The 144179-nt window shown below is 39.6% G+C and overlaps 1 protein-coding gene across 2 annotated transcripts; it reads right to left on the bottom strand.

The window, feature by feature from the left end:
• Positions 1 to 69390: 69390 nt before the first annotated feature.
• Positions 69391 to 123297, bottom strand: LOC148010606 (sm-like protein LSM1B). 2 transcript variants are annotated; one of them, XM_087671181.1, is made up of 5 exons: positions 122674 to 123292; positions 84450 to 84518; positions 84171 to 84286; positions 83827 to 83889; positions 69391 to 69995 (listed from the first exon to the last, which is right to left on the bottom strand). In XM_087671181.1, exons 1-5 carry the CDS (start codon positions 122729 to 122731, stop codon positions 69918 to 69920), a joined length of 384 nt encoding a protein of 127 aa, XP_087527307.1. In that variant the 5' UTR covers positions 122732 to 123292; the 3' UTR covers positions 69391 to 69917. The 2 variants fall into 2 exon arrangements, with proteins under 2 accessions (XP_087527307.1, XP_087527308.1); XM_087671182.1 differs by lacking the exon at positions 84450 to 84518 and having other exon boundaries at positions 122674 to 123297.
• Between the last annotated feature and the right edge of the window lie 20882 nt (positions 123298 to 144179).

Raw genomic sequence — 144179 nt, 5'->3', positions numbered from 1 at the left:
AACCGATTTGGGGAGATTAGGCCAAGAACAAGGTCAAATCACACAGCCTAACTTGGGCGTGTTGTAGGGTTGCCAAGGAAGGCTTGCAAGAGGTCCAATGTAGCTAGAAGTAGCCTATGAGACATGGAGTATCAAAAGCATGCCTTTGAATGATAAGCCATGGCTACCAATGAAGAAATCTGTAAATGCAAGCTCAAGCAGTGCCAGGTTGGTTTCAAGCTCTCGTGGAAGATGGCTATGATATTAGTTGAAGGGAATGAGCCTTGAAGTGGAAGCACGTAGCGGAAACAAGAGTTGGTGGAAGGAGCAAGAGCAAGAGAGAGAGACACACAAGATGTGGGAGCTCCAATAGTCAGAATGTGTGAGCATCCTTCCCTTTATTCAAATATCACTAAAAGAATAAAGAATGAAGTTACAAAGATGGGTGCTCGCCACCTTAGTGTACATATGTGTGGGTAATGTCAGTGTAACTAATACATGGGTGTGCCTAGGCATAGGTGCCTTTACCCTAACACTTGTTTGAATCAACTAATACTCAATCACTCAACATTGAGTACATTTTTAGTAGAATGCCTAAAATTGGTCTTATATGCCATTCTTTTATGTGTGATAGCTCTAGGTTGAAGAATAGATTCATGTACATGTTGGATGTTCATAGCACTTTTACCTAGATTTGAAGGTAATGTAAAAGTAAGTTGAGGTTTTGAAGCTATGAATGAATTTTAAAAAAAAGTACATCCTAAAAAGTATTATTAAACAATGGTTTAATTCCACCTTATCGTAGGCACATGCAAGTGTGATGAGTGGAAGGGTTTAAATCATCTCATCTTTAGTTAGCCATAAGTACATTTTCACAATCAACATGGATTGAGATGTACTATCACAAATATGAGCTAATAGCTAGCATCACTGCTTGGTATATTTGGGCTAGCACCATAGATTCAATGTAAATATTCATTCTAGAGAGACTCTTTAGGATTTGGGCAAAGATTCCCCACTCTCCTCAGGAGGTGGGAGAGGCTACAATGTGACTTGAAGACTATGCAGAGAAGGAACAATGCATTTCTTAATATTTGAACAAGGAGCTTCAACTATAATAACCATATGCATATACATATCATGAGGAGCTTATAGACATTATGATCCAAAGTAGCAAAATGAACATGATCATAAATACTTCTATAGTTTTAAAGGTACATTGTGTCCATGTTTTGGTGTCCACATCTTTTAAAAAGGAAGGAAATAAATAGATAATCCAAAAATGATAAAAACCAACAATTTCTAAGTTGAAGACTAGCCCAAAATATAACATAAAGTCCAAAAGAAGATCTCCAATGGTTGAGAAGGTTCAATAATCAAGCAAATTTATATTTGTAGAAAGTAAATTAAAAGGTTGGTAAACTCAATTTATAGCATGCACGCGCACGCACGCACGCACACACACACACACACACACACACACACACACACACACACACACACACACACACACACACACACACACACACACACACACACACACACACACACACACACACACACACACACACACACACACACACACACACACACACACACACACACACACACACACACACACACACACACACATATGCATGCATGCACACATGCACACACATGCAGAGAGAGAGAGAGAGAGAGAGAGAGAGAGAGAGAGAGAGAGAGAGAGAGAGAGAGAGAGAGAGAGAGAGAGAGAGAGAGAGAGAGAGAGAGAGAGAGCGTGTGCATGCACACACATTCATGGTTGACTTACCTTGTACTTGCAAATTGCCAAAAGGATTGCATTCAAGAAGCTACATAATAAAGTATGCCTCAAGGTTTGACGTTTGGGAGATTGTTAGCATATTTGGCTACTTTAATGCTTGCCATCTTGGGATGCACATGGAAGGAATTCAATTAGCTCTTGCAATTGCCCATCGCTTTTTGGGTTGTAGCATATTTTTTGGAATGCAACCTATTGATACTCTTATTCTCAAACAAATATCACTTAAATGAGTTGCATTTTTTGCACTATATATTAATTTGCATTTCACAAGTGTATTTTTTGTAAGATTTGTTAAAAGGTGCATTATTGACACTCTTATTTTCAAATTAATATTCTTTAAATAAGCTACATTTTTGGAGTATATATTACTTTGTTACTGTAGAAGGTACATTTTTGTAATTTTTTTTGAGAGGGTGTCATGTAGGCTTGGCCGCAATTTGGTAGTTCGGCGTGGTATATTTAGTGCAATCCTTCTAAATGATATAAAATCACTATCCACCAAGATGAATACATACTTCCCATTAATTTTCCCTTGAATGTGCCGTGTGTTGGGGCTCCTAGAGCCTATCTATGCATCCATCAAGATGGAGAAAATGTAAGTGATAGCATGAGAGGGTGTAGCTTGGGTCAAAGGGATGTTGAAATATTAGAGTGGAAGCATGAGAGTGTGCACAAGAGGGAGAGAGAGAGCTCATGTACAAGAAGAAGATCTTGCTTAGTGAATTTTTTAGAAGTACAAGTACACTCTCCTCAACTGCGAGAGTGACCTTTAGGTAGTTTATATAGCCCGAGAGAAGTTAGGGTTAGGGTGAGCTAAGAGATCCACCCTTAGTTGGTTAGTACTCTGTACATAGGTAAAAGCTGTGTTCTGTCGTTGATTCAGGACCACAGAATCAATCATGGAATGCCAGGAATTATCAAGGCAAGTAGCCACTTTTGAGGAGTAACTCTGGAATATGTCATCTATTCGCAACTCCAAATAGTTGACATACAAAATAGCTTGTAAAACCACGTCTCCCACATACCAAGCCATATCCACTTCATCTTAAATCAACAAGTCTCCCCGTAGATACATATATGACATCAACATAGTATCTGTCGTGACAGAATCTTCAAACACCATACGGACCACTTCTGTCAGCAACTCAGGAGACCAAGCCCCACTCCAACCATCCTCTAGAAGAGGAAGATCCATCATTGAAAGCTTCATGTAGAAGGCCAACTTCTGTAATTGATAGTGGACAAAGAAAGAATGGTCCGGAGGAACATATTCTTGGAATTGCTCAAATATAGACCATAGCAGATCCATCCTGGACTGCAATCTTTCCACTTTATCTTGGAAGAGAGGACACAAGGTAGCATGTCTCTGAAGAACTGCCAAGTCCTGCTGTGAGAGAGAAGGGATCAAGGGAAATTAGGGCTTGGAGGAACAGACCGTGACTTTGCCAATTGGTCTTGCAACTGTTTGATTTGGGAAGCTTATGATTCCACTGTGTCAGTAGCAATCTGTAGGGCTGAAAGTTTGACATCTAAGAGAGTTTGAAACTCTTGCATTTCTTTGGACATCCTCTCCTTATCCTCTGAGATTCGAGTGACCTCTAATTGAGCCTCTGTTAATTGAATCTTCAAAGAAGATATCTCATCTCTGTGGGTTTCAATCAGTTGGGTTTGTTGCTCCATCTACTTAAACAGATCTGCCAGGGTATCCTTAGCAGAGGCTAACTCGGATGTTGCCTTATGCAACTGGTCCTTAGACTGCATCAATTCCTCATAAAAGGAAGCATACAGCTGTTGAACACAGGTTGTCACTGATAGTTCAATGGAACTTTGAATGTCTTTACATAGGAAAGGAATGGCATCTCCCGACACTAGACTGTTCAGTGATGGGACTGATATGTCCAACAAACCTTCTCTATGTACTCTGAATAGGTTGTTACAGGTGAGATAAGCAGGGAGATCATTGCCAGAGGTAGCAGGAATGGGCACTGATGGAAGAACTGAAGGAGCTTTATCTGCTACCCGCTTCAAGCGTTTGCGCTGTATGACCAGGGGAGGCGGAGAATCCAGATCCTCTATATCAATTGGTTCTGACTCATCTGAAGGTGGAGGAGGAGGTACTGGATCAAATGGAGGAGGTGGAGGCACACTCTTCTGTAAATCTGAGTAGGTCAAGAAGGCAGACAAGTAGGATCCGGAATTGGTAACATTGCCCCTGGTGACTTTAACGAAATGTTGATCCATCTTAGTGAATAGGTAAGTGCTCCAATCAATAGCTACTCCTTTTAACACCATCCTTGAAGCTGTAAAGAGCTCTTTCGACAAGTAATGGGATGGCGTTTTTGCAGGCATAATCTGTCTTGGAGAAACTGACAAACCAACTTCCACACAGGATCAGTGATCATGGAAAAGGAAACTCCTGAAGTGTTGATCACCTTCTTGATATCCAAGATTTCCTTGGTCTGTTTTTGTAACAGCTTCAAAATCTCATCGTTAGAGAATAGCTGGCGAGCTGTAACAAAGGGTTCACCTTTGTAGGAAAGAGACAGAGCCTTCCCTAATCCTCGAGGTGTCAAAGTCATGGAAGTACCCTGGACCAGTCCCGACTTCTTGCTGTAGAAGGCCAGGAATTCATCACACATGGATGGATCCTCTGGAAGCAATGGAAAGGAGGCACCCACAAAAGTCGCGAGTCCCGCCTTCATGAGAGGCTCAAAAGTGAGTAGGGAAGAGTAATCCCTACTAACTAGTGGGACATACTGGATAGGGGGAGGAGGGTGAGGTGCCATTTAGATGGTAAACACACACACCACAACACATACAGTCACAAAGAATACCTGCAAAACAACCAAAGGGCTATCAAAAAGGAATCAATCCAAAAAAAAGGACACTCATACAAACATAGACGGAACTAACCCAAGTACTACCCCAGACAATACACAGCCTAGAAAAATTTCGACATGACCTCTACACATATGCGACCGAAAGCTTCATGCAATGCAACATGCAAGCACCCAAATCCATGTATCAGGCAATAAAGAAAGAACTACACACCGTACCCATAATCGTAACACATGTACAAATCAAACTACCATAAAAATGGACATGAAGACTGGACCATAACCTTGACCATCAGTGTCAACTAATAGACTTGTACCCGCCCATCCCACGAAGCGAGTTTATTAAAAAAAAGGAAAAAAGTGCAGTGAGGGGGAAATATGTTAATGAAAGGTTCATTTTAATAAATTATTAACAATGGGTGACATTTTATTAGGTGATAAACCTTAATAAAAAAACGGCGGTTCCTTCTTAAAATTTTAATTACAAATTATTAAGTTGAAACGGTGCTTTAACGCAACCCAGACTACGATGCCCAAACTAGGTCTCTAAATGCAAATTCCTTAATTAAAAATTAAGAGTGATGTGGAGCGCTTTTTTGCCAGCGCGTGCTTTTGTGACGGCTGGTTCATTTTTATTACAAATTAAAGTGCCTCTGAGGCGCACGTAGCGTGTGTAAAGTGAACGGCTGGTTGATTTTTATTATTATAAAATTGTGTGTTTAGTGCGAATGCACGTGGAAAATGTGGGTGAATAAATAATTCATTTTAGCAATTAATTTGTGATTAAGGGGGAAATGAAAATAAATAAAGCACATAAAATAAATACCTGGAAGGGGTGTGTATGCAATGGCCTGAAGGCGTATGGAAGAGTCCCTCAAAAGCAATGAATCCAGTAAAAGAAAAGGAAAGACCACTGTGTGACTGAACAACAAAGACAAAACCTTAGTGGGTTTGTTGATTGTTATTATTATTGTTTTTTTTTAATTGTATTATGAGTTATTATTATGTTTTTTTTGTTAAATTTTATATATATTTTTGTTTGATATTTTAGGGGTATTATGTGTGGTTATTGGAGTTAGGTTTTGGTTTTTGTTTAATAAATTGTATGTGGTTGTTTTTTTGTATTTTTTTTAAATAAATGAATAATAAGGAAAGATGGATATGGGATGAAGAAAAAATAAAATGGCAACCAGTTAGGAAATAGCCACAATTTAGAGTATGAAAATAAGATGGGGATTTTTATGGTTAAGTTTTGTTTGTTTGTTTTTTTAATAGGGGTGCCTTGTATGAAAATATTTTAAAGTGAAAAAGGAATGGAAAAAGGTCAGGGGGTGGGTGGAATTTTTTGGAACTTTTCAGTTTTTTTTTGTATTTTTTGAATATTAGATTGTTTTGGACAAGTTTTTAGCCAAATTTTGATATTCTAGATATTATCTCTTGTAAAAATCCATAAAAGTATACATAACTTCTATATTAGGATGCCATGTAAAAGAAAGCATGTAGCTTTCAGCCAAATTGAGAGGATTTTATGTAAAAAGAGAGATTGGCGAAATCATGTGACGTGCGATCGTTGTTTTCAGGCAATGAAAAGCATTCCGAAGGGGGAGATAAAGAAGGAGTGATTTGGCAGAATTCTGGCCAGGTGTGCTAGTATTTTACCCCCCTTTCGGAGCCAATGGAAGCATTAGATTGGCGATCTGAGTAGCATATAGGAAGGTATTAATTTATACATGTTTTTGTCTATTAGAGTTATATCTTCTCATAATGCTAAAAGAAACTAACAGGTTTCATCTCTGTTAGTATTCTTCTACATTTTCTATTTACTTTTTTGAGTATTCTTCTACGTCTTCTATTTACTTTTTTGAGTATTCTTCTACGTCTTCAATTTCTTCGAACCCCTTCTCTTCCGTATACTCCTCTCCCTAAATCTACCTTCACCCTGCTGTCTCTTATCTTCAAGAACTTGGCTTGAAACCTTCAACCTTCTCTTATCTCTACCATCTTCGGAGTCTAAGCTCTTGAACCCCCATACATTCTTTTCTTGCCAAACCCTTATGGTGACCTTCAACCCTACGCGCTGCGACAACGTGCAATGCTGAATACAAGTTTTGGGAGGTGTTGCTAATGATCACCATGGTTGCCAAGAGTGATAGGATCCTTTTAGAGGCTGGAGGAGTAGTTGAACCGATTTGGGGAGATTAGGCCAAGAACAAGGTCAAATCACACAGCCTATCTTGGGCGTGTTGTAGGGTGTGCTGAGGAAAATGGGGGGTAAGGCAAGATCCAAGGGTTGCCAAGGAAGGCTTGGAAGAGGTCCAATGTAGCTAGAAGTAGCCTATGAGACATGGAGTATCAAAAGCATGCCTTTGAATAATAAGCCATGGCTACCAATGAAGAAATCTGTAAATGCAAGCTCAAGCAGTGCTTGCCAGGTTGGTTTGGAGCTCTCGTGGAAGATGGCTATGATATTAGTTGAAGGGAATGAGCCTTGAAGTGGAAGCACGTAGTGGAAACAAGAGTTGGTGGAAGGAGCAAGAGCAAGAGAGAGAGACACACAAGATGTGAAAGCTCCAATAGTCACAATGTGTGAGCATCCTTCCCTTTATTCAAATGTCACTAAAAGAATAAAGAATGAAGTTACAAAGATGGGTGCTCGCCACCGTAGTGTACATATGTGTGGGTAATGTCAGTGTAACTAATACACGGGTGTGCCTAGGCATAGGTGCCTTTACCCTAACACTTGTTTGAATCAACTAATACTCAATCACTCAACATTGAGTACATTTTTAGTAGAATGCCTAAAATTGGTCTTATATGCCATTCTTTTATGTGTGATAGCTCTAGGTTGAAGAATAGATTCATGTACATGTTGAATGTTCATAGCACTTTTACCTAGATTTGAAGGTAATGTAAAACTAAGTTGAGCTTTTGAAGCTATGAATGAATTTTTAAAAAATGTACATCCTAAAAAGTATTATTAAACAATGGTTTAATTCCACCTTATCGTAGGCACATGCAAGTGTGATGAGTATATGCTCTAGAGTGGTTAGCCTCTACCCATCAATTATCCTTCATAGAGAGGATTTACTTTAAGACAACTTTAACAACCTTTCAAACGTATAATAAGTTACTAAGATGGCCTGATTCAAATTTATCTAGAATATTACATGGATGTTTCATTAAGAAAACTTTTTCATGTTGTATGCAAAATATTCTAGGGCTTTGAGTCTTCTCACATAGTTAAAATCACATATTTATGTATGCATACCATATAATAGGGCTTCTACATATTTAAATGGCATCTCACCCCTGCTACACAATATAGTTCATGGGCTTGTAACTCATTGTCATCTCAATACTAAACTTTAAACTTGATTTATCTAGGTTATGCAACTCTTGGATGATCGATCATCATGATCGCTCACAATAAATGCATCATGGATCAACCTACCTCTACCAACCATATTTCTATTTTGCAGAATATATACTTTGATCATGTTTGAAGTGGATAATTTCTTTATGCTTTATAGTTTGAGTCTATTATGAAAGTTGGTAGATGTTCAAATTTCTTCTAAAAGAAATCAAGATGTGCATGACAATCAAGTCCATTGGTAAAAATTTATTTGCCATTATCTTTGTCATACCCTCCCTATCCACATCATTATGTTTTTGGAATACAAGGATTCTATGTGACATCCTTTTCAAAATGAGGTGAACTGTGTTGGACCTCTGGCTCCTCCCTACCTTGTGGTTTAGTGGATGAATATTTGGTTGTGCAAGGTCGATCAAGTATTTCAACACTTGGTGAAGAGTACGAGGAGATTTCAATTACATCCATGTTCTTGTTTCATCATAAGGTAGCAACAACTAATGTCACTAAATGCCTTTCAGTGTTAAGAAGCACTCATCTCAGGTTAAGACCACTTGAGATGTTTAGGTATTTACCTTGTCAAGCTGATCGGTGTTGAGATTTGGCTTCTCGGTGAGCTCATGATATCCCCCAAGCATTGGAGCTACTCACAGATTAGGAACACACTTTAGAGCATATGCTTCGGTGATTAGAATCACTATTAATGATTACCAGATTGAAAAAAGTGAAAATAGGAGAGCTTGAAGCTTCCTGGCTATGGCTACCAAGAAACCCATAGCTAGGGTTTTGATCATAGTAGCAAACAGTAGGAGAGGAATTAGGTCAAACCCTCTTAGGTGAAGGTGGCCCACTAGGGGAGCTACCAAAGCCCGATGGTTTCCAGAATGATTGCGCCCATGCCAAGGAGCTGAATTGGTGTCAGCAAAATCTGCGCTAGATTTACGAAATCTAGCAATGGCATCTTCCTAGCTGCCTAATCTTTGCATTTAAAGTAGTGCCGTGAGCTAGGGAGCAACTCCCCACAAGGAAACAGAGCAAGATATGGTCTCTTTTGTCCACCCTAGGTCTTCCATTGACTGGTGGTCAAGGCTGGCTATGGTGGAAAGGAGGTGAATGAGAAAGAAGGATATCTTCTTGTGCACTTAGGTTAGGATATAGCTGAAGGAAGCTTGTTGGATTAGAGATAGCTTTGATATCATGTTGAAATATCAGAGTAGAAGCTTGAGAGTGTACACAAGAGGGAGAGAGAGAGCTCAAGTACAAGAAGAAGATCTTGCTTATTAGTGAGTTGTTTAGAAGTACAACTAGTACACTCTCCTCAACTTTGAGAGTGACCTTTAGGCAATTTATATAGCCTTTGGAGAAGTTAGGGTTAGGGTTTCCCCTTGCCCTCCATTTCATTTACACCCAGCTACCCTTATCCACCTTTGTATACATAGGGTTCACATGCCTATCTTTCAACAAGGGGAACCCATCTGTTGAACCATAGAATTGTTAGGTCCTCTTCATAGTCCTCATTTTTTAAGTTATTTGCAGCACACTTAAAGCATTTGATTCATCATCTTCTGTCAAGAATCATGTGGTGGGGGACTTTGCTTGAGCTACTGCACCAAACACACACTGTGTATACAAGAGGAAGCTCACTCAAGGACACAATAAGAGAGATGGAGGCCAAACCCTTTTCTTGCTGATTTTTTCTTCTTCTTCCACACACTATACAATGTACACAAAGTATAGACAAGATACAACATAAAGGAAAGTGGCCTTCTAAGTCAAACAATGCATAACCGACTACAATAATCAACATGCGTTATATCTTTGCCAGCTGTAGGTAGGTGTAACAAACTAAATATAATAAGTGATAAGTTAGTGGCCATGTGAGTATCATAATGACCACCAATGTGCTAAGTGTAGACATGCGGACTCATCTAGCCAGGCGGTCCATCATCAATGTTTGCACATGTTGAGCTTGCCATCTCAACATCTTCATTTTGCCAATCTTCCATAGCATACATGCTAGGAAATTTAACCTTTTTTGTTTTGTAGGGGCATTTTGAGGCATTGCCCGATGTGTACTTATCTCCATACTTAACATTAGTCCTTTTCTTTCTTGTCCTTCACAACATTCAATGAGATGAATTTTTGACCACTTGGGGCTTTTGCATTTCATGGCCTGTTTTCAACATACTTACAATCTCCATGTGGGCTAAGTGTTGTTTCAAAATTTCCTTGTTTCCTTTCAACATTAAAGGGGGGTAAGTGAGGGAGCTTCTACCAATGGTGGGCAGGGGTCTCGCTAGAGGGTTGGCTGCATGGATGATGAGAGAGATTAAAAGAGGCTTGTCCTTAATGTGGGAGGGCTCACCAACCTCATATTGCTAGATTGGATGCCCTTAGCTCCAAGGATTCCATATGGGCCCTGTATTAGCTCCAATGGTGGAGGTCGTTGTGCTTGTGCTTGGACTCATTTTCTTTCTCTTGCTCTGAAGTGGTGGGTGGCTAACATTGGGTAATAAGACTGATGAGTTGCTCCAATGTTTTTTGAGTCCTAGAGTTGGAGAGGGCAATTTTTTTGAATGCTAGGTCAATCTTAGATAGCATTTGATGATGGTTGGCAACCATGTCATTGTGCCTCTCCATATGATGAAGCTCATGTTGACATTAAGTGTGATTAAGCATGCTATAGGGGTTCGATTCGACACTTCTTCTTGCATTCCAATATTATAATATTGGGTTGAGCTAGGTTCATCATTCATTGATGCTTGGGAGTCTTTGATCTCCCTCTTGACCTTGTCCTAGGCCTTTCATTTGCCTTTATGCCCTACCATTTTAGAGTAGTCCATAGGACCCCGTTGCACAAAAATGGGCATAACTTTTAGCTTGTAACTTTGAATTTAAAAAATTATAATTCAAATAAAAGATAGGAATGAAATCTATGAGGTGATGTAAAGATTTTAATGATAGAAAATATTCAAAGTTTTTTGTAACTCACTTTCGATAGTTGTATAGGGGCTATTTGCACCTTGTCCCATTGGACCCTTGTGCACAAAGACTGCAATATCTTCCCAACTGTAGCTACGATTGAGGATTTTTTAGTTCAAAATGAAGCAAACTTTTCTCTCTTTGAGAGGAGATACTAGGGTTTTTTCTTTGTAGTAAATTCAATTTTCTATAAATGGATTTATTGTAGAAATCTTGAAATTCTTGCACCTTGTGCACCACCCAAATTTGCACTATTTGCACACCTCAAGATTGAAAAGCATATGCCATGCCATGATCAACATAAAATACATGCTCAGTACCATGTACATCCATGTGAGGCTTGCATCAATGAGCCAACTTATGTGTGCAATCTCAACAAATATTTCAGGTGACATACAACTCCCATTCACTACATATATCCCAAAAGCATACATACATCTTGCTAATACATTTGCCTTGTGTCAAGTATATTCCCTTCAAGATTTGGGATATTTTCTAAATGAACCTACATTTTCACACAAATATAGGGATTTGAATCATTGGGAGGTGGGCAAAGTTCCCCCGGCTGGGTAGTGCACCCCTTCAGGGTCTTTAGTGGCAAGGGAGGGTCACCTCACTCGTCTTGCCACTTTGCCTAGCATGGGACTTTTCCTTATCCGATATGTATACATGGTAGACATTTTTAATTAAGACAATCAACATGAAATGCATGTAGGAAAGGAAACTTTGGACCTTTTCATGAAGTGCTTGGAATGCACAATGGGTGGCGTGGGAGAGGGGCTTACTTTGGCAATCTAGTGACTCAATGGATGCCAACTTACCCTTTTACAATGGATTAATAATTTATTTATGATCAAATTAGCAAACATACCAAAAAGGGAATGTTAGGGGTAACTATCAACCAAATGATCAAATTTTCCACCATGACTAATCTCATTCCTCATGCAATGGTAAGAGCAATCAAGCTAGTAATTTTAGTTGGGAAACATTCACTAAATGAAAAAACTCTAATTACAAGGGAAGGTTCAATCCTTAGGTCTCTCCAACAAGTGGATTTAGCTTAGCAATTGGAAATGAGAAAGAGAGATCAAGTGGATTTAGCAATTGGAAATGAGAAAGAGAGATCAAGAATGGAAAAAGTACATTGTAGTAAGCTCAATGTAGGATGCCTTCATGAATCAATATGAAAAGCATGAGCCGAATGCAAACACCTCCACAAAAGGCTCCAATATCTCTCCTCTGATTAGTGGATGGATTTTTCATCTTGAATTCATGCTCCCATAATGCTCTAGAATGCCTCTCATGGCTCAAGAAGCTCCATAGTTGGTCAATGTAGAACCACGGTAACTTGAAGGTCAAAGAAGATCAAGAATCTAAAGATGGATCCATTTCAATGAGTATTTCCAAATTTTGCTCACATGAGCTTTTTGATGGTTGAATCTTCCCTAATGCATGAAAGTAGACCCATTGTGGAAGAGTGTTGGAGCTTAAAGATTGATGAATCTTGCAGCTCAAAGATTGATGAATCTTGAAGCTCAAGAGAGTTCTAAGCTAAGAGCCATGGTTTCTTGTTGTGTATTAGGGTTTTAGAGGCATGGGAGCTCCCAAGATGGAGAAAAAAAAAGTCCAATATTTGATCCAAGTTCACTAGATGGTTGCTAGAAGACTGGGGGAGCATCACTTGATGAGAGATAAAGCTATAGATGAGGTAGGAGAGGCCATGATGGGCAACATAATCTATACTAGAAATCATAGGCTGATTGTTGGCTACTCCTCTTGTGGTTGTTGGGCAAAATGGTGGTCTATTTGTTACGGTTGAGGGATGCTTGCCCTAGGGTTTTCGCTGAAGTTCTTAAACATATTGAGCAGGAGAGAAGGGAGAAGGCTGCCCTCCATGGAAACTGTGAGAAAATCTTGGCAAGAAGAGGAGAGAGAAATCCTTCTTCCAAAAAGTGATAGTGGTTAAGATTGTCTCTAGCTTCTATAACTCCAAATTTGACTTGTGATCTCTAAAATTTGCATGGAATTGAGTGACAACCTACTAAATTGGCATGGTTACCTCCAAATAGATCTCCAACTCCTGCCATAGCCCTTGTCTATCCTTTACAAAAGGCTAACATCTTGTCTGAGTACTCCTATGTACTTGAATTAATTGGGGTTTTACTGTTTTGAAACGTAAAGTTGATTTGAAAGAAAGAGAAGGAAAAAGGATCAAAGCATTGAGCTCTAATACCAATTGTAAAGAAGAGGTCATGAAAGAGAGAAGAGAAGACTGTAGAGAGGATAGAGAAAGAGAGGAAAGGTGAAAGAAAGCCTAGAGAAGGAGAGAGAAGGGCAGAAAGGGAGAGGAAGGAGAGAAGGAAGCCATGGAAGCTCGATGAAGGTGAAAATATTATTCTCTTTGATAATTTGTGGATGCCCTAAACTGGTCTCTTATACCTTTTATGCCCTAGTCACTATGATTGGGTATTTACTTGTGGTTCCCATGCAATCTCATTCTTTAGAAACATGGTTAAAAATGTAGAATGACCAACTCCATCAAAAATTGAGTTTTTTGGGTAATTTTGCCCATGTGGGTGTAGAAAATAAGGATTGGCTTCTATGAAAAAGGTTATTTAAATGAAGTGCCAGTATGCTATAATAGCAGAAGAACCTTCCAAAGGAAAATCTTAGCATACCTAATATCTATGCCTAGTAATCTATTCTTAAAGAAATTGCTGAGGCAATTTATAAGGATCCAAACTATGTACAATTGAGGCAAGTTGTTCAAGGAAAGGACAAGAATCCCAAATTGCAGTTGTTCAAGTAAAGGACAAGGACCCCAAATTGCATCTTAATTACAAGGACTATCATATGGAAGGAGAGTGATTGTACTTTCATAACTAGCAGATACCCAAGATATGCGAGGATCCTAAATGCAGTTAAGGAGAAGCTACTTCTAGTTTAACAAGACACTCAAGTATGTCGCATAGTGTTTTGTTGTCAAAGGGTTAAAGATAAAATAGTCAAGTTGCTAGAAAATCTACAACCTCTTAGCATCCTCCAAATGAACTAGGAGTTCATCAACATGGATTTTGTAGTAGGACTTCCTAGAGTTTAAGGCAGTTGTGAATTCATTTTGGTCATTGTGGGTATGCTTACAAAAGTTGCTCACATCTTCCTAGTAAAACACTTCAAGGATTTTGACATCTCTTAACTCTTCATGAAGGAGATCTTTTGACTTCATGGTTTATTAAAGAGCATAATGAGATATAGAGACACTATCTACCTCAAGGTTTCAGAGAAGTTTTTTCCAAGTGACTAAAATCCAACTTTGCTTTAACATGGTGCATTATCCCCAAACCAATGGGAAAACTAAAAGATTAAATCAATTGATTGAGAATATACTTTGAGCTTATTGTAGCAGAGAACCTAGCTGGTGGATTGAATATCTGTCCCTAGTAGACTTTGCATATAACATCTACTAGAGCATTGGAATGACTACTTTCCCCAAGTGCTCTATGACTAAGATTACCTATATTCTATTAACTTCTCAATTCAAGATAGAAGCATCCAAGAGATCATTAAAAGAGATACAAGAATAATTGATTGTAATCCATAATGATATTAAAGCTCCTCAATATTGCTAGAAGGCATATGCAAATATAAAGAGATATGATAATATATTCAAGGAGTGAGATATGGTTTTCCTATGGGTTTTGACCTAAGAAGACTTCCCTATCACTGGGGAAATTTAAGAAGTTAAGACTAAGAGCAGTCCTGAGAACATTGTTAAGTCTAAGAAGGTATTCCTACAAGTTGTAACCCCCGCCACACCTTAAGGTTCATGATGTATTTCATTTTTTTCTCCTCAAAGCTTATGTCCCAAACCTTAATCATGTGCTTGATGACAATCAAATTGTAATGCCAAAGCAAGGGATTCTCAAGATACAATATAAGAGAATCCTTGATAGTAAGAGAGAATCCTTAGAAATAGGACTATCCAAGAACATATTTGTAATGGAAGGAATTCCCTAAAGAGGATGCCACTTGAATATATGAATATATCCTATGTAGAGACTACCCCCAATTCATAGGATGTAATATACCATCAATGGAGATTTGAGGTCTCGAAAATGCCATGTAAGAGATCCTAGAGAGAGAAAATATTTTACTTAAAAAATATTTTATATTTAAAAATTATTTATATTTAAAAAATAAATAAATAAATAATTATTAAGAAGTTATTATTATAACATTCTCATGATTTGCATCAAACCTAAAAATCTAGGTCCCCATAAAGATGACAATGATGACTAAATGAAGATCCTACGTTATCTTCATAAAAGTGAAAGTGAATATTCAATTTGAAATTTTTTGACATTTGGTTACCTTTCTCCATTCTCATTCTCTTCTTTTTTTATTTTCCTCCTTATTAGTTACTTTCTCATTCTTCTTCTTTTTCAAATTCACATAGTTTTCCTATTCAAAGTTGCAGATCACTTCCTTAGCTATGGATTAATTATCCAATAATCTTCACATTGAGCTAGAATGTGAGTATGAATCAATCAAGAAATTAATAAAATAAAATACTATTTGAAAGTCTATGAAATATATGTTTAGATATGAAGGAAAGAAAGCTCTTGATCTTTGGTTCAATGGAAGGTTATGGTTACAATGGATTTTTAAGATATATGTTCAATCTTGTTGTAGAGAAGGATGTTATTAGATTGGAGAATCACTTATTAACAAAACATAGAGGTGAATGTTGTAAAAACTACATGATTGTCAACAAAAGATCCGTTCATTGGAGAAATATATCAAAACATACAATTAAAAAAAATTATTGTAGGCCTTCAAAATCGGCAAAGAACTCTCAAGAACATTGAGAATCCCAAATGAGGAGATGGCTATAGTAAAAGAGTCCAAGCAACAATATATACATTTTTACTTTGCTTATGATAGTATTTGAGTTGTGATGTGTTTAGGGCTCTTCTTTAACCAAATGCAACTAAGAGAGATGCTTCAAAGGCATCTCAATTTTATTATCTCCTTTTGCCCTCAACAATCCCGAAGGATATTTTTGAGAAGAAGAAATTCAAAAAAGTAAAGAGAAAATGCTTTAATTCTTTTATCGAGAATCATTCCTTGGATTTTGAGCTAGAGTAGAGGACTTCGGATTGTATCAATATTAGTTGAGATAAACACACATTTTCTAGCCAATGTAATCAAATATGAAATAAGGTCAGCTATGCAATTGTTTACTTCCAATACCATATGTGGTGAAGACTGTTACACAAAGAGTTAATGGTAAAGTGATGGAAGTTTTGGGTGAGCCTTTTCATATCAAGGACAACTTCAAGAGCAAGAGTCTTTAGAAAAGGCATAACGAGTAGCTAGGTTTGTAATTAAACTTGATGAAAGTGAGACTTTGAAGTGTACAAAATTAGAGAGGCTCCATTACCTTGATGAATAGAGCAGTTTCATTAAGTCATTGCAATGATTCAATCTATTTAGTTTTCAATTTGAACACAATATCTGGTGTTGATGAGGAGCTTTTGAATTAGACACAAAGGATTTTGATATACTATATTGGGTATTCCATTAGACTTCAATGTCAAAACATGGATCTATATCATGGCAGCTATGGAGGTTGGAAGATGAAGACTAGATTCATAGTGAGATGGACAATGAGTAGATCAACTGTTACACAAGTGAGTTAGGTTTTAATATGGAAGCTTAGACTCATCAACACAATCTTGTGTAAGAAACTGACAATGACAATGACACTAACTGAAAGTACAAAGCATCATGATATTGCATTACTCATCATTAAAGTGGTAGTCAAGTACAATGCTTTATAGCAGCGGCTGGGTAGTGATATTCTGCCTCACTGTGCCTATGGGATTCATGGCATCTCTTCTTGGAGCATATATCATTTTTCATATCTTTCAACATCCAATACTTGATGTGATTAAGAGTCAACAAGTAGGAGAAGAGCTATTTGTCAAGGGAGTTGGGAACTGCAAGGTTGAACGACATATAGCTCGTGACTTGGAGACACTAAAGTTCATGTATAATGTGTTAAAAGGAGCCAACTTTACATGTCCCTATCTATATTGCATGTTTTCAGCTACACAGTTGACCTCAAGCATGTTGAGATATTAAGGGGTAGTTATTGTAGTTGTGCAATGTTACATTGGATGGGTGAAAAGGTTAAAGGTAACACCTCGCTTAAGAGGGGGTGTTGAGAATGTAAGCTTCAATGTTTGGGGGATTTGTATATGTGAACGCACTCTTATGTGCTTAAAATTTTGTGGTGCATGAATATGGATGAGAGGTGTGGAGTAAAGTGTGTCACATAGGGTACACATGAAAGCATGGGTTGTATGGTGTCAAATTTTTTTCCTTAAGCAAAACATATTTTGTGTATTTTGGGGGAAAAAAAAATCTTTTGTTAGGGACCGCTAGTCAGGACATGAAGTCCCAAGATTAGGTTAGGTATATTTAGGGAGTTTTGAGCAGTTGTCTGCCTCCTGTGAAGACATTATCGGGCATATAAAGCTTTGTCTTAGAGGGTAGCCATAGTAAACATGTCGTACTAGCCTGCTAGGGAGCTAGGTCTAGGAATCCCTATTAGTTGTGAGGTAGCTAGGAGAGCCTAATAAATAACACATGAAAATGATAAGTATGTCCAAAATAGATATACTATGGAGATGTGCATGAAAGCTAGATTTTGGGGCTCAATTTAATGCACAAAAAGTGGTCGGGTGTAAAAGACCAATTTTTTTATGGAAAATTGAACGGTGGTAGATGGTAAAGTTGGAGTTTTCCTATGTGGATTTCGACATAGGAACCCAATGCAAGTATTCATTCATCGATCGAAGTCCGTTTGAGCCCCCATTTAATCCCTGCAAGGTTAGGCATTTTAAAGCAGCTATGTGATCTTAGAGTTGAGAAAGTGTGCCATAGACTCCAAATTGATAGATTTCGATGCCACGAAGCCACCTACCTAGTTGGATCTCAATTCTGAGGTTGTTTGTACCCTCAATGGAGGTAGAACCACTTGCCAACCAGTGTGAACATGAAAGATGTGAACTAGTTATTTTATTAAGATTTAAAAATTAACAAATTGGAAAAACTTGACGATTGGGATTTGGCCATTCTGCAACTGGGAGAATCATTAGGAACAGGGGGAGGCATGAGATTTATGAATTTTTTGCTTCAAATCACCTAATTCCTCGTACAAAACAGAGCCATGAATGAAATTCTGAGTTTCTAATCTTTCTCTCTTGTCTATCCTCTCTCATCTTGAGGTGTGTTTTCATGCTTTAATCTATGAGAGAAGGGGATGGGCTAAAATGAGAGATATGGATTGTGGGATGATACTAGAGCATAGATCAAGGTTTGGAGGAGTGTTAGTGGCTATTGGGAAGCGTCAGCGGCCTTCCAATCATGAGATGCATATGAGATTAAGCGTGATTTTATGAGTAAGTGATAGATTTCAATGTTTTATGGTAGATCTTGTTTGCAAATGGTTTTTAATGCTATGATCTATTAGAAATACTAAGGAAATTTAAAAAATTGATCATCTAATAATTTTTCCATAAACACAAACAACCCATAACATTGCGATTTTAAGGGAAATCATGGATTTTGGGGGGTTTTGATGTGTCAATGTTGTTCGTATGGGATGAAATGTAATACGAAAATGATTCTCAACAAGCCTAATAAATCTACATTAGTAAATTAAAAAATATCAATATTTATTAATAAATACATAGAGAAAATAGATTTTTTAAATCTAAAAAATAGAAAAAAATCATATTTGTGTTTGTGAATGTATGATAAGGCCGAGGCATGAGGGTGAGCCTCAATTTAGTTCTATCTTTATGTTAAAGTGGGTATTTACAAAAAAAAAAATACATTAAAAATGCTCTCTAAACCTACCACCGAATGCACAACCTTAAGCGGGAGGGAGAGGCGGAGGTGTTAAGGGGGGATGATAATATGTTGAATTCTAATTTTTTCTGATGCATGGCATATATGACATGTGGTTTTGAAAATTAAGAGAATCCAATAGCATGAGCATGCTCGATGTTGGCCATATGCAATGCAACAAATTACATTTAGAGTAAAGGCATGAAAAAAGTGTTTTTACACCTTCACAATGCTAGTTGTTGATGGGAAAAAAAAAGCTTGAGCACTGTGAATCATACACAATTTCATTGCATGCAACACATGGTATCATCCTGGGGATACACAACAATTATCTTCATGAATAATGGGAAGGGTTATCCCTTGGATTTCAATCCATACAAATGTGAATTTCTACATTAGAGGTTAGGGTAGTATACCCCTTAGACGCTCCTAGGCTATGAGGCATTGGGGTGGTTTGGGTGCATAGTAGAGGCCCATGTGACTAGTGCCATAGAGCCAGTGTCGAGCCCATTTTAAGTCCTAATAGTGTAAGAGGGGGTTCCAACCCTTGAAATAAGAAATAAAGAGAATGAAAAACACAATCAAAAGAGCATATGTTTATCACCTTGCAAAGGCCTAGTAGGTTCTTGGGGACAAGTCAGTAGATGCAGGGCCAATGCTTTATCTTCTTGGGGGTGGTATTTAGCCAAAATAAAGTATAAGGGATCATTGATGGATAATCTCCTCATTTATATATATAATCGGTTTATGCAAAATGTGAGATAAGAAGAGAACATTTGAGTGTGCATATTGTGTGCCTTCCCTTTGCAGTCATGGAGTTCCTTGTCTATTACAATCTACCATAATTATGTGTCAATCATTTTTTACACACCATGATCAACCTCACAGTGGGATTCGTGACATGGTATTAGAGCCATGGTTAGGGCTCTTGATCATGGTGTTTTTATAGATGTAGATAACATTGTATGCCCTTTTATCGTATTCGGTCTTAGTATGTTTTAGCTATTCTTTCTTTAAAATTCTTACACACTCATTATCATTATGATTGCATATGGAGCATTTGATATCTTTTGAGGACTATCGAGAGGCCATCAACATCAAGTGAAGGCACTTTGTATTATGGAAGCTAAAAATGAAGTTGTCTAGCAAGTACTAGGAGTCATTGTCATCAAAGCTACTATTAAAGAGACAAAGAAGGTGAAGCTATCATGGAATCCAAGAAGATACTTTTGTAGATATTGTCTGAGATTATGAATATTAATCTTGGCAAGCAAAGTTGTCCTATGAGCATTGGTTGCTTGAATCACATCACATCATGAACATAATTGTCATTGTAAGACTCTCTGCATGTCTACCATAAGCAAAGTTATCCTAGGAGCATTTGTTGCTTGAATCACATCACATAATGAACATAATTGTCAATTGTATGACTCTCTGCATGTCTACCATAATATTTCTTGTACACTTGAAGTTTCTCTTCAACATCTTCCAAGATCTTGCAAATCAAAAGGAATATTTAGCATATTTTTTATGTACATAGACTTGGATGAGTTTACTATCTTGTGAATAAAATCAATGAGTCTATCATCATGTGTCCTCTACTTCTTCTTCTTCCATTTCTTGAAGAATATTTGCTATTTTCTATCTTTTTTTTATTCAAGAATCTATGGGCTGAATTATGAGTATTCAAGGTAGATTTCTATATTGGCTATTATTCTTAATTTGCTATGTTAGAATAGGTTAATACACTTTGGCAATCTTACATGGTTCATGTTGCATTACACTCATTATTTAGGTATTAGGCATGGAAGAATGAAACTTGCTAGAGGGTGGTGGTGGCAATTGTGTACTTGCTGATGAGAGAAAGGTATCCTTTTCCATAAAGGTGTAGGAGATATGGTTTCTTTTTGCATAACAAAAGCTTCAAAATGTTTCATGAATTCAAGGCATTTTTGTGCACTTCTATTAAGTAGAAGGTGTCAGGTAATCCTTGCATTTAAATGCCATGCATTCAAGTTTTTTGAAGGTGGATAGGTATTCAAGCCATTTCACGGCAAATAAATATTTAGGGTATTTTGAGGTAGACAAGGCATGTAGGCAGATTCTTGTAATTCAAGCAATTCTTGGAGTTTTCTTCAATTCAGATGTTCAAGATGTTATGAAAAAGAAGAATACGACTAACAAAAAGGGTGCCCACTAATGAACAAGGAGATTAGGAGTAATTCCAATAAAATATAATGATGGGGATGGATTGACTGGAAATAGTCCTTAGGCTAATGATGAAGAACACAAAGATGGGGATGAATTGACTGGAAATAGACCTTAGGCTAATGATGAAGAACACAAAGATATAGAAAAAGATAAAATAAAAAAAAATAGAAGAAGAAAAAGCAGAAGATGAAGTAGAGGGCTATTCACTTATCTTTGAAGGAAAAAAGAATAAAGGATATTTAGAAGTAACTTAAAACGAAAAAAAAATAGAAATGGCCTAAATAGTAGCAATTTCAGGAATAATCCGAAGTATAGAAGTGTCAAGGACATACAAAAATGATAGGAATAGTGTGAAGTACAAAAAATTACTAGAGATAGTCTAATAAGACAGAGAAATCTATTTAATATAGGAGTTCTCATGCAATACCTGCAAAAGAGTTTTTCGGGCACCATAAACAAAAATTGCAAGAATAACTTGAATAGTTAGGAGGCTAGCTCATCATGGGTAAATCTAAGAATAAGCGAAAGAGATGTAAAGTTTGTTTTGAGCATGGACATACCTCTAGCAAAAAGGCTTTTGAAGTACATGAAATGTCTCTATTTGTAGTGCAAAATAAATCATTTCTAAATGTTTCTTTTCAAGATACCCATATTTTTAACGTGTGGAATAATATTTCATGTCATTATACTATTCATCTTGAATAAATTTAGTAAGTTTATGGTGGTATAAACTTCCAAGTTGATGGCCTATACGAGTAGTTTTTAGGATAGCAAGTTTCAACATAGCAAATGATCAATTTTCAGCAATGTTCACGTTTATAACAATAAGTTGAATTTTAGGAATTACAAAAATTACTCAGTGTTTATGGTTTTGATGAATATTTGCAAGGGATATTCCCTATGAATTGATCTTCAAATACGATGGTTCAAAGGCTTTCTTATGAGTTGGAAAAGGAAAGGAATGCATCAAAAATTGCAGCATTTGAGGCTTTATTTGTTATCAATTAGCTTCAAGAATAGAAATCTTTGCTTCAATAAGAGGTTTATCATTTCAAGAATGCAATGAAATTGCAAGTTTCACATTATTTTGAGGTTATTAATGCTCTTGAGAAAGTTGTCATGGAGAAGGATAATAAAATTGTTGGTTTGCATACTTAATTAGCATTTTCTTATGTTCTAAGTCAAGATGTTATTCTTGAGGATCTGTATGTGCAAAAAAATAGTTTGGTGGATGAAGTAGAAGATAATGATGAGGAGTTATTTCCTCATGAAAATCCTTTAGTGCTTCCAGTATTTGAAATAGATATAGACAACATTATTAAAGGGTACCAAGAGCGGTCCATTATTTCAAAATTTTAGGATCATTAATCCTAAATCAGGACATCAATGAAAATCTCAAAAGCAAGAAATTGAGGAAACTTAATGTATGGATAGCTCATATGTGTATGATGAAGAAGGACATAAGGCTATTGTTCATGCTCTACAAAGATATGAATACACTGTGAGAAGGTTTGTAAGAGTGGTGTAGGATGAAGTATAGGAGGTTCAACGAGGCTAAACCCATCAAACTAAGAATATATGTTGAGGAGGACTTCAAGAAAGATCTCATAAAGTTATTTAAGGAATTTCAAGACATATTTACATGGAATTACATTGACATGAAAGGCTTTCATTCCACAATCTATTAGTACATATTTAATTTGAATAAGGATGCCAAATTGATCATACAAAGGCAAAAACTGAATGTAGCAATAATTTTTTATATATTCACAATTCCATTCATGGATTATCTTTTTGATGATATCACAAGACATGAGATGTAAAAAATTTTGGATAAATTTTCAAGTTTCCATGAGATTTTAGTAATTTAGGAGTATCCAGGTTTGCTAGTGGTGTCAATTTTATAGGATAGACTGCAAAACCTTAAATTCTTATGACTTGAATTCCTAAAATGAGAACTTGATTTCTTGCAACAACAATGGGAAGTGTTGCAACATCTTAAAATCCACGATATGAAACAAGAGCTGTTACAACAATCTTAAAAACAACAATTATAGCAGCAACATGAAGATCAAAAGTTTCAAGACATTCAATTTCAACACAATTTTCTTGAGCTTGCTTTTCCTCTTGATCAACCTCTTGTCCATCCACATCTTGTAGGGATTCCTCATCTTCATCTTCTTATTCTTCTTCATCTTCAGTTTCTTCTTCTTCATCTTTATCTTCATCTTCATGTTCCACCACTCTTGCAATCAAAGTATTCACTTTTGTAGCAGATGTGTTGATGATAGTATGTTGCATATATTCATAGGGCTGGCCATAAGGGTCACAAGAATGACCTTGCAATTCATAGGGATATGCATAGGAATGTTGTCATCACTATCACTAGCAACTGCTGAGACTCTACAAACTATTTATGGAGTCAAGTGTTTCAAGCAAGTGGCAATGGCTACCTCTCATATAGCCATGCATGCTCTCACACAAGGATGTAGTGAGCTTACCATTGAATTCGATCATTGTAGTCCTCGAATCCTTTGATGGCTCCATGATTCAAGGTGCTAGCTCAAGCAAGCTCCATCTCCATGCTCCAAGCTCCAAGCTCCATAGCTTCATGTTCAAGAAAAGAGAAGAGATGAAGGAGAAGATGAGAAGAGGAAAAGAAGAAATTATCCATAGTCCCTCACTCTCTCACACACACTCTCCATCTCTCATACTCCCTCTCTCATGCATAAGAAAGAAGCAAGAGCAAGAACAAGAAGAGAGCTAGTTTGCAAACACACCAAGAATGAGTTTATCCATTAACTTTTTGGCTTTTATAATTCCCTTCTCCCCTTGGGTAGCCAACCCATTTCCATGACTGGCCGTCAGCCTTGGTCCACTTTTCCACTCTTTTCATATTCTTACCTATTCTCATGGCTTCTTTACATGTGCCTTTTTATTTACAACTTGCATAGGAGGGAGTCTAGTACTCTTTTACAAAGGACTAAAATGCACTTTATCTCTTGTGTACCTTGTTTTTTATTTTAAATTTTTTCCTATGCTCCTTGGTCTTATTTTTCCATTGTGCTATCTTCTTGTGCTCATTCTTAATATTTCTTTGCAACTTGTGTCATTCCGAGGGTTAACATTATCCCCTTCCTAGCTGAGTGCCAATCTCGTGGCACTGAATGGTATGGATTGGAGAGGTTGAGGGTGGTCTATGAAATGGTACTTGGGGCTTTTGGGAAATTTGTCATGTAGGATACACTTGTGACATAAGATAAAAAATTACTGGTGCTAAAGATATGTTGACTGATCAAAGAGGGCCTCCAAGGTTATTGGCTAGCTAACACCATATTGGGGAATATGGGAATTTCCCATAAGTTTGGGACACGTGGTCAAATCTTTGGATTTATCATAACTTGAACACTATAACTCCAAATCGAGTGCTCTATAGCTCAATAGATTCCATTTTTCAAGCGCTTTCCAATGATAGGTCACATCATATGGCTTTGAGAAACTTATGGGCATGTTATCCGGGTGCTACCTTTTTAGTATTCAAAAAATGGGAATTGGGAGATTCCCAAACTCACTAATATTATGTTAGCTGCTCCACAACTACTGAATATACCTATAAAGGAAGAATAGATGTACTACCTAGGGGGTGTGTCTCCCTCACCATGTAGTGCATTGTGCAAGTAGTGGTGAAATTGGGAGATGGGTTGAACCACATGCAAGAGTGAGGTGTTATCCCACACTTGAGGAAAGTTCATGGAAGGGGGGGTGCTATGCATCACTCATGGAGATAGGTCTATCACAATGTCCTACCCTTGATATGCCCTGAGTGTGTGAAGTGGGGAGGGGCTAGGGATTTAATGGTCCCTAGATGTAGTGTTCATGGTACTCATACATTACAAATGAAGAAATTTTCTTTTTCTTTTTTTTTCTTTTTTTTTTTGTTACAAGGAATGATACTAAGTTGCATTTGGTTCTCTTGTAGGGGCAAAGGTAGGTCGAGGTTTGAGTGACTTACTTAGAAAGGACCAACTTCGATGTAGCCTTTTAAGTTAACTCTCACATTGAGAGGTATAGTGGAAAAAAATGGATGGTTACACCTCATGAATTGACTATCACTCATGTCCTCCAGTAGGTTCATACTACAAAAGGTTGGTAATAGGGTAGCTCTCATCATGAGTCTAGTTGTAGCACAACTATTTATGCCCGCATTGATATAAAAAAAGAGGGGTAGTAGTTGCTCTTCCTTTGCGGTGGGCTTTTGCTTAAGAAGGATTCTTAGGAGATGTAGATAGTGACAAGTGGTAAGAAATGTCGGATCTAGATATGAGAAAACTCCTTAAGGAATTACGCAATAGATATGTGAAGCTTTTTTTCAACAAAGGTCATACACTCCTAAGGGATTGCAGTATTATTATTGTAAATTCGGAGAAATCTTATCTTCTATGCACCTCTGGATCAAAATCTACTCTGTATCTCCTTAGGTAGGGCATGTAGGTCATATTATCCCTTTCATATGGTAATGTATTGCAAAAAGCCATCCATGCATCCATATTGTCATCCCATATGTTCCTTCTCCACTTCAACTTTGCTGTGATTCATAGCCCTTAACTGCTCTAGGCTCGTCTATCACTTTATTCTCCTAGTATTTGGTTAGTTCTCTTTGCCAACGTATTGGTTACCTTGCCCTTTCTTCTAGCCACCTTTTGCCTAGTTGCATTGAAAGCTTGATCACCTCCTCCACCACCCTTGGTGATAGTACTAGATCAAGTGCTTGGGGTAGGAGAAGATGAATTTGAATGGGTTGCAACAGTTTACATATTGCTTCCATAGGGATAGTTTTTGTGCACAATTGATTAGTAAGAACTCTTCACATTGAGGGATAGGGACTTCAGGTGCATTGGTTGAGGCTTGGCACTAAGCTTTCTCTGCACCACCTCCACTAATTTCCTTCTTTTGTGCCTCATTTCCACAATTCTCTCTAGGGTAGTGGGGTCTTCGTCATGTGCTTTTTCTCATGACTTTGGTTGTGGAGGTGGAATTTGCACATTAGGCTACTCTTCCTCATCATTCTCCTACTCAAAATCAGGCACTTCTTTAAGAATTGGCTCTAGAGGCTCCTTTTTAGGGGGCTATGCTTGCTGCCCTTGTTCCCCAAGTCCCAATAGGTCAAGCTCTTGCCTAGACAACCCTACCTTGATCAAATATTGCCTTTGCTCTTCCATACTTAGGCTGATGCTAGCCATGGGTATCTTTTCATGGAGATCATATCTTTATGCTCTCCTTGTGAGTTCTGATTTCCTTTTGAGCCCATCAATTGTTTCTTCTCCTTCCGCTTGAGTGATATGCAACACAATGTTTAAGAAATCCTGCTAATGTGCTAGCATCCCAATCTCTATTGCTCTCATTTTTCCTTCAACCATTATATGCACACTTTCTGATAGCACCAGATGCTTTTCTAAAATCCTTGATTCTAGTATCATTTATTTCCACCCATCCTTTAGCTTTTTCTTTCATCTATGCGAGACTTTATTTTTGCTCTCATGAGAGGACGGTTATCAGCTCCTCTTGCTCTTCCATATCGCATGCATCTTCTCTTTGTCTTGGTCTTGGCATTCCACTTGCTCCTTTAGGATGCCATGCTCATGGAGTGTTGTGTGGAGTTGATTCTATAGCTTCATCATCTTCTTCATAGCCTCTTTATCTCTTTGTGTCTTCGTGGCCTATAGCTCTTATCTCAACTTATCCCTCTACTGTCTCAACTCTTTGTTTTCTAACTCCAAGTGTTTGTTTTCTTTGAAGTAAAAGGCACATAGTTGCTCAAATTCCATGCAACTTTTTGATTCTTCCTCATATAAGTCCCGTAGATACTCATCACCCTGTCTTGCCTTCAAGGCTTCTTTAAGTGCTGTCACTTTCCTTGTGAACACCATCGTTTGCCTTGTCTTTTCTAGTTCAAAGGCTGCAAAAGCATCCTTTTGCAATTCTAGCTCAACAACATAGCTTTTCTCTCCTCATTCATTCTATCACACTAACTTTGGATCTCTTTCACTAGCTCATCATACTCCTCCATGTTGTGCGCTACTAACGCTACCGAAGGCATGGCACCTTAGGACCTTGGTGGGATTTTGTTGGTTGCTACTAGTCTCTTGGTTCCTACTATTAGGGCCCCTTCTAATGTTACTATTGGTGCCAGCTCATACACTTTTCCTAGTAGGGTACTACATCCATGCCATCACATTACTTTCATTGACTATTACTTCTCTAGCTCCTTGTGTTGAGGTGGTTGTGGTAGCCATGACTAATGGTAGTGCATGCATAGGGGCCTTTCCCTTACACTATACTATTGGCCTCAATTCAACCTCCTCTGTGCGGGAGCAGTTGTGCTAGGCACATTCTCATGTGTTGGGTTCATCATGGCTAGTTCTGGTGATCGAGAGGTTTTTTCTATTGATCTTCTGATGGAAACAGCCACCTTTTCTTCCTCCTCTCGTCTTAACCTTTCTTCCTCCTTCTCTTGTTTCTTTTTATGTTCCTCTTCAAGTTTCCTTGACTCTTCTTCAATCCTCTACAAGTCTCTTCTTTTTTCATTACTGGTTTTGGTCTTCTTAATGGGAGTTCTCAGCATAATTCTTTGCCCCTTTCCCTGGTTGGATTTTGCTAAGCCTTGCCCCCTACTTGTTGACTATTCTCTCACTTGAGGTTTCTTGTTGTTGAGTTTGGCTGCCGTCATTCTCCCTCTTCTTAGCCCCTTGCTCTACTTCTTCTTGTTAAACTCTGTTAGCTTCTTCTTCCCCAAGGTTCCCTATAGAGAAAGAAATGGGAGGGCTCACTATAATGGGTGAATGATGGTTATGGATTGGTGATTGTTCTCATGTTTCCTTTGCTTCTTCTTCTCTATTCATCTTTCCCATGGCCTCTTGTATTAGGGCTGTTAGCACTCCTTTGAAACCTATATTCAATGCCTTGGATGTAAGTTTTTTCCTTTCTAACTCAGTCTTCATCACTGGGGATTATCCATCCATGGCTCTTGGAGTTGATGTCAGTACCTTAAAGCTAATGTCTAGATTGTTGTTCAGACATAAGAGCTCATATTTACTTCGTCTAGTGCCTTGGCTACAATAATCTCGAGAGCAATGGTACCCCTATTCTATTTGCGAGTGCATTATACCTCTGGCTCAAGAATAGAGCATACACCATCTTAACTTGAAATTTGATAGTTAGTGGGCTCAGAGATGTCTGCTAGGCTCATTCCATCATTCATGTACACTTGTTGCTTATTCATTCCTAGCATATTGTACACATCTCTCTTTGGGCTCTTTTCTAGTTTGTCCACTAGTCTTAGAGCTTCCTCAACCACAACTTTGGGCTAAGGCACAACTTTCACACTCATGGTTACATCCCCTTGTTTGACCGTGCACTGTACCATTGTTCTTCTTGACATCAAAGGATTTGAGAAATTATGTGCACTTTTTGTCATCTATTTGTTGGTCGACCTTCTCGAGGTACTTGGCTAGATTGAATTGCTCGACACTCTACCTAATCGCATTCTCAGTTGCCATAAGTTCTTCTAGGTTGTGCACGCTTTGATATCATAACTAATTTGAAACTTGCATCTCCATGGTTAAGTGATATTTGTTTTATACTTCCTCAAAAAATGGGAACCATGCCTTTTAGATTCCTATCATAACACAACACCTCACAAATGAGTTCTCTTTCAAGGAAAATTTTTTCTTAAAAAGAGAAGTGGTTACAAGAAAACATTATCCAATAATGAAATGTAAACCCAAGGAATGACAATTTTTCATATCAATCAATCCATACATTCCATGGAATTGAAAGAGATATTAGAAACGTAACAATAATTATATCATTTGCTGAAAATATTAGCAAGCCACTAGTAATTTTATTTTATTTTTTACATTTTACCGTGCGCTCTTCCATAAATATCCATCGCCGATTGAAACAACTTTGAGTTGTTCCCCTCTTCTTTATAATCTCATCTTGAAATGGATAAGAGAAAACAAATACTTTTTTGAAGGTTTCAAAATCAAAGAATTCTCTCTTTTTTTTAAAAATGTTTCCCCGAAAAGAGAAATGCAAAAATATTGACACATATTTCTTTTTTGACTCGTCCTAATCAATTAGGATTTTGAGAGATTTCGTTATTTGCACAAGTGCTGGGATACCAATTTTCTTTTCTTTTTTTTTTCAATCCAAAAGACATTGGTTGCTTAGATAAAAATCCAAGGCTTAGTGCTATTTTGTTCTCTTTCTAAATTCTCTTTTTACCTTGAAAATAGAAATCTATATTTTGTTAATGCCTTCCTAGGAATCTACAAAGTTGCTATAATATGCTCGATGTATTATCTTTGTCTAAATTCATTGGATTGCTGTTTTGTCAAAGCTATTGAACTAATTGGTGGAACTAGTAGTAAGGGTGTCAAAATACAAATTGCGGGACGTCTGTGAATCACTTCAATTTTTTTACAACCTCTGAAATTTCTTGATATATAGATATATATAGAATGATTCAATTTTTAAGGGAATCCAAAAACCTATTTTGTATTCCATTCCATTTTTTTTCAAAAAGAAAAGAATGCTAAAGGGAATTCTCGCTATGCTTAGTGTGCGGCTCACCAAAGTAGGTTCTTTTTACCCAACTAAGGAATCCAATTTATCATTTTATTGATACTCAATCTATTTTTCACGGGGGAGTTTTTTCTTGCTCCGAAGCGGAACATTGCATAGGTTCTTGTTAATGTGTGGGAAAAAAACGAAAAAAACAGATTAGTCTTTTTGTTTAATCATATGGTTAACAATTCAACCCTTGTAAGGTGATGTATTATAGCGCGATAACAAGAACGGAATACTAAAACCATCAATTAATACTGTTTCACGTTATTAAAGAAAAGCTGCAAGTTGGTGAACACCGATGAAAATGACTCAATCAATAAAGTATTAATACGCTTCATTGCAAAGAGAGAACCTAAACGTTAGTAAAAAAAGACTACAGAAACGATAGGACTTACAAATTGGTTGGTATTATCTATTGCTAACTTGTGGGCGGGAGATGGCGAAAGAAACTTATGCTCAATTGAATAGAATTTTGAAAAAGAAAAATTTTGTGTTTTCTTGATTCGACTAGGAAAAACGAGATAGAGTCCATTTTTGCTCGTGAATTTTTCTTTTTGCTTTCGAATAACGATGAATTTTCCAATATATTCAATGACGAAACATTTAGGGAAACAAATGATTAAAGAATTTTTCTGTCTTACTATAATACCTGTTTATTAAAGCATAAAAATAATTGGCTATGGTTATTTGGTAAGAAAGCGAAATAAGGACCATGAGTAGCCATATGGTAGGAAATTTCCATGTCCGGTTTTGCATCAAGGATGAGACTATTTAGTCGCCATCGACTGTAACCCCAAGAGAACCAAATTTCGTAAATAGCATCGAGGAAGATTGAAAGGAACTTTTAGCCGCGGCAATATTGTCTCCTTCGAAAAATTTGCTCTTCAAGCTCTTGAACCCGCATGGATCATAGCCCGACAAATAGAAGCAGTTAGGAGAGCAATTACTCGTTATGCTCGATGCGGCGGAAAATTGTGGATACGAATATATCTTGATAAACCAGTCACCATGAGACCGCCGAAACCCATATGGGATCCAGTAAGGGATTTCCCGAGTATTTGGTCTCTATGGTAAAGCGGGCCGAATACTTCATGAGATTGGAGGAGTATCCGCAAATATGGCCAAATCTGCGATGACAATTGCTTCCTATAAGATACCTATGCGTACACAAATAGTTATTAGGTCAGAATTATGATGATCGAGATATAGTTGACTTGATCTTTCTCATTATGTAGAGAGTTTGGAGACTGGGAAAGAAAAGGAAAAGGAAAAAAGAAAAATTCTAAAACTCTAAAACAAATTTGAGTTTCAAAAATTTTCTTTTATGCATCGATAGCCTGTAAGACTATTTTGATCAATTAAGAGGTATACCTTAATCCTTCCATTGATTCGTGGGATTAAATGGAAAATAAGTAAGTACTGGTGAGAGAGAAATCAAAGAAGGAAGGGAGACCAAAACAAGAAATTGTAAATAGAGTGGTAGCAATATAGTGAAATGATAATTTATAAATAAATTTATTTATTTATTTATAAGATAATATTAAAATTTGATGTTATCCACCCTTATGGATTCCGCATATATGGACAAGATAAAAGCGAGTAGCAATAGCAATCCTTGTGCATCGCTTGAACGAGAGAGATTCAATACAAAGAGGTTCAATAGATTTAGCAAGACTTCTTCATAGGGGTACCGCAGTCAAAGAACAAGCAATAGATTTTTCTCAATTCTCTTATTCTGTTCCTACGCCAGTGGGATTCTCGAAGGATGGAAAAAAATGACTATATTAGAATAATGACTCGAAATTGAACAGAGATTTTTTTGTACGTTTGGGGGGAGAAAAACAACAGCTTGATATTCGTAACCCTTTTCAATTATTAGATCAATATTCGAAGAAACTGGTTGGGTAACAGCCACTATGTACCGTGAATGATCAACTGCCCGCACGATGGGTGGTAAATAAAATATCCTCAGCAGTGACCTTTTTGGGACCAATTACATATAAAGAAGCCTTTTGAATATCACGAGAATCACTTCTACATACAGTTTTTTTCAGATTAACTAAAATATCATGAATTGTCTCTTAAATACCCATTATAGTAGAATACTCGTGCACCACTCCCCTGAATTTGGCATATGTTATACTTGTGCCTTCTACTTATCCCAACGAAGCCTTACACATTGCAATTCCCACAATACCAGCCTGTCCACGTTTAAAGGGGGATACAATGAAGTGGCTGTAATAAAGACGATCAGTTTCTATTTTGGATTCGACACATTTACATTATACTGTTTGACCAAAAATCCAGATTCCATTTTGAGTCGTACTAAAATCCTTCCCTGTTTAATGACATATTCAAAAATCAGACACGTCTTTTTTTTGGAGATCTGCATCCATTATGGGGCATTGGGGTCACATCACGGACAAAACTAAGGGTTATACCACTTCGACGAATAGCTCGTAGAGTTGTGTCCCTTCTTGAACCAGGTCCACTTATCATTACTTCCGCTTGTTTAACACCCCGATCGATCGATGATTGGATGACATTTTCGGTTGCAGTCTGAGTAACAAATGGTGTACCCTTTCGTGTGCCTTTGAATCCAGAAACACCCGCCGAGCACCAAAGGGCGACTTATCCTCGAACATCCATAACAGTAACGATGGTATTATTAAAGCCTGCATGAATATGAAAAATTCCTTTGGGTAGGCTGCGCTTCCCCTTCCATGAACGATTCTTTTTTTGATATTTCGTCATATTTAGGCACACCTGGACACAAACCTCGCAAGCAATACATTTATCAAATTCAAAATGGATTCTTCCACGAAAACGCTTAGATGGTAAAAGTTTTTCATATGGATATTGAATAGTAATGGGTGATCGATTCAAATGATCCAATGTGATTACAAAACCTTCCCTGATGTACCTTGCAGCTTGTACCACTCGATTACCATAATTTTGTAACTCGATTATTATCGAGAACATATAATAGGCATTTATTCAAAAAATATATGTAATGAGAAGGTTCAATTAGGAGAAAGACTGGGAATACCGCGAAACTTACCTGTCCACAACGGTTGGGGGCTCTACCGCAATGACAAAAGCTGAAGGGAAGCTGTTAGCAACAGATTTCCCAAAGAAACGGGTAAGAGAAATTTCCATCCGAGGTCTAATTCATGAAGAATTTTCCAGTAAATGAAAATTTAATTCATCCTTCTCTTTGCCATTTAATAATATTTCGATTCATATTCACCTTTCACCTTACTTTACCATTGACCTTAATCCCTTCCCTCTTGCAGATGAGAATCATTCCTAGGATTGGAGAATGAAGGTGTAAGGGCATTTGGTACGCTCTTGGTGTGCTCTAGTGTTTTAAGAGCCAATCGTAGAAGTTTGGGTTATGCTCCAATGTAGCACGGTAGTCCATGTCTTGTGGATGAATGTCCACATGTGTAATATAGGTCAATACATCAGTCAAGAGATCACATAAGTTCACTCTACTAGCAGCATAAAGTTCTTTTCTATTAGGATCCTATCTAAGTATGGATGCAACATGACATTGTCTTCTAATGGTCTGTTTCATATCATGGCTAGTACTCTAAATGAAGTTAGGGCCATATAAGTGGGGTCATATTCGAAAGTCTTGATGATGCGTCTTTGCCCTACATTGGTCATGATTTGATAACCCTCTTCTTTTCATTTGATGAAGAGAGTGGACCATTTCCATAGGAAATTGAATTTAGATTCAGCTAGCTTTTTCAGCTCAAGTTCATTGGGTGACATTGGAACTCTACTTTTCTTGAAGGACATGATTAACTGTTGGATTTAAGGCTTGTTCTTGGGAGATTTCAATGTGGCAATCAACTCTTCTACAGATGTGGGAGTTTTTATGAATATGAATTCAAATTCCTCCTAAGAATAAGGCAAAGAGTGTATGACATTTGCTATTTGTTCGTCAAGCATGCCTAGGTCCAAGCATTCATAGCTTCTAGCAAATAGTGTGAAAGTTGAGCCCAATCATATGATACAGGTCACTAAGTCATCTCCCGTGTTCGTGGCCATATCGGATGCCAATTCAAGAATGGATCGGCATTGATAAGATGGTTTAAGGCCTATAGTGGGTGGTTGGGGTTTGTGACTCAACTAGATTGCTTAGCTATGGTTGCCTCCGCTATGAGGTGGTCATTGGAGTGTTTGTTATCTGGTTTGACTGAGCTTGTAGTTCAAGGGACATGTGATCCTCTCTTTTTATGTAGTGGGTGGTGCACTAGAGGTATTAGGGAAATGCCTATTGGTAATGGGTCTGACTTTTGGATGGTAGACCCATTGAATGTTCATGGATTGAGCATCTTTTTTCTCACTTTGGTTTTTACCTCCTATTGGCTTATGGATATGTTTATGTTGGTTAGGAGATTGCGGTGGATGGGAAGTGTGCCATTCATGAAATTAGGTAGCCACACTAGGGTATTTCCATCATATAATCCTTGGGCATACAATAGGGATTTTGGCACCCATTGTGCTTTAGTCCTTTTCCTATTCGTGAAACACTAGCCTTTTCTTTAGGTCCGATGTATGGGATATGAGAGCAGTGACTATCCTAACATTGCCTATGGCAAGATTGATGCACTGAGAGTCATAGTCAATGTTGTAATGAATCTATTTCTTGAAGGCATGACTCAAAAGTGATTACTTACCAATATCTTTTTTGTTAGGCACAATACATAAAAGATGATGGGGAGGCTCTCAGACTTGATAGAAATCATTACCTTGCACTTTCTTAGTAGTAGATAGGATTTCCCCCAAATGGGATGAGTTTGGAATTAGTCGATTGCACTTGGGGTTGACCAATGAGGGTCGAATGATCATATGTGAGGATATTATTGTCAGATCCCTCGTCAATTAATGCATCAAAGGTGTGTGCCTTTCATGTCATTACCATTATGTGCAAGTATGTTGGTGCTATTGTTTCTTCATCCTCATCCTCTATGCTTATGATAGGTGCCACTCTAAAATTCATAGGTGGTGTTATCATTGGAGGCTCGTGTAGTGGGTGTGATGGAGGGTAGTACTTCTTAATGCAACTGCCATTGAAAAAGCATATACCCTCTTCTTCTAGGGTATCAAGCTCCACATTGCCTGTTCTAAAAATGTTATAGACTTTGAAAGGTCCCAACCTCTTGAACTTCATCTTTTTTTTGTGAACCTTTATAGAGTACAACAACACTAAGTCTCCTTGTTCAAAGTCACATTGTTTGACATGCTTGTCAAACCAACTCTTGCATCATTCCTTCTCACAGATTAGGGAATGAGTTGTAATGAGCCAGATTTCAAATAGGCATTCTAGTTCTACTAGGTGATTTGTCAATGCTTCATTTCTATCCCATCTCTCATGGATCATTATTTTCAAGCTTGGAATGAAGAACTCAAATAGTAAGATTGCTTCAGTTCCATAGGTCAACTTGAATGGTGTTTGTCCTATGGCCATTTTGTGGGCTGTGTTTTGAGCCTATAATGATGCCATTAGCTTATTGTCCTAGTCAGTGCATGAGGCAGAGACCACCTTGGTTAGGAGTCATTAGGATTTTATCTGTGGCTTTAGCTTTTGACCATTGGCTTGAGGGTAATATAGTGAGGATTTTTTATGGATTATCAGGAAGGTGGATAACAAGTGGGAAATCACTTCATTGATGAAGTACGTGTCTTGATTGCTAACTAATTCTATGGACATCCAAACCATGGTATCACTTTCTTCCAAAGAAATTTGGAAGTGGTCCTAGCATCATTTTTTTGAGTTTCTTGAGCTTTAGCCCACTTGGTGAGATAGTTTGTGGCTACAATTATATACCTTGCTTGTGAGTATTGTGCTACAAGGTTGATTGGACCAACGAGATCTATTCCCCACTTTTCAAATGGTTGGCATGCTATCACTGGGGTTAACTCCATCTTATCCTTACGAATAGGGACTTTGGTTGGTTGGCACTCATCACAGTGTTTCATAAACTTAACTGCATCATAGATTAGTGTAGCCTACCACAATTGAGATTAGAGCACCTTACATGCTATAAGTGTCCCCATTGAAGTGTCCTCTAGAAATTTTGCCATGAGCTTCTACAAAAACCTCATGCATCTCATGCTCATAGACACATCTCCTCAATAGCCTATCTTATCCTAATCGGTAGATTTGGCTAGCAATCAATTGATAGGGTTGAATCTTTAGAATGAGACATTTTAGCCTAGCCTTCTCAATTGGGCGTTCAGGTAATCCATGTTCTAGGATATGGACTATACCATTTGCCCAATAGGGTGTAAGGTCTTCTCTAAAAAAATCTCTTTTACTAGACATTCTAAATAGATGTGTATTGAGTAGATCATCTACAATGCCTTGTCCTATTGCGTCTCTTGTGGTTATGTGAGACATATGGTCTGCTATGTCATGTTGTTTGCCCTTGTGTACTAGCATAGAGAAATCAAATTCTAATAGTAGAGGTAACCATCAAGCAATGCATCTTGTTGCATAGGGTTTGTTCACAAGATAAATCAATGCTTGATAATCAACAAAGAAATTAAAGGGTGTTGCTAGAGGGTGATATCAGAATTTCTTAACAATAAACACTAATGCTAGCCCTTCCCTCTTTGTTGTGAAGTAGTTTATTTCCGTGTCTGTGAGTTGTCTACTTGCAAAGCTCACTAGGTAATCCAAGTTATGCTCTCCAGGTTGGCACAAAATTGCTCCCACGATGAACTTTGATGCATCAATGTGCACATGAAAAGTAATGGACCAATCTGGGGCTTGTAGAATAGGTGCAGTCATCAGAGCCTTTTGTAATTCTTCATACACGCATTGGCACTCCTTAGTCCACTCAAATATAATCAATAGATTGTAAAATGGTCATACAATGAGTTGCAATTCAACACAAATCATTGATAGTACCTCATGTGGCTGAGGAAGCACTGAACTCCCTTGTAGTTGGTTGGTGGTGGTAAATCGACAATCACTCTAACTTTGGAAAAGTCAGTAGCAATGCCATTTTGTGAGACAACATGTCCTAGGATACATCCATGCTTTACCCAAAACTAGAATTTTAAGGGGTTCAATGAGAGACTATATTGTTTACACCATTCAAAGACTATGCAGAGTTTGTTTAGGTGCTCCTCTCCCAACTAGAATGAACACATAAATCATCAACAAACACTTTCAGCCACATTCTAAGCATGCCCTTGAAAATAGCATACATAAGATGATGAAAGGTAGCAGGTGTATTAATTAGCCCAAATGGCATGACTATGTAGGCAAACACATTCCATTTTGTTGCGAATGCTATTTAATGCATGCCATCTAGGTGCACTTGCACTTGGTTATAGCGAGAGAAGCCATCTAGGAAACTATAGGCTTCCTTCCCCACCACTCTCTCAAGCAACCTCTTCCTTTTTCTCTAACTCAAGGCCTTTCTGCTAGTGCTCTTGGTTAGTTTGTTTGTCCATGGCATCTAGATTATGCTTGTGTGGTACTACATGGGGTGTTGATGTGCCTCTTAATCTCAAGTGCATAGGGAAAACTAGTGGACTCATGCTAGAGAGATCATTAATCTCATCCTCCAAAACGTTTTCTTGTTGATTTTTTCTTCTTCTTCCACACACTATACAATTTACACAAAGTATAGATAAGATACAACATAAAGGAAAGTGGCCTTCTAAGTCAAATAGTGCATAACCGACTACACTAATCGACTAGCGTTATACCTTTGCTAGCTGTAGGTAGGTGTAACAAACTAAATATAATAAGTGATAAGTCAGTGGCCATGTGAGTATCTTAATGACCACCAACATACTAAGTGTAGATATGCGGACTCATCTAGCCAGGCGGTCCATCATCAATGTCCGCACGTGTTGAACTTGCCATCTCAACAACCTTGCCAGTCAATTTTGTACAGTTGCAACTCTTTTACATGAGTTGCAATCACGCATGGAAAAAAAAATTAATCGTCTATGGGGTCTTGATGGGAAATCCACCCATCCAGTCAAATAGTGCCTCTATTGGGAAGTAAGCTACAAGTGATCGGTTAATTTGGTCAATTCTTGGGCTTATCAGGGTAAATTCCAGTGTTGGTTAGCTCTATGGTCACACTTGTGGGTTTGGGATCTAGCTAGAGTCACCCAGTAATTATCCCATAGCCTTTGTATGTTTGGGGGGTCTAGATGGTCCCTAAAAATGTATTCTAGTCCATGTTATCTCTAAATTCAAGCATCCAAGTTGCAGGTTTTTGTCCGTAGACTCGACTATCCAAGTGATCGATTTGAACTATCTAAATGGCAGAGTCTAACTCAAACATGGATGCCTCTGAGTCCAAGAGGGTGCATCCGAGTAGACAATTATGATTCGAGCGTCTAAGGTGCCAATTAGAGGACTCGATTTGTTCAAGGCCTAGGGCACTATCAAAGTGATGAGAAAACACACCGAATGACAAAAAACGATGATGAGTAACTCAAATAATCACAAATGCACCCAACAATGATCCTATCTTTATTCTTCAATCGGCAACAAGGAAGGTTTTAAGCATACCTAGAATCACCAAGAGTGATGGTATGATGTGTTTTTGGTACTGTTGCTCTCTTGACATGCTCCTCTCTCCTAACCTGTTGCCCTCTCTCTCAATCTCTCACATGCTAAAATGAGCTCTTCCCCCTCTTTCTCTTCTTTTAATGCTCTCTCTTTCTTCCTTAACTCTGTGTTTTCCTTCTAAGGTATTCAAACTCTCTTTTCTTTTCTTTCCTTGCTTTTTCTCAATTGTTACAAAAACTTTTCTTTTCTTTCTTTTTCCTTATTTCCTCTACCTTATTGCATCCCACTAATGTAAAACACCATATAACTAATCTAATTAATATTCATAAAACTTCCAAAACCTAAACCATCCAGCAAAATGTGATTGAATATCTTCCGACTCCCTCTCTTTCTATCTATACCAAGCATTGTCAACTCCTACTCTGTTTCTTGATTTGGAGCATGCAAGCTCTCAAGCTTGAATCTGTTGGTCTCAGCAATGGAACCAAATTGTCATCACTATCACTAGCAACTACCAAGACTCTACGGACCACTTATTGAGTCATGCGTTTCAAGAGAGTGGCAATGGCTACTTCTCACATAACTGTGCATGCTCTCACATAAGGATGTAGTGAGCTTACTGTTGAATCCAATCATTGTAGTCCTCTTCCTTGAATCCTTCGATGGCTCCATGATTCAAGGTGCTAGCTCAAGCAAGCTCCATCTCCATCCTCCAAGCTCCAACCTCCATAGCTGCACATACGAGAAAATAGAAGAAAAGAAGGAGAAGAGGAGAATAAAAGCTTCTCCACGGTCCCTTACTTTCACATACTTACACTCTCCCTCTCTCACACTCCCTCTCTCATGCACAAGCAAGAAACAAGAACAAGAACAAGAAGAGAGCTAGTTTGCACATACACCAAGAATGATCTTATCCATTAAGTTTTTGGCTTTTATACATGCCTTTCTTCCCTTGGGCACCCAACCCATTTCCATGACCGGCCGTCCAAATTCTTGGTCCTCTTTTCCACTCTTTTCCTATTCTTTCCTCTTTCCTTGGGCACCCAACCCATTTTCACGATGACTAGTTGTCTACCTTGATCTTCTTTTCTACTCTTTTCCTATTATTTCCTATTCTCATGGCTCCTTTATATGTTGTCGTGCCGCTATGTGCATTAGGATGACATGTAAAAGAAAGTAGGTATCTTTCAATCATTTTAAGAGGATTTTATATAAAAAGAGGGATTGGCGAAACCGCCCGACGCGCAATCGCTGTTTTCAGATAGTGAACAACACTCCGAATTGGGAGATGAAGAAGGAGTGATCTGTGGCCAGGTGTCCTAGTATTTCACCCCCCTTTCGGAGCCAATGGAAGCATCAAATTGGCAATCTAAGTAGCATAGAGGAAGGTATTATTTTATGCACGTTTTTGTCCACAAGAGATTTATCTTCTCATAATGCAAAAATAAATTGGCAAGCTTTACCTCTCTGAGTATTGTTCTACATCTTCTATTTCTTTCTATGAGTATACTTCTACGTCTTCTATTTCTTTGAACCCCTTCTCTTCCATCCACTCCTCTCCTTGAATCTCCCTTCACCCTGCTGTCTCTTACCCCCTGGTAGAATTTTGACCCCAAATGCTCTGACAGTGGTGAACCCGATGTGAAAGTCGGCACAACAGAGGTGTGTAAAGATGGTGGATTCTATTGGATCAAGTGGTGGTGATGCTTTACAATAGATGATTGCTTTGTTGCAGCAACAACAATAGCCATAATTGCCGTTACAACAACATATACAAACTCGACATAGGAAGTAGAAAGAATTGATTTCTTAGCTGTGAATGCATTGCTGGAAGTGGGGCAAGAATTGAAGTAGTTTAAAGGCCAAAATGTTTCGGTCTTCATCTGGTTGTATGAATAAAAGATGTAAAACTTGGCTATGGTTGCCCTTTAGGGTTTCAGGACAGGGCCCTAATTTTTCACTCATTGCAGTTCACAAAGGTAGCCATTTTGAAAACCCTCTGAGTGAGAGAGAGCTTAGGTGTAGACCTTCCAAAGCCCTATGGTCTCGATGGGAATCACGTTTCATGGAGAGAGAATAACTGTATGGACAAAATTAGGCGCAGATCAAGCAGTAGTGTCTTTGAATTTGCACAATGCTGAGCAGCTGGGAGGCCCATGTCCCACTGTAATGTGCCAAGCAGGATTACATGGAGTTCAAGAATGTTTCCCTAGAAGAGACCCTGGAGAGATATGGCCTCTATGTGGAGATACAACTCCTCCAAGTCACGTAGGTGTTGTTGTCCACAGACATAGTTATAGCAGCGACTCTGAAAAGAGGCAATGTTGATGCTATAGTTGCCCAATTCAATGATTGAGGTATGAGGAAGGAGATTTGGAAGCAAATTAACACTTCTCTAGAAGGAAGTTCAGATAGATTTGGCATGTGGAGAGAGATATGAAAGCTTCAAGCTGATAGGGTGTTGTTGGCTATTTCTTCCATGGAAGCTTCATTGAAGATAAAGATGCAAATGAAGTTGGAGATGGGGTACGGCACTCAAATTGAGCTTAGCAGAGATGGAGAGGAGCTAAGCCATGCTCACCATGGCTCTGATACCATGTTGGAATGCATGGATCTGAACATGGCTATGGTGGCTTGAAGACATAAAGTTGAAGATAAAATGTCACACAAGTGAATTAGGTTCCAAGATTGAGACTTGGACTCATAAACACAATCTTGTGTGGTTGGATAATGACTCAAACACTTGACTAAAAGGACAAAAGTACCATCATATATTGTATGAAAATGAGAGGAAAGTACAATGCTTTATAGCTTGAGGATAGGTGGTATTTTCCTACTTGTGCATATGGGATTTTGGATAGCCTGCATATCCTTTACCCAGACTGCTCCACCAAGAGGCTATAATAGGTGTGATTGCTTAAATCTCAACTGAACAGAAGGAAAAAGGCCTATGTTTTAAATGTGGGGATAAGTACATTGCCAACCATGCCTCCAAGTGCCCTCAAGATAGCCAAGGTCAAGGTTCATAGCATATATGTAATGGAAGATTGGTACAATGATGAGGATGACTTACCTATTGACAATGGTGAGCATATTGAGGATGTGGATCACAAGCAATTCTATGAATCGGAGGATGGGTTTCCCTTCCCAGGCATCCTAGGCACTTGAATTGACATCCCACCTAATTACCACCTCCCTTTTCTCTATCTCTATGGGTGGACGGGTTCTCGGAGCCCCAACACCTTGGCATTCAAGGTAATATTCATGGGAAGCATGTATTTATCCTTGTGGACATTGGTAGTACTCATAGTTTTATCAATAAATCAGCCATCCAATTTCAAAAATTAGAAAGAAGTTATATGAGTAATCAAACTCTAGAGAGACTCCTTTATATATAGTAAAGATGAAACTTGAGTTGTTGCCAACAAATATGGTGGGGTTGGGTACGTTGACCATAAGTAGATCATCCAAATACCTAAATGTGTGTGCAATGTGCTTAAGGATGTCATATCTCTTGAGGGATACTAATGTTTTCTAGAAATTGCATTCAAAGAATGCTAAAAAAAGGTTGGACCATAAAGGGGAACAACTAAGCCCCATAGGAATGCCTTTAGATTGCCTTTTATTTTTCCCTCCAAGAGTGATGAAGGTGTTTCTAATTTTTTAAGTGTTGAGGTGTAACCAGTCCTCAAGGGAGAGAGAAGGATCCTTGCACTTCTTCTTGTCTATCCAAACCCTATCCCTTTATGAATGGAGAGAATATTTTTTTCCTTATGATAGAAGGCCCATTTAATGATAGTGTTGATCACAATAATCAAGCTCAATTCTCCATCATGGAGTATGTTTTCATAGCGGGATCAATCCAAAAGCTATTTTGTCATGCATGTTAATGAAGAGATGTTGGCTAGAATCTGCAACCCAATAGGACTAAATGTTGACCCCAGATACCAAGGTAGCTTTTCTATTTAATTATGTACCAAGATTCATTAGTTTCTCCTTGCAAGAGGAGAGAACCATGGCAAGGGTTGTTAGTGTATTGAGAATAGACACAACAAGATGCATTTGCTACCATCTGAAATCTTCCTTGTGAGATTCATATATTCCCATCAAGAAGGGTAGTCTTGCTTGACATTAAACCCTACCGAGGTTTAGATAGAAAAGGGATGAATGTAGCATTTCACAAATAGTGGGTCAAATCAGAACAAAAATGACAAAGAGAATGTACCCAAAAGCAAACTAGTAGTCACATTGCATCTAAGAGTGTACAAAGCCATGATTGCTAATTAGAATGAAGCCCAATGACAATGCTAATCAATCTATCAAGTTATTACAAAATTGGTCTCGTAAATATGAACATCTTTTGAGCACCAATATTTTAATTCGAGTAGACACCACATTTGAGACACTTGCTAGTGAATATCTAATGATATATCTAGAAATTACCAATGAACAAATGGTTGACCTTATCTCCCATTGGGAGCCACCAATTAGGCTTCATTCTGCACTCCAACAAAGCACATGACCCCGGTAAAGTGGTTGAGAACCAACAAAATTGTGATTCCAAAGATCCATTTGGTACAATCATCATCTCAATGTCATTTGTAATAGTAGTTGATTAATGATCAATGCAAAATAGCGACACACTATCAAAACTATGTAGCACATCCCAAGTCCCTATAATGGAATTTCATTGCATGCAATTTTCATGGCTCTCAATCTACCATATCCCTTAGAACTAGAGCAACATCCTTTCTTGGATAAATTTTTGACAAAGGAAAGACTTGATGTAGCAAGTTAACTTGAAGGCCCAACCTTTTTAATGGATATAGTGATGTGTCTTTGCAAGCTTCCATGCCTGCGATTTGATTTCGAATGCTTTCCAACTACAATACAATCCAAAAAAATTTAATTGGTGCCTTCCTCAAGACACCATCTAAAATACCCCTATAAAATAAAACAAACCTCTTGTGCATATATAATAATTATTATTTATAATTTTAAAAACCTACAAAATAAAGAACAAGTAACACACACATGAAATCTAATAGAATGTTACAACTAAGCTATTTACTACTGCTAAGATGGGGGGAAAACCAAATGACACAAAACATGGAAATTAGTTCATTGCAAAGATAAAACTGTGTTAATGTCACTTTGATGATTTTGAGTTCATTGCTTTTTGTTCATATTTTCATATTATTCTCATTGCAATTTATTGTAAAAAATGTGTAGATGCCAAGTTGGGTCCCACTCTCTACCTCTGAAAATGATTGACCTTAAGTTCCCTATACTTATTAATGACCCTAGAAATAACGATAAAATTTCCTTTAGTGTGGAGGGAGTGTGGAACAATGTAACAAGTATGACTTGCAACCTAGCACTTGGGGCCTTGGAAATCTTAATGATGAAAAATGTTGAGTTGGTTATAATGGAAACAACATGGCCAAGAATCGAATGACGTGATCTGAAACTTTATGCTAAAGTGTGCAGTGGACTAGTTCACTTGACCACATGCCTAAACTTCATTCATGCTTATGAATCTAATTCAAAAAAAATTATACTACTTGACACTTACCCCACATCTCTGATAGATATTACCCTAGGGTATAACAAGTAGAAGGGAAGTATAAAGAGCCCACACAAAATTCTATACTTTCACAAAGATAGAACAAGCTTGATCTTAGTTACAAGGTCTCCAATTAAGTGTCATTTTGAAGTAAAATCCATGCGTAAGGCCCAAATCGTCAAACATAGGTTTACTTATAAATAGCAGGCCAAACTCTTCCATCAACAAGCATCTCAAAATGCATCATAGAGTACACACCTAGAGAGGAGAACATGAGTAGGAATCTAAATGACCTTTGGATAGAGGGAGTTCATGGGACCATAAGAGAAAATATGCCAAACATCCAACAAGGAAATAAGTAGTCAAGGGGGAGAAAATAGGAGTAAGGAAGAGAGGGAGGAAAGTTCACCTACCTCAAATTTTGATGAAGGGGATACCCCCAAAAAATGGACAATAGTGTACACTACCAAAAGAAGATCTAAGAAGAAAGTAAGGAAGCTAGAAGCCATGATAACAAAGCGCACAAAATACTCTCACACAAAAATTGAGCCAAATTCTTCCACAATAAGTAGAGGCACTCGTGATAGAAAAAGCTAAAGGTAGCTCTAACAAAGGGAAAAAAAAGATAGCTGAAATCTCACAAAGTGTTGACCAATGAGTTTTTCAACTGGTGACCAAAATACAGGACTTACAAACTAAAATCACTAGAGCTAAAGAAGGTAAAAACCACATAGGAGGTCATTAATACCTCACAAGGCAAGAAATAGTGTTTGGGTCCATCTCACGTGATAGCTACCAATTTTGTCACCAAAAAGGTTAAAAGATTTGGGATCTTCATTAACAAATCATTGACTTTATCCAATATCTTTGTGTTATTGCATCGAAGTTGTATTTCATTGTTTTTTTCTCCATTGTAAATGCTTGGTTTGGAGCTATAAAAGCCATTGCATATGTTCTTTCATTCAAAAGCCTTAGGAAACTTGCCAAAAATGCATGCAAGACATAAGGGTTTCATATATTAGTTCATGTATGGTGACATATTTGATTTAATAAAGGTGCAAAAGTGTGCAATAGGGGTTTTTGGGGAAAGGTGGTTGAGGAGGTTGGAGCACTACTATGCCTCTTTATCTTCCTTCTTCCTTGTTTCTCAAACTCTCTTTGTCCATCCTCTTTCTTGCTCTATCTTTGTGCAAAAAACTATGGATCTTGAGTGTGTGGAGGAAGAGGAGGAGCCACCTGATCTTGTCTCTTGGTTAGTGTGGGAGGCACCACAAGAATTTCAGGAGCCAAGGGAGAGCACTAGTGGCATGCCTCAAGGCTCACAACCAATGGTTGAGATGGCACCAAACATACAAGAGTGTCGCATGAAATTGTTGAGTGCAATATAGGCCACTTCCCATTGACCTCTCTCTTGCCTGTATTGAGGCTGTGAAGTGAAAGGGAAAGATTTAAAAGAACTAGTGAAGAGATGCCAAGAGCAAGGAGGAAATGCTATAATAGAATTTGAGGTTTATGAAGAAAAGAAACTTTAAAGACTTTGTCCCGTAGCACAATACACACATTGATTAGGGTAGGGAAGAGCATTACTAAGAAATGGAAAGAGTGGCACAGTGAAGATGCTCTATGGAAAGCCTACTAACTTCAACAAGACAAGCCGCAAAAGTGAACACCTAATCCTAAAGTTGTGGGCAAAAAAACGGCAGTGTGCTATCCTAGATTCTAATGACATTTTGCAAGGTCAGTGTTCTCCTATGGAAGGAGCCACAAAAGATCCATGTACTTTATTTCTCTTATACTAGGTGATATAGGATCTATGATCAACAACACCATGGTCTGTATGACTTTCCTAAGATCCCCAATGCCAACGCATCTACAAGTAACAAGTTCTACTTGTTCCAATTGCACGACCTTCAACCGTCTTGAGCAATATTGCCCCAACCCTACATCCATCAACACCTATAACTACCTTCAACTTTTGGTTAAGTTGTTAAAGTAAGCACTACTGACACCATATGAATATGGGAAAGCCCCAATATTTTTCAATGTCAATGCAAATATGGATAGAGTGGCCATGATTCAACTCCACCTATGCATTATACTCTTCCTATCTTACTATGTGGCTGTAATATTTTTACAATGAAATATTAAAGACCCTAGATCCCGCACAAAGGCGATTCAAAGTAATCTTCCGCAACAGAAAAACTTGGGGCTAAGTGCTCCATCCTCGTGTACTAACAAACACCCACCCCCGCATTGTGCATAGGAAACCGTGGCTCAAAACCGTAGTCCACCATGGGAACATCCCTTCACGGGAAAAAGGATAATGAATTATTTGCAAATTTTTTTAATAACTCCCTCTCCTTCACCCGTTGCATGGTGGGGAGAGAGACATGGAGTATGTGTTGGAGTGTGGAGGGGCATGGGGAGGAGGGCATGCAACTTGCCACTTGTGTAGCCACCCCCCCCCACTTCACCCCATATAAACCCCCCTCCCAAGCTTGGGAGGGGCATCGTGGTGTTGCCCGCCGTCAAGGAGCTGCCCGCCGTCGACCTGCTGCCGCCGCCATACTGGTCATGCCGCTGCTGCCACCCCCATCATCATCACCCTCATCGTCATCTTCACCATCATCATCCTCACCAACACGTCATCTCCCTGTTTATCTAGAAGCTTGAGAAGCTTCTATTGAAGCTTCTCTAGGCCAAGTTCACCCATGCCTCCCGGGTTTTTATTAGACCGTGTCTTGCAAGGCCCGTTTCATATGCAGGGAAGGAAATCTCGGGTAGTAGTGACTTCAAAACACGTAAGAGAGCCAAGGGAGAGTTCGCTGAGTCGAAGTTTACTTCGTTAATGGCTCCTAAGCAAAAGTCGAGAGGAGCGCACGCAGGAGCTTCCACCCAAAGTACGAGAGTGGACAACATCCCGATATTGAATGCCCAGGTTCCGAATAATATTCCCGCATGGAAAGGATGCATAAAGCATGTTTTAATTCACGTAGGGAAACACAAATGCTTTGGAAAATTTATATACTTGTTCGATTTACAAAGTTCAGTGCATGACAAGTACTTGCATTTGCTTGCACTTCCATGGTCCAGGGTAGTCGCATTTTGGAACATATGATGCATAAGTTATAAGCTGAAATTGTGCGAAGGCGTCCTTGTTGCATCACGTAAAGGATAGGGCATAAACACATAATGCACTTATGTAATAATTTCCTGGTTGTGACTCGTGTATAAGATAATCATAGACGATCATTAAATGATGTCCAAATAATTGCAATGAAAGGAAAAGATTTATGAACTTTGACAAAAAAAAACATATAGTATGCAATTCACATGCAATGGTAGCTACATTTTAGATTGAGAAAAGTGATAAAGGATGGATTGAATCTATGATGTATTCATTGGCAGCTTGTCATGAAAGAATGTTGCGTCCATGCATGGAGTTCTTTTATCAAAGTTTGAATTTGGGAAAGGATGCATCTTCATTAAAATACTAAAGCTTGAATTCGATGCATAAAATGTAGGGTTTATAAGAATAGCTCTGAATGTCAATCAATATCGCAAGGAAAAGAAGATCACTATAGATCCTATAGTCGCATAAAGGCAAAAGGTCTATGGTCTTGAAATTGCATATTCACATGGAATGATACATCTCATACATCTTGCAGTTATTTACATCTTTTAGGGAAAGTATTTGCATCTCTAAGGGAAAGATCACCTCTAATCATAAGACAATTAGATCAATTAGGTAAATCGCATGTAATTGTGTAACTCACACAAGATTCATAAAGGCGTGAATAGTTGGCATATGACGAACACCTCAATGTGCTGGGTTAGGTTAAGTTATGTTAAAATTCTACCTAGTATCGCACTTGGGATGCCGATTTAATATTTCCGATCTCAAAGGTCCTACCCACATTCTCGAAATGTTAGGATTATATAATCGCCCGTGCAAGAATGATCTAGGGTTCTCACCCTAAGGATCAAATGACCAAATACTAGACTTCCGCAAGGAATTTAGGGACCCTAGGGCCAAAACGTTTATCGGCCTAGTAGGGTTAGGGTTTTGGATTGGGGTCAATAGGACTCCCAAACCCTATATTCGCAATTAAGAAATACCGTATGATGGGAGATATAATCCCACGAGTTAGGTACTGACACCTATCTCGTGCAACAAGCCTGCAAGGCCATATACTCTTGCATCTAAATCACAAGTTAGTACTGCTACACCCTAGATCAAGGTTGGCAAGTTCTAATTACAAATTAGTTTCTCTGAGGAAATTGAGTAATCGTCCTGCTACAACACTCTTCCTTGGTGACTGATTTGTCAAGTTAGTGTAGTTATGAATTGCCGAGAAAGCAATTGACCAACCAAGTTAGGGCGACGGGGTTGCCCAGGATTTATTGACCATAATATAAGGAAACCTAAAGTAGTGACAATTTGGGTCAAAAGGGTATTAACCCTAACCCAAGGAAAAAGGGTAAACAAGCAACTCAGCTTATGAAACCCTTGGGGTCTTGCCAAGTCGCGATTGATCCCGGATCGAATGCTGGAAGTACTCGGGGTGAAGGAATCACACCTTAGCAATTGGCCATACAAACGACCCACTGGAATGCTCGTGATTGTACACTTAGGTGCACTGTTTGTACTTCTTTGCTCAAGGAACTAATTCAGGAAAAACAACTAATGCTTCAGGTTAAAAGCCTGGAGGGAGAGGCAGTATCAGTTACCTTCGACTATCTGCTTGACCCTATCCAGGGGGTTGTTAGCCGTGCCAGGTACGTGGACCGAACCCGCTGCGAGAGGTCTCTCCGTGGGTGCTACTTGGAGCAAGAGGACGCTTGGATGCCAAGGGAGGCTCTGGCCGTAAATTCCTTGCCTCCGGATCCTGCACAAGAGGCCGACATGACTCGAGATGGAATCTCGAGGCCCGTATACCAGTCAACGGGTGGAATTTGGAATAGCAATTGCTGAGGATTGCTGGGTTAGCCTTCGGGCAGGTTATTTTATGTATTCCAAAGACTATGATAAATAAAGATCAAATGCTGAAAAAGGAACTTGCTTGACATTTTTTTTCTGTATCAGTGCCTAAGTTACGTGAAGGAACCAGTGATTAATTGGTAAATTAAGGAAGCTGTTTTTGCTTGTCAAACTAAATGTGGTAGGTAATTAGATAACTAAGCAACCCGAGGAAAGTGCGGTGGATGTGACTCTGGATCCGCCATACGGAAGGGTGGTCCCAGTTGGCCAAGAACTTTTCTCAAAGGATTTGACAGCGAGGTAACAATGACCTAGAATCAATAGAGCTAGAGTCCCGATTTATGTTGTTTTAGGGGAATGGAATGGGACTATGCCTTACGGGCAGAGAGGTCGAGCTTCGCATCCCTCTCGTTTCCCATTCTCCTTGAACCAAGTGCAGTATAAATCTGCTTCGACCCTGATGTTTTATGCAAAGTGGTTCATCTGGGGCTCGACACTAGCTACCTCCTAGGAACTTGACTATTAGGAAAACCCTGATTTAGGTCGATCCTAAGTGGAAAAGGCCAGATGCTTCCGCTTCGTGGCAGACTCGGGAAGATCTTGATCGCAAACCCCGTGACATTCCTTGTGAGTGCCGAGCGGCACTTTCTAGACTCTCTTCTCAATGGGCTGCAAAGACATGTCCTACAAGTGGACAGGGGGACACGTTACAGTGGCACTGCTAGAAGACATGATGGACACCTAGTTCATCTTTTGTACCCATCCATTCTATCTAAAGTCCTCCATTGAGCTACAAAAGAAGTAGTAAAGGATTACACAATCAATAAGGGATGTCTCAAATGACACCCTACATCCATTCCTTGAAGGCTAAAATTACCAAAAAATAAATGAAAATTTCAGATAGGTGCAGTGCACAATCAACACATCTAGGATTCCTCAAGTTAGGCACATCTAGTGGCCTTGGTCAATTGGCTTTGCTTCTTGTCTCCTAGCCCTTTCACCCATAGTACAATTTCAAGGTGCATGTGAAGGGCAAGAAAACTTTTACTTGCTGATTGGGTCCTCATGTGTGGGACAATATAGTAACCTTGGTTTAGAGCTCAACCCATCTCCCTATTACACTTGCATGAGAATAAATATTGCATGGTAAGGAAGGCACACCCATGGGGAGAGCAAGCCTAATTGGAGCTTTATTGAAGAGCAATGAAGCCAATAACATTGGCATCTATCATCTTCAACAACCTTGCATCCATGAAGTGGCCATCCACCTTCGCAAGTACCATCACTAGAGCTACAAGGACAACCTTAATGCACCACCACAAACAAATACCATAGCCCATTTTGGAGAAAATCAAAAGAGTGGAGGAAGCACCAAAAAAAGGGAAAAATTTTGCTAATGTAAGTGTTAAAGAAAATATTTCTAATTATTTTCTTAAAAGATATTGCATTCAACATGAAACCAAGAGTCGGGCTCACTTTGGTGTAGATTGTGATGATCTTAGCTTGGAGTAGAGTCCCAACTAAATCTCTAAATGCATGCATGCATTACAAAGTCCAATGATTTTAAATGAATTTTTTACATTTTTTAGGTAATTTTGGAGTAAATTGGCAAATATTGAATTTTCTGTAATTTTGGGGGTTGAAATTTCCAATTGAAAAATTTCCAAAAATTTGCTGAAATGTAAGGAAATTTTTAGAAATTTTTTTGAGTGGAAATGAATTTATAAATTAATTAAATCAGTTAGGGTAAGTCATGTAAGTCAAACTAAGTTAAGTCATGTTAGTCAAAGAGAACTAGGTTAGTCTGGATTAGTCAAAGTCAAGTAGGTAGACTAAGGCAAGGCAAGTCAGGTTAGTTTGGGGTAGGCTAAGTTAGGTAAATAGACTAAGTCAGGTCTGTGGGGACTAACCTAAGGGGGGTTAGTGTAACTAGGCTAAAGTTAGTTTAACTAGGGTAGGGTTAGTGTAACTAACTTAGGGTTAGATTAACCTAACTAGGGTGAGGTCAACTAGGCTAGGGTTAGTTGATTGGGGGGGGGTTAGGGTAACTAGTCTAGGGTTAGTTGACCTAGGGGGGTTAAACTAACTTGGGTTAGTTGACTAGGGGGGTTAGCCTAACTATAGGTGGGTTAGTTGACTTAATTAGGGTTAGGTTAAGCCTATTAGGGTTAGGTTTAGTTAATGATGGTTAGGTTAAGTGAATTAGGATTAGTAAAGTTAATTAGGATTAGTTAATGCTAAGTAGGGTTTGTTAAGTTAACCTACTTGGGGTGACAGGGAGGAAGGAGGAGGAGGGGGGGACGGGACGCACAGGGTGGCGGCGCGGCCGGCGAGAGAGACCGAGGTGGCGACCGGTGCGTCAATGGCGGGCGGCTGGCGGAGAGGGATGACGAGGGCGGGCGGAGGGGAGCCCGTGGGAGGAGGCGGTGGCGGAGAGGGACACCGAGGGCGGGCGGAGGGGAGCCCGTGGGAGGAGGCAGTCGTAGCGGCACTGGGGGGCCGACAGCAAGTGTGGGGGGGCCGAGGAGGAGAGCGCCCGAGGGAGGCACAGAGGGGGTGGGAAAGAGGCGGAGGAGGGTGGAGGGAGGAGGGGATGGAGGGTGGAGAAGGAGGTGATGGGGAGGGAGGAAGATGGAGCGGGGGCGCCCGGCAGGAGGGGCAGAGAGGGCGGGAGGAATAGGGAGTACGCCCGGGGCAAGAGGGCGAGAGCGAGGAGGAATGGGGGAGGAGGGTGAATGGGGAGGGAATGAAGGGCGGCCCGATGGGAGGGGCAGAGGAGGCGGGAAGGAGGGGGAGGAGGGTAGAGGGAGGAATAGGGATGAAGGGGCGGCAGAGGAGAAGAGGGAGTGGGAGGAAGGTGGAGGGAGAAGGTGAGAGGGTGAGGGGGAGGGGGAGGAAGGGTCGGGGAGAGAGAAAGAAGAAAAAGAAGAAGAGAGAGAGAGAGAGAGAGAGAGAGAAAGAGGGGGCGGTTGGGATGTGGGGAGGTGCCCGTTAAGGGGGGTGTTTTGAAAAACAAAAAAAATAAATAAATAAAATTAAGAAATAAATTAATTAATTAAAAGAAAGAAAAGAGAGGGAAAGGTGACACGCCCCCGTCCCGTGCGCATGCGCAGGGGGTAAAAAAATTTGCGGTGGTGGGAACCGACGGGGCGAGGACGTCGACATGCAAGACGCGGACGCAACGGGAGCGTCGCGAGATACGGAAAAACGAAAATGCACGCTTTCACGCGCAAAGCGAGGCACGTGAGAACACGAAAAAACAAAGAAAAATTAATAACTCATAAACTGTTCGTCGAAACGAAAATCCGTAAAAAGGAAAAATGGGCCAAGAGAGGAGGGGAAAATGATGGAAAAGTAAGACACGGTGTCCGGAGGAATATAAGGGTGTTCACATGAGAAAATGCAAAAAAACAACAGGCCCGAAAACACATACGGGGATTAATATCGAAAAATTTGCTCGCTGGAATGCACGGCAGAAAGAAGGAAAAAGGTGCAGAAGAATGTGGCCAACAACCCTATCATGTCAAAACACAATTGCGACCGAGATAGGACGCATTCACATGGGAAAAACGAAAAAATGGCACACGAAAACGAGGTCGAAAATTAATAACAAAAAATTGGTTTATTGGAACAGATGGTAGAAAAAAGGAAACATGTGCGAAGGAAGGAAGGGCACAAGGCTGTCACATCAAAACTGAGTTCCGGGGGAATTAGGAGGGGTTCACATGCAAAAAACACGAAAAATGCATTAAAAAACGCTCGAAAAAATTAATAACAAAAAATTCGGCAGTCGGAAAAGGAGGGAGAAAAAAGGAAAAAGTGGGGGAAAGTCTGGCTGGACACACCTATCAAATCAAACTGGAATTCCAGTAAAAATAGGGCAGGTTCACATGGAAAAATGTGAAAAATAGGCACGAAAAAGACTTGAAAACCTGCAAAAATTAATAACGGAGGAACCGTGCATCGAAAGGACACTGACTAAAAAGGAAAAATGTCAAGGGGAAGGAGTAGGACAGGCCTAACTCATCAAATCAGGGTTCCGAAGAAGTAAAAATACGTTCACATGGAAAATTATCCAATTTACGGGAATTGTTTCAAAAATTAATAACTTGAAAATCGTCTGTCGGAACAGGGGTTGGTAAAAAGGAAAAATGGTCTGTTCAAAGGGATGAACAGGGCTATAAAGTTGGATTGGAATTTCGGTGATCGTAGGGTGCCTTCACATGGAAGGACAGCAAAATTAGAAAATAAAGGAAAACTGCAAGGGAACGGCCCCAAGGGTGAGTTGAAAATGGACGAGTGGGTGGGGAAGGGACCCCATCAGGGTAAAAGCAGGGCAGGCATAGATGCATTATCAGGTTAAGGCAAATGCAAAGGGATATGCAATGTAGACGCACAGGGACGCGTCCCCACACTGAAAACCTTAACGGATAGGGTTGACCGAGCAACATGGACCTAGTACCACACAACAGACCAACCGCTAACGTCCCCACACTTAAAACATGACAGTCACTGACAACAGAAGGTGTAGGGTTAGAAAAACTTGGCCCATATTGTCGAGAATCAAGGTTGACCGTCGATGGCACGTCCACTATCGTTGGCGGCTACAGGAGGTACCAAGGTATCTTCACAACACACATCCTTCGTGGTAGGGACCACGTGGCAGCACCCAGGGAGGTAGCTGGTGGAAGGAATCGCAGGAAATTCGTCAATGACAAGGAATATTGCACTCAACTCACAATCACTCATATGGAATGAAAGAGCAGTCACTTACCCCATGACTAATATCACTCGAGGAAATCAGGATGAAAACCCATAGCTCACACCCGATTTAGGAATTGACAAAGGAATGGTGCAGAGGGAGTATGCCAGGGTACACAATTGATGGTGCATCAATGGGTCCAACCCATCTGGCATAGGTGCAAGGAGAAAGGCAAGGGAGCCTTGTAGTGCGGTGTATAGAACAGAATGATGTGTCATGTGTTGATGGCAGAAACCCAGCCCATGGGTGCATAGGGAAACAAAAACGTACCTGACTCCAAAGGTCATAACGTCCCTTAATCCTCACCTCTCGGTAATTGATTGAAGAAACTCCAGTCACACTCAGCCCACCCTCTGTCTCACGCTCTGTTGAAAGATACAGAGGGCAGCCATGTCCTGAAACCCGTTGATGTAATCCTCACGATCACTTGTGCAAAGGTTGTATGCCTTGTGTGCATTTGATGGTGCAACTGTGCATCCCACCCAGTGCTGACATACAGTGCAAGAAGGCCAGGGAGCCTTATAGTGCAGTGCACAAGAACAAATCATGCTTTGTGCATTGAGAGGCCCATCCCGTGCGTGCAGCACTCCATTCACACTTCTCACCTCTCATTTGATTTGAAAGGAAAGACTGGTCACTCACCCCACCCTCTGTCTCACTCTCTGATAGATACAGAGGGCAGCCCATACTCACATCCCCATCCTGTTAGGATGAAAGCTTACATCACTCCATGGGTTGGTGATGAAGATCATGTCGACTATTGGTGTCATCAGGATCTTAAGAAGGAGGCATACCCAGGGAGGCAGCCTACAAATCTCGTACGTCAATGATTGGTAAGAAGAGTCATCTGTTAAGAAGGGCAGACGGATTGATATTGTAGAGACAGCGCACCAAGAGAGGTGGCTTCAAATTACTTGTTGAAGAGGTTCTGCTGGTGATGAGTCAGCTATCCTGAACTGCAAAGTGTTACCATCTTTTCCACAGTCAGCTTCTCGCCCAAGGGTGTTTCCACCTTTTCTTGGAACGAGGCCTGTTATGACAAGGAATTTCTTCATTTTCTCCCATAACAGTTTTTTTTTCTTTTTTTTCTTTTGCTTTTTCTTTTCTCCCTTTTTTTTCTTTTTTTTTCCTTTTCTTCTTTTTTTCGTATTTCTTAATAAAGGGCATGGTAGAAATACCATATATCAAGACCAACCTCTGCACCGTTGTTGGATCAGACGAGAAGAGAACAATGTCGGGTTGAGATGTTTCTGCGAGGGGGTAGCAAAACGAGACCGCCTCATGAAGAGAATCATCATGGCTATCGGAAGCATGACAAGAAGGACAGTGCGACGCCCAAAAGGGAAAGGGTAGGTCAACTATGATTGTCAAGATCCCCAGGGAGGGGAGTACTTCTTCAGGCGATATCCATTAATCAGAAAAGGATCATCAGAGGCATCAACGGTCTGCACCTGAACAGAGCCGTTAGGATTGACAGCAAGTACCTTGTACGGGCCCATCCACCGTTGTTGAAGCTTGCCAGAAAACTTGCCAAATCTCGAATCATAGGCTAGAACAAAATCACCTTCTTTGAACTCCTTATGTTTGATGAAACTGTCATGATAGGCTTTGCGTCGCGCTTGAGTGGTTTCCATGCACTGTAGGGCCATTCGCCGAATCTCATCCAAGCATTCCAAGTGCAAGAGACAACGTTGCAGTGACTCACTATCTCCCAAGCGTTCTTTAACTGCCACTCGCAAAGAGGGCAATTCCAGCTCGACAGGGAAGATGGCTTCTGTACGATACACTAGCTGGAAAGGGGTCTATCCTGTAGCTGCCTTATGGGAGGTTTTGTACGCCCAGAGGGCCTCTATAAGTCGATCGTCCTAGTCGCGACGATGTGCGGCAATTGTTCTTGTCAGAATCGAGCAAAGAATGCGATTGGTGACTTCAACTTGGCCGTTGGCTCTGGGGTAATAGGGAGTGGACTTACGATGGCGGATCTTATACAGATCTGTCAGCTCCGCCATGATTTTGTTAAGGAAATGAGTACCTCTATCACTTACCAGCTCGAGGGGACTGCCAAAACGGGTGATAATATTCTCGTACATGAATAGGGCTACACTGTTACCATCATCCCGCTTCAGGGCTTTAGCTTCACACCACTTTGTGACATAATCCATACATACTAAGATGTATCTGTTCTGCTTCCGTCTGGTAGGTGGATCAATGGGACCCAAAAAATCAATCCCCCACTTTTCAAACAGCTTTAGGGGAAGAATGGGTTGCAGTGGCATGGCACTTGTTTTGGTGGGTTTCCCCATTCGCTGACAAGCATCACATCTTTTACAGTAATCCTAGGCATCCTTGTGGAGGGTCGGACCACCAGTATCCTGCTAACAGAGCCTTCCTGGCTGTCGCTTCTCCTGCGAAGTGTCCACCACATGGTTCGTCATGGCATGCTATCAATACTATGTCAATTTCATCCCCTGCAACACATCTTCGCAGCACTTCATCTTTGCCTTTCTTGTACAGTGCACCGCCTAGCAAAGTGTAGGGGGCTGATTCTAACAGAAGCTTCTTCTTCTCACGGCTTGAGATGCTAGGAGGATACTGTTGATTTGCTAGGAGATTGGCTATGTCTGCAAACCAGGGAGTAACTGTTTCAACTAGAAACAAGGAAGGGTCAAGAAGGTCTGGATCATCCTGTTCCTTTGCTTCTGTTTGAGAGATCCGTGATAGATGATCGGCTAAGACATGGAAACGGCCAGGCTTAGTGACTACTTCAAAGTCGAACTCCTGGAATAGGAGCAACCATCTCATCAATCGTCCTTTAACATCTGCTTTGTTCATCAAGAAGGACAGGGCTTCATGATCCACATAGAACTTGAAATGTGTGGACAATAAATAGTGTCAAAACTTCTCCAGTGCAAACACCATTGCCAAGCACTCAAGCTCTGTCACTGTGTAGTTTCGTTCCCTATCAGTGACCTTTCGGCTTGCATCATATATCGACTGATCTAATATTGAGGGGCCCTTCTGACATAGGACAGCACCGAGCCCTTCAACTGATGCATCTGTGTGTACATGGAACTCCTTCGTCCAATCAAGAGGCTGTAAAATAGGTGCTTGGATCAAGAATTATTTTAGGGTATTAAAGGCTTCTTCACAGTCATCCATCCAAAGGAAATCAACTTCTTTTCTTAGGAGCTTGTGCAGAGGGGCTGCCTTAGTTGCAAAATGTGCAATAAATCTCCTGTAGTAGCCCACATGGCCAAGAAATCCTCTCAATTGCTTGAGGTTTGTTGATGCTGTTAAGGTGGCAATCTTTTCAATCTTTGCTGAGTCTGTTGCAATTCCTTGTGCAGAGACAATATGGCCCAAAAGAACTCCTGAGGAGACGCCAAAGACACATTTTTCAGGGTTGAGAGAAATCCCATACTCTCGGCATCTGTCAAAACATTGCTCTAGGTGTCCCCAGTGCTCACGGATCAAACTATAGACACAAAAGTCATCAAGATACACCTCAATGAAATCATGAAGATGATTTTGGAAGGCATCCATCATTACTCGTTGGAAGGTGGCAGGAGCATTACAGAGTCCGAATGGCATCACTCTGTAGGCATAGGTCCCCCATTCCGTGGTGAAGGTTGTTTTAGATTGGTCCTCTTCTGCTATTTAGACCTGCTTATATCCGCTGAATCCATCCAAGAGGGAATACAGCTCATGGTCTGCCCCACTGTGTCCAACAGTTGGTCTATAAAAGGGATAGGGAAATGATCCTTCTTCGTCTTTGAATTGAGCTTTCGAAAGTCGACACATATTCGAAGTTTCCCGTTCTTCTTGGGTACTACCACAATGGGCGAAACCCATTCACTACTAGCCACGGGATAAAAGAACTCAGCTTCAAGTAGTTTCAGTAATTCGGCCTTCACCAGAGCAGAGTAATTAGGATTCATCCGTCTTTGTCTTTGCCTTACAGGTTTGGCATTGGGCTCTAGGTCAATGTGATGTTGGCATACTGTGGGATCAATCCCCTTTAGGTCTTTATAGGACCAAGCAAACACATCTAAGTTCTCCTTTAGTAGGTCTCACAAGACCACCAGTTCTTCTTCTAGAAGATTGAGACTCACTTTCAGGTGACGTTCAGTACCCTCAGCATCCAGGAACGTTACTTGTCTTTCACCTTCCACTTTGCGGATAAATGTCCCACGGATTGCTTCTGGCTAGACGTCAAGAGAGTAGTATCCTCGTCTGATGTCCCACTAGAACCAGTCCTTCTTCTAAACAGATGACTCATGCATCTGTTTAAGTTGTTGGAAGGGTATTAGAGCTTTGTTTGCTTTTGTTTGAGTGGTGACCTCTTCAGGACTCAAGGCTTCATCTTCATAGGATGCGTCCAGGAATGTCACATAGTACGGACCTGCTAGAGGCCGTGACTTTGAGGGCTTGGGCTTTTGTTGGCAGGGGGCATCGTCGTCATCTTTTCTTTGGACTGAATAGTCATGATGACAAGGGCCACTGATGAACTTAATTTTTATGCCTTTAATCCATTGCTTATACAGATTCTGCATACTTTGTGGTCCATTGATCAACCCAAAAGGAACCATGGTCATTCCATCCAATACCCTGAGATATTCGGCCCTTGAGATCTCTATAGGAACATCAACCAGATCATCCTCTATGAGAGGGAATTCTTCATCTGCACTTTCATAGCCTACTTTATTTTCTTCCTCATCCATTTCATCCTCATCCTCTGGAGGCTCTGTCTCTGCTTCTGTAGAGGCTCTGTAGGAGAACAACAGATCTTCTACCTCTGTATCTGCTTCTGCTTCTATCACCAGTTCTGACTCTGCTCCTGCCCCTGGCTCTGCATCTGTTACTGTCTCTGTATACGCTCTGTAACTGTGCTCTCTCTGTACTGACTCTGCTCTGGCTCTGCAACTATCATGTAATAGGAAGAACAATACATCCATGCTTCTATTTCACTATCAGAGGTGATTTCAGAAGTTAATTCTAGTTTAGGCAGGAGGTATTCACCCATGGACAAGGATTTTACTTCCCTTGGCAGTTGGCTTACAGTGCCCACTGTTAGGGATTGTGCCTCTGTTTTCTTAGGGAAGATCTGCTTAACAGCCTCTTCATCTCCTAATGTACCATCTGTTGCCTCGTTAGAGGAGTCAGATATGACTTCAATGGATGTGGATCCATTGCCTTTTTGCGATCCATACAGCTTTAATACCGCTTTGTTGGGTCCTCTACCTAGGGTTAGGGTTCCTTTGAGCCAGTCTGTCCTGGCTCTTGCTTCAAAAAGTCAAGGTCTTCCCAACAGCAGAGGGCATGAAGTCCCATAAGAATTTGGTTTGACCACCAAATATGTCAGCCAATAGTCTCTTCCTACAAGGGTTGTTTTTACATATGGGAGGATGCCCAACGGTTTGACTCTACTTTGGTTTGCCAATCGGATAAGCCACTGTGTAGATTGAATTCCTTGCAACCCTAAGTCCTTCATTGTGACATCCGTCATTATGTTTACTGATGAGCCTCCATCAATCAATGCATCTGAAATGAAACATCCTTCTATCCATACATAATCTCTGGGGCTCTAGGAACTAGGAAGGCATTAGCCACATCTACTTCCTTTACAGGCTCCGGGGCCTTATTGATCTTGGTTGCTGTTGAAGGAGCGATCCTTAGTCCACGCCTTCTTGTCAAGATGCTTTTGAATCTCTTTCGGCAGCTGGGGGACAACATCAGCAACAACTGCCGGAATGTTAAGTTTGGTTTAAAAGTGTCTAGGTCCTTGACCAAGTCATAATCTTTAATAGGATCCACAGGCTTCTCCAGTCAGCTGGGAAATGGGGCTACACCTATTTTCATCTTTCCTTTTTCTTCTTACAATTACAACATTGGCACTTCTTCTGTTTCTGGAAGTACTTCTGTATCTTCTATCTCCTGGGCCTCTGGTCCTGTCTCTGGGACTGTCTCTGTAGCCTTATGTGGCACTGTAGTGCTCTGTACTGTACTGTTTTGTTCTGTACTGCTCAGTCCCTCTATAGGTAGGTTGAACTTCACAGTCTTGGCAAGAGAGTCATTTCCATTCTGAACCACTAGTTCCTTCTTCTTAATGCGCGTAATAGCGGCAACTTCCAACTCGACCAAATTAGAAGTAGGCTCTTGTACCTTCTGTTGGCTATCAGTGGCATTGGCCTTTACAAGAACTGGACTGGGACAGTCCTTTGCAGTGTGGCCTTCTCCTTTGCATTGGCTGCATAAGGTCTTATAATCCACAGATCGTCTAGGGTTTGGACAATTTGGGGAGATATGTCCCTTTTCTCCACACCTATAACATTCCACCTCTGATCTCTAACCACCGCCAGACTGTCGTCCTCTACAACTTTGACAGGGAAACCTCCTTGGGCAGAAATTAGGACCAAACTCTCTAGGCTTGGGTCCAATATCCTGTGTTGTCATTTTGGATTCTAGCAAGTTGAATCTTGCATTTTCATCCTTCTGTCTTCGTTCATGCATCTCTTTCAAAGAGCAAATATCCTCTGTATGGTTCTTTCGCAAACAATAAGAACAGAAGGCTCCAGGAATGGTTGGTTTTCTGTTACATTCAATGGCTAAATGTCCCGCTTGATGACACTTTCCGCACCATGTATTAGAGCGCATCACATCTCTTCCAGCTCCCACAGGAGTGGATATATTGGCAGTATTCACCTTCAGCGTCTGTAGCTGCTCTGTAATCACATCCAGAAGCTCTTTCTTGATACTTGCAATTGAGTTGGATAAATAGTCCTTCAGATTTTCACCTCCTGAAGTGCTTGTGGTAGGGTTTTGGGAAGCTTCTGTAATTACTGCATAGACTGGTTGGGTCGATCCAGAAGGTCCTCTGTTCTGGCTCTAATTCAGAGCTCCTGTTGAGACTTGGGGTTGTTGATTCCAGTTGGTAGGATTCCACTGTTGTTGAGTCGCCATTGAAGGAACTGTTTGAGGCCACTGTTGTTGTGTTTGAACCATCATCTGAGGCACTGTCGTCTGCGGTGACCACACTAGATTAGGTGCATTATACTGCGGCATTGTTTACATCTGGGGATAGGGGTAAGGAACTGTCCCTGGGACTACATTTGGTGGGTATACCATTCCAGGCATATGAGGGGGTAAGACTCCTCTTCCTGAAGTCATTGACAGCCTTGCTTCAGCTTCGTCATACAATCTTGCACCTTCCACTGCAACTTGTAGATTGACTAGTCTTCACAATTCCACAAACTTGCGAACTTCTAGTTGTAGGCCCCTGAGAAACACTCCTTTCTGGATTCCTTCATCCAAATGATTGTTAGTCCATCTCTTCAGGATGGATTCCATTCGCAAGACATAATTTAGTGAGAAAGGCCAACTTCAGGTCGTCCCATGTGCCAAAAGTTCTTGCTGCTTGTCTCTCATACCACTGAAACGCCGCACCCTTGAAAGTAGCAGGGAATATTGCTAACCAATGCTCAGGGGTTCTGGCATTGTTAGCCACACATGCTACCATGAACTCTGCTACATGAAGATCAGGGTCTTCATTGTACTCTCCCTTAAAAACTGGCAATGGGACTACATTTGCTGGCCTGTCATCAATATTTCGAGGACGAATCTGACTAGGAAGGGGACCTTGAGTCGCCATGGGGACTTCTGTAAAGAGTGCTTTCAGGGCGTCAAAGGAGGCTTCTACTTGCGAGCTCGTTCTCAGCTTTGATTTTTGCCTTCTCTCTTCTTATGTACCTCTGGACTCGTTCCAATGCTTGCCTCTTCATTGCGTCATTCATCAGGGGGTTGGCTTCAGCCAGTTGTTCTGGACTCAACAGGATAGTATCAAAGAGGGCTTCAGTCTTCTGAGGGATTCTCTAGCCAACATCTCCTCTACTTCCTTCTTTTCAAGATCTCTGAATTTAGCTTTCAAACCACTACAGAGGGGAAGATATTCTGTTCTGAAAGTATCAAAACTCATTCTTCTTAGGATCGTTGTTGCATCATTATAATAATGCCAGCTTTTGAGGGTTTCAACAGTGTATGTTGTGAAAAACACTCTGTCTACCAGCTTCCAATGGGTTGCTAGTTGAACAAACAGAAGATTATCAGTGCACCAAGCATCCCATGTATCTTGCTGTTGAGCATCCACGAACAAATTCCAACTCTTTTCCTTCTTGTCTTCGTGAACCTCCACAGACCAAGACTCCTGAAGCTTCTTCACAATCTCCCACTTGATGATGTCTGGAAACTTCTCAATGAATGCCAAATCTTCCATGAATGGTCATTCTCTCTGTTTCTTCTTTTCAGTTTGTTCCCAAACAGTTTGCCACCAAGACGCAAGTTTCTGCTGCTTCAACAGGAAGAGGAAACAATCCACCACATAGAGCATGCATCATGATGGTGATATGTTTCCGCCATTGTGGGATGAACTTCTTGTGGAAAGTGGCTTTGATAATGAGAAATTCCAAATCTTCAGTGGACGAAGAAACTTTACAAACATCCATTGAATTCTTCTCTTCTTGGCAATGCCATTTCCTTCATTTTCAGCCTCCTCTGGTGCTTGTTGATGGCAAGTTTCCCCGGTTGCGCACCAAAAACATGGAGCCCCAAGAGGAACACCAAGGAAAAGAGAATTCTCTTGCAAGAAAATCTATCTTGTAACATCAACAAGCTTTTATTTCATTCTTTTGATCATCAAAACAAAGAAAACAGCAATTCTTCATGCAGTATCATAGTAGATTTCTCCCACGGATTTGATAAAATCAACCATATTCTTCAACATCTTCATAAAATTCTTCAATAGAACAAAGAACACAAGGGAATACACAATCTTTGAATGGAAATCAATCACATATTATTCATCTTCAATGTCTTCATAGTTCTCTCTCTCTATCTCTCATATACAATTACACTGTTTTGATAAAATTGACTATCTCTGACTCTCTCTCTCTCTCTCTCTCTCTCTCTCTCTCTCTCTCTCTCTCTCTCTCTCTCTCTCTCTCTCTCTCTCTCTCTCTCTCTCTCTCTCTCTCTCTCTATCAGTAGTACATAATATCCTCACTACAATGCTCTCATAATAACCCTCAATAATCCTTCTTAGGTCGTGGATGCACCTCCCAAGAGGTATGTCTGATATGAAGAGTCACCAGAGCCACTACAGTGTCTTTTCACAACTCACTACTGTCACTGTCACTTAGTCTTCTCTTCAGTCTTCAGCAGCTACTTCTTCCACTTGTTTTAGCTCTTTTGAACTTAGATTCATCCTTTCCAAAGGTTAGAAAACTTTCCCAAAGTCACACATACATTCTACAGAACACCTACAGAAGGTCTACAGAACAGTCACAGTACAGCACCAGAATAGCTACAGTACAATTACAGTACAGAGACAGAGTAGAGAGAGAGGCTCTACAGAAGGTCTACAGAGGGTCATCAGAACCTCATAACTCATACTCAAACCATTCCAAACTCTCAAAAACTATTCAATAAGCTTTCCCAAGATCTCAATCTTCATCAATCAATCCATGCTTTATACAGAAGATAATCAGAACAAAACAGAAGCTATACAGAAGGTATACAGAATCAATCAGAACCTCTCAGAACATCACAGAACCTCATATCTCCACTGAGAATCATCATGACCTTCCAAACATAATCAATATCATCCAAAACACTCTCAAATACTTCCCTTACAACCATACATCACTCTAAATCCATCAAAAATCAATCATTCAGACCTCAAAAACAACAAAAATCAATCAAAAATTCAGTCTTTTTCCACTCTCAACAATAAAGTTTTGCAATGTATAATGTCCCTTATCTTCAAGTCACAACATACCTAATTTATAATTTATTTAAAAATTAAAGCTCCCATGTATTTAGCTAATACATTAAACAAGTAATATCAAGCATTTTTAACTTTACAAAATGATCCAATGAAATTTGCAAAAAGGTAACAATACAAATGCAAATTTAGCCACTAATGCATAACCTTAAAACCATGCATAAGTTGATATCCAAATACCTAATTCATAAAGTTAGCAAGGGGAGAGCTTTCTCTTTAAAATGGGAGTACGTGAAATTTAGTTTAGTACATGGAATAATGAACGCTTGTTTTACAAATAAATGAGATGAAAAAATTAATACCCTATTTATTGGGCTCTCTTTGAACTCATTACCTATAGAGTTCCCTCAAGGAAAGGATAGATGTTTGCCTCTTGAAAATTACAAAATAATGAAATCTAGTGAAAATTAAAATAAACATCCTCTTAAAAAGTGTGAAAAAAGTTTATACATCTCACAAAAGGGTGAGATAAATGTATTTGTAAAAATGTAAATTTAAAGAAAATGGATCATGGTAATATGAATATACTATTGGAAATAGTGTCAAGCAGTTATGAATGTTACATAAGTTCATATATCAAATTTTAATACAAAGGATACAAAAATCCTTGGGATATTTGAACTAATGAAGATAAGACCTAATTAATTAAGGAGATGAAAAATGTGGTTTTAGGGAAATGAATGTGATCATTTTGCTATTCTTATTGTGATTGAAGAAAGAAATTTGAGAGGTTGACAATGACTTTTTTTTGTTTAAATTTTTCCTCATAGAGATTTTCCTATGTGGTGGGGGTGTAAGCATGTAAGCATGTTGCAAATGTAGAGTATAGCATGTAAGCATATCGCAAGTGTGGAGCATGATACAAGGCTAGTAGTATAGCATGTACTGCTATCACAAGTGTGGGTTTAATAAGTTCTCCTCATTTTTTTCCCATTTACAAACAGATCCAACAACTAATAGTAACCTTTCATAATCCATTACGGTCTTTGTTTGGATTGGTGTCTATAGCCAATTCACAAAGTTTTTGTACACTTCATGTTAAATCTTTTGTTTTGAACTCTACACAAATAATAACCATCCAAGATTACAAAAGTTCCACATTCTTCTTATAACAATGTACCTTCCAATGTTTTGACCATATATTTTTATACCTAAAAATTCAATATAAATTATTTTCTAAAAGTTGGAGCTCTTTGATAAACTAAAATAGAATGTGGTTGCAAAGAGATCAATATTTTACCAAAACAACACCATAATGTGATCATTATACAACTATACACAAACATACGATAAGACTTCTATAGAATGCATCCTTATAGTGGCATTTTGAATTTCCAAAAAAAATAATCGTTTCACAAATTCCTCACTCGTTTGTTTATAGTCTTGTGGTATGTGCATAGGTAATAATGTATTGCTAGTCTCTCTCTACTCTTATAGATTCTTGAAAATTTTTGAGGTAGCAAGTTGACCCCATTGCTATCAAATCCCAAGCATAGCCCATCACTAGTAATAAAAATCCATATTGTAGAGGTATTTCATGTTCTATAGAAGTAGAGACAATTGCCACTATAATCTTCATTGTGATATTTATGAGAAGAGATTGGGGATTTGGTATGTCTTGTTAGTGTGGTCTAATAAACTCTCTCAAGGTCCCTTTGGAATTTCTTTGATTGTTGGCTAATAAGAGGTTAAGAATCACTTAACGTTAAATTAAAAAGAAAAATAGGCACGTATCTTGTGCATGTTTCAAAAGCCACCCACTACGCAAGTTAAAATTTGAACACTCAAGGTAGAGAAGCCATTGCTTGATTGCCCCCAACAACTATTTCTTTGAGGTCTAGCTTATATGAATCTATTTAGAGTGTGTGCTTTCACAAGAGACTGGTGATGTTTCAAAAACCACCCACTACGCAAGTTAAAATTTGAACACTCAAAGTAGAGAAGCCATTGCTTGATTGCCCCCAACAACTATTTCTTTGAGGTCTAGCTTATATGACTCTATTTAGAGTGTGTGCTTTCACAAGAGAATGGTGATGTGATTTGATGGTCATAAAGGCATTCTAAGGCATTTTGACACGTGGTAGTAGTCAAGACCTTGCGTGCATGCAAGGCTTCTTCACAAAGAAGAGGTCATCTACACTCAAGATTAGTGCAAGGGACTAGCATGGAAAGAAATAGGTGATTGATAATCCTTCATCTATGGGGATAGATTGCACTTGGCACACGTCAATCAAGCGTATTTAAAGGAAGTGGAGATGCCTATATGCAAGAAGCAAGGGATCATCAATGAGCTTAGGCATGCAAAATTTTTTGCAATAGAGAAGAATTGTTGTAAGGCCTCTATCGATCCATCCTCTCATATCAAACAAGATTTGAAATATTTTGCCTTGCACAAGTCTTTTTCTATTTTATGAAAATACCTCCCTCAAAGGAGAGGTCTACCTAATGGTTCTCACCAAATTATCAAGGTAAAGTTATTCTACAATAGTATCATTTTCTTTGTAATTCTTTAATGGCCCTACTCTATTCTACAATAGAAATGAAGTTAGTTTTGGGTAGTGCACTTGGTCATATGAGCAATCTTGTTTTGGTGATGTCATGGAGTGCACCCTTCTTCCCCAAGGCAATGTTCCAACACAAGTGTCTTATCTAGATCACACTCCTTAACTTGCCAATATGGCTTGATGAAGAGATTGCTAGTCTTATAGGTTCATTGGGCAAGGTACTATAGGTCCTAGATATAGTGTCTCATTTTGGAGCACTCAAGCTTGAGCAAAAATTTTGTATACCATGGAATCGCTACAAGAATTCTCTAGAGTATTTGGAGGTTTGTGATCATCATGGCTTTTTGCAATAGTCCTCAACGTTTAATTTGGGGTCATTCTTGATTTTTGCTACATATGCAAATAGTGCAAGAACTTTGTGAAGGATGGTCCAAGGAAGACAAAGAAGGCGACAATAAAGGGTGAATAGGAAAGCAATGAAAAGAGAAATATGGTCCATGTGGCTAAATGCATTACTTTTTGAAGGTGCCTGCACTAAAAACTAGAGCAATCCCCTCTAGTAGTCAACTGCTATGAGGTACCTCCTTTGAAAACATCATGAGTCCTCTAGTGATGGACCAAAACTCAAGTCTATACTCAATACCTTCCAGACTCCCCTCGAGAAGTGGCGGACTTAGTTGGATGTAGGAATTCCAATTCTACTTTACATAAGAAGCATGGGACGATTATCCCTAACAGTAATCTAATGCTCACCTAAAAAGGGTCATGTTTCAAACAATGAAAAGTGAGAGTGGGTGAACACTACACTTGATTGAAAGAGAGTAATGTCTTTTAAACTTCCATAACAATGAGGACCCCAATACTTGCACTCTAGTCCCTTAAACAATGTTAAGATGGTTCTACCATACAAAATCAATGGGTCTGGTTCTAAAAGCTCTATCTAATGTTACGAAAATTACCTAACTTATCAAGTCTAACCCAACCATGGACTCTCAATCAAGCCTAAGGCTTCCCATTCTCCTCAATAGGTTTTTTTTAGCTGTCTAATGAAGGATGGGAAATCTCCATGATTTGGACTCCTACTAAATTTGCTAAACTACTTGCAAGGTTTGTAAAAGAACTTCACCCACTTTTTGAATTATTGCTTTAAGAAAGGAAGTGTGCCATAGAAGTTTAATGAAGGATTGTTTAAATTGATAAGTAAGTCTATTTAGAGGTTAATGGAGACCTTTGACCGTATTAAACCTCTCATACAAGTAAATGACAAAGGTGGTAGTATTGCAGATCAACTTTTTGCTTCCTCAAATTCCTCTCTCATCAATATGGTCTTGGCTACAAAGGAGGAATTCAAGATGTTATTTGATGGTTTCCATACATTGGGCATTAGCAAGTGGTTCCTTTATCTTGAAGCGATTGATAAAGTATGGCTACCCAATGGTCCCCCTGCTATTTACCATTGTTGTGGCGTGTAAGAAAATAGATTTTAGCTTAGTACGAGAAATGTCTAAGCAAGTGATGAATATAGAATATGGAGAATCAAAAACTTTGGACAGTAGAAAAGATTGCAATAGATATAGTTCATGCCTCCCAACTGTGTAGTTCTATTAGGAAAAGCTTCGATAGCACTCAAGAAATAAGAGAGCGCAAAACCATGCATATGTAAAAAATGTCGTTAAAGCTTGTAAAGCAAGACACATTCATACCATAAATAGATCATTGCATGCATAGTTTTTCAAACATGCAACCAAAATCAACCATCAAACTTATATTTTTGAAAAATATCCTATATGTCCATGAATCATACATGATATTTAGTGTAACAACACCCCCTCTGCACCTCCCCCAAGAAGTTTAGTGGGAAAAGCTATGCTACGACAAGCCCTACAAATAAGGACCTAGTGTAGTAATGACTCTACACATGCATGTGACCATGCTAGCCATGTGGGAATCCCCTCTTAAGGTTTGCTTGTAGCCATTTGACTCTACCCAACCACCATCTGGTGTTAAAAAAACCGAGACCTATTAGGTGTATGTTTTGATCATAAATGTCCTCCTCGTATGGGAGGCTCACAAATAGTGTGCGCAAAAAATTATGCATGCAATTATACGAGGGTCAAAGGATCAGAAATCCATTGCTAATGTAATTGAAATGCTTAGTCCTAAGGGGCACTAATCATGGCTTAAGCCTCCTACTTCATATCCCAATAAGAACTTTTTAAGTTTTCAAGATCAAGAATCGATTGTAGCAAGACTAATATCTAGTACTTGAGGTGGGATAACCCCTCTAAAATGCTATATCTTTATACCTTCAAGGTGATAACAAAGGATGAGATTTTTCATTACCATGTCCCTTTGGGTTGGGGATCTCCCAAGCACAAATATTCCAACAATGGGGAAGGCTTACTTATTTGAACCTTGTTTTTGCAAGGGAAGGATTGCCATATTAAACTCGATCTCAAGTGCAACTTTGTTTGTGGCCGGTACCTTCGCCTTCAGCTCAACACATTGAGAAAAGATGAAGATTTTCACAACTTCCCTATGGACAAATGGGACAAATATCATATGACATACCATTTCTTGAGAGCTTGTCATTAAGGAGAAATCAAAGGAGGTTGGGTGTTGAGCATCCCAAATACAAGGTGGACAAACTTATCTTCCAATTGAAAGGCTGAATGTGGATCAAACATGATTGTAGTATAAGGCGTTACACATGGCTAGATGCAAACTACTTGGATCGGCAATGGCCTGTGCTCAGCTAGATGGGTACTTTACTTAGCATAGCGATTTGCTTGGAAATAACCAACTCTAAACCAGCTCAAATAATAGTGATTGATCGGAAGATAAAAGTTAAAGAAGCTAAATGGTTAGGAAGAGATGATGGAAGTGGCAGTTCAATCCTTCAACACATGATTTGGCTTTTCGATGGAGCTTATAAAGACAACACTGTTCTGATACTAGAGAAGCCCAAGATTATAAGTCTCTGTATGGGTAAGTTGGTGGCAAAATTCTCATGTCAGCTGGCTCATAGAGGAGATTGCACAGCAATGGAATCTAAATGTTTGAAGAGACGTAGATCAGAGAAATCCTTCTAAAGGAGGATTGGCCTACTTAATACATTGTTAAACCAGTTCATCAGCTTTACTATCTTAAGTCAAATAAAGGCCAGGTCTTCAAGGATTGCTGTAAGAGGAACTTCTATAGATTCAAGGGCCAGCAGAGCACAGTAGATTTCTGAATTGTGTTTTCTGCAAGAGACACATTAAGACATTGATGCATCTAATGTGGGACTGTCAGAAATTAATCGATAGAAAGCTCATCACAGTGCTTTAATGCTACAATAAGCAACAATGTCCAAGACGTGCTTTTTCTAGCCAAATTAATATACTAATGTCCAATATTAGGAATGCATTATGGCACGGTACTAACTTAAAAGTTACACCTTACAAAAAAGAAAAAGCACACTGAATGCTTTTATTTAGGATAAATAATTCCAAAGCCTTTCTTACAAATAACTGTCTTTAGTATTCTATGCAATAATACACCTAGTTCAATAATGACCACATCCATACATAAATCATAGTTTCCTGCCACAGCAGAACATCAAGGCTGGCAATAAAAAAGCTGCCTCCCAAGAAATCCTTGACATCTGAGCTTGTTCAAAAAACTTACGCAGGATATCATAAAATCCACCTGCCTGCTGTATGGATAACATAAGAAATCAAGGCTAGCAATATGTAGTGATGCACCATGAAAGTTGGCTTCCATAAATGTCCTTTTGAATGCCATCTGTGACAGATTTTGAACGAGCAAACCGCACTAAAACCTGCGGGCCAGAGGGTTCAAAAATTCACCATCTGACAAGCACGTTCCTCTCCCACTTTTGAGCACCACAAAAAGTGCCACCATGTCCAGCATCTGTAACAAACAACCTATACCCAGATAGAAGATAATATTTGTATAACAAAATCACAGCTATCAGTCCAGATCAAGAAACTCCATTCGTTTTCTCATAGAACCTTTAAGTTCAGTTGCTTCTCTTTCTGCCTTCTGTGCCTGCAGACCACCAATATCCATGCACCAAGCAGTCAGTTTACAAGTGAAGTTAGAAATAGCAAACAGTTACTGAATGTAAAACAAATGAAACAAGATGAGGATGAACACTAAGAAGAAATCCTATTGCTAAGTAGGCAGAGTTGCAAATTCCCATCAGACATTCTCGAATGGATAATACCAGAATAAATATTCAAAACAAAGGGTGCTCCTATGTGAGCAAAGAGCTCACAAGTCAGCCAAATAGATGTCTAGAGTTCAGACTACCCCTATGTTGCCCCTATGTTGCTAAGTTCAAGACACAACAAAAAGGACAAATGGATTTCCTTTGACAAATTTGATTTCTTTCTTTGAGCTCAATGAAGTAGGAAAAGGTGGAATCTCTCTAGCTGAGTGACCCGCAGAAGCAAAATCGGAATCAAAAATCAAAAGCGTGTTTTTTAAAACATGGAGGATTGTACCAGTACAGTCAGGCAAAGAACGAATATGAATCCTCCTTGCAACTAACTTCTACTCTCCTTGAGTGCTGGAGTTGATGACATTGAAAGACCAGACGCATGAGCCTTCAAGTCAGGGACAACTCCAACCTCCATAGCAGGACATCCTGGCCTGGAAGAGGCTAGGATGTCCCAGAGGACTGGGACATAAATGGCAGACACATGGGGATAAATCAGCATCAAGATCCCATTTTTGAGAGCTGATGGCTTGCTTTACTCTTTTGGAGAGAGGGCTCCAAGTGGGGCCTGTTTTATAGGTTCCAAACATGCAAGATTTGGTGGGGTTTCTCATGGAACAGATGGCAAAGCTTCAATGGGAGTCCTGATATATCTGATTTGGGAAGACCCAGCCTGTATTTGCATGAACCAACTGTACCACTAGCTCCACCTTCATGGGACTATGACATCTATCACCTACAAATCTCCTCATTTATGAGATTCCCAAAATCCATGCAAAAAGGATGCTCATGACAAATCTGGCTATACAGCTTTGCACAGCAAAGCCTGCACAGCCCAAAAGCATTTCAAGTTCATGAAATCCAACATAGCTACAGGGGATGCAGGGGACACAGGCCCGGGACATAGGGGACTCAACTTGGAATGCAGGACCTGACCCCAACACGACCCGAAATGCAGATACTCCCACATGTCCCACCATAACAAGGGGACGTGTCCCAGGACAGGCAGGGACAGGCAGGGACGGGCCAGCCTTGTGGGACGCAGCAGGGGACCCCATGTGGCAGGTTTTGTAACCTGTCACTTTCACCACGTTCTGCATTGCCCATACCTTGATCCTACAACCCGCTTCTCAACATTTGCATCCCGTACTGCCATCATGACCTGTCCCTTCTGCCACCTGTGCCACGGTCCACCCCTGCAGTCATTGGTCCTCTGACCCTGTCACTGGTCAGGCTGTCTGCAGCAGTCAACTGTCACACATGTGACATCTCCCGTGAAGAGCCTCCAGCATCCGGATAACCTGCACCTGTAGTCTGTCTTGAATCTTCAGCAGTCAGGTCCCAGGACCTTTAATAATCAAGTGACAATATTAAATAATAGATTTAAAAATGTAAGATACCCTGCTGCCTGGGCCCTGCACAGTAACCAGTTGGCTGTTGCACAGTAACAACTTACAAGTTATGAATTGAGAATTTAAAATAATGGCATAAAAACTTAAAAGTAAAATTTGAATGCATTATAAATCTAGTCTCTGCTGTTTGAACTGTGCAGAATTCTAAGTGACAAGTCCTTCAGGAGTCAGTCCTCACAGCTCTGTCCAGACTGCAGTTGCAAGTCAGTGAGTCACGCAGTGTGACAGGTCTGAGGTCACAGTTGAACAGGTTACAACTCTCTGTCTCAGCTTCAGCCTTCAAAGTTCAGGGATCAGACTTCGTTGTTCAAAGTTCAGTGCTGAGTCAATGAACTTTGAAGTTTGCACTCAAAACTTTCAACTGTGAGTCTGACAGTGTGCAGGCAGCATTACAGAGTGTGTACACTGTACTTACTACTTAGTACTCAGAGTTCTCTCAGTCACCAGTGCAGTACAGAGTGTACTCAGTTGTTGATAGTGAGTCGCTGCAGTGACCAGCAACTTGCAAGCCATGGCATTGTCTTCACGAGTCCCCTTGGCATCACATTCTCAAACTCCTATCCCTTGCACCGGTGGCAGGGGTAGAAGATCCAATAATTGGTCATGGTGGTGTGAGGTTGAAGCCAAAAGGCCAACATCGGGGGGTGGCTCACAACATTGGAAATGTCCTTTTTGTGGCTATGAAAGAACTGGTGGGACAAACAAAGTAAGGGCCCATTTCTTGAGAGAGTTAGGCCATCAGGTGCTCTTAGGTGAGAATGTCAGCCAAGAGAAGCAGCAGCTTCTTCAGCAAAAGGCTGCTGAGCAAGATGCCATTTCTGCACAAAGGAGAGCATCACAGCCGGTGGTAGTTGATCCACATTCATTTGGCACTGCTACTGTCACCAGCTGGTGATACTTTTTACAGTTGCTTTTCTTATTTACTTATATAAATATTTTATTTTTCTTTTCTTTTGTTGCTGTTGCTTCTTACCCCCAGAGTTCTCTTAGAATAAGTCGGGATCTTTGCATGGCCAAAAAGGCAACTATTGGGACAAATTGGACTAATGGTTTGTCTGAGCCTTAGGACCGGTTCCATATTGAATGGGCACTGAAGAATAGAATGCCAGTGGTTTGGGACTGTGTGCTTAGCCACTGGAGATGATGCAAGACAATGAGCCTGGCCAAGACAGAAGAAGCACATGTGAGAATGCTCACGGAATAAATAATTGAGCCACATTACACTTTTTGATGTGGTCACAATGATAAAAGTTGCTCAGAACAACTTAAGGAATGCAAGGGTCACCATCCCTAAAATTTAGGGAGTTACTATTTTTGGACCCCAGAATCTGTTCACGTCATTATCTTCGTTTTTGCATGAGGATTAATTCTCTGGTCTCTGCCGAGGTCAAATTTTTCACCGATCATGGAGAATTTCAGACCAAAAGGTTTAAACGGGAAAATTGTTACATGTATGCCATGTGGCACAAATTCCCAAAAGAGAGAGAGAGAGAGAGAGAGAGTATTAAAAAAAACGTAATAGGCATAAGGGGCAAATGGGAGAATAAAGTTTTGAGAAACTGAGGGCAAATTGCTGCAAGAAAATCAACCAAGGAGAGTACTTCTACATCTCTGACTCAAGTACGGAGGTCGAGCTTGCTCCCTCTAATCAACTCTCTCTCTCTATTCTCAGAGGAAATGCTTCGCATGATGGGCTGATTCCATCTAAGGTACAATTCTGTGTTTTCTCTGAAATTCTGCACATGAATCATTGAGTATTGGTCACAGAAAATGCAGGACATGCTAGACAGTAAGAACAGTGAATTTAGAGATTTGCAGACTGTAATTCTGCACACGAATCATTGAGTTTTGGTCACATGCTAAAGAGTAAGAACAGTGAATTCTGCACATGCTGGACAGTAAGAACAATGTGTTGGGCAGTAAGAACACTGAACAGTAAAAACAGTGAATTCAAAGATCTGCAGACTGCAATTCTGCATAGGAATCATTGAGTTTTGGTCATAGAAAATGCTTTCCTAAAAGGGATGTTGATCTAGACATGTTGTATTGTTCTTATGCAACTGGGATTTACCCAAAAGAGATAAAAACCAATTGTTCACAGGTTATGTATTTTGGAACATTATCATTTTTGTGATTTTCAATCTTTTAATAGATAAAGAAATACCGAGAGGGGCGCCGGTCTTCGGGGCCAATCTGATGTTGAGAGAGGGAGTGAGGTCTCTGCTTATGTGTGTATGTGTAAAGACCAAGTGTTAATTGAAGGAACTACCGCTTTATGTGAGTCATAGACCGGTTGCAGCTACTACTGCTGATTCTAGCAGACTAGGTTCCGCTAGGCCATCATCCACTGCAGCTCACACCACTAGCAACATAGGTAGTGGTGCTTTTGAGATGCTTGGCTCTACAGCTCCTACAACACCTACTGTGACACGTATTAGCCAAACCACTCTTGATGCACATATGGATGCCAGAAAAAAGGAGGATGTAAACATGGTAGTTGAGAGATTCTTCTATTATGATCACATTGCATTTAATGCAACCAAGTCAAAGTACTTCAAGAACATGTATAAAAAGGTTAGAGAAGCAAGATCCTCCTATGTTCCACCATCCTCCGAGTCTTTGCACACGACTCTTTTAGAGAAGGAGAGACGTGCAATGGAGATTACAACTGAGAACACAACAAGTTTATGGTAATCAAATGGAGTGACTTTGATTGCAAATGGGTGGTCAGACACTTGAAGGCAATCTATTCATGGTATGGTTGCATATTCACGTGGCGAGATGTATTTCATAAACTCTCTTGATACCACTGAAACTAGCAAGTCAGAGGATGTACTGGAAACTAAATGAATAAGCAGCATTGAGATGGTTGGCCCTAATTTGGTCACAGGACCTGTGGATGGAGAGGCCACAAATAGGGCTACAAGTAATATTGTTCAGCAAGCATATCCACACATTACAATATCTTTTTGCATGGCACATTGCTTGAATAATCTATTAAAAGACATTGGCAAGTTGGATTGGATTGAGCTTGTGATTGAGAAAGCAAATGCTATGGTGACATTTGTGTTGAACCACCAATTCATGCATGTTGAGTTTCACAAGAGATCCAAGAAGGTTCTCTTGAAGTACTCGAAAACACCGTTTGCTTATAATTTTTTTATGCTTGGTAGCACATGCAGTGCTACTTTGAGACAAATCTTCATTAGTGACGAGTATTGTGCAAATGCATTGTCCGCCACTACTGCAAGGATAAAATGTGTTGAATGTACAAACGATGCCTTGTTTTGGGATGATATGCATCAGAGTAATGCCATGGTGCAGTCATTAATATTGTGGACAATATGCAACCATGCATTGGGAAAGTCTATAAGGCTATGGACAGAATGATTGAGAAAAGGTGTATTTTCTTTCCTTTTGATGATGAGGATTGTGAGATGGCACAGAGGTATGAGAAGTTACGCACCTTATGTGTCACACGCTAGAAAAAATATTATTCTCCTTTACATGCAGCTGCATTTGTGTTCAATCCTAAGTTTCAAGAGAGTCATCAGAATAGGGAACAAGAGGACGAGCAAGAGCAACAAGTAGATCCTCAAGAGGATGATTATGTCATACATGAGATGGAGCATTTTCCTTCCAGTTGATGATCAAGATATAGATTTGCAGTTCTTAGTTCCTAGTCATTTGAGTCTTTGACATTTATCAATTTGTGTTGTTCCAACTTTCTTGTCGTCTTCAACGACTACTCTAAGCAATGAGTACTCATCCCTGAGTGCCACTTTTAGTCCTCTACTCATTATTGTTTCTTGTATTTATGTTGAGTACCAACTTCTCATGCTAGTATCACCATTTGGCATTGTCACTTGTACTCTTCAATTTGAGTATTCATTGTTCATTTAATAATTGTTGTGTTTCAACTTTGGAGTCTTTTATGTAACATTTATGATTTTGAGGTTTTTAGTTAAGGTATCATATTTGTCTAGTTTCATTATAAAGTGTTGCAATTCTATCTAGAAAATAAATAATTATTAGATCCCCATCCCTGGTGACTATGACCCCCACACTTCTAGTAAGTGGGTTACCCTAGTCCCAATCTCTTTTGCAAGGTTCTAATGTCATGAGGACATGTACTTTTGAAAACTCACTTAACATATGGATTAATTTAATCACATGGCTAAGTAAATGTTGCACATGTGAGGTGTAACTGGGGTTAGAGTAAATTTACGAGCCGGACACTTCAAAAAATCACGAGATGTCAAAGGCAAAAGTTGCTATAAGTTATTTCGCACAGGTACTTGGTGGTATCTAGAGCCAGTTGTTGGCTTGGGTCATTTATTTGGCCATAAATGTCTATTGGTGACACTAGAGAAGTGGCGTTTAATGGTACCTAACGCCAATCTGATGGTCAAAGATGGCACAAAGACACTCGGAAATGAAAGTTACCTAGCCAATTTAATTATTGGCCAGTCAGATTATTTTTCAAGGCACCAAAATAATTATTAGATTAATTTTTAGTATTTAAAGACTGAAAATTAATATTTAATTATGGATACTGCTAAAAAAACCATTTGGAAAGGCTGCCACTTGTCAAAAATGCCCATGCAAGACTTAAAAACGTCTTTAGAGGCTGGAGAGAGGCATTTCTAGTGTATTCAACCTACAAGAGAGAGGGAGGAGATGCTACCGGTCTGATTTGCAGCCATTGAAGGACCTTCTGAGGCAGCCAAGGGAAAGAGAAGACCAATCAATAGCAGGTGACAGCATCTACAGACTGTTAAGATAGAGCAACAGCAGCAAATAACTGATTTTCTTCAAATCTTTGCCTCTACAAGCTGTTGAGACAGGGTAGCAACAAAAATGTCAGATTTTCTTCAGTTCTCCACGAAGAAAGTCTTAATTTTCTCTCTCCTCAACATTCTCTCTCATCTCCCAACCTTTCTACAACCTTGCTCCAAAGATTGCAGCATTGAGATCACCGAAGGCTGAGAAATTTCAGATTTCTTTGCTGTAAACCCTAATCTGCAGCAACAATTAGGGTTTAGCAACAGCCTCGAGAAGTGTGTCAAAAATTGGAAGCTCCAAGTCTTGGATTCAATAAGGCTGAAGCTAGTTTTAGCCTATTCAAGTGAAGGGACCAACAAATAATTGAATTTGGGGCATTTTCCATCTCCATCAAAGCGGGTAAAGGCCAATTGATTGTCCGAATCAAGGTGCAAATCAAATTAAAGACTAACCATCCTCATGTTGTATCTCTCTCATTTATGTATCTCCTTTCCCATAATCTATTGTACAAGATTAGACATTGCATGCTTGAGGTAAGACCTTCCCATCTTTCCTTTCTTTATGTTTTGTGTCACAGGTTTAGTCATCCATGACCCAAAGGAAGGTCGAATGGGTCAATTTATTCTCGTGTGTAAACACACGCTATTGTGTGTAAAAGTATGTATTTACATGTGAACACTTATTATACTACTTAGTATTCAAGAAGGGTCAAAGGGTTAGGTATACACCTTTGCCTATATATTTAGACCCTAACACTTATATTTTGATTCCTCATATATATTATCCATCTATCTTTCAATTTGTGTAGTTGCAAGAGCTCGCTCTCTCTCTCTCTCTCTCTCTCTCTCTCTCTCTCTCTCTCTCTCTCTCTCTCTCTCTCTCTCATGGAGTTTCATCAACCACAACTTGCTAGTCCATCTTTGGTAGTTACTAGTTTCAAAGTCCATATCCAACAAAACCAATGATTTCAACATTAGTCATTAACTTATTCAATAGAGAGAGCATTGGATGGGTCACCAATGCAAATAACAAAGAACCAAGGGGAAATCCTTAACGAAGACACCAAGTGAGAGCAATCTATTTAATTATCCCACCATTAAGCAATATGCATGCCACTCCATCACAGCTAATTGTATTATCAATATGAGAAGCTATTTGAGAGCCAAATCCCATGGAAGACATTAACTTTCGAAGAGGGGACCAACCGATATGATCAAAAGCTTTTCCAATATCCAGTCAAATCATAACGACCTCCTGACTATTCATTTTAAAACAATCTATATCTAATTGAACATTTAAAACATTATGCATAATATTACATTCCTTGATGAAGCGATATTTCCATGGGTGAATCAACTTTTGGAAAAACTTTCTGAAGCCTCTTAGCAATGAATTTGGAGAAGATTTTATACAATGATTCCATGCATTAATTTGCTTTAAAGTAAAAAAAAGTTATTCGTAGAGATAGAGGCCCTAGCCATCGAGTGAGAGGGGACTTGGGGCATGATGTTCATTTGAGCATGAAAGTTATTGGTGACCATTATGGCAAAGGGTATGCAAACATTACAAATTTTTGAGGAGGGGTAAGTAGTGACAAGTGTATACAAATAGGAAGCCAAATTTATTGTTTGTAATGTGAGTAAATGATATTGTCAAAATAATATTTTACATCTCCCATGAATGGGTAAAAAGCTACAAGTTCATAGTTCCTCAAACCAGCGTCAAGAAAAGTTACAACTTGGAACCTTCCATAACAATTGAAACATTGCAATCTTCCAACCAGATGGCATTTGGCATGTTCTCCAAATGCTTACAAAGTTGAGCAAGATGTTGCAAATCAAGAAGCTTTGACTGCCCTCATTCTCTCATTTCCAAGAAGATATTAGCTTAGTAGCTCAACATAAACCTAAGACTGCTCAATCTCTTTGGAAGCATTTGAAGATAGATATGTTGGGATGGACACCCTTTGTTGTTATTAGTTAAGAGAGCTGTAAATTGTAAGCTTGAAGGACCTAACCTTTCTGAGTAAGTGCAGTAGCTCATCTATTCCATGGGTCAGCTTGAGAAGACAAATAATAGCTTTAAAGATGACCATTGTGTTCTTCAAGTTATGCTTGAGCTTTCGAAGTCATTTGATGCTTTCAAGAAGGTTATCCAAGCTATATGTTTGCCACATCAAGCTGCAAAAGGAAATTGTTGCTTCCACCCCTCCCAAGTCCAAAAGGGCCCTTGTTACTTCCAAGAGTCATAGTCAGCGGGACAGCCAAAAGTAGCAAAAGAGGCGATTGTGGCAACAATAATGACAATGACAAATGATTTTCTGTACAGCAAGAGACCTCCTACTTGCAATTATTGTGGTTGGAGCAGCCCTAGATACAACCACTGCTATTAGCGTATGGATGATAAGGCAAAGGCTGTGGCCTACAATATCAAAGGGGATTGTTGAGCAAGTAAAATTTAAGGCCTCAATTAATGCACTCCACAAAAACAGCCCTGATTACAATTATTAATGAAAATGGATATGTTATCTAGTAGTAGGACAAATGCCCAAAAATCTCCCATATGTTGTGGGCATATTCACTTCATTCCTCATCATTATCATTCTCTCCCAGCCATCAGCCAGCAATTCTTCTTCCTTGCTGCCATAACCTGTCAGACTGTCTACTACTACTGCCCTACTTAAGGAGGCTGCACCTTGCCTCCCTACCTGCCAATTATTAGAACCTGTAATGAGATGTCGCTATCATACCAGCTGCTGATCTGCATTCTGCTGCCACCCATGTTTGATCTGCTGCCGCTGTCAGTTGGTCATCATCACCTACTCAATAGACTGTGTTTTCAGCCTGCTGCCTGCATTTTCACTGTCCAGAGTCTACAACATCCTGCTTCCCAGAGGATTGTGTTTTACTCCTTTTGCTGCTTTCTAGATCATCATTCATGGTGGACTATTGATGCTTCATTTTCAGATCTGTCTCAGGTACAACACTCTCTAAGATGTTCTTGGCATCTCTGCCACCACTCTCGGCTCATCTCTACCCCAGTCCTTGAGAGACAGAGGTTCAAGGCCCCTTTGTATCAGTCATCATCTCTACACACCTCCGTCTTCATTAAGCATTCATCATATTGTGATTACAGTGTCTCGTACATTTGCATTTCCTTACACCATATCAAATCTAGATGCATCATTGACACTTGGGCTTTCACTTAGAAAGCTTGGCATTAAAGAGCATGCAAAAACGGTCTTGAAGATGTCTACACTTCCAATGTCCACTGAGTCAGTGCAAGCTATTTATGGTTCACATTTTGTTTGTCCATTTGTTATTATTGCTATCATTCAGGCAATGGGCATTGGGCATGAGTAACCATGGAGACCAGAACCCATACCAGTATGTGAGTATAAGAAGAGGGGGTCCTAGAGGTAGAAGGATAATCACATGCTTTTTCTCATGAGTTTACTTTCGATGCATCACCTTCTCACATTTAAATCCCACCCACTACTCTAATTTCGTCCTCCATTGATCCAATTTATCACCTACCACTTTCTTCTTACACTTCATCTATGCACTCGATGTTAGCAATTTGCATATCCTGGGTGCCACAGTGTGTCTCAGGTGCCGCAAAGCCCCTGTCAAAAGACCATTTCAGTTTTGAGTGAAGCCCATTAAATGTGTCCAATCGGTATTATTGGCCACATTAAATGCTGGCCAACCTGTTATTTTGATGTATTTATTATCACCTATTTATTGGGTGCTCTCCTCCTCACATTCATTCATCAGATACAAGCATACTACTTCTGTTGAAGAGAGGGAGACTGTTGCACAATATTGGCTGTCCTCAACCCATGCCCTTGTACTACTCTTGAGCCTTAGTATATGGATTCCATTTCCCGAGTCCATTATCTTTGAGTCCTTTAGTGTTCTTGCTGTTATTTTTCATTCACTGTGATTATAGCAGGTCTTTCAGCATCATCTCTTTGCTTCCATTGCTCCACACTTTTCTGACACTCAGGGGGTCTTGTTCCTTTAGATAAAACCTCATAGATTAAGTTCCTATTTATTAGTCAAGTGTTGGAGGTGCAACAGTGGTAGGAGTTCCACTCCTAAACCAAGCACCCCTGGCAACTCAAACACAAGGGTATCTGTCCCACGCATATCAAGCCCCAAATATCACTCAGATACCCACACAATTTACATAATTCCCAATATGCAATGGGCCATCTTCCTCTTCAAAGGCAAATCCATCTTTCATAAGTTGTCCATCTAGAGTGCACATGACACGCCCTTTTGTACTGCAGGTAGTAGCCACAAGACCTTCTAATATTTTGCCACCCCTTATCCACCCCACACTCATCTTTCCACATTGCTCAAATGCCAAGGGGACCCTGCCCAAATCCCAACTTGCAGCTCATCCCCACACTGCAAGTTGCTCACAATCATCAATGGAGATCCATTGGTCACGTGACCTATGGAAAACCCCTTAATGAATTCCACAATGCAAACTTGAAGGCTGATTTGCAGTGATTATTTGATGTCACTGATCTTGGTCTCTTGCACTTCTATCTGAGCATTCGGTTTGCTTCAATTGAGGGGGAACTTGTGTGATCTGGAACAGCCACAATCTGCACCCACAAAGTAAAGCTCACATGTAGTACAAAAAGGCTAAGGCTGTGTCTTCTTGTCTTTCCTAGTGTTTTCTTGCTTTCTTGCATTTTGCTTTCTTTTTCAACTAAATAACCAAATTTAACGAGTGACATTTAATTATTTGGCTAGTAATTAACTTATAAAAGTGTCTCGGCCCAAAACTTTTGCCCACATCCAAATTAATAAATTAAATGAAACTTGCAAATTAAGCTTCATTTAACTTGAATTAATTAAATCTGCACAGAAACTTGCACATTAAATGCATTGTTCATTGAACATTCACAGAACCTAAGCAACCAATGGACCTGCCCCTGTCCAGCACAACTCCTGCAATGTCCTGAATGCGCCTAAAGAGCTAGAGATAAATCATCTCCCTCTGACATGGGGCCCCTCCTACACCTAGCCAACACCATGCTAGACATCTCATTCTCCATCAGCATTCTGACTCAATTTTCTCCTCTCACACACTCATTGGCAAGCCAGCATGCAACTACTTTGTTATTCAAGACTCAGAAGTACCACTTCTGATGACATTCAGTACCACTTAGGCACCACTCTAAAGGCTATTCAGAGTTTATATTGGGTTATCAATGTCAACATTGAAGATTTCTTCAGAATATGTTGCTTCAACCTTAGCTGCAAACCCACAACCAAAGGTTGCAATATCTTTAGCAGACGCAGAGCATTTGAAAATGTTATTTATGCCTCCTGGAGTTATTGTACCTTCCCCAGTTTCTTCAAAAATTAGGGCACAGCCAAGACCAACCCACCATCACCACTTTCAATAGCTAGAGTGCCTTTGCCCTAGCTCAAAACTCTGTTTCTATTGGAGGACCAAGCACATTGAGGTTCATTACCACCTTGTCCATCAGTAGATCAAGCTGGCAACCCTTAGACTATTGGAATACATCCTGTGTGGGACAATGTAGCTAATGTTTCTACCAAGGCACTACCACTCAGCAGGCCTGGCGATCTTTTGTATTATGTTGGAGTTGGGCCACCATTCATTGTACTCGTCTTTGGTTGAAGGGCAACCATGCTTTTACCCCTCAGTACATTTTGCATATGTCTGGCACCTCAGCTCATTCAGGTCCTGCTTGCCCAATATGTCACTTTAGATGGCATGTTGAGAGTGTGCATATTTGGGCATGTCAGTGTGTATTTTCTCTTCTTCATTCATAGGTATTTTCCCTCCCACATGGCACATTCAGATCAGACAACACTTCGCTAGCTGCATTAGCCCCAGATCAGGCTGAACATTTCACATTCTTGCCTATATTGTAGGCAACCTGAACAGTTGAACAAGTTCTCATTATTGCAGTCCAAGCCTAAGAGATTCATTCATTCTGCCTTCATCTATCTTGTGATTTATTCTCTCTTCGCTGTCCACATTCCTGTGCCTCTGTGTCCATCAACCTATCACCCAAATGAACACAATGGAGAGAGCATGTAGAGATGAAACTCCCTGCCCACGTCCTATCCTCACCCATGTCAGGCATTCAACTAGTTCTCAGCTTGACTGCATTACACCTTGCCAATGGGTCCTTTGAGGATTTCTATTTCCTAAAAAAGACTTCATTGGTTCGTATCTACTTTATTTGAGTAACCTCTCAGCAAGAAATCCTAAAATTTGAGTTGAAAACCCTAGTACAAAATTCTTCATCTCATTTCAATCTCAATTCTTATGACAAAATAATTATCACATCAACATCAGCATTTCAGCAACCAATCAACTATCAATTTGCTTAAAGATAACAATTATATAGTGCATATGCAAGACTAGTATTATCATTTATGACATTAACACCTCGCTATCGTGTTCTTTGGCTCAATTGTTGACCTTTGTATGCAAGTCAAGTGATAGGATCACACATGAACATGAAGTACTATCTACAATAGAGAGATACAGTTTCCATATTCCAGTAGAGCCATGTGTGTATTGTTCTTTGGATCAGACTTTGGGTAGAGGATTGGAACAAGTTGGGTAGTATAAAGGCTTTAAGTTGTCCAAAATGGCCAACTCCCAACACACCAGACCACATTCTATGGATCTCTCTTGTTATGGAAATGGGGAGCAACAGAAAATAAGTAAGAGGTACAAAAATTTTCATAACATGTGATTTTACAACATTAAAAATGGCATCCAGGAAAGTAATAATGGCTGAGGTGCAGGCAGCAGGGTACGGGAAATGACCATATACGAAGACTTGTGATTATATAAGAAAAACAACATCAGTCTAAACTTTGTTCCCTAAAGCACAGTTGCATCAAATTGGACTTAAACCATGTGGTCAATATGAATCATTTTTCACAGACTACACACTCCAAGTGTCACATAAAGCCAAAAGGGAGCTTCCCACAGTAGCAGTATATATATTATGATCGGCAGATCAGAGTACTTTCAGAAGATGGTTGACAGAAGAATCATGCATGCTACAGTTGTTTATAAGTCACACTTAAATTCAGTTCTCAAGGATTTAGCAGACCTGTTATGCATGAATCAGAGGGAGAACGATGGATAGTAGATATAACGTCTCTAGTGCCACTTGCATCAACTCAAATGAAAAAGATCCTCACACTTTCAGCAAATTTCATTGTCAAACTTTGTTTTCTGTTTTTCTTTTGAAAAGGCACATGTGCACTCAGCCCTGATTTTCCCCTCCTTAAGGGTTGTTCTTTCAGAACTTTTGGTTAACAAGGAAATCATACTCAATAACTGACATCTGAATGGAATAGGCTTGGCCTACAGATCAAACATTGTATACAGCATGCTAGTTGTTTGTTCACATTTTCAGATGAGCAACTACCAAAATACACCTCACCTGTTCTATTTCTTTTTGAGTCACTCTTATCATATGAGGTGGCAAATCATCCATGGTGGTATCCTACACCAACAGAAGAGAAGCAAGTCATTTCAAATGCCACATAGCAAGCAGTGGTTGTGTTCCTATTCAAAAACTCCACCCAAATAAAGTAGACACGTGTACTGCACCAATGCATAATATTAGAGGAATTTCAGAGCATAAGGCAAAGCATAACAGATGTTGCATGCCTACTTACTTGCTCATTGCACAAAATAGAACATTTAAGCAATAAAAAATATTTCGTAAATATCTTTATAACACATAGGTGGTTCAAGAGAAATTCAAGAAAGATTTTCACATACCAGTTCACCAATAAGAACAACATTTTCTCCACGAATTATGTAGAGCCCAAGAGGGAGATCACAAAAGAGGTCCCCCACAATTATTCTCTCAACAGCACTTTCAAGTACAACATTCGCTGGGAAAAGATAAAAGTAATGTCCATGAGAACAAAACAAACTAAAGCCTACATATTATTGAAGCCAAAATATGAATACACACCAGCAAAGTTTAATAAGGTGCCTCTTTGATTCATTTGTATTCAAAAGATGTTGGCCATAATCATTCCAAGATTCACATACCGAACTGATCAAACGACCTGAGAATGCCTATCAATTTGCGCCCATCTCGTAAAATAACCAGCAATTTCTCTGGAAAGAAATCAAGTTCATTTGAGCACGGTTGTGATACTATGACCTTCTTCTTACTCTGTACTTAGACAGGTTGATCAACCCTATTATACTAGAAGTCACTTATTCTACAACTTCAGTTATTGACTCCAAAACCATGCCAGCTAAAGTCAAAGTTCTCTTCACAGTTGATGGCATTGCAAGTAAAATTTATCTAAAGATTCTCAACAAAGAAGTTACTAGTTGGGGAAAAAAAATTTATAATAGATAAGCAATACATGCATGTCATTTGCAAAGAAGAGTATGAAACACCTTTGGAGGTATATCGTGTGAAAAAGAGAGAGAAACAAAGAAAGACGTATTGACATCTGAAGGCCAAAATGGCCTATGAGACCTGAGCATATAATGCAACTGTGATGATGACCCGTCGAAGATACAACCAAAAGCACAGTCAAAGTATGACTACTGAGTAAATCAAACTGTAAAACTGCTAACCGTAGACGTCTATGGCTATAAGGAGAAAGAGCTAAGAAGCTGAGAGAAATAAATCCTAGAAATCAGAATAGAGAGTAAAAATTAGATGCCATCATGTCTATGTAGTATGTGTCTCATTTATTGTCTGCTAATCTCAAAATCTCCATCATAGGACGCTGTAGCAGCTGCTTCAGCATAGGAGGGCTCAAGTACTCAGGACACATCACCTATGGCAAGGAATAAAGGCTCCGATTTGTCAATGGTGAGGACAGCTGGTTGCCGCCACCCTGGGGGACAGGGACATCTTATCCAGCATAACGCTGTGGCTTCCTCCAAGGTAACCCCTTGAAGATGGTTTGCCTAGGACAGGAGAAGACCCCAGGGGGTGGAGGAACTCTGGGCTCATTGTGGTGAGGAACTTTGTAAGCATCTTAATCTAGGTAGGTCCAGACATGCTGCTCTCCTTTCTCTCAAGAGAATCTTTCTATGACATTGGAGCTTAGAGTAAAAGCCTTACGCAACTCTCATCCTCATACTCCCTAGTATATTTGATTTCATAGTGCCCTGCGCAGTGGCATATGTAAGTGCTCCTATGACTCTTACTTTGCTCCTATGACTCTTACCTCTACTCAAAATAGCTAACAGATACAGTCCTCAAGTGCAATACCCTCCTATCTCCATGTCTCTATCCATTGCTTGTGTGACAAGGTTGCATCTAGCCCATTGCGCCTTTGTTGCTTTATGAGAGGTGTGCACCATGTATATCGGACGTGTGACAAAACCATCCTGAGAAGAAGAGTTCCATCTTCATAATGAATTGTTGCATGGGGTTCACCCACGTCCTCTCTACATCTAATCTTACAATGTCCATCATGATCACTGATTGACTTCGGGTGGTGATGAGAAATCTAGGGTATAGTCAAACAGTGGGACTTGGGAGTGCATCTATCCTCATGAAACCAGCCTTCCTTCTAGGAAAGGGTGGTAGACATAGTAACATGGAACATGGAACGGGAACGGAGACGGGGACGGAGATCGGGGACGGCTAAAAGCAAGGAACGGGGACGGGGGGTGGGACGCGGGAGGGAACGGCATACATAAATAGCATTTGAAAATGTATGCATGTGATGTGGTGGATGGATGTGTGGGCATAGTTATAGGGGATGCCCATTTTGTAGCTTCCCGTCCCAATCCCATCCCCATGTTAGAGCCCCCTCTCATGGTAACAGGGGATGGAAATTTATTATTCGTCCCCGTAGCCCCATCCCTATTCCCATCCATATCCCCAAAACCGGTCCCATGTTACTGTGTGTGTGGGTGAATGTATACTACCAAAGAGAACATACAAAAAAACCACCCCCTAAAAGACACCCACTCCATAAAAAAAACAAAAAAACAAAAACAAAAACGTCCCCTAACTGGGGACGGTGTAGGGGACGGGGTAGGGGATGGCCGGGACGGGGGGACAGCTGTTGGGGACGGGACGGGGGGACAGCTGTTGGGGACAGGACAGGGGATGTCCCTGTCCCATTTTGGCATCCCCATTCAGCCCATCCGTTTGGGACGGCGTTCCCACATTCCGAGGTGCCCCTTGCAGTATTTATTTATCTTGTATTCCTATAAGGTTTAAGTACATTGAGAGACAGACTAATCTCCTTCAATCTTCAACACAATTGCTGTCAAGAAGGACCAGCATTTCATAAAATCAATTTGCCCCTTGATTGTACTACAATCTAGGCACACTTGGATCTTCAATCTCTTGCATGTAGACCACAACAAATTGAGAATGGGCTATCTCTCAGGTCAGCTGCAAATTTCTTGTCTTCAGCTGCTAGACTGAGTACAAGGTCTTCAATAGTTGGGCACGGATCTCAAGGTGGCTGTGGAAACCCTAATTTCTGCTGTAAATTAGGGTTACGGCAGCAATTTCTCCAATTGCTCTTCACAGCGTGCCGCAAATGGCTGAGAACTGCTGAGGGATTATCAATAGATGAGAGAGGAAGCTGATGTGAGAGACCTCTAGCTGGCTGGAAATGCACTGGAACTGCTGCCGCCTGCTGTCTACAGCCTCTCTCCTGTCTCTCCAGCCTCTGAACGGCTGGAATGACCCTCTGCCAGCCCAACAACCCTCTCTCAACCTTGCATGAGCACGTGACAGCCTATTTTTCCACTTGGCGGCTTTCTAATTGCATTTTCCAATATTAATTAATTAATTTTCTGGATTTAATTTCCAAAAATTAATTAAGAATTCCTTTGTCCCTACCCAAGGACTTGCTAGTGCCCGTGCACAGTTAATGTGCTAGCCCCCATGGAGCATTTAATTGTCCCAACATTAATTGGCCTTGGACTAGCATTAATTAATTAATTAATTACCATTCCCCTAATGTCACCACTAGACATTTTAAAAGGCCCAAACTGACACCAAGCACCCACAAGTACCTGTCCAACATAACTTTATACAACTTTTGCCAATGTCATCCATTGCTCACTTGGGGTACTTAGGCCGTCAATGTGACCTAATTGACTTACACTTCATATGTGCACAACTTAATAATGCCAAAGCTAAGCATTAAAAATACACATCCCCATGACACCTCATCCCATACAGGCTCAGCCAAGTACACATTTGGGTATACCGAAATCGAGTATCACCTTGTTGTACTAGCTATCTAGAAGACACGAGTGCTAGGCATGGGTATCTCTATCATGGTAGCTTCCAAAATCTTTGGAGAAATTCCACTGCCTCAAAGGGAGCCTTCATAACCATAGGTGTGGAACTAGCTTTGCTCTTTTGATATCATAGGGTGTTGACATCTTACTTTCAATCACACATGTTTAGCCACCGAAATCAAAGCTTGCATTAAAATTAAATTGTCAAGCACTAATGCCTATTTTTGCTCCTTAAAAACAGCCCTAAAAAGCTTTCTTTACACTAGACAGGCTTTATTTATGCAAAGTTGGATAAATGCCCAAAAATCCCCTATATAAGGGCATGTTGTGGGCATCCTACAATCTCATCCATTCTCCCACTCCAATCATTCTCTTAATCACTCTCCTGCTTCACTGAATGCTCTCCCCTTCATCCTTGAGCCTATCCCCTATGTTTAGGGTGGAGGATAGCTTGCAAGCCATGCTGCTAACCCTACCAGGATGTCACTCATCAGCTATGCATTCACCACCACATGTCTCCCATAGGAACACATGCTACATTTGGGATCTCAATGGGCACTAGTAGCATTGGTCACAATGGTCATTAAAGTGAACTTGTGTGAATGCACTGGGAAAACTTTAGGATTAGAACAAGGGCATTTGAGTCATATTTATAGGACTCAAGGACCTATTGTGTGTTACCAATGTGCATATTCTAGGTGCCAGTGTCTATCCTAGGTGCTGGATCCTCCAGCCAGAGTGCATTTCATTTTCACGTTAGGTGCATTAGGTGTGCCTATTTATAGGCTGCTCCATCCTCCTCTCATTCATCACATTCATCATATATGAGCACACTACTTGTGCTAGTGACAAGAAGATTGTTACACTCTATTGGCTGTCTTCAGCCTATACCTTTGTACTACTCTTGAGACTCAGCATATGGATTCCATTTTCCAAGTCTATTCTCTATGAGTTCTTTTCTGATCGTGTTGTTCCTTTCTACTCATTGTGCTTACAACAAATCTCTCACCACCATCTCTTTGCTTTTGCTATTCTTTTTTAATCTTTGTGCTTACAACATATCAACCAGCACCCTCTCTTTGCTTCCATTGCTCCACACTCTTCTAACATAGTATTAGCGCCCAAGTCTCTTGGTTCTAGTGCTAGTTGCTGTGTTAGACTGCGGTTTTCCAGTTTGATCACATGTAGACTACTCCAAAAACTTGTGTTTGCTGTTGTCCTAATACAAGCAGACCTAGGCAATTTTGTCTACAGCTGGACGGCAGTTTCAGCCACTAGGCAACCTGTTCCAGCCTGCATTTTGCTGGCGAACCCTGCATTTTGATTCTCAACTAGCCTTTTCCACTGCACAACTTGTGTTTTGCCTAGACAGCTGACATTCTTGCATCTGTTGCTGATGTTTTCCTGATTTTGCAATCAATATTAACTTTTTTCCGCTGATCTAATCTCTGTCTTTTAGAGGAAAGATCACGCGGGTCATTGTTGTGCTTTTATCACTACTCTCTCTCTAGGTGCCAAAGTGTTTATCTTGAGTGTACTGTGTTGGAACCTCCAACCAAAGTGAATTTCATTTTCATTTTACGTGCACTAATTGTGGTAGAGTAGTTTTTTTTTCCACATTAAGTGCTAGTCAACTGCATTTTCTGATGTATCTATTTTTGCCTATTTATAGGATGCTCCCTCCTCCCATTCATCGAATACAAGCACATTGCTTCCATTGGATAGAGGGAGACTACTACACTCTATTGGCTGTCCTCTTGAGCCTTGGCATATGGATTTCATTTCCCAAGTCTATTCTCTCTGAGTTCTTTTGTGTTCTTTTCTCTTCATTGTGTTTCCAGCCATAGTACAAGGGAGTTTCGAGAAAAAAAAACAGCAAAAAACGGAGTTTCAAAGTTCCATCCAATTTCAGAAAATGGGGAAGGAGTTTCAGATTTTGGCATTAAATCCATATAGATACTTTAATATATCAATGCACATAACACCACTTACTCGAAGTTGCTGGGAATAAAGGGCCATCGTGCCTTTTATATGTGCACGGGTGTGAACACACCCTTAGCACATTGTACTTTCATGCATATATCTATCTAAAACCTAAAGTGGTACACACTCATCATTGTACCGAAAAACGTGTTCACTCTATACTCTGCTCTCTCACACTCTCCTCTCTCTCTCACTGCACGTAATGACTGTCTGCCTCGATCTCCGTGCCTAATCGATTCCTTCAAACTGGTATCAGAGCGCAAGGTGTTACAGACGGTCATCAAGCTGAGGCAAAAGACCAACGTGGTGACGAGAGCTCAAAGGCGAGCAGGAGAGTCACACAGTGACTCTGCGACAGGCGTGGACCAAGCGTGCGACAAGCTGAAGAGCTGACAAATGAGGAGGCTGTTGCTGCGTGACTAGTCGAGCTGCACAACAGGCGACAGGGAACAGCAACCAGACAGAGGCCACGCGGGCAAGAGGCCACGCCAGCAACAAGGCATCACATTTTTTGTCTCTCTCTCCTGCAGGCTGTCTTGCCTGCGTTTTTAGTCTTTTAGTCTTTCTCTCTCCTGCTACTTGCGTTTTTAGTCTTTCTCTCTCCACACCTGCGTTTTTCTACTGGTTGCAGTCTCTTACTGCTGGTCACATCCTCCTACTCGTAGCTCACTTCCAGCCCTTCCACTACCCTCCCACCCCTTGAGGCGGACATTGCGGTTCGTGCTTCACACTGCCCTCACACCCCTTGAGACAGACATTGCAGTTCGTGGTTCGTGGTGGTTGACCTCTTCCTTCTTCAGCAAGGCACACTGGTACCCATGGCTTCTTTACCAACAAATGACCAAACTACTGGGTGCTCCTACTGTGGCATCACTAGACACACCACCAATGCTTGCCGACTTCGACCCTTGCTCCCCACCCCTCCGGAGTACATGCATCTCCCACCAGGCACTCCTTGTGCCACCTCTCCTTTCTCGGCCACAAAGATCGTTCTACATCGACTATCAAAGTACTATGCTCAAGGCCATAAGACGCATCCGATGCACACTAAGTCCTTTTGAGCACATGGAGAATCGATTGGCGCTACGACCTCCTGGAGATCGTCACAATGCCAGCGGCAGTCTTCTCCCACTTATTTTCAGGTACAGTGGCTTCCACGACCTACGGATCTGCAGTCCGCTCCATCGAGAGACAGTGATTGTTTAATACCGTCTCCTCATTAATCTGCTCCTTCGAGAGACAGTGACTGCTGAACTCCTTCCTCTTCTTCGGCTACCCAGTCCGCTCCATTGAGAGACAGCGATTGTTGCCCACCTCTTGCTCATTCTGAGCCCCACCCTCGACTACTCAGGTTCAAGAGACTACTTCTGGGAGCTCTTCGGCACGCCAGGTACCTTCTTCAGCACGACTGGTAGCACTTTCTTCGTCATCAGACATTTCGGAGTCCGTGATCCATGAGTTTTTGGATTCCCTATCTACTTCAGAGGGGGATAATATTTCTTTGCCCTCAGAGGGGGCATCTACTTCTTTTACTTCAGCGGGGGCCCCTCCATCTCCCACCTTAAAAGGGGGAACCTACTCCACATGAAGTTCTTCACCCATCCTCTACTTTCTTAGGGTGGCTGTCTTCGACCAGTCATCTCTTCTACTGATATCCAGGATCTTCAGGTACCACCTAGATCGAGACCTTGGAGGTTCAACCGTGACTTAGTGACGAGGCCTTCGTATTCCTTCCAGCATGGATGCACGGAGCTAGTGGCTTCTCTCCCGAGTTTGTGTTTCGAGTTCTCAAGTTCATTCTGTCTACTAGTCTTTACTCCAGATTCCCTTTCCAGTGGAAATCTTGGATCTTAGGGATCCTCTACATCTTCTTCCTCCTCTTCTCTTCTTGCCTTGGTCATTTGGTTAACATGGAGCCATCTCCCGAGATCGAGTACGGGCATATCATTATGGTTCTCGGCACCACACAAATTCTGACATTCCTCCTATGCATTGCATGTTTTCATCAAATTTGTACTAGGGCGTGGCACCTTGTTGCATAAGCATTGCCTCTTCACCTCACTCTTCTCTTGTTCCCCTTTTTGGGCCTAAGAGGGGGTGTTTAGAAACCCTTCACCCTTCACCTGCAATTTGTGTTTTTGTGTTTCTACGTTTTGCGTTTAGGGTTTGCAGCCCCAAAAAGGGGCACCATCCTAGACTAACTATGCCTATTTATAGGCCACTCTCTCATTCATTCCTCACAGTTGATTCATTCAATCCGTCACCTCTTCTCTCCAGCCTCTCTACTACCCTCACACCCCTTCATGAGAACATTGCGGCTCGAGGTTGTCTTCATCTTCCTTGTGCTACGGCACCCTTGTTCCCTTGTATCACATTCACTCCATGATTCAGAACTTCATCATTCCATTCATCAGATTTTTTTTCTCTCTTCTCCATGTTTGCCGAGTTCACTCCGTGTTCCTCCCCGCAAACCCTACCGTCTCGCTGGTACGTTATCTTTTGACACAAGCTGAGCCAGATCTATCAACTGCTTCTAGGTAATCTTTGACTGTTGTATACTGTATTTTCTGTGTTTATTCTCTGTGCAGCAATCATCTTCTTCAGACACATGCTTTTGTGCTTTTCTTCACTGCTTGAACTCTTGGACTGTTGCTTCTTGGGCTGAGGTCTTCACAGTTACCTCTCCTAACACCTCTTCTTTACATCATCTTCTCTCCCTCTCCTCTTCAATGGCACCTCCTTGTTCTTCTACTGATAATAATGTTAAGGGTCCTCACTACCTCACCTAGAGTGCCATGATGAAAGCTTGGTTTGTGCAAAAGTGTTTGTGGTATGATGTTTAAAGAGTCATCATACATCCCAAGATTCCAAATCCCAATCCCGAATATTGGGACTCGGACAACAATGAGGAGATTGTTCTCAGGTGCATCTCTAGAGGAGGATTTGAATCAGCTTCAAATGTGTGGGAGAAACTTCAGCTTATGTACGAGGCTCGCCATGCAAGTTGTGACCCTCTATGTTCATCTCTGGACCATCGAGTTCAAGGCAACTAATACACTTCAGTCGTTCTTTCTTTAGGCGACACGGATATAGGATCAACTTTGATGCATGTAGTCCACCCTTCCAGTGGCACATCTTTTGAGGGTTGTTCTCTACAAGCTTCCTCCAAAGTTTGATGGTGTGGCCAACGCCATATGCCCTCATACATCAATGACACTTTGTCAATTTTGAGCATGTCCTCTATGGTGCTTGCGCATGAGGCTTCATTGCGTTTACAAGGGAGGCTACCATCTTGATATGGTGGCAATCAAGAGGCTTATACCACTTCAGAGAGGGGTGACAAGAAGAAGAACATGAAGGCATCGTGTTATCATTGTGGCAAGAAGGAGCGCCTTGGAAAGGATTGCAAGAAGCTAGCTTCATTGCAAAAGAAGAGGGAGAAGAAGAAGAAGAAGAGTAAGGACTCCTCTCATGAGTCCGCATCTTCTGAATGGTGACCTCACAACTCTCCAAGGGTCCCAAAAATGGAGAGCGAGATAAGGGGAGTGGGAAATGGAGGAATGGCATACAACTCGAAAGGCCCCATTTCATAGGCCAAGATAGAACATAGTATTAAAACACAAGTTAAATATATAAATTTTATTTATTGTAAAATAAACACCTAACAAGTAAACAAAGGCACTTCAAAAGGATCACTTTAAAGAGCACATTACGCTAGTGATGACCACAACAGAAGCACAACGAGACAAACACAAACACATATAGAAGGCAAAACTCAAACCCTAAACGTAAAACTCAAAACTCAAACACAAACACAAGAAGGGATAGAAAGAACACAACCGAAGTGAATGAATGCTGTAAATGAATGTAAGAGTGTACAGTGTGCCCAAGGGCAAAGTGTGTTGGAGAGTGGCGTCCACCGGAGACGGATCCCAAGTCTGTGACCACCAATCGGAGTGTAGGATGAAGAGGATGCTGTAAACAAAAGTTTCAGAAGAGCCTGGAGCACCAAACGCAAGCAAGATGGATGTAGAAGATGGAAGGCAGCCCCCATATGAGTGTAAATGCAAGCTAAAGATGTCGCCAAGATAAGGAGGACCACCAACACCTGTCGCCTAGAACAAGAGACACCAAACGCAAGTAGTTGGAGGCGATGAATATGATGGTGATGGCTGATGGATGCCAAATGCAACTTGAAAGAGTGTTTGTCAGTGGTGGGCAGCAATTGTAGCAAGGGATGCCAGGCACTGGAGCAACAACAAATGGAGTGGCAGCACTCGATGGGTTTGGATAGCCATGTGTGTGTGGACTAATGGCCGAAACCTGCATAAAAGGGATTAAGAATGAACGAGGGCAGCCTGTCTATTTACAGATGAGGATGGACCCTCCCAAATTAAGGTTTCACTAAGCTCTCTCAAACCGCTTCCTATTTTAGGGTTTTCATTAAATTAAGTTTGTCTTGGGGCTATTCAAGTAGCTAATAAATATAGAATGCATTTCTTAGCTCAACACCCCCTCTCAGGCCCAAAACAAGGTGAGAAAGGAAGGCCAACCCAATTTGCCCAAGGCTTCCCACCCCAAAGCAACCAAGGCATCGAACAAAGGGTGCACGATGGTTGCCTAGTGGCCTACCAAGACTACAGAGGCGATGGTTTTCTTACCAAGGGAGTCCAAGTAGTCACCCCAAAGAGAACAGGGCATCGGACAAAGGTGCTTGTTGGCTGCCCAGTGGCCTACCAAGCCCTACAAAGGCGGATGGAACTACAATGAACTTTGATTTTTTTATTTTTATTTTTTTGTAAGTGAGAGATGGTTTGCAGTCAATTGAGGAGAAGACGGGAGAATGAGAAGGGATGGTTAGGTCCAACCCATCACAAAATAGACAAGCTACCCATCCACTTGAGAATGTCGATGACGAGGGAATGGTGATGAAGTAATGGTGGTGTGGTGTACAAACCACCGGTGGAAACAGCTTAGGCTCCATCTAGTGGTACTCTACACAATGAGTATGCTACATGCTATGAAATGCTCATACAACAAGTGCCACTTGGACAGTGTCCCTCTTGGGAAAAATGCTCACTTGCGCAAGTGTCCTAGTACAAAGATGATGAAATCATGCAATGCAAAGGGTGAAGGTACAACAAGGGAGAAAGGTCAATGTTGAAGACAAGTGTCGAAACCTATAGAATACCAAGAAGGGTAGGAACCCCCTCTAAACCTGGAATGGCAATGCTAAAGGAAAAAGAGGAGCCAAACGTCGCACTTCGTGTGGTGCTAGGAACCATGATGAGAAGAAGCATCCCAACTGGAAGAACAAGGTAGAAGTCACCGCCATGAGGAATGGAGGAGTGCGCATCACATGTCTCCAGCCTAGATAGGACTAGACAAATCTATATGTTAGGCTTGCACTGAAAACAACGCCTACAAAAGAGAGTAAGATCCACGGTCACAGAGGTCAATAGTGAGATGCTCACAAAAAAAAAAAAAAAAAAAAAAAAAAAACTGAAATGAAAAATTAATTGAATGACCAAGTGCAAGAAGACAAATGTGGATGTGTGTGTAAATGGAGTGAAAAACTTCAAAATGAAAGGCTAAGTGTGTGGCCACCATTGCATATGGTGAGGTAGAGAAGAAGGCCTAGAAGGTGCAGTGGAGTTCCTAGGAACGGATACATAAAGGGCAATAGGATTGGTGCTAGCAAACTAATCAATCAACCTCTCAAGAGTAGAGTAGGATGGCCGCTAAGGTTGTCCGTGTGCCACATGTCCAACAGTCGTGGAGGCTGAAGGAGCAAATGGGGCAACAATGGGAGGCGCAGCCCCACTAGATTGTGTAGTCGTAGTAGTCTGTTGTGGTTTTCTAAGAGGAAGACCTTGAGCCTTGGCATGACACTCCTCATCCACATGACCCAACCTCCAGCCACATGATCCAACAATCGTGGAGGCTAAAGGAGCAAATGGGGCAGCAGTGAGAGGCGCAGCCCCACTAGATTGTGTAGTCGTAGTCGTCTATTGTGGTTTTCTAGGAGGAAGACCTTGGGCCCTGGTACGACACTCCTCGTCCACATGACTTGACCTCTAGCAATGTGTGCAAAATCAATTTTTCTTAGGAATTTGCTGCCAAAGGAATCGTATTTCTTTTTTTCCATTGGAGAAAGTGGTATCACCCTTGTTTTGGCTTGCCTTCACATCTTGCAAGTTCTTTCCGTTGTTGGTTTTCACTCTCGAAGAAGAGGTAGCCAACCCTCGCCCCCCCTCAGAATAGATCGAGATGGAGGACTTTTTGTGAGCTTGATCATGCAACCTTACGTAACACAAGAACTGACACTCAAACTCGTAGAAGGTCGGCAATCTAGGCAATGAATAATGTGCACGATAAAATGGAAGTATTTGTCGAGCAACATGTTCAAGAAGAACGTAACCTGATTGTTACCATACTTAGGAAATCCAGTAGTGGCAAACTCGGCATGTAACCACTGATATTCGGCCAACTTGACTTTCAGATCATCCACTTCCTTAATGGAAGAATCTTGAAGCTCAAAGTCCATGTTATACGCCAAGTACGATCTCTGGCCACATGGCGGTCGATGAGATGACTCCAACAACGTTCTGATGCAAGAGGGAAGTGTTGTAACTGAGAGTGAAACTCAGGAAGGAAACCCTACATCGGCTCAACATCGACTATGTCATTACAAGCTCTCCATTAACAGACATAATCATTGTGGGCTACGTGAGAATCAAGAATAGGCTCAACACCAACAACGAGGTTCCAAAGACCCTGAGACTCAAGCACTTGCTGCATATAGTTCGACCAAGTGGTGAAACTCGACCCGTCGAAACGAGTCTTGTCCGTGAAGGCATTCTTAGCTGAGGCAATGGGAGTGATAGTGCTCAAATAAGGTGCATAGGGTGGATATTGTGGAGGAAAGGAGTACACTTGGGAATGGGTCCCAAAGTGCCCACAAGGCATACGAGAAGAGTGCATGGTGGATCCAAATGTTTGCATGGGATGACTAGGCATGGACAGTGACCGCATGAGTACCCCATGATGGAGAGATAGGGACATGTGGAGTAAAGGATGGAAATCCCTGCGTAGGAGTGACCCATGGAAAGTGTGACAGCACACCATAAGCAAAGGATGGAAATCCCTACATTTAAGAGGTCATGGTATGTGTGTAGTTGTGGATAGTGAGGGGATGCCCATCACAGCCGTCCGAGTGGGAAAAGATGTGCCTATATGAGGAAAGGTAGAGGGAATTATGTTAGAGGGTGGCATTCCCTATAACAAAGCCGCATAGTGCAGAATGGCTTGTGGAAAAGGGTAGATGTTAGCCATGGTCATGGTCTCACACTTTATGGATCATGTATTATATCTTTAGCATGGTTGGACCTTAGTTATGTTAGTCTTATGTGTGAGGCAATCTTTATTTGACTTATGAAGTTTAGTGCCTCATGAAGTGCAGTTTTGAGGCAGTTAAAAAACCTGACTTGATGAGACATTTCTATGTGTCATTCTCGAGGATCTAATCATCCTAGATGTCTATGTGTCATTCTCGAGGATCTAATCATCCTAGATGTCTACGCTTGATGTATGATGGATTTATCTAGATATATTCTCGAGGATCTAATCATCCTAGATGTCTACGCTTGATGTATGATGGATTTATCTAGATATATTGAGGATCTGGTAGTTGGCGTCATCATCTATTGTGTCTTTATCTTATTTGCAGCATGTTCTCTGTGATTTACTTGTTATTCTCTGATTTGTAGTACTGAAGTTAGTGTTTCTATATCTCTGTGGTTAGTTCTGAGTTTCTATGAGTTTTGGTTATGAGATTTGGGATTTACCCCATGAAGCATTCTATATCCTGTTATGTATTCTGCATAGATATGGCAGCAACACTTCGGCGATCCTGCCATGCTTTTCTGAATCTCTAGTGTGGAAGTTTAACAGCAAAATGACTTCTGTCGATGCCATAAATTTGAAGCTCTATCAAAAACAACCCTGTTTTGGGGAAGACAACCTAATTTCCTGTATGCAGTTTGAAGGGTTTTCTAGGTGCAGAATTTGTGCAAAGATTTGAAGTACTTGAGATTCGTGAAAAACGACTCTGTTTTATGGATGAAAAACGAATTTGTTGTATGGAGTTCGAAGGGTTTTCTATTTGTATATACTGCCATTGATTCTCTATATCTCTCTGTTCAAACACCATTAAAAATGGCAAAGGTTGAGGCCAGCAATTCGATTTTCCTACATGGATTAGAATTCGTGCATGGAGTAGAATTCCTACATGGAGTAGAATTCATGCATGGAGCAGAATTCCTTCATGAATCAGTTTCCTGCATGAGGCAGAGTTTCTGTGTATGAATCAAAATGTCCTAAATCTGAAATTTTTATCAAGACATGAAGCAAGGCAGACTGCTTGAAGCGGTGATAACTACTCTAAGCAATGACAACTCCCTGAAGCAATGGGTAAATCAAAAGAAAAGAAAAAACGGTGCAAAGTTTGCTTTGAGTTTGGACACACTTCAAAGCATCATTTTTATCTTCATGGGTCTTGTGAAGAAGGAAAATCTTGCAAGTATTTTTTCATGTTTGATTTATGCAATGAGTTTGATGGTATCCGCAAGAGGTTTTCATCAACAGCAAAGAAGGCTTCAAGTTTGAAGATTGATAAAGCATGGGAGAAGTTGGATTCTTTTGAGGATATTCTTCATGATGCTTATGAATGGCGTGATGATCATGAAGGCAAGAAAGTCAAATCTTGTTGAAGTATTAAGCATATTGGGAGATTGCTTACAACACTTGAAAAGCTCAAGGAAAGATATGAAGATGCTTTGGATTCCGATTCAAGTTCAGGTGATGATGATGATGATTGGAGCTCTTTACCCATGGTCTTGCCAAAGATTGAGGTAAAGGGAGCGAGAAAGGACAAGAGCCAAAGAAGCCACGAATCCTACAGTGCCCCAAACTCCATAGAGCATTTTGCCAACGGAAGAGTGCATCATCACACACTTTGCATCAATAATCTCAAGGTATTTTCCATATTTTGGTATTTTGTAAACTGTCATAATCAATCTCCAGTCAGCTTTAATCAAGAAGAAAGCAAGCCAATAGTTATGAACAATGAAGATGATCAGATTGGTGATCAAGAAGATTAGTTATGTATTCAAGTAGATGATAATGTTATGGATAATAAGTTTGAGGATTATGGTTGTTGCAATGAAGATATCATTGTGCATGATTTTCTTGGTTCTCTTATTGATGCTAAGGAAGATAATGCAAATCCTAAGTTGGATTTCAATGAAGAAACTTTGCCAGAACTTGAAGAAGTGCCACTACTTGTAGTGCAAAATGCACCATCTTTGGATGTATTTGTTCAAGATACTGATGTTTCCAACATGCAAGATAATATTTCAAATCATTTCATTACTGGATCTGAAAACAAGTCAGTGTTCCACTACAGGAATTGCGGAATTGCAAGATTAGCACTATAATCCCTTTGTAGGAAGAGCAAGATTGTAAGATTTGCACTACATTTCCTTTGCAAGAGTTGGTTGAATATGAAGCATTATATAATGTAGTCCATTTCCATGGTTTTTCTAAAGTTCCCCATGAGGTACACTCCATGATTCAATCTCCAATTAAGATGATTCATTGGTTTTTGGTTACGCTTGAAAAGGAGAGAAATGCAGCCAATATTGCAGCAATTGAAGCTTTGTCTGTTAATAATCGGCTTCAAGAGGAGAAATCATTACTACAACAAGAGGTTTCTCAACTGAGGAATGTAATGGATTTCCAAGTTTCTCATTTTTTTTAAGTCACTGATGCTCTTGAGGAAGTTGTTCTACAGAAGGATAATGAAATGTTGATTTGCATACACAATTGGTATTTTCTCCTGATTCAAGTCAAGATGTTATTCTTGAGAATCTCTATCATTGAATGATCAAGTTGTTAATGATTCAATTCAAACTACTATTTCTGAAGTCTTTGAGGACTCTGATCAGTCTATCACTGAAGTTGCAGTATCTGGAAGTATGCAAGTATCTACACTGGATATCTATGTAGTTCATATTGCAGCAGGAATGGTTGATGTTATTCATGTTGATTGGTTTTTTAGCATGAAAGTACTGATGTTGTATGAGGTGGATGCTTGTAGCAAGAGTATGTTACAATTTTTTGTATCAAGAAAGCTTCAGAATCATCTGCAAGGACCTAAATTTCAGCAATGCCTTCTACTTAACTTTGAATTCTTGCAACAGTATCTTGACTTCATACAGCAGAAACCAAACTTCATGTAGCAGCAAGCTGAATTTTTGCAATACCTACAGTAGCAAGCTGAATTCTTGCACTTCCTACAACATCAAAGTGTACTACAGCAAGCTGAAATACAGTTAGAAGTGCTACAGCAACCTCAAAAACAGCAAATACGACAACCACACGATGATTACTGGTTTCAAGTACTTGAAAATCAGCAATTACAAGTTGTTGTGGATTATCTTACATATTTCTTTCAAGATGCAATGTCTTATTCAAGATCCAAGTTGGGTGGTAATCTACTTATTCTGTTATGGTTCTATATCTTCATTCTGATGTCATTATATATGATGAGTTCTCAGCCGCCCTAGCATATTTCATTGAAATGGTTGTACTATAGAACTATGGTTCATTACCTGTCAACAATTGCACATACTTTCATTCCGGCTATAATGCAAGGGGACATTGTTCAAGTTGATTATGATGAGCCACAAAAGGATTCACATGTTTAGAAAGTAGTTGGAATCCATTTTATGCAAGTCACTGCTGAAGTGTCTCACGTAGCAATAGTGCAGATTTCTATGGACATTATGGTTATTTGTCAATTTTATGAGATAAATAGTTCTCAAACTTTGACAATATCTCATTGTACTTATGCTGGTGATATTTTAGTGCTGGCAATAGTATTTGTTTTTCTTGAATGGACAAAACATATGTCATTCATGTTACAGGAAACTACAATTTTGATGAAGGTGATTGTAACCTTGCTGCGAGAGACAGGGCTATTGCAGCAAGAAACAAGGTTATTGCAGCAAATAATAAGGTTACTACTGCAGGCAATAGGGTTACTACTCCAAGCAGCAAATTTACCATTGTTGGTAAACAATAACCCGCTATAGCAACAGAGTTGCCCCATGCAGCAATACAATCACTCTATGCAGCAAAGCAGTTACCCCATAGAGCATGACAGTGATTTCATATGGCAAGACATCAACTTGGTTGCAGAAAGCAATGGTAACCCTAAGGGGAGTTAGAGAACTGATATAGAAACACTCAAGGAGCAGCAAAAGAGTTTATCAAAAATAGAGGAGGATTTTGATAGAGTAAGTCAACAAGCGATTATTGGTGCAGAGTTGAAATATGAACACACTATGAGTAAGTCAATTAGAGTGTTTGAAGATGATGTTCAAGAAATGTATTTGGATGTTGAGTCCCATTCTAAACCGATAAATTCAAGAAGACAGGTATGGGTAAACAGACACATTAAGAAAAAGATAATTAAAGAGGGAGATCTTGTTATGGTGTATAATTCAAGGCTTAGAAAGCATCCGGGAAAGCTAAAGTTGAGGTATATTGGTCCTTATGAGGTTGTAAAAGATGTAGGTCAAGGTACTTTTGTGTTGGCTACTTTGCAGGGTGACATACTCTAGCCTGCAGTAAATGGATTTAGATTAAGAAGACTAGTACGACCAGATTATGATGATGTATCTCATGAAGTTTAGAAAAAACCAACAGTTGTTGTTAAGTTGATTCAACCATTAGTAATGTTGCCTCATGGAGCAAGCAATGGGATTTTACCCCATAGAGCATGATTGTTTTTTCGGTTTCTTGGATTGATTCTTTACAAACAAATCCATTATTTTATTGTCAAATGTTGGCACATGATGTTATCTTTTCTATTACTTATTGTCTTCATAAGGAAACTATGCAAATTTCAATGTTGCTTTATGAAGTGCACGATACTTTAGAGTTGTTCTTTGTCTTGTTACAAGAGCAAAGGAGCTTCATGAAGTGATGGCACTTTATTACATTAAAAGTGGGCTATGGGAACTTGGTTTATGATGGTTATATTTTTAAAGCCTTCTCATAAGATATTATGACGTGGCAAAGTCTTATCATGGCATTGAGGGAATGTGCATTGAAAGGCCTTTTACCTTTGAATTTTAGACTTGTGCATGATGATTTAGTAGAACAATTGATTTCAACTCCAGTTCTTGTGGGAATGGAACTGTGTGAAGACATTGAGTTTCAATTGCATGATGCTTATTTGAAGGGACTTCAGACACATGTCAAACTCCTAGTAAGTACATCTTGTCATCAATGTGTGATACACTCTCTCTTTTCTAGAAGTGTAACTCATTGAGAAGTAGGGCAAGAAGAAAAAGGGCAAAGCATGGGAAAGAAGACACGAGTGTTGACGCCTGCGCCCATCCAATAGCGCCATCCTACAACTCCACGCCATCTTCTTTATTCGTATACTTCATCTCTTTACCTCTCTGATTCTCAGCAAGTTGTGACGGCAGTTACCATGGTAAAAATGAGGCAAAGAAAGGTTTCTAAACTCCTTGTGAAAAGAGAAAGACAACAACCAAGAGCTATTCCTGATCATGACAAGGGTTGGAGTGATAGTCCTCCAGATGTAACTCCTTCTAAAGCCAAGGATTCAACAAAGAAGGCATTGTCTACCATGTCTAGTGATGACGACGATGAGCTGTCCACACCAATGATTGATTGTTCTATTCTTATGGATATAAATGATCCCAATACTAGGGGCTGGTTGGAGTAGATTGGTTTGCTTAATTTTGCTGAGTTGCCTTGGGATGCTTGGGGTAACAATGTACATGCCCAGCAGCAGTTATTGATTATCCGAGAGAGTGGCAAAATTAGTGGTCAATTGAAACTTACTCCTCCTCTTTTGGCTCAAGTATTCTATCTTGAAATCAATGATGGACCAAAGCATTGGAGGTGTACCAATGAAGTCATGCAATAAAAATTTGGATCTGCTACTAGTGCCTGAAATCAATATGTCTTGAGACATGCTGACCCGAAAAGAAGATTCCTCATAAAGTGGTTCATGCAAAGGTTTTTGTTGTTCATTAAGGTAGATGTCATTACAAAGGATACATTTGGTATTTTATGGTATACTGAAAATGTTGAAGTTCCTAATTGGCCTGGAACCTTGTATGATAAGCTGATGCAAGAAGTCCATGTACCAACTATTCGGAATCAGCAACAGAAAAGTAGGATTGGATCTATGTTGGCAGCCTTGTATGCTCATCTGCAGGTTGTGTGCCCGACCATGCATCCATCTCTTTGGGAGTCTCCAAAAATGGATAAGGTTAGTGCATTTAAGAGGCAGAAATTGGTGGGTAGCATACTTGTTGATCTCTATGACCAAGATTTCTCTCATACTAATGCTTCTGTTGATGTTGGAAATGATAAGGGAAAACACTTTGTGGATCCTTTGTTCATGAATCTTTCCTCTCATGAAATCTCACATATTAATGCTTTGGCAGCTTCTATGCCTTTGGACATTTCAGAGTGGTTGAATGATGATGTCAAAAATGCCAATGTTCATGAAGATGTAGTCATTACAAGGGTAAAGAAAAATGTAAGATTCTCCAAGATCAAGATGGAGAGTATGCCTATGCCTAAACATAGTGATTCTTTGCAGAGCGAGGTATTGGTTTGCCTGATGACAGGAAAATGGTTTTAGATACCTATGTCCCTCAAAATCCTGAGGAAGCTTGTTCTTTTATGACAGGTTTACATCGGTCGGCGATCGCAATTCTCTCTTCACTTCTCATTTTTGGAAGAGTTAATGTGAAGCCATTGGTACCCAACTTTGTTTTAGCACCGCCTATCATCCTCAAACTAACGGGCAAAATAAACGAGTCAACCAAGTCCTCGAAGCCATACTTAGAGCTTATTGTTGCAAGGAACCTAAGCCATGGATACAATACCTACCTTTGGTGGAGTTTACTTATAATGCATCCTATCATCAAAGTATCCAAATGACTCCATTCCAAGCTTTGTATGGACAAGAATGCCTAGCCTCACTAAACTTTTCTGACCCTACCCTAAAAGTAGAAGCTTCCAAGAAGATGTTGGAAGAGACGGATGAATAAGTAAGGCCATCAAACAAGATATCCAAGCCGCCAAGGATCAATAGAAACCATACGTTAATCTAGGAAGACAAGAACAGATCTTCAAGGAAAGAGACATGGTTTTTATTCGCGTTCTTCCTAAGAAGAGTTCTTTATCCTTGGGGCCATTCAAGAAGCTAAGCCCAAGATATTGTAAACCATACAAAATTCTGAAGTGTCTAGGACTCAATGCTTACAAGTACAACTTCTAGAACACTTAAAAGTTCACAATGTATTTCATATTAACCTTCTAAGAGGTTATGTACCCAATCCTAAATTGATGATTGACAAGTTGTAATGCCAAGCCAAGGAGTCCTTGAGCTTCAACCTACCAACATATTTGATGTTAAAGAACGCATCCTCCAAAGCCGAACCATTAGAGAATATCTTATCCAATAGAAATACTATCCTGAAGAGGATGCCACCTGGGTGGAGGACAATACTCTATGTAAACATCCCCACTTTCTTTTGTAATAAAGGATTAGGACCATAGAAACATGAAACGGGAAATGGGAATGGGAAACACGAACAAGGATGGTGATAGAGACGCCAAACATAGGTAAAGGGGACGTGGGAACGGAAACGGCATTTAAAAAATCAAAATTCATGAAAAATATTTAATATTTCACTCATAATCCATGTGGAGTGTTAAAACCAAGGCATATAATCCACAAAGACAAATCATTTTAAGTTTTAACTTTAAAGATATCATGCATCATTCTAAAACTAGTCATTACAAATCGAATTACAACTTACAATGCTCAAGAGTCAAACTAATCAATTATAAAAAGCATAATGCATATGCCATAAAACAATAAACAATGAACTTAACTTTAAAGTCTAAGTTGAAATAACATGCCCATTGCCAAAAAAACTTAAAAGACTCTAAAAAAACATGCTCATTGCCCCAAAAAAGACTATAAATATGAAGTCTAATCTCTAGACTAAGCAAAATGCGGCATGCCAAAATAGCCCAAAGGGCAACTACAAGACTGCAAGTACAAATATAATGTTGGCACGGCACAACAGCCTAAGTGTCACACTGTCATCAATGATCATAATATCATATACAATGTACATGTGTCATGAGACTCATAATCAGCAAACTAAATATCATGAGTAAATTAAATCAAAGATCATCATCATGATATAAGGCTGCTCTAGCTACTCCTTAAGTGCCAACCTCATCATCATGTGTACCATGAACTACTGCATCTCCCTCAGCATCAGCATCTGTCTCCTCTTCTTGCTACATCTCCCACTCTGTGAATGGATCAAGCTTTGTTGTCATTCTGTTACATCGCATCCTAAAATTAGCACTAACAAATACCAAATCGTTTGCCCTCTCCACACCAAGACGGTTCCTCTTCTTTGAAGCAATGTGAGTGTATGTACTCCACAATTGCTCCAAACAAGAGGAGCTAACTGACTCACTCAAAATACAAATAGCTAGTTGCTGCAACTAAGGACCATCTAAACCATAATCCTCCCACCACAAAGCTGCCCCAATCTTATAGTAATCCTCCTGTGCATCCCCACAACCAAAAGAATACCAAAAGGTCCTATAACATGAAAGCTAGTCTCTGATCTTTCATCCAGTGCCATAATCAAGCACTAGACGAGACAACATAAGTCTCCATGCATCCATAGCCTCAGTGTCATTCTCTTGACCCTTGCCCTAGAACTCAAGATCCACAAAAATGCAATTGCATACATGGTGAGCTATAGGAGTACCACCTCATCACAATGAAATGGCGTATCTTCTCATATACCTCATCATTTGGTGCTAACTACTGTAGCTTTTCATTCAGCCTATCCATAGCCTCATATACCTTTCCAATGCAAGGTTGCATAGCATCCATAACCCTCAATAAATGCACAATAGATAATACCATAGCATCTATCCGCTTTACATCATCCCAAAAAGCAAAGTTATTTGCTTTCTCCAAGCATAAGATACTTGTAGGAGTATCTACGAATGTTAATGAGGTGAACTCATCACTAAGAAATAACTACCTCAAGGCACCACTACATTCTCTTAATCTGCCTAGCATCAATAAGTTAAAGGCAAATCTGGTATCAAAGTATTTTAAAAGTGTCTTCTTCAACCACAAAGAGAACTATTGGCGAAGAAATTGGTGATTCAAAACAAAGCTAACCATTTGAGCTCCTTGCTCTATGACAGGTGCAATCCATAACAGGTTAGCAGTATCCTTTAGTAGGTTATTCAAGCAATGAGCCATACAATATGAGACTGTAAAATGCGGATAATATCCTTGGATAATAGCACCTACTGCCCTATTTGTGAGCTCTTCATCTGTAACAAATTCCACAACATGCTCTGGGCTAATAAGCTCAATACCTGTAACCCACTCTGCTGCAAGTACATCTGCCGACTTTCTTGTCCTCGATGCATCATGTGAAGATATGAAATACATTTCCCCACGAGAATACACAACCATGCCATGAATGGATCGCTGGCATGTATTACTCCAACCATCAATAAATCAATGAAACTCTATTTCCAGCCCACATGCTCTTTCTAGTCACTGTTGCTTGCTCAACAAGGCACTTTTTCTTGTCGAGCAAAGTGGTGTGTAAGGTCTCTGATGATGGAGATACATACCAAGAGCTATGTATCCACCTCTTCATTCTTCTTGGGATCACAACTAGCATCAAGTGTGCTCTGTCTACGTGCAACATGTGGCACTGTTGATGCCATGGCCAATGTAATGCCTGTAGTAGGTGTGGAGGTAGCCCTTCCTGATATTGATCCTACTCTAGACACATTTGATAGGGATGGTGTCACAAAAGCTGCAGGGTTAACTGCAACGCGTCGTGGTCGTTGACCTACCACATGGTCACGAAGCTCCCTTTGCTTCTCAAGGGTCACATTAGGACAAAACTATAACTTTGAATTTGGCTCATGTAGGAGATGAGCTTGGACCTAATTATGCATAAGCCGAAACAAGTGGCAATTGGTATTCCATATTCTAATATTTAAGTAGCTTAGAAAAATTAAAATCAATAAAATTTAAAATAGAAATGCTCGGTTCAATGGATTATCTTGTTTACTCTACTAGTTCGCTTGTATGGACAAAGCTTGCAAGCCCATGGTCGAGATCCTCCACCACTCAATGGATGGTCACCATTTACTTCTTCCCACCATGACCAATCATTGGACCTTCTTCCTCCATCACTAGCACGACGAGTGGGGCAGGAAGATCAAGCAATTTCAAGCTGAAAACTGAAATAAAAATGATTGAAGAAAAGCCAAAAGGACTGGCTGTTGTGAAGAGACTCAAAAGAAGGAAGAAGGCTGGAGAGTGAGGGAGAAGTTGAGTACTTAGAACTTAGAAGAGAGAAGGGAAAAGGAGAGAAGGGAGAAGGAAGAAGAGAAGAGAAGAGGAAAAGAGAGAGAAAAGGGAAGTAGATGAAGAAGGAAGAGGGAAGTGGGAAGTTGGAGAAGAAGGAAGAGAGATGAAGAGGTGATGGTGTTGGCAGCTGCACACGGACGGGGGCAGCAAACCGGATGTCAGATGGGCTTGCAGCTAGAGCAAAACAAGCAAGCAGGAGCGAAACGAGGCGCAAGGGTGGGGGCCAACTAAGTAAGTGGCATGCCACGTGGTGTTCCCTGTCCGAAACGAGATAGGAAACGTTTCACAGTTTGGGGACGCAATTCACAACGGATTCACGCCAAGGATGACGTTTTAGCATGTCGGGGAGCAATTCTAGTTATTTCCTATTTCTATGACTAGGACCCAATGAAATCTTAGAAAGTACTTCATGTGATGTAATAAACGCTACACTTGCAATAAGAATTGCTTTGTAGTGGCTATTCTACCTTGTCCCATCGATGGTTTCTAATCCTCAAATTCTATGATCCCCACTTATGCTAGAACCAACAACCCCTAAGACCCCTTGAGATGAGGACGTCTCGATTCCTCTAAGGAGAAGAAGATGTTACGCCCCGCACTGGCCAAAGAAAAAAAAAGATCCCATGCGTAAAGGGACATTAAGGAGAGGAGCTAAAAAGGTTACTTGGACCTTAGCAAATAAGGGGAAAAAAAAACAAAAGAACAAATCATCAATTGGTTGAGAAACGAGCCAAGTCGCCACCACCTCCTCTCGGACTGATCATCACCGTCACCACTGATACGAATTGCCCCTGCTCGATATCACCAAAGCCGCTGCAAACCCCACAAGTATGCAATTGAAGAACTACCTCGAGCGCATCAACGAGAGGAAGGGAGAGCTCTACGATGGTGAGACAAGGAGAGGAGGAAGCCGATAGCCTTAGTTAAAAGCTATAGCCTTAGTTAAAGGCTATAAAGCCTTAGCTTGAGCCTAAGGCTTAGGCTAGCGGTCTTTTTGCCGCTCGCCAATTGTTATTACACACACACACACACACACACACACACACACAGAAGAAGAGAAGAGGTGGAGAAACACAGACAAGGACGAGGAAAAAAAGAGAGGAGAAGAGGAAGAAAAAATAAGAGGATAGGGGATGAGAAGAAAAGAAGAGAGAAAGAGATAGATGAAGAGAGGAGGAGAATAGAAAGAAAGAGAATGAAAAAGGAGAGAGAGAGAGTGAGAAGAAGAAGAAGAGCAAGAGGAGGTTATCGTCAACCACCACGAAAGAGTACCACTCCAGCTTGTAAAAGACTCGTCCACCCTTTGTGCCTCTAGTACCCGAGGAACGGGCCCCTTCTCTCTACGAAGTCTCCGTCTCACAAGGAATCCACCTAGCCGTTCAGAGTTCTAATCAAGATGAAATTTGAAGCTAGCATACATGGACTCCCTACTCGCGATGGCCCCAGAGAGACGATATTCTAGAGCAGGGAGAGCAAGAGTTATGAATACGATTATGAACGTGAACACACCATCGCACACAGCACAAAACCAAGTTCTTTTGTAGATTAATGATCATAAATAGAAATGTAAAATAAAAGAGTTTCAATATTCAATGAAGAAGTTATGGCTTAATAAAAATGGAAATTCAACAAGAAAAAAAATATTAGAATAAGTAGGGGTTATTAGTTTAGAGTTTAAGTTCTAAAAGGTAGGATAAATTGCATGATAACACAATGCATTGAATAAATTCTTTCTAGTTGCATATAAACAAAGAGCATCAAATATATCAATTTTTTAAAATTTTTATTCAAGGAGGATCATTGGAAGAATCCATAACAAATTTTAGTAGGAATTAGAAAGCAAGAAGTTGTATCAAGAATATTTCTTTTTAGCTTTAGAAAAAAGTGAAAATTTACATCAAGAATATTTCTTTTGTATTCCAAATTCATAAGTATAAACAATTATTTTCTTAGTATTTATAAATCATATAAACATAGAGAAATAGTTTTTCTTGGCATTTATACACCATATAAAGTAAATTAAGATAATTAAAGTAGAAGATTAAAATTGTTGATTAGAAATACCCTCTCTAAAGAAAATTCCACTATAGTTCATTAGAAATTATTAAATCAAGTACATAACTATTAGAACCTAGGATATTCGAATCAATTCACTTTGCCAACATGACAAAGTGAAATACGAGTCCTAGGTCATGAAGGAACCAAAAGGACGATATAATTCTCCTTTGAGAAAAATAAAAGTCTAAAAACTTCTAGGGAAAATACTCGCCTTGTCGACTCTCGTAGCTTCTAAGGTAAAAATCATGATTCCAAGGTTCCAATGTAGTTTCCACAAATTAGGACAAATTTTAACCATTTTCTAATATATAGAAGTCTAGAAAAACAGTCAAGACTCATAATAAGGTCAAACAACCTCAAAAAGGGGACTTAGAAAAGAAAAAAATAAGAAAAATCTGAAGGGAAACTAAGAGAAAACCAAGAAGCTAGAAATAGAACCAAGTTGAAAAGAATTACCGCTAAGTTAAGATTTTGGCCTGATTGCCTCCCTATTTGTATAGAAATATTGCTTAAGGAAGAATTGTTTGTGCTTATAACGGTGTATACAAGTTTAACTTGATAAACCTAGAAAGTTGACTGAATTGAATCAAAATCCTAATATACTAAGTTTGCAACAAGATAAAAAGGAAAGCGCACCCTACAAATCTCTTTTCCAAGGGGGATTAGCTTTGTTGCGTCAAAGAGTTCGAACCAACCTCGATGACGAGAGGTTGCTCCGTAGGGGAATCCTTGAACAAGAGGAGTTAAGAGTGCTAGGGGGGCTCTGGCCAATGAACTCTTAGACTCCTGGGAATTGTCCAAACCCTATGAGACTCAAGATAGACTTCCTAAGGCCCCGATAGTAGTTAGGGGCAAAAATCTTGGAAAAATAAAGGCATTTGTGACGTTCTTGCATATGGACAGAAGGTGAAAACTTATATAAGAATCCCTAATAAATAAAGAAGCTATTTTTCAAAAGATTGTTTTCATTGTTTGTGTGCTATGATTTAAATTACATGAACAAACACTGTGACAAAAAGGATTAATCAAGGAAGCTGATTTTATGTGTACAACTTATTTGTGTTAGGTAAGTAGACAACTAAAACTACCCAATCGAGAAAAGCAGGAGGGTGTGATTCCTGATGAATCCACCCTAAGGTAGAGTGATCTCGATAAGCTGAGAGCTTCTTTACAAATTCAAAGCGTGTAGTATAGGAAATATTGATCCATAGAATCAATCAAAACCTTGACTCCATATTGCTTTAGGAGAACATAGTGAGACTTTGCCTTATGGGCAAAGGGATCGATGTACTCATACTCCCCCTCGTTTCTTACTATTCTAGAACCAAGTGCAATACGAGTCGGCTTCAATTCGGACAATCTAACACAGCAGTTGCTCGAAGACCGACGCTAGTAAACCTGGATAGGTGACCCTAGTTTATTTAGAACCTAAAATTCAAGTTGATTCTCATGGGACCGAGACCTTCTGTTGTGAAGTGGACTTGAGTCTCTAGGCAACAAACCTTGTATTATTCAAAAGAATACTAAGTGGCATCACCTAGAAAATCATCTCGATGGATCGTGTCGCTAAAAATCTCTCAGAGTGGGCACGTCACAAGTATGCTAATGTTTTTCCGTCCAAGCTACCTAACAAACTTTCACTGTCTCGCGAAACCTTAGACTATAGGATTGAAACATTGCTCGGTAGTCATCCCATCTCTCAACAACCTTACAAGTTTAGTCCGAAAGAGAAGAATGAGATAGCTAGGTAACTTCAAGACTATTTAGCTAAGGGTTTTATTAAAACCCCAGTAAATCCCCATGGGAGATGTTGTCCTTCTCACAAAAAAAGAAGGATGGCATGATGTGCTTTTGTGTTAATTACAAAGGTCTCAATAAGCTGACTATGAAAAATAAATATTTGTTGCTCAGGATGGAGGACCTTATAGATCAGCTTTGTGGTGTGTAATATTTCACCAAAATCAATCTAAGATTCGAATACCATCAAATATGGATTGCTACAAAGAATGTCCCAAAAAATATGTTTTGAGCACAATATGAACATTATTAATTTTTAGTCCTACCTTGTGAATTAACCAATGCTCCTGCAACTTTCCAACAAATAATGAATGATTTATTTTGTTCTTATCTTGAAAAGTGAATAGTCGTTTTCCTCAACTACATTCTTGTTTATAGTAAGTCATTGGAGAAACATACCAAATATTTGCATATCGTCTTAAGAAATTGTTTGCCAAGCTATCTAAGGGCAAATTCTTTCATACAGAGCTATTGTCATGTCTTCTCAATTAATAATTCCAAAAAGGTGCGAGTAGTGCTCAATTTACCTATTCCGAAAAACATAAGACAAGATATTGAGCCTTTTCAAAAATTCATATATGACTATATTTATATTATTGAACCCTTGACACTTTTGCTTAAGGATATTTGAAGCAAGAAGAAGTATGTTAGTCCGTGGATTGCTTAGACTAGTCAGCTCAATCAATGTTTTCAAATATTGAAACGGCTCATTACCACTGCACCATTATTGCAAATTATCAATCTGAATAAATCTTTTGAGATTCATACAGATGGAAGCGACTATGTTTTAGGTGCATCTTTTATTAGGATGGCCAACTTATCGCATTCGAGAGTTGTAAGCTCGCCAATACCCAAACACGTTATACCACCTAAGAAAAGAAATTATTAGCAGTCATCCATTAACTTAAAGTATTTGTACAATGCCCAATTTATTACTTGAACAAACCACTATTCATTGAAATAACTATGTGATCAACACGACCACCATGGCCACAAGGCGAGATGGACAAACCTTGTGCAAGAGTTTGACTTTGAAATTCACTATAGGAAGGGTGCAACTAATATGGTTGTTGATGCTCTTAGTTGAATTCCTGAAGTTCCGCTTCGTGCTTCCATTTCAAAGCTTACTCCCTTCAATTGGTATTAGAGCCATCTTCCTCGAGAGCTCGTGTCATAAGGACATATATTTTTGAAATCTCACTTAATATGTGGATTAATTTTTAATCACATGATTAAGTAAATGTTGCACATGTGAGGTGCAGCTGGGGTCAGAGTAAATTTACAAGCCCAGGACCCGAGAAAATCATGGGATGTCAAAGGCAAAAGTTGCTATAAGTCATACCGCACAAGTACTTGGTGGTATCTGGTACCAGTTGTAGCCTAGGTCATTCATTTGGCCGTAAGCGTCACTTGGTGACACTAGAGAAGTGGTGTTTAATGGTATCTAACACTAATATGATGGTCATAGATGAAGCAAGGACACTCGGGAATGAAAGTTGCCTAGCCAATTTAATTATTGGCCAGTCAGATTATTTTTCAAGGCACCAAAATAATTATTAGATTAATTTTCAGTATTTAAAGACTGAAAATTAATATTTAATTATGAATAATGCTAGAAAACCATTTGAAGAAGATTGCCACTTGTCAAAAATGCCCATGCAAGACTGAAAAACGTCTTTAGAGGCTAGAGAGAGGCATTTCTAGTGTATTCAACCTGCAAGAGAGAGGGAGGAGATGCTACTGGTCTGATTTGCAACCATTGAAGGACCTTCTAAGGCAGCCAGGGGCAAGAGAAGACCAATGAATAGCAAGTGACAGCATCTACAGGCTGTTAAGATAGAGCAGTAGCAACAAATGACTAATTTTCTTCAGTTCTTTGCCTCTACAAGCTGTCGAGACAGAGCAGCAACAAAAATGTCAGATTTTCTTCAGTTTTTCACGAAGAAAGTCTTAATTTTCTCTCTCCTTAGCATTTTCTCTCATCTCCCAGCCTTGCTTCGAAGATTACAGCATCCAGAGCACCAAAGGTCGAGAAATTTCAAATTTCTATGTTGTAAACCCTAATCTGCAAGCAAAAATTAGGGTTTAGCAGCAGCCTCGGAAAGCATGCAAAAAATTGAAAGCTCCAAGACTTGGATTCAATAGGGCTGAAGCTATTTTTAGCCTATTCAAGTGGAGAGACCAGGAAATCATAGAATTTGGGGCATTTTTCATCTCCATCGAAGCAGGTGAAGGCCAATTGATTGCCAAATCAAGGGCAAATCAGATTGAAGACTTGCTAGTCATTTTGGACAGCAAGGGAAGTTGGAATACCGAAAGGGGCGCCAGTTTTGGGGCCAACAGGGTGTCCAATGTCCAAGATTATATGGTAAAGTGCGCATTTCAATTTTGTGAATTTGTTGATTGCTGTAAATAGTACTTGATCAGGCCATTTACCACCCTATCCGAGAAGAAAGGCTGGTTACATGGTTCCATTGCCGGGATACCACTCAATCCCTTGATTTTATGGGCCTGAGGCACCTGATTGCAAGCCAAAGCTTTGTGCTAGTGCTGATTTTTAATCTCAATTGAGAAATTACAGCAATGTCTTCATACAGTGAGATGGACTCTAGCAGTGATGATGCCTCTCAGTATGCACATTCACATGGGAATGAAGGAAATGCAATGCTTAACCTTGGACAAGGCTCAAACCATGGACAACAAGCTGAAAATGTTGCTATTGGGCAAGATGCACGGCCGTCAAGGCATACAAAGGCTGATGACTAGTAAAGTGAAGAGGAATTTGATGACTACTTCAAGAATCGGACAAGGACAACAGCAAATCTCTTTGTTGAATTGGCAAAGGATCCTCAATTTACCCGATTTTTGAATGCTCCAAAAAAGGACAGCAAAGGCAAAAAGAAAAAAACGTCTTCTACACCTTCGGGACAGCAAGATGCACTGAAGATAATGCCAAACCCTTCATTTGAAGCTCCCAAAGATGCTAATGAAATAAAACAGTCGGTACCTATGGGGCAAGAAATGAAAATGCCAGGCCACCACGGAAGTGCCAATCCAATGGATTTTGGACAGTCGGACATGCATGCTATGATGGGGCAGCCAGGATATTTTGGTGGAAGCACGATTTTTCATGCTATGGTTGGACAAGGACTACATACGGGAATGTACAGCACAAATCCCTATGGTATGCAGCAACCAATGCATGGTGTGCAAGGCCCAATGTATTCGGGTATGGCTGGAAATATGCAAAACCCTATGTATGGCAGCATTAGCTTGATGCCTGGGGCACAAAGTAGCATATTTGGTACTGCATCTACACCCCCGAATGCTTATGGGACTCAAGGAATGAATGTTGGTCATGCAAATGCTCCGTCTGGCGTTGGTTTTGATGTAAATTCAGCAAATGCACCCTTTTTGCAGCAGCTAGAGTATGACAACTTGACACCCAAAGGGGTAGCAAAAGACTATGATGAGGGTGGAAAAGCAATGAAGTTTGAGCCCTTCAGCGGTGTACAAGATAGGCTGAAAGCTTTGACTTTCATTCAGTGGTTTGATACAACCTATTCAAGGGAGAACTTCACAGAGTCCTCGAAGATTCGAAAGGCAGCCACTTTCTTGAAAGGGAATACATTACAGTGGTGGTCCACTATTTTGATACAAGGTAGAGCACCGTCAACGTGGGTACAATTCAAGCAAATGTTTGCATCGAATTGGTTGACAAGTACCTTTGAGATGGACATCATGACAGCTTGGAAAAAGCTGGATGCTAAGGAATGTAAGAATTTGGAGCAATATAATAAGAAGTTTTGGGATGCATTGCTGCCTATTACTTCTTATCGCCTCATACCGCTTCATGAGCAAGCGGAGAAATATGTTTGTGGGCTGCCTGAAGGAATCAGGGATTTTTGCATTAAATCCATCGTGTCTAGCATGTCTCAACTCATAGAGACTACTGTTACAGCCGATACTTTGTTGCGTGGGAAGGATTCGGGCTTCCTAGAGAGTGAGAAGAGTAGGGAGAAGCCGAATAAAAAGTTGCTTAAGGCTGAGAAAAGGGGCAGATCTGAAAATCAGCCTGAAAAGAGGCCAAAACAACAAAGAAAGAGCTCGAAAACATTGGCACAACCTAGGGAATTGATGGCTGCAAATAAATATTTTATTTATGAATAGAAGGGACACATTGCAAGGGACTGTCCCAATAGGCAACAAGCTGGAAAATCAGAAAATCAAGGAAATTCTAAAGGAAAGAAGCCTAAAACATCAATGGGATTGGTGCCCTATATTGTTAGTGATTAGCACAATGATGATGCTATTGAGTTATGCAGAGCATAGGGCAAAATTAGGGATCAGCATGCACTAATTTTCTTTGATAATGGTGCACAAGCCAACTTCATCTCTGTTGACATGGCTGCCCATCTAGGCATCAGAGAGGATGAGATGGAACCCATGGGGGAAGTTGGAATGGCATGTAAAGGCCATGCAGAGTCCGTCACACCACTCATTGGAAAGCTTCAATTGCATATACAAGGATATGTGGACAACGAAGAGTTCTTCATTGCTCCACTTGAGGGTTGTGATGTATTGCTTGGTATGCCATAGTGTCACCATATGCATGCAGTGATTGATTCTCGTGTAAAAAAGATCACTATGTAGCACAAGGGAAAGGTACTCACACTTCATGTAAAGTTAAAAGGTGAATCTGTCCCTGTTGTATCTGTAGCTGCCATTTCCAAAGTAATGAAAAATCATCTTTCAGCATACTTGGTTTTTACTAAGGATAAAGATGATAGTGAAAATGATGAGAACATGTCTAAGTTAGAGAAGGATCACATGTCATTTCTGAAAATGTATGCTGATTGCTTCTCTCAATCACTTCCAGGGCTACTATTGCCTAAAAGGCCAAAAGGTCACTTCTGGTTCGTCACCAAAGTACAAAGCAAGATTGGTTGCAAAGGGATACAAGTAGGAGCATGGAATTGACTTTGATGAGATTTTCTCTCCTGTAGTCAAGATGACTACATTGAAAACCATTTTAGGCTTGGTTGCAGTTAAGGATATGGAGCTTATACAGATGGATGTAAAGACTACATTTTACATTGTGATCTGCATGAGGACATATATATGCAGCAACCTGAAGGGTTTGTTGAACAAGGGAAAGAAAAGATGGTATGTAAACTCAAAAGGAGTTTGTATGGGCTGAAACAAGCACCAAGAGAATGGTATCATAAGTTTGATACATTCATGCAGTCCCGAGGCTTTTATAGAAGTCAAGTGAATCACTGCTTGTACACCAAGAAGGCAGCCGATGGCAGCCTAATTATCTTGGTTTTGTATGTTGATGACATGCTGATTGCTGGCAAGGATACTCATGTCTTGGATTCATTAAAGCAAAGTCTTCATGGTAGACTTAACATGAAGGATCTTGGTGATGCAAATCACATTCTTGGCATGCGAATACTCTGAGATAGGTCGACAGGCTTACTCTATCTATCTCAGCAGGAGAATATCTCCAAGGTTTTGCAGCGTTTCAATATGGAGGGGGGGAAACAATTGGGGTTCCATTGCCTCCATATGTGAAACTCAGTGCAGAGAACAGCCCTACATCTGATGATGAGAAGGCTGAAATGGCCAAGATACCATATGCTTCAGCTATTGGCAGTTTGTGTTAGCAGTCATGTTTGTCATGCCTTGTCATCTCCTGCCTGTGAGCCTCAGTCTGAGTCAGATGAGGACTTTAGGAGCTCTGACTTGTCTATCACTTGTTTTGACGGAGGAGGTAGCTCATTCTAGAGCACTCAGATGTGCATTTCCCGGGGCAGTTTCTGCATTCTTCAGCCTGCCTGACATTGCTTTTGCAGTGGGAGTGGTTAGCAGATACATGGCAACCCCTAGCAAGAAGCATTGGGATGCAGTGAAAGGTATTATGAGATATCTCAAAGGCACAAAGGAGTTATGCATCTGCTTTGGGAAGCAGAAGGCATCTATTGTTGGCTTTACGGATGTAGACTATGCTGGTCATGCGGACTATAGAAAGTCCACTTTTGGGTATGTGTTTACTTTCACAGGAGGAGCAATCTCTTGGATCTCCAGGCTATAAAAGTGTGTTGCATTGTCTACTACAAAGGCAGAGTATGTGGCTACCACTGAGGCATGCAAGGAGGCTTTATGGCTTTCACGTTTGGTGGGAGACCTTGGCATCACAGAGTTACCTGTTCTCCATTGTGATAGTCAAGAGTGCTATCATGCTAGCACGGAATCCTGTCTTTCATGCAAAGATAAAGCACATACAGCTGAAGTACCACTTCATTAGAGATGTACTTGACAGCAAGAGCATTGAGCTTGTCAAAGTACATACAGATGATAATCCTGCAGACCTTCTCACGAAGGGTCTTCCAGCAGAGCGGTTTGCTCATTGTCGGCGATAGATGATGGGAGTTGGATAGATATATGTATTTCAGCTTTGTACATGCCTAGACTTAGCTGATTCTTTTCTCCTCTTAAGACACATTGCCTTTAGGTGGGAGATTGTAGGGAATAAAGGCCCTCATGCCTTTAAATATGCTCCGGTGTAAACACACCCGTAGCACTTGTACTTACACATATATATCTATCTAAAAAACCTAAAGGTACTGACTTGTCATTGTACCTACAAACGTGCTCACTCTTTGCTATTGCTCTCTCACACACTCTCTGTCTCTCTGCGCGTAACGACTGACTATCTCGATCTTCGTGCCTAACCTGTCACTACACTAAGGATAAGATCTTTGAGGCTGATCATTATGTGGAAAACTTGGATGTAGCCTATGCAAAGATAAAATATGCGCTTCAAAGATCGCAAGAAAAGTAAAAGAGGGCAGTTGATCGCCACAAACATGCTTTGCAATTTACAAAGGGTCATTATGTATTGCTGCATTGTGAAAAGGCAAGGCTGAAAAAGATGAAAGGAAGAGAAAGATTATATCTGAAGTTCAGTATGAGATACTATGGGCCCTTCTAGGTATTGGAGAAGATCTGCGATGTGGCATATCGGCTGAAATTACCTCCACATTGGCGGATACACAATGCCTTTCATGCCACTTTGTTGAGGCCTTTTCATGGAGATGTGCCAAAGGATATGTCTGCTGAAATTCAACCTAAGGTTGAGGAGTTGGATGAGGTTTTGGTACCCGAGCAGATTTTGGCACATGAGGAAAAAAAAGTAAAAGGTAAAGTTTCCACGAGATACTTGGTGAAATTTCAGAATTATTCACCAATGGATGCCAAATGGATGGAAGAGGATGACTTGGCAAACCATCCTCAGTTGTTGCAGCTTTACCTAGATGCCTTTCAGTTAGAGTCAACTTTAGTGGCTCCGTCAGGTTTAGCAGAGCAAGGGTCCGAAATATTGCCTGATACTCAAGGGGGAGGTAGCACTTCCACTCCTTCAATTATGGATAACTCTCGTATGTAGTACATCTCAGATATATTCAAAATGCAACCAAGGTACTGTGCTGACAATATGTTTGCCATGAGGTCACTACTTAGTGTACTAGTCACTGTGAGATGTATGCAGATGAGTATGAGTTTCACCCAAGCACTAGAACTATACTTTTGCATCAACTTATGATCAATTTAGTATGAATTTTGCCTCAATTTTGAGACAAATATTGATCAATTTCAAGTCAGATTTCGATCAGCTTGAGGACCGTTTATGGTCACTTTTGGGATCAATTTTTGCACTGATTGCTGGTCAGTTTTTGCAATGAGTTTGTGATTAATTTGAGGTCACATTTGCAACAGTTTGTGATCAGTTCTCAAATCAGCAAGTGATCAGTTTATGATCAAATTATGCTAAGTTTTCACTAGTTTACATCTAGTTCCATGGACAACAGCATATGTTATGATGCCATTGATGTTTTAGCCATGATTTATGCTTGGTTATGCTATACTATGCTATGGCCTGGTTTTGCTAGATAAGTTGAGCTCATGAGAAATAGACATGTCACATGATAATTTGGCGGTTTTTGAGATTCATTGTGAGTCTTATGTTATGTTTTGATTGGTTGGTAATTTTCAGCAGGTATTGGACATATGGAATGGTTGAGCAACAATATGCAATGTTGTGTTAACTATGATGCCTTGTGGAAATTCCAATCCACTATTTTGCTTTTGATGCATTTGGCAGTGCAATCGAGGACGATTGCAAGGATTTTAAGGGAAAGGACTGTCGTAAGGACATGTATTTTTGAAACCTCACTTAACATGTGGATTAATTTTTAATCACATGGTTAAGTAAATGTTGCACATGTCAGGTGTAACTAGGATTACAGCAAATTTACGAGCCCATGACCCGAGAAAATCATGGGATGTCAAAGGCAAAAGTTGCTCTAAGTTATGCCGCACATGTACTTGGTGGTATCTAGTGCCAGTTGTTGGTCTAAGTCATTCATTTGGTCGTAAGTGTCAGTTGGTGACACTAGGGAAGTGACGTTCAATGGTACCTAACGCCAATCTGATCGTCAGATAGCACAGAGACACTCAGGAATGAAAGTTGCCTAGCCAATTTAAATATTAGCTAGTCATATTATTTTTCAAGGCACCAAAATAATTATTAGATTAATTTTCAATATTTAAATACTAAAATTTAATATTTAATTATGGATAATGCTGAAAAAATCATTTGGGAAGGCTGTCACTTATTATCAAAAATGCCCATACAAGATTGAAAAACGTCTTTAGAGGCTAAAGAGAGGCGCTTCTAGTGTATTCAACCTACGAGAGAGAGAGGAGATACTGCTGGTGTGTTTTACAGTCATTGGAGGACCTTCTGAGGCAGCCAAGGGCAGAAGAAGACCAATCAACAACAGGTGACAGCATCTATTGGCTGTTAAGACAGGGCAGCGAGAGTAAATGACTGATTTTCTTTAGTTCTTTACATCTATAAGCTGTTGAGACAAGGCAGCAACAAAAATGACAGATTTTCTTCAGTTCTTCACGAAGAAAGTCTAAATTTTCTCTCTCCTCAACATTCTCTCTCATCTCCTAGCCTTTCTACAGCCTTGCTCCGAAGATTACAGCATTGAGATCTCCAGAGGTTGAGAAATTTCAGATTTCTCTGCTGTAAACCCTAATCTACAGAGCAAAAATTAGAATTTAGTAATATCCTTGAAAAGTGTGCCAAAAATTGGAAGCTCCAAGACTTGGATTCAACAGGATTGAAGCTATTTTTAGCCTATTCAAGTGGAGGAACTAGCAAATCATTGAATTTGGGGAATTTTCCATCTCCACCAAAGCGGGTAAAGACCAATTGATTGCCCGAATCAAGGGGCAAATCAAATTGAAAACTTGCTGGTCATTTTGGACAGTAAGGGGAGTTGGAATACCAACAGGAATTGGAAGAATCTCATTATACATCAACATCTTCTTCAATTAAGTTAAATAAATACCGAAAGGGGCGCCAATTTTGGGGCCAGCAGAGTGTCCAATGTCCAAGATTATATGGTAAAGTGTGCATTTCAGTTTTGTGAATTTATTAATTGTTGTAAATAGTGCTTAATCAGGTTATTTACCACCCTATCCGAGGAGCCCCGACCCAGGGCAGCTTGTGGAAAATACCTTCAGCTCACAATTTTAATGGCAGCCATGGCTCAGCTTGAAGTGGTATGTATTATTGCTTACTTAAATCCCACCTTGTCAAGGTAAGTTTTGGAGCTTTATTGAGCTCCCCTTGAGTCATATTGAACTCAGCCCAACCCTGGCAATGGTATTGTGATTCTAGGCATCATTTGAAGATCTCAAAATCAGCAATTGACTCACAATTTGTGACAGTTGGCTATCATATAGTTCAAGACAGCACTTACCTCATTGTCTGAAGGCCACTTATACATCTCGAGATGTCTATTTGATGTGTGTGTATTCACTTTGCATAGTGTGTTTACTACATTAAGCATTGTATTCTTCATTCTTCATTTCCACCTTCATTATCTTTGAGTTACTCTTCACCTCTGAGTTCTATTGTTATCACCTTTTGCTTTGTCATACATTTGTGTTTATCTTCTATGTTCAAGTATTTCTTTTCACACAATACCTACAAAGCTGCAATTGTTAAATGTGCCACTTCTTACACATACTTGGGAGGGGCCCCACTTCTAGTAAGGCAACATTAGCACAAGGACTTGCAGCACTAGATCTTTAAAGGACATGCTCTCAAATGCAATTCTGGAAGCCCAATTCCAAGTTATGGCTTTTTGACACTATATTCACACCGATTCATGATATGGAGTACAAGTATGACATAACAACATCAATACAATATATTCCAATAGACAACAATGTACATGGAGAGGACAACTATAAACAGCAAGGCTGCACTTACATGCATGTGCTCGTCAATTTTAAACTGCATAGTAGAGCTAGTTGAAACAAGAAAACTTCAAAAGGCTTCCCATAAAAGATAATCCTTGAACTAGATGAGTCATTAAAGACTAAAGCAAGATTGTGCTTCAACAAAAGTAGACTTGGCCAAGCCTCTTACTCAATTTTGTAAGCATCTATTGGTAGAAAATCCAAGCTGTCTGCACGTGATGCACATATGTCTCAAAAGAGTTGGCCTCCTTAAAATATTGCATGCATTGCCAATAGGCTATGCTCACTAGTAAGATAAATTCTAATGAGTCACCATGGAAATCCTTGTTCAAAACTGTTGTTCAAGAAATGATACACAAGATTGCGAATATGCTTGCTAGTAAGCGAGTAAGCCCGGTAGTATTGTGTGAAAGGCCACACACATAAGGGGGGCGAGTTATCTTTTTCCTAAAGATTCTTTTGCCTCGGTTCAATTGTGGTAGCCTCTTACAGCTGTGGGGAGAAAGTGAGTTGAAGTGTCTTACCATGGTAAGACTGGGTTTTCAGGACATGTGGCTGAACCTCATTTGTCTTTTCTAAAAACGTGACTTATTTTTAACCAAACTCATTTGTCTTTTCTAAAAAGGTGGCTTATTTTTAACCAAAACCATGAGCTTGATGTGAACCCAAATTACTAACTGAGCTACGGTTCATAAAAGTTGGATTGCAGCCTTCTACCACAATGTATCGTGCGCAAGGGTCATGAGTAGAGAGGAGGGCCGATAAGAGAGACCATTACTTTATGTGCCCAAATGGAGGAACAATTGCTACTTCCATGAATTATTTTATAGACATCCAAAGGTAGGGGAGCATCTTTATCGAGAATTTGGGTGCAACAAAGATTTGAAGCGATGTTCCTCTAAGGCTAGAAAATGATGAACCCCAACATCCTTTTCTGTGAATGATTCCAAAATTCACAAGGCAGCGTGATATCTACAGGCAAAAGGAAAGCACGATCAGATGCTTCTGCTGTTTGGCACGACCTATAAATGACAAGATTCCTGCAGAAGGATGATTGGATGCAGTTAAAATTCCCGCCAATGTCTATAGGGTCAATGCATACTTGTTTACAAGTTGACGAAACCCATGTCAAGCAAGCTATTCCTGCCAGAACTATACGCAAGCTTCAATTAACCTTCCGATTGAGCGCCCTCTCTCTCTCTCTCTCTCTCTCTCTCTCATAAGAAAAGTGGAATTCTAAAAATTGAAACATCCGGTCTATGCAGAATCGATGTATGAAGAGAAACTTACTGTCAAGATTGTCAGCAAGGGAGGTCCCAGGGAAAGAGTCAGGTCCTGCCCACGACATCCCCCTGTCGAACCTCCTCCTCTGCGATTCAGACCAAAGCACACCAGTCCAGACACATGTCCTGCAATGAGGGATTTCGGCATGCAATTCCTTCTCTGATGATGCCGCAAACGGGAAGCCCGGCTCTCTCTCTCTCTCTCTCTCTCTCTCTCTCTCTCTCTCTCTCTCTCTCTCTCTCTCTCTCTCTCTCTCTCTCTCTCTCTCTCTAGAGGAATTAAACCTAGTGCAAATACACAGTGAAATCAACCCCCTGATCCTTGTATCCTGGTCAAGTAGAAGGAACCCATCTTGCCAATCTCTGTCCCTCTCTTTTTACTCTGTGCAGCAGCAAAAACCCACCTCCAAAACCCAGCCCACCTTTCAATGGGAGAACAGCAAAAATCAAAGGCAAAAGAAAATAAAAGAAAGTAAAGAAGGAAAGAAGAAAAGATAGCTGGATGGAAAGAAAAGGATTTTGCTGCAGGCTAGCCGAGAGGAGAGAAGACCCACCCCTCCGAAGGGGTTACACAACACAACAAAATAGTAGAGCTTCCCCTCATCGATTCACCATCAGTCTCTCATGTTGGCCGGTTCTTATTTCATTAGTTGCTCTTTTTCTCCTTTTTTATTTGGTTTATCATCCCCCTTGTCCTACCTAGAGGGAATTTCACATCGAGAGAGCAATTGAATAAAGCCCTTGTCCAAGAACCACCCATTGACCATGCTGCAGGATGGGGATGTTCATATGTGTGTCTTGATGTTTCATAGATCAATCTGTGTCTCACCCTATGATCCTAATAAGATGGTTTCACACTAATAGGATGCCATCAGGCTAGAGCAGATATCAATAGAATGACTTATCTTGCCTAGTGACTTTGTTCGCACATGTGTCTCAACATCTCATAGCTCAATTTTTGTCTCACCTTGTGATCCTTGTAATATTGTTAGGCAATTTCACACTAATAGGATACTATGGATTTGGAGTAAATATCAATAGAATGACTTATCATGCTAGTGACTTTGTACTACTTTCAGATAGCGAGCATGCATTATGCACTTTATGTCGAGCCAAGTATTGCTTTCTAGGTTTCTTGGAGTTCATTTTTAGTTGATGTGAATTGATGTTTTTACCAACTCACTATTGCACTTCCAAGGAAAAATGTAAAAACAAATACGTTTTGCAAATCTCTGAAGGAACTCTAATTTCCTTTTTTGCAAAATTCACCTGACATGATCGAGGGAATGAAGGTTTCTCGGGCTCAATTGAGAAAGAGAAAGCTCTCTTTTGCTTGAAACATTATATGTCCCTATCTTTGGATTGAGTAAAGGTATGTACACTCAAAAAAGTTGTTATTTCGATGATTAATTACGACATACATTGTCCTAATTGGCATTTTCTTTTCCACGTATTTGCGGTACCAATTTAAAAGATGTAGTGTTTCTTGTACAAGCAAAGGCAAGTTGCCATACTAAAAATTTTCCCTTAGGCTATACGTACAAGATTCGAAGGTTTGCTATTAACTACTTGCATCACTGAGTCAATGGCAATATGAAAATTTATTTATGTATTTCTACTATGTTTTTCCATAATAATGTAGGTTAGTATCATACTTTACTTTATTGACTATCTATATGTTCATAAAATGCAAACAATTTAGCATACAAGATTGTAATTGTGAAATTCCCATAGGCTCAACATTGGACAAGAGGTCGCTTTGTGTAAAGCCTCATTAATGATGCATACAAACTTTGTGGGTTTGCTTTGCTTTGTTGGTATGCTTCAACATAAAGTCCCAAAATAGCTCGTTATAATTCCAAGTGTATATTGCAAATGTATGCATTATGTGTGTGATTACAAAAAATTTCTCACTAGGGACACAAGGTTACCACATGATATTAAGAAGGTGTCATGTAATATTTTCTTCACACAACATATGAACCATGTTGTCTATTGAATGCAAAGCACATTATCATGTCAAACAAAGCGTGCCCCATCCTTTTTTATGAGCTAAGGAAAGCAGCCACATGGTAGAACAATTGCTTCCCTTTACTAACAAAAAATGTGAGGCAGTTGAGGAGCATATTGCAAGTTTCACAAAGCTTGCTATGCCATGTGAAGCACAACTAGTAGGCTTAGTGGGCAATAGCATACCAACTTAGCTAGTATAGATTCACGAGCAAACATTTTATGTCATTTACTTCTACCTTTATTAGTTCCTTGGTTTTTCCTTTAAATCATCTCCCCTTGTCCTAGCTAGAGGACCTTCTCACTTGAATGGGTAAAGCTCTTGTCCAAGAACCAATGAGTGAACATGAAAAAGCACTTCAATTTTGTTATGCAATGCAACAAATGACCCCAATTATGCAATTCAGAGTGCAAATTGAAAGACACTAACTAGATGGCTAAGTACAAGGGTGTAGATGTTAGACTGGTAGATGCAATTTAGAGTGCAATTCAAAGACATTTACTAGATGGCCAAGTATAAGGGTGTAGATGTTAGACATGTGGAAGAAACAATAGAGATGGTAATTTATTGCTATCGACTAAATACCCAATGTTGTTACAAAATGGCAAAGTTTGTAAAGCAACATGCATTGGTTGATCTGAAACAAAGTTTCATGGATGATTTCGAGAGAGGACACAAAGTTCATGTGCCTGATATTCTATGTAAAAAATGTGCTTATGAAATGCGATACTAAGTGAGAAATGGTATGCGGTTTGCAACTACAATATGTGACTATCAATACTAGGAACCCTCTATAAAGATGGTTTTATCAATAAAGCACACACAATAAGCACTTGCTTCTCTTGAATTTGCATATTTAACACATTGGAATTTTGTGGGGCCTTTTAAAGACATCAAAAAGTATTGCACTCAGAGATGTGTTTATTAAAGTGATTGTGTGTACTATGTGTGATGTTACACACTCTGTGGACATTCACCTTACAAGGTCCCATGGCAAGAAAGACTTGATAAGGTCCAATGACAAGAAGGACTTAGTCCATGGGCCTCCTTACTCAAATGATCTTGAATGGTCCATCTAGTTGTATAATTTGGAAGCTCAAATTTGACAAATTATTACTTCCATTTTTTTAGATGATATGTGGTGCTTAATTAGGAAGAACCAAAGCAAGCACTCGTATAAATGTGGGAAGCTCCTCAATCCTCAATGATTCAAAGAAAAAAGCTTTTTAATTAAAAATGCAAATAACTTACCCTAGACTAGTAAAAGGGGACATTGTACACCTTTGAGATTGAAAGTTGTCATTGTCCAACATGAAGCATCCTTATATAAAAGGCTTAAATTAAAAATTATCTAGTGCTTTCATGTTAACAATATTCTCAATTATCTTTTGACTACATCTAATAGTCAACCAAAAAAACCACTTCTTTTTTTTGTTTTGTGTAAATTGAATGCTTTCAAGGTTTAAAGCAAAATAGTAGTATTATAAATATGTTCACTTTTTCTCAGGGTACATGTAGTAAGAAGACCAAACCAAACATTTTGAGCTACATATCAATTGTTATTGTCTCAGGGGGCAACCTTCAAAAAACTGCTTATAGATTCTTGTGTTATCAATGTATGCATCAAATGTTAAAACACCACCCCCATGATTGTTACATGTTAGTTAATGGATTACATCAAGATGAGATATAATAATCATAAACTTTCCCCCATTTTCTCACTATATCAACTACAATCAAATGCTTATTGGACGTGCAATAAGCAAATGCAAGCTTCAAGGGTATCAGTGCCTTGAAATCCCCAAAATACTATCGCTTAATAGAAATTTGTTAATGCTGCAAAACTTAATGTTGCATTTAGAATGTATATTGGTTGTTAAGCTAACTAAGCATTCTTTCACCTACCATAATTGATGTCACACATGTTATTTGGGTTATTGATAACACATCTAGTTGGTTTTAAACATTATATAGTTTAAGTTTTCAGATGAGTTCATTTCAAGACGTTTCTTAAAACATGACACGTGACCATATTGACCTTCTATTATTGTGTAAATTCTTACGGGCAAAATAAAAAAATTGTACCTTTAGAAGCAATCCACTATTAAGGTGATTGTAAAGTAATGGAACCTCAAATAAGAATTGCAAGCCCTAACAAGTATCCCACTCCTTTTAAATGGCATGCTAAATAAGATTTGATTCATAAGACCCAATTTTTTAAACATATATATATGTGTGTGTGTGTGTGTCTCTCTCTCTCTCTCTCTCTCTCTCTCTCTCTCTCACACACACACACACACACACACACACACACACACACACACACACACACATTTCTTATTCTTCAAATCTCTCCCATCTCTCTCACCTCATGTCCCTTTGTGGCAACTTTGCACCTTTGCACGATGTCACTAACTAATTGCAAGGACAACAAACTTGCCAAGTAAACACAATTCAACCTAAAGAAGAGTTCTACCAAATTATTAGAATTTGAAGAAACATTGTGTTTTCACTTATTTTAACTTTAAATGATTCAAGAATTAAAGGCATATAGAATGCACCACCCAAATAGACATCAGACACCCTTACTCTCAATTACAAGTTCAAACATAGATTAATAAATTACTAGCATTGTGTGCATGCTTTAGACATAGAATAATAAATTACTTCATGCACACAGAATGCTAGGCCCCTTCATGATAGTGAAGAGCGGCAACGAAGTTGCCATGCGGTATTCGCTTGACAGTTCATTTCTCCCCTTTCTCTCTCCTCTTTTCCCCCTCTATTTTTAAATTTTTATTGTCTCTCTTTGCCTTTTATTTTAGTTTATTCTCTCCTCTCCTTGCTCTCTCTCTCTCTCTCTCTCTCTCTCTCCCCTTTTTTTATATTCCACTCTCCTTGCTCTCTCTCTCTCCTCTCTTTTCCTTCTCTCTCCCTCTCCTCTTTTGTCCTTTTTTCTCTTCTTCTCTCTCTCTCTTCATTCTCTCTTTAAATTTTCAATTTTCTCTCTCTTTCTCTCCTTGAAATTTTAAATTTTCTCTCTCTATGTTTATATTCTCTCTCTCATTTTCTTCCCCCTCTCTCTCTCCCCCTTTTCTTCTTCCCCTCTCTCCTCTCTTTTCCTTCTCACTCCCTCTCCTCTTTTTCATTTTTTTCATTTTCTTTTTAATTTTATATTTTCTCTCTCTATAATTCTCTCTTTGTGTTCATATTCTCTCTTTGCTTTTCTTCTCCCCCTCTCCTCGCTTTTCCTTCTCTCTTTTCTCTTTTTTCTTTTTTATTTTCTATCTCTCTCTCTCTTAAATTTATATTTCCTCTCTCTCTCTCTCTATATATATATATATCTCCCTTTCCCCCTCTGTCAATATTTTTTAATAAAAAAACTTTTAAAAATATTTAATTAAAAGAGAAAGAAAACTAGAAAAAAAGAAGTTTAAACTAAAAAGTTTAATCTAACTAAAAGAGGGGGAGAAAAGAGAGAGAGAGAGAGAGAGAGAGTGTGTGTGTGTGTGTGTGTGTGTGAAACTTTTGATTAACAAGGGGAAGAAAGAGATATCTCTCTCTCTCTCCATTTCTTCTCTCCCCCTGCTTTTCTTCTCTCTCTTTCTCTCTCTCCCCCTCTCTCCTCTCTTTTCCTTCTCTCTCCCTCTCTTTTTTCCTTTTTTTCTTCTTCTCTCTCTCTCTTTAATTTTTTTCTCTTCTCTCTCTTTTAAATTGATCTTTTCTCTCTCTATAATTCTCTATTATTATTATTATTATTCTCTCTCCCTCTCCTTTTCTTCTCTCCCCACACACACACACTCTCTCTCTCTCTTCTCTCCTCTTTTCTTTTTTTAATCTCTCTCTCTCTCTCTCTCTCTCTCTCTCTCTCTCTCTCTCTTAAATTTGATATTTTTTCCTTCTATGATTCTCTCTTCTTCTTCCTCTTCTTCTTCTTCTTTTTCTTCTTCTTCTTCTTCCTTCCTCCTCTCTTTCTCTCTCTCTCTCTTCCGCGAAGTCAAATCGGATATGAATCTACTACAACTAATCTAACTGTCACCGAATGTTTGTAAGGATTTTGAGAAAATCCTACGAAAGAGTTATGTCGTAGAACCTTTTGGTGTCCATCGAGTGGGTAGTGAATGGTGGGATCATGTAGAGAAGCACTACCCTAGGGTGCATGCATATGTCGATGGAATCTTGATAGACAATGTAGTGGTGCATCTGTAAACATTATGAGTATGGATTTATTAGAGAGGTTGGGTCTACCAATTTAAAAGGATGTCACGATGGTTTTAAAAATGGCTAATGATAGCATAAGACAACTGAAAGGAATGGTAACGCAAGTACATGTGATGGTTGCTAATATTGAGTGCATCCTTGACTTCCATGTTATCTGATTCGCTAGGAGGCCAAGCTATCAATTGTTGCTAGGACATCCATGGATATTACATTCCGATTGTTTGGTATTTTAGCTTATTTTCTCTCATCTCCTTGCTCTCTCTCTCTCTCTCTCTCTCTCTCTCTCTCTCTCCTCTTTTTTCCTTTCTTCTTCTTCTCTCTCTCTCTCTTCATTCTCTCTTTAAATTTTTTTATTTTCTCTCTCTCTCTTTTAAATTTTATCTTTCTCTATAATTCTCTCTTTTTCTTTTTCTTCTCTTCATGTTTCTCTCTCTCTCTCCTCCTTTTCTTATCCCCCTCTCTCTTCTCTTATCATTCTCTCTCTCTTCTTCTTCTTCTTCTTCCTCTCTCCCCTTTTATTCTCTCCTTGATTTTCTATTCTCTCTCCCCCTCTCTCCTTTCTTTTCCTTCTCTCTCTCCCTCCTCTTTTTTCCTTTTTTATTCTCTCTCTCTCTCTCTCTCTCTTTTCTCTCTCTTTTAAATTCTATCTTTTCTCTCTCTATAATTCTCTCTCTGTCCCCCTATCCCTCTTCATTCTCCCTTTAATTTTTTTTCCTTTCTCTCTCTTTCTCTCTCAGATTTATCTTTCCTCTCTCTATAATTCTCTCTTCTTCTTCTTCTTTTTCTCTCGCTCTCTTTGTCTACTTTTTTAGTGATTAAATGTGAGAGAGAGGGGGTTTTAATTAAAAAGGGAAGTTTGGGAAGGGGGTAGGTTTGAGAAGCCCTCTAGAAGTTTAGAGATTTCCAAATTTACAACCAAAATAACATAGTAGTAAGATAGATAACAAAATCTTTTTTCTATGGTGATGGGCTTTTGGGTATGTGTGTGTGCATGCCTTTAAATCCAACCATGCAAACACAAATGGCACAACAAGGCAACAATGCTAAAGCACTTAGTTGATTTCCTGATACAATTAATATAGCTAAGAGTATATCCAAGTACTACAAAAAGAGCTCTATGTCAACAAAAATTTATACTTGATCTAAGAGAGCTAATCAAAATAGAGCTTGATATTTCTTTTGAATGATTGGAAAATTTTCATTTTCAAGAATAACATGGACAGGTGAAGCATCAAAAGCTACAAATGTTGTTTGATAGAACTTGATATATTGTTGAAAGCATATCTAAGTGTTCTAGTAAAAGCTCCAATGTCAACAAAAAATGAGACTTTCTTCAAGAGAGCTAATTAACATGGAGCTTCCTCTTTATCATGGAATCATTCAAAAATTTTCATATCTAAGAATAACATCGATGGGTGAAATATTGCTGCTAGAAGCCATGACCTATTCTTGTGTTGGCATGGTGGACAATGTGATAGTCTTTTCCCTCTCTCTTTGACTTGCCATCGAAGAAAATCACACTTCAAATATAAATACATTTATAGTTAATAAAAAACATAATATATTCATGGACTATGTCGTAGGTGCTCTTTGGACTTTATGCAATGTTAAAAATTTTGCTTCTAGTTAGGCTTGGTCAAGTCAACGACAATCTCCAAATGCTTTACTTACTCTTGCTAGCATCCATTTTATAATGTCATGAACAATCTTTAATTAGTTATTGCACATAGGATGCATTATACTTTCTTTGATAGTTAGAAGTTTGGATAATCACTCTAACTTGGAGTGGGCATTTGCAATACATTGAGCAAAAGGGGAAAGAATCCACTATCAAAAGGGTGCTTTACAAGCACAAAATTATTTTTGAAGTACATCCTTGTACATAATGGTTATGGTAGCCCCTTCAATTCCATCAAACGAGATTTTCACCCCCTATGATGATTTCACCCTTGAAATGCAATATATAATTGACCATGAGTAAATACACGTGCTTTTAAATTAAGGCCTCATAAAGGCCAAAAATGTTTAAGTTTGGCCTTGTGACTTGTTGATCATCATAGCAAATGCTAGTAGAACACATGAAACTTTGTCCACTTTATCATTGCTAGGAATGAAAGTGATTCTTAAAATGAAAACACTCTCTTTTATAAATTTTTCCTAGCATTATTTTAGCATATGTTACCTTTACATTGTCTTACATATCAATCTTGTGTCATTACACAACCTCTTTTTTTGATTCAAGCTTCTAAGGAGAATGATAGGTGCATTTATCTCTGGTGAAAATAAATAAGGAGGAAATCCACCTACAAGATCTAGTCTATTAAAGTAGTGTGGCAAAGAAGATGAATATGACCATTTAGGATGTAAGAAAACATAATGTAGTAGAGTACCATAAATTTCTAAGCAATAGAGGAATAAAGGATATGGAAAATCAAAAACTTTGATTATTGGAGCTGATTGCAATAGATAGCTAATACTTCCATACTATATGCTTTTGTTAGGAAGCTTGGATATAGAAAATAGAAAACAGACAGGAGCAAAGGCTATGCGTACAAAAAAGTGTGGTTGTAGTAATAAATCGAGCCACATGCTACTACTCTAAACAAAGCATTGTATGCATTATTTTTTGAGCATGCATCCAAATTTGACCAGTGAATGTATATTCCATAGGTTCATAAATTATGCATGGTATTTAGTGTAATAGCCCTTATACCTATAGAGAGGGGCTTCGTCCCCTTTGCATCCCTTCAATTACAATGCTACCACCTTTATATTCCATGATGCAAGTATGACACACTCACTACTAAAGTATCTTTCAAAGTCACTCATAGTGGATACTTGATGGTATACACAAGAGTACATGTTATTGATCAAGGCTTCAATATAATGCCTCTTCAACACTGTATTAGATGGAATATGTAACCTATTACAATCATCTATGATGGCTAGCCCATTCCTTATCCCTTGGATACAACTAATGAAACCATTACTTATCACACCAGCATCTAGGACTATCTGCATATTCTCAAAGAGTTTTAACATCTTAACATACTACTACAAATGACATACAACCTTATTGAAAATATCCTAATGGGAGCCCTTGATTATGATTGGCATCATATTTTAATGTGAAAACCATGAAAGGTGCAGATGGTTCATGGCAAAAGCTTGGTGACCTATATGAAAAAGAAAGTGCAACCTCGCAAGTTTATTGACTAAAAAAACTCATTGAACTCCACATGGAGAAGAGGCTTCAATGTCTAATCCCCTCAATGAGCTCAACACTATTTTTAGCCAATTGACATCTTAGAAGATTATCTTTCATGATTCACTGGAGGCTGTGTTTTTATTAGTCACCTTCCTGAAAGTTGCAATACTTTCAGAATTACCATGAGTAACTCTACATTTGTAGATGGTCTAAAGGATCTATAGTAGTAGCACAACAACACAAGAAGGAGGATAATGAATCAGTAGCATTAGCATTTACATCATCACAAGTTTGGGCTCAGCTTCGGCATTATCAAATTTATCTCCATCCTCTCCAAGTAGGCTTGGTGCTTGGACTACTAAGCTCATGAGATGGTTGCAATTACCACAGCAATAGATACTTTTAATTTTGATGAGGTATAGAATATATAGGCATGTAGGGTTATAGTATGCTACATAATTGAAGAGTGTTTTTGGCATCCACAGTAGAAGAATTTGATGACCATTAAGCATGACTTTTGTTGTTGAAACATGCGATCTTAAAATTTAGGTGCAAAGAGCACAAGATTATAGGCATAGGATGGTTTTGTCTTTGACCCTTGGATCCCATGGAGAAGATGGCATATAGACTTACTATGATTGATGCCTCACTATGGATGATTAACGAGTGCCAACATGTTGAGAAATAGACAAATGATGTATGTTCCAGGAAGAGTTGTCCTGAATCCCATATGCATAGTGAGGAGAGTGGAACAACCCAAATTCTCTAAAGCATTGTACTTGACTATCACTTTTATATGGAATGAATACAATGTCATGATGCTTTGTACTTTCAGTTAAGTGTCTTGTCATTGTCGATCCTACACAAGATTGTGTTTATGAGTCCAAGCTTCCATCTTGGAACCTAATTCACTTGTGTAACAGTTTGTCTCTACTTGTCCATGTCATTATGAGTTTAGTCTTCATCTTTCATCCACCATAGCTTGTGTCATGCTCTAGATCCGCATCTTGTAACATGGTATCAGAGCCCAGTTGGGCATGGCATAGCTCATACTCTGACTCCCTAGTCTCCCTTCATCTCTGGTGATTTCTAACAAGCTCACATTTAGCTCATGTCTCCAGTTTCAACCTCAAATCTCAGCTGGACCTTGTGGCAGCCATAGCCAAACTGCACCTACCCACCTTGGAGCTTCTGGATCTCTCTCTACAAGCCATATCTTCAAGTGATTCCTTCTGGAGATATCTTCCTCTGCTCAAGATGCTTCGTCTTGGCACATCAATCGATGAGATTACTACTCCTCAACTCCAACATTGTAGAAATTGAAACATGTTGTCATGTCTGCCCTCGTCCTCTATCGTATGCTCAAATCTGCGCCTACATGTTGCCATTGATCTTGTGGGTATAGGGCAAAGAAATCCCATAAAATAGGCGTACTTCTCACAAAAGGACTCCTAGAAATATCTCTTGTATGAGCTGCACCACAACTGAATACTCAGTCGCCTGTCAAACCCTAATCTAGGAAGCCATAACCAAAACTTCAAAATTTGACATTTTTCACAGTTTCTTCTCACTGAAGTTATCGACATTGATAATCACTAAGAAATACTCTCTGAAGTTCATTACAGTTTTGAAAGTGCCCGAAGAAGCTCATAAGTCATTCACGAAGTTTGTGAGAGAAAGCCAATTAAGTACCGACTAGTATTTATTAATACTCAACTAGTGTCAATTTGACACTAATTCTCTTGTATCTCTTGACACATTAAAATACAATCTTTTGCTAGTTAATTGAAGCTTATCAACATGGTAGAGCTTAAGCAAATAGCTAAATTCAATGGTGAAGGTTTTCATGCCTGGAAGGAGAAGACCATGTATCACCTGATGCAAAAGGACCTGTTTAAAGATGAAGCAGATAGCAATAATGAAGATGATGAAGACATGTTTGTTGCAAAAGGACTTGTGGGACCTATTTAAAGATGATGTAGATAGCAATAATGAAGATGGGTTTGTTGAAGAAGACCAGCTCAAAACCAAAGAATGGAAGAAGACGAATAACAAGGCACTAGGCATCATTGCATGGGGACTAAGTGATGATGTACTATGTCATATCTCTGGCATTAGAAATGCTTGAACTGCTTGGGAGGAACTTGATAGAATGTTTGGTACCCAAGCAAAGAACTCAAAGGTAAAATTACTCATGTAGTTTTATAAACTAAATATCAAAGATATTGCCTCTATGACCACACACATTAACAAGTTTAAGAGCCTAAAAACCCAACTTGCAACTCTTAAGAAGAATATTGATGAAGATGAAGTAATAGTTGTATTGCTTGCAAGTGTAAACAACCTTGTGTCCACTCTAAGTAATGTTCCAAGTCTCCCACTCAAAAATATTGAGCACTCACTACTTGATGGAGAAAGTAATTTTAAAAGCAAAGATGTAAAAGAGACCAACTCAAGGGAAAATCTCCTATACACCAAAGGAGCTACTTGACCCAAAGGAAGAGGTCAAGGATTCAATACCAACAACAAAAGTCACATGCAATGTCATTTTTGTGGTAAGACTGGCCATATTGCCAGTGAGTATTTTCACAAGAAAAGAGCATAGCATATGTAGGATGATCACCACCAAGGTCAATTCATGAATGAAGAAGAAGAAAAAGATACTTTTGCTACCATCAACAACTTTGACAGATTGTTTAAAGGGATCTGGTTCCCATAGTGGATGTAAAAACCCTACCAAGATTTAAAGTTTCAAGCCTTAACTTGACTAGGTTGCCAAAGAGCAAGTCTCTCGGTCCATGTACACATGCAGGGGGCAAAAGCCAACAAGGGTAGAGACTCATCATTTGAGGGGGGTGTTGAGAAATAGACAAATGATGTATGCTCTAAGAAGAGCTGTCATGAATCCCATATGTATGGTGAGGAGAGTGGAACAACCCAAATTCTATAAAGCATTGTACTTGACTATCACTTTTATATGGAATGAATACAATGCCATGGAACCTAATTCACTTGTGTAACAATTTGTCTCTACTTTTCCATGTCATTATGAGTTTGGTCTTCATCTTTCATCCACCATAGCTTGTGTCATGCTCTAGATCCGCATCTTGTAACACAATAATTATTGAAGATGAAGTTGTAGAGAAAGAGATGTTTGCACTCTTTTTGTTCACATGATCCTCTCATTCCATATCTCTTTCTTGTCATAGACACACCCTATTTTCTCTATCTAGTTTGTTTTTCATATCTCTCGATGTGCCATGAGAGATGTGTTGAGGATAGTCAAGATTCACAGCAGTGAAATCTTCATAGCTCTATTGTAACCAAGTTCCTCTTCTACCGATTATGATCCCTTCGTTACAAAGACTCTAATTTCCAAGACTACGATTACAACTATGTATGTTGGAGTGAAGATAGAATACACACTAGATTTTGATTTTGGTGTTTCAAACAAAACTCTAAAGTTTGTGAAATTAATTTCCTTCAAAATGGTGCATGGTTAGAGATTCCTACTGGTCTTGGATTTGAAAACAATGCTTTTTCTCATTATGTTGCAAGATTGGGCAAAGATTCATCATTGCCTGGGACCTATTGGCCCTTGTTTTTCAAAGGATTGATATTGCCACCACTAAAGTAGATACTTTACTCAACAAGTGGCTATATCCCTTGCTTGGTTATGGTCCATATATATAGCAGAATTAGTTAAATCTTCCTTGGAAGTTTTGAAGAGGGTATAACTGAAAATTGAAGTTCTAGACAATCACAAACATATTCATTTAAACAAGAATCTAGATCAGTCACCTTGACAACTATTGTGGCCTTTGTGTTGCTATCAAAAGATGATGTCAGCCATGATATCATTGTAGATACTAATCTATGCATTGATGTAGAGATTGATTGGCACTCTAATGCTATAGTCACCATGGATGCTATTAACTATTATAGTCATGTTTATTTTTGGCTTTATCTGTAATGAATGAAGCTCAAAGGAGAGAGAAGAATGAGTTGAACGGAGAGAAAGAGAGAAAGAAGAAGAGAAAGAAAGACTAGATGAGGAGAGAGAAAGACAAAAAAGAGGGGAGAAAGGAGGAGGAAGCCATGGAAGCTAGAGATGAAGGTGAAGAGTATGTTCCTAATAATAACTGGTTGCCGTGAATTGGGACTCTTACACCTTATATACCCCGGTCACTCTGACATGGTGCCCAACTCCTAGTTCTTATGTATCCTACTCATTACAAACCATCCCCATCTTGAAAGTTTTTGCCCTAAAAAATGTAGATAACTGGAGGCGAGTGATAGATGGGCTTAAGGAGTGGGGTGCAGAGTACTAATCTAAGCCACATTACAATGAAAATAGGTGGGTAAAGACTAGGGACAACATGTTATCCATGATAGACTTGTTGAGGTAAAATTGTCATAACTTTTGATAGGTTGCTCCAAATGGGGCGTGCCCCATGTTGAAACAGAGCTTATGACCTATGCTTTCAGCCCATGTAAGAGGTACATTGTTGATATTTGGGCAAGTACAAAATTGTTCTAAAATAGTGTGTAGTCTATAGGTCGAGTGTGGTAAAAAAGGGGCATGACTGGCTAATCGTCAGCTCGTTGGGCATCTTGGAGGTGAGGAAATTAATTAACAATAGTGGCAGGGTGCTAGGAGGCTTCTTCTAAGGGTAGGCTTTGCCATTTGATGAGGTACTCCTTGATGGATCAAGATCTTAAGTGCTTATCTCATTGCCCAATGATTGCCTCAGGAAAATACTAAATGATACCTTCTTCGTCAATGGGGGGAAGTTCTTCCACATAGTCCATTGAGGTGCCAATGAAGGGCTTCAACTGGTTGACATGAAACACATTAATCTTGGTGGTAGAGGGAAGCTTAAATCGATAGGCCAATTCACCAACTCTTCTAAGGATCTGATCGGGGCCATAGAAATGGTGGGCTAGCTTGTTACTACAAGCCTCTTTGAGAGTAATCGGACTTAGGTACTTTCAAGAGGACTAGCTCCCCTTCTTGGAATTCCAAATGCCTTCTTTTCTCAACAACATAGAGTTTCATGTGAGTTTGTGCCTTTCGAATATTCACTTTGCATTGCTAAAGTAGGGCCTACATGCGATCCAACTCGGCTTTGCTCCTGAGGGTTGATCTTATCATTGAATACGATTATAGGGAGGGGAACCTTATACCCATATAATGAGTCAAAAGGGGAAACCCCAAAAGTTTCTCATAAACTTAGCATCTCAATCATGCACTATGACTTGTGGCAAGCCATGCAACTTGAAGACATACTCCATAAACTGAGTGGCCACCTGAGTGGCAATGTATTGTGTCTTAGTGGGGATAAAGTGGGCATCTTTGATGAGGTGATCAACTACCATGCATATACTATTCCATCCCTTATTGGTAATGGGAAGGCTGAAGTCCATGGTGATATGTGGCCATTTCCCTTCAAGAATAGGAAGGGGGTGCAAGAGACCATTAGGCCTAAGTGTGCTGTCCTTGTTCTGCTGGCATGGAACACATTTGGTCATAAAATACTTGACATCCCTTATTTCCAATGAAAGCTCTTGTCAATCCTATCACATGTTTTGAAAACACCCAAGTTACCAATAGTGGGGCAAGAATGCATCTCTTCCATGATCTTCTATGTGAAAGGAGAGGTGTGGGGGATTTCAATCTTGCCATGGGACCAAACAGGGCCGTGCTTGAGCTGATATTGGGAGTTTTTGGCCATTACCTCATGCTATAATTTTTAGAAGATGTGGCTGAAGTCCTCATCCAACAAATAAGATTCTTGAAGATCCTCAATCCAAGATGCTATAATTTTTAGAAGATGTGGCTGAAGTCCTCATCCAACAAATAAGCTTCTTGAAGATCCTCAATCCAATCACTATGCAACTCTAAAATGGAGGATACTCTGCATGCCCACATCCGAGAGAGTGAATCAGCCATGATATTATATTTGCCTCGAGTGTGAGAAATATCCAGATCATAGTTTTGCAATGTCGTCACCCATCTCCTTTGCTTAGGAGTTAAATAGACCGAGTCATGAATTATTGGAGGACTCAATGGTCACTCTTTACTTAAAAGTGGCAGCCATATAAATAGTGGTGCCATTTCTTACCATCATGGAGGATGACCAACATCTCCTAGTCATACACGTTCATTTGCACCTCCTTGCCATCAAGCTTGTGGCTCTCAAAAGCAATCACACCATGCTTTTATAGCAAGACTACACCAATACCCCTACCACCGCTAGCATCGCATTGAATGGTCAACATCTTGGAGAAATCAGGGCATATGAAGATGGGGGCTGAGGTAAGCATTTCCTTCAACTGTTTGAAGCTATGATCAACAGTGTCATCCCAAAAGAAAGATTCTTGTTTTAGTCGATTAGTCAAAGGTGCTACAATGATGGCATAATACTTAATGAAGTTTATAAAATGAGAACAGACTAAGAAAACCACATAATGAAGTAGTGGTGGATGGAGTGGGCCAGTCCTTGACACATTGCACCTCTGAGGATCAGTCTATATGCCATTTTTACTAACAATGTGTCCCAAGTACTCCACAAATGTCTGCATGAAGATACACTTACTTTCCTTAGCAAAGAGTCGATGCTCTTCTCTGAATATATCAAACACCCTTTTGGCATGTGCCAAGTACTCCTCTTGTGACTTGATGTAGATGAGGATGTTGTCAAAGAAAATGAGCATAAACTTGAATAGGAAGGGGTGAATAATTTTATTCATGAGGCTCTAAAACGTGGAGGTGGCATTATTTAACCCAAAAGGCATCACTAGAAAATGATAGAGTCCGCGATTAGTCCTGAAACCCGTTTTGATCTCATCATTCTCTCTCATACGGATCTGATGGTAATTTGAGTGCAGATCAGTCTTAGTGAAAAAGCATGCCCCTTTCAACTCATCCAGCAAGTCATCAATCCATGGGATGGGATAGTGGTTCTTCATTGTGATTTTGTTCAAGTCTCTATAGTCGATGCACATGTGGAAAGAGCCATCTTTCTTTTTGACTAATAGAATAGGGGATGCATAAGGGGAAGAACTCGGTTCAATGAAACCCATGTCAAGCAACTCCTTAACTTTCCTTGCAACCTCTTCATGTTCACACTTGGAGAGTTTATAAGGTGGCTTGTTCACTAGCTTAGAATGGGGCTAACTTATACCAACCCCTCTCCATTCCTTATCTTTATTTCACCCAATTACTGCCTTTATTCTTAGTGCATCTCCTACCCTCTATCTTAAATTCACCCAAAAATTACTTCAAAACCTTCAACCCCCTACCTCCTCTTCTATCTTACTACCAAAGCTCACTCCCCATAGTCCAAAACTTCTTCCTACTCAACCAAACATTATACTTCTTTGGGCTTATCCTTCTATCTCCTTGACCATCATCTTGCAGATAGGAGAGCCTTAGAAGACTATCAAAGGCTCAAAGGAGAATCAAGAGAGAGGACGTAGTAGGAGAATTGGTGTGTGAATAATGGCCCCAAAGCGAAGCAATGTTGGGGTTGGATGAGAAGTAGCATGTGCAAGTAATGTTCCTATCGTGCCAACTCAAGTTTAGGTGTTTCCTTTGTACTTTTGAGAGTAATATTGATGCAAAAACAATAGAAATACATTAACAATATATATTGTGACAACTTGATAGCCCAAGATCCTTTGTACACTTGAGAGTCAAGCAGATGGAAAAAAAAGGTGCTTAGGAGGAAATCCCAATAGGAATAACCCCTTCCATGATGGTACATGGTTTGTGATTAGAGCTTCTTATATTGTGACAACTTGATAGCCCAGGATCCTTGTGTACACTTGAGAGTCAAGAAAATGGACAAAAAAAAAAGTTGCTTAGGAGGAAATTCCAATAGGAACAACCAAGTCCATGATGGTACCTAGTTTGTGCTTAGAACTTCTTAATCAATTGGATGTTTTATATTGTGATGGTAAAATAATTGCTTGAGGAATTTCTACACGAGTCAGAGTTAAATCCTTCCTTTGAAAGGAAACTTTATGCAATTTTTAAAAACGTTCAAGGAAGTTAAGATAATTAGGGATGATAGTTGGGCATTATTGTGGTTGTCTCATAAAAAGTAACTAGTAAAGAGAGATTGATCTCTCAAGCTAGCAAGGGTTAGCCATAAATATCAACCTTTTTTTACTAGAAAGTTGTCTAGCAAGGTATTCCCATGAGTATTTTACTCTTGAATGGAAGAATAAATATTGATGAAAATGAAGAAAAAAAGATAGATTGATATTTCTTAAAAGGAAACCTTTGATACTTGAAAAAGAAGCATCTCATCATGAAAAACCAAGACCCAAGATTAAGAACCATGATTTAAATCAAGCAGAACCTATGCTTCTAAGCTCAAGGATTAGACAAACCCTTATGTACATCATAACTGCTTGTTACATGGAAAGGAGTATTTGCATTGGTTGTCGAGTGCAAGAAATAATTTGTCCAAAATAGGTTAGTTGGTTAGATGTACTAGAATTTTCACCAAGAGAGCTAGATTACCACTCCGTATATACTAAGTCTGATATTGGATGCGAGAAATCTCTTAATAAGGAGATGCCAACTAGCCTAGAGGAGACCTAGCTATAATTCCTTGAGCATATTAAGACTAGCTTAACCCCTACAAGCCCATGTATATCTCTTAGAAGGCCCTGATGCTAGCTAAAACTCGATGGATTATTTTGGCCTTTCGGTAGAGACTTGATATGGCCTAGAAGATTTAATGTAATAAGGATAAAGATAATAAAATTTGAATAAATATTTTGTTTTCCAAAATGATGGTTTTTCTTGTATTCGTATTCATGTTTAACTTACGTAAAGGAACACTATCTAATTGGTTAAATTATGAATCTAATTTTTATTTATCAAAATTAATTGTGTAGATTGATCCAGGAAACTAAAACTACTCCCCGAGGGAAGTGGGTGGATGGATCTTTCCTATGGGAGGATGGTCTTGGTTAGCTGAGAATTTGTAAAGAAAATTGAAATGCTAGATTAGCATCACTTAGGAAAGGATCGAATATGTTGACCATCCTAGTGTGTCATTCTAGACCATGACTATTGCCATTTTAGGGGGTTGGACTCACTAATATACATTATGGTTAGATGGGTTGATACCTACCACTTCTCCTATTTTCTCACTCTCTTTGAATCAAGTGCAACAATACATCACTTTGGTTTGAGGGACAATAGCAAAAGCAATTGCTCTAAAGTCGAGCTAGACAATACTGATAGAAGATTGTACTATTAGTTTAGGCCTCATTTTTAGGTTGGTCCTTATGGAGTTAGGTGGAGCTTTCCTTGTGAGGTAGACTCAAGAAATTTGAGGTTATGGATGTCTATTTATTCCAAGGGAGTTACAAATGGAAGTTACCTTGATGGATTAAGTTAGGATTTATTAGATAGGCACGTTTTAGTATCAGAGCAAAAGAAAAAAGTAGATATGAATCTAGATACTGTTTGTAAATTGTATAAAAAAAAACATGAGCTAGCCGAGTATAAATTTTTATGATTTATTTTGCCATTAGTGCCTAATATATTTGGATCAAAAGGATAAAGCTTGGAAGTGCTTTCTAATATTTTGAGCTATGATTACATTAGCCATGCGTTCTCTACACTTTGAATGGAGAGATTCAATTATACACACATTAGATTGAATTTATGATGCTTCTAAACCATCCTTCTTCATTTTTTTGTGAAGAATATTGGATGTAGAATGGCATGTGTTGCTTCATCAAAATAACAATCATCTTCCCTACATTCAAACCAACCATAAATATATATAGTGAATGGTAAGTCTAAAAGTGGTCAAAATATATTTTTGAAGAATCCAACGCTAATCCTATTAAATTTCACAAGAGGACAATAAGTTTGGCTAAATCGCTACGTATATGAAAAAGTAAATAAAGTTATTCCAATTGATAGAGTCGCCATTCTAGGCTGAATTTTACACCAAAATTATTTTAATGAAGGTTATTCAGACCTTTCTTCCAAATACAAACTCCTAAATGTTTTTTTTGAACTTCCATGCTATTATACTATTGATGTATTGAGGTTTTATGCATGAATCTTTATGATAGGATTATTATCATGATGTAATGCCTATTGGCTATTGAAAAAATGGTATCTTTATTGGCTGTTGAAAAAACGGTATCATGATGTAATGCCTATTGGCCAAGGTTAATACATAAGGTATATTTATTCCAAAAAATTGAAGAAATGGCACTTAAAGATATTTCCACTACAATGGACCATGCCATTATAAAAGACAACGCCCAAGTTAAATCAACTTCATCAACAAGGGAGATTTTGTATCCAAAATAGAGGTGCATAAGGAAGAGCAAGAGAAAGGCGTATTATAGTGATCCACTCCACTCTTGATAAGAAGGCTATTAACCACATGAAGGTAAAGGATATGAAGGAAAAGAAGACCCTAAAGGCCCATAATATTTTGACAAAAAATAGTATATTTTGGAAGAAATCATTGTATATGTTGTATGGGGAGCTAGAGTTCCCCTCATGCAAATTGTACTTATAATTAAGAGAGACACCAAAGGCTAGGCCTACGTAACTCATTTGTAATCAACCAGTCTAAGTTGATACAAAAGAAAAGATCCATCACAAGCCCAAAAAGGGGGTTGGATCCCCAAGGGAGATAGGGAAACTCTAATCCCAAGTTTTTGTATAAAAAGGATGGAAGGGAATGGAAAAGGCTCTTGTTAACCCTCAAATGAACGAGGTGGAAAATCGAGAAAATTTAAAGTAGAAGACAAAGCCAAGGCAAAAGTGGAATGGAGAACGAAGGCACGCCAAGAAAAATTGGAAAACACAAGAAGTGTGAAAAAGTCCTAAATCAAGGAGAGATGCTCAAGAAAAAGCGCAAGTCAATACTTTTGTAAAAGTGCAAGGTGCACCGTGATTTATTTTTAAGAGCACCAGGCTTTGACCTATGCAAATTGTAAAGGTAGATGGGCGGTAGAAAGGAAGCTAGGAAGATAGTAGAACAATGGAAAAAATGGCCTAGGCTATGGCCAACCATGTAAAAAGGGGATGACTACCAAAATGGGATTTAGGGCTTTGTATATAAAGTTCAAAAGATGAATGAGAGCTCATTATTTAATGTGTGGCAAAGTGAACTGGTGCACAGATCGGATGTTGTATGCTCGTGTAGTGAACGCCGGAAGGTCCCCAAGAATAAAAGAACTCTACTTTTTGCACAAAACTCAAGGTAGAAAGCATGCACGACATGAACAAGAGACCAATTGGGTGCAATCTCCCCCCATGCCTTGTGTGAGCGCTCCACAAAGCATGTATTTTATGTATTAATCATCTTCAAGCTCAAATAATAGCCCAAATTACAAAATAGCACGCTTTTGGCTTTTGAGTTTGCTTAAGCACAAAATAGAAATAAAGCTAATGGGTGGGCGCCCAAAGAGTCAGGCATACCCAATACAATGTCCAAATACAAATATCATAATCGTGCGCCCATGCGCATACAAAATAATAAATATCCAACGCCTTAATAAATAGGCACGACAAAATATAGGCGCCATGCCTAAGGTATGCGCCCATCAAAATATAAGTGATAACTCGAATACACGCTATCCTCCAATGCTTTCCTCCGCCACTACTGCTATCTCTACACATCAACTGAAGCATTCACAATCGTTAGTAAAATAATACAATTAAACCGACAAAAGTGAATACCTAGTAGTCTTCAGCTACATAAATAAATCAACTGGTTAGAAATCAATCCTAACCTTAATTTATCACGAGTGCGCACTCTAAACTCATAAATGTTTATTAATTTAATATGTATTTTGCGGAATCACCGCTATGGAATCACCCATGTACACACTAAATTCATGAAACGCCCGAAAAGGATAGGCGTCCCCATCAACTTCTCGCACAAAGAATCAACTTTGTGTATAAGCCCCGGTCAACAAAGTTTACGGAATCCACCGTAAAGCCTCACAGAATCCACCGTGAAATATGCCTCCTGGCATCATACCCCCGGGGTGGGATAGCAATTGTCCTCAATTG

This window comes from Lygodium microphyllum, chromosome 29, assembly GCF_053477565.2.
Source record: "Lygodium microphyllum isolate KBCC chromosome 29, Lygodium_microphyllum_v1.1.10, whole genome shotgun sequence".
In the NCBI taxonomy this organism is placed as follows: Eukaryota; Viridiplantae; Streptophyta; class Polypodiopsida; order Schizaeales; family Lygodiaceae; genus Lygodium; species Lygodium microphyllum.
This window is presented reverse-complemented; position numbering and strand designations above follow the sequence as displayed.

Bases quoted from the DNA above. Each gene is read 5' to 3' on its own strand.
- LOC148010606 (XM_087671181.1), bottom strand. From the start codon at position 122,731: ATGTCGTGGGCAGGACCTGACTCTTTCCCTGGGACCTCCCTTGCTGAC. The intron at 84,519-122,673 runs GTAAGTTTCTCT...ATTTCTTTCCAG, and splicing joins CCTTGCTGACAATCTTGACA to AGAAATTGCTGGTTATTTTA. The intron at 83,890-84,170 runs GTATGTGAAAAT...CTGTTGGTGTAG, and splicing joins TTGTTCTTATTGGTGAACTG to GATACCACCATGGATGATTT.